Below are 144,179 nucleotides of genomic sequence, written 5' to 3'. Positions count from 1 at the left end.
AACAGTTTTTACTAAAAAAAAAATAAAAAATCTTTGATCACATCAGATAACAATCCACGTCATCAAGTTCACACTTTTGAGTGATCCAATGCCAATCGACCCTAAGCAGGAGAGGCCCGCCGTCTGTGTCACCGGAGCAAACGGTTTCATCGGCTCATGGCTCGTCAAAACCCTTCTCCAACACGGCTACTCCCAAATCCACGCCACCACATTTCCCGGCTCCGATGCGTCCCACCTCTTCTCTCTCCCCGGCGCCGCCGCAGACAGCCTCAGAATCTTCCCAGTTGATCTTCTAGATTCCGATGCCATCTCCGCAGCCGTGCGCGGCTGCTCAGGCGTATTCCACGTGGCATCCCCTTGTACCCTCGAAGACCCACGTGACCCTGATGCTGATCTCCTCAAACCCGCTGTACAGGGCACAATCAATGTCCTGCGAGCGGCGTTGGACGCCAATGTGAAGCGCGTGGTTATCACGTCTTCAATATCAGCCATGGTTCCTAATCCATCTTGGCCTTCTGAGAAGCCCTTTGACGAGTCTTCCTGGACCGATCTCGACTACTGCAAGTCGCGTCAGGTGTTTGGTTTCTTCAATTTTAGCTTCTTTCTTTTAATGATTTATTCAGTTATTCACTATTTTCTTCTTCGACTCAATTGTTAAGTCTTCGACAAAATCAATGTCTTTCTTTTTTCTTCTTCTTAAAGGGTGGCTCTTATTAAGGTCTGATATCGTTTTTGTGTAGAGTTTTCAGAAACATTATTTTATATTAACCTACATTGTTGATGGGTTGAGCCCTTTCTTCTTATCTTTTTCAGAAATGGTATCCGGTATCGAAGACGCTGGCAGAGAAAGCAGCGTGGAAATTCTCGCAGGAGCACGGTATGGACGTGGTGGCGATCCACCCGGCCACGTGCCTAGGCCCATTGCTGCAGCCGAATCTGAACGCAAGCTGTGCAGTGTTGGTTCAGTTGCTGCAGGGCTCAAAAGACACTCAAGAGTATCACTGGCTTGGAGCTGTTCATGTTCGAGATGTGGCTAAGGCACAAGTTCTGCTCTTCGAGACGCCTGAGGCTTCTGGTAGATACCTATGCACCAATGGTATCTTTCAATTCCGTGATTTCGCCCAGAGTGTCTCCAAACTCTTCCCTCAGTTTCCTGTTCACAGGTTAGTTTCTTCTGCTGCCCAAATTTTGTGTGGAAGTTTTAGTATGTGCTGCTGTGCTCTGTTAATGAATGATATACCAACTAGCTGGTACTGTAGTGTATTTCATGCTAGTCCACGTGCGTTTCTATCATGAAGTTGCTGAAACTTGAATCTATTTTGTCACCATTGGCTGTTGATGAGCCTTAAAAAGATGTAATAATGATGGGGGTGGTGGGGGTGTTTAAGGGAAAGTTATGATATCATTTTGGTACTTCAATTTCCAAAATCTTAAGTTAATTATGTAGATGAGAGGAATGACAATCCTGCCTTGTAGTCTAAGAATGAATTGATGATTCTTATACACTCTTCGCTACAGTAGGAAGTAAAAAAGAAAAAAAAATGTGGATGCGTGGAAATTGGACTCCAACTCTGCCATATATTCCACTTGCCTAAGCACTTACAACATGGATAAACTGACCTCCCAAACTTTGAGACTTGGGTTCCAACTAAATTAGTAAATAAACTTGTAGTCTAGTCTTCTTGAAAAAGCAAGTTGGAGATTTATTGTGGCACATAAATAGTTTGAGGTCCACTCTCCATTCTGAGGTATGATTATACCAGGTGACTGTGATGATCGCACTTCATGTGGTGCACCGGTGGGTTTTAAAGTTCCATTATGTCTTCACAATGAATGAAAATCTTTATGATCTTTATTCATATATAAATGATGCCGCCCAATCCCACCATCATTGTTTAGTTTTTGTTAACTCAATGATGGTGGCTTCACTTATTACATTTTTGGTCCTTATTATGATTGCATTTCCTTCGAAGGATTTGAATTGAGTAGATTAATTTTGCTGACTTACAAATATTTTGAATATTATTGGTCAAAACAATTACACCAAACATAGCATTTGAGACACACAAGTATAATATAAACACAAAAAATTACTCACACATGAATAATGAGGTATGAATACACACAAGTTTTTTTTTTTCTTTCTTTCGATAAAATCACACCAAACATTCAGAATTTTCTAAAAAATTATGAAAAATCAGTAACTTAATTAAATTATAAACCGTCATGTGAACAAAAATTAGAATTATTATTTAGCCATAGGAAAATATAAAAAATATCTATAGATAGTAATTAAAAATATGACACAAATTTTTTAGTGCACATAGAACTGGAGTTACAAAATTCAACTAGTTGGCATCCTGTGGTTGATTTGACCATCGATAAGGTAAAATATTTACACATCATAGTTACCTGAATCAGAGAACTACATGTAGATCTTGAAATGACTCATTCAACTAGTTTAAAGATCCCATGAGTTTTTGCCTCCTAGATTGCAGACTCTCTACACTAATTGTCCATCTACTTAATTTTGATGGGCCCTTTTGAAGGTCCCAACATAACAATCATAATATGGATATAAATAATTTATATAATATGTATATATCATGACATTGTTTTTCCATAATGATTTTCAATAATCACAAGAGTACTTCTTTAACTTTCTAGTGATGCCCTATTGATTTCAAGGGAAAAAAAAAAACAATGCTTCCAATCCTCAATATATCGTAGATTTTACTAGCAAAAGTTTTAGATTTTAAAAATCTTCTAGGCAAATTAGAGAAAACTTAGCTGGCAAGGCATGTAACAAGGGAACAGGACAAGCTGGAGGTCTAAATTTGAAGGTACCAAAGACATACAGTACTATACATTAAAAACAAAGTAGAAGTTATCATTGGTATTATCAGTTTTGGAACTTCTGTCAGTACAGTTATTTGGACCGTATACAATATTATATACATGCATAATTTATTGTATTCAGTTTTTGTCTAACTCTCTGCATAATACAACTTCATCATATGGATCCAAAAATACATTTTTAAAACAGCAGGGTTTTTCTTGAATTATTTGGGTTTAAAAACAGTTATTATGTCTTTACTTGCATCCACTTGCAGGTTTACTGATGAAACCCAACCAGGCTTAAAGGATTGCAAAGATGCAGCAAAGAGGCTAATAGATTTGGGTCTAGTATTTACCCCTGTAGAAGATGCTGTAAGGGACACAGTGGTGAGCCTACAAACTAAGGGCTTATTATGTACAGTAAACACCACAATCTCTTAGTTGGGTTTTGCTGTGCCTTTCCCTCTTATGCTTTCTTTAGACTTATTAGTTGGCAGTAATAATGAGTGTTAATAAAGTTATGGCTATAATTATTGAATTTTCACCCTTTATATTTCTTTCTTTGTTCTTAAAGTTACTTTATACTTTTGATTCCTTTTTATTATTTTTCTTTAAATGGTAGCATTTAGCATCCTAAATACTACACACACTACATGTCATTCATTATCTAGTATTACAAGGTCATGTATTGATGGATAATTTATGTTGGCCATTTCCATGCATTAATGTAAACCACGTGTTCGTATGAAACCAAACGATTATGTTACTTTTCACCTGTGCACACATTACCACTAACATGATTTTCTTGTATTGTATCATTATCAGTTTGTTGATCAAATTTCTTTACTATCTATAACTACTACACATGTATATTCGTTAAGCATGTGAACTTTACACAGAAAGGCTCCAAAATTAATGAGTACTAAACAAATAGGCTAATTTGGTTTGTGTATTAAAAATACGAAATTGATGCCTAAAGACAAATAGAAATGGTGAATAAGTATTCCGAACTGCCTTTACAGAATTAGGTCCACCGCCCTTTAAAAGCAATGAAATTTAGACACACTTGGCCATCTTGGGGTGTTTTCTAGTGGCCAAGCCTAATGACTTCTTCTAAGCACGTGATTTGGGGTCCTTCTTGTGAGCTTGTTTGGGTAGACCTCTTTTGTCCACTCGAAAACAATGGCAGGATAAAAGAGATTTTTGACTCGTGTTAATATCATTAGTTACACAACATTATTATGATTGATCTAATTCATAGTATATTAATCATGCAGTCATAAACCAACAATAACGACAAGTTATTAGATCAGAATTTATATTCAGTAAAACAAAAAAAATCAAAAATCGATGTGAAGAATCTAAATTTAGTTCTATATATGTTTCTTTTTTTAATACCCTTTTAAAAAAATTACAATATTTTGGCACTTACGATCATTTGTTACCTAACATGTTACTCTTCGGTATTTTTCATCCATGAATGTAGAAATCATTAAGAAAAAAAAAGACATTCCAAAGTTACTTAAAGCTCTCTCTTGAACTTTTTCTTTTGGTTTGGCTTTTGTTTTTAGTCCTTATCTCATATCTCTCTCTCTCCCTCTTAAACTTTTATTTTTATTTTTTCTTTGTATTTCTGAAAATCTCCAAACACTCCATGTGCTCCACCTTCCATACCTCTTGTTCTTGTTGCCCTTTGGCTCCAAAAGAATCTATCTTTTCCTATGTGAGAGAGAGAGGAGAGAGACAGGCAGACGTGCAGTTCCAATCATGTAGGTTCTTCTGCCACTGCATGTGCATCAATGGCTTCGGCCCACTTCATATTATTCTACACTTCTTCCTCAGCTACTCTTTGAACTAGTCTCTTTTAACATTTTTATATATCATATATTATATATATTGTCCTGTATATATGTGTGTACGCAAAACAAATACACAAATATAATACACTCTTTATCCCAATCCCGATCATCACCTGTATCTAAAAAGTACGGACATCCGAAACTAAGAACACTGTTACCAGATGCCACAAAAGATGAGCAGTAGTACCGTAACACCTTGCAGCCGATCATGGTGAGTAGAGTAGTAATTAAATAATGAAACTCTGTCTATACAGTCGTATGCATATCTTTGTGAATTGGGTTCTGATTATAATTTTTGTTTTTATGGTTTGGGAAAAAGGTCCATAAGTGAGGACTCGTTGAAAAGATACGTTCACTTTGCGAGTGAGAGCTGCATACAAGAGTTGCTTTCTGCTTCCGACTCGAACAGAGTTGTCGGGATCAATGGCGCCACTGGCAGCGATGGATGGAAGGTTCTTACGGTCGAGAATGGAGTTGAGATATCTAAGCGCCGGTCTGGATCTCTTCATGCCTTTCGCAGCCGTTGGCTGCTTAAATCTCTTTCACCTCAGCAGTTCATCACTGTTGCAAACGCCATTGATGCTGCAAAGGTGAGATTTTTTGTTCTATGATTATTGGTCATATCAACTATATATGCATGCATGAGAGCATATTAATTTTGATCTAAAAGTTCTTTCATTTCTGTTGATCCCCTGGCAAGTTGGAACAACAAGACTTTCCAACTGAAACAACTAGTTTACTTATGCTAGCTAGCTACTTTGGAAAACATCACAAAATAAGAAAGTTGTCTACTAGTTGTTATTTAGTCTTTGATTATTCTTAAGGCTGTCTTGCTTGAAAAAGACAATTTATTTTTAACTTTTGTGGTTTCGTGGAAGGAAGCCGGCAAGTTTGTGGTTCTGGGTAGTAGTACTTCCATTATTATTATTTATTTATTTTTATTTCTTTTTTGATGTTTTCTCTATTGAAACCTGCAGCAATGGGACTCTGACTTGGTAGAAGCCAAGTACATTAAGGACCTGGAAGAAAACTTAAGCATAATTCGTCTCAGGTTTGGTGATAGTGCTAAGCCACTGTTTAGAAACAGAGAATTCATTGTGTACGAACGACGTGAAACCATGGAAGATGGCACCGTGGTAACTAATTAACTTATTTTTGTTCACATTAATCTCTAATTAAAATTTACTTTAACTAAACACTCAACACTCGTTTCTTCAAAGTCATCTTAATACATAATCTTGTGTCATCCTTGTACAAAATAATAATATAATAAAAATAACATATTTGGTTTTGGATTAGAAAAGTTATTACATCCATCGTTTGAAATTACGATAGCTACATAATAATATATTTATATTTTTAGATGTGTGTATGTATGTTTGTATAGGTGGTGGCAGTTGCGTCGCTGCCGAAGGAGATAGCGGCAGGGTTGCAACCAAAGCAAAACAATGCAATCAGGGGACTGTTGCTGCAGTCAGGGTGGGTTGTGGAGCAGCTTGAAGGTGATGACTCTTGCATGGTCACCTATGTTGTACAGGTAAAACAACTAGCTACTTGTTATAATACTTGTCATTCATTATTCATTTAATATGATCCAATTTATAGCATCATCCAGTTTTGTTCAATTTCTATTATTTTGTGCTGACTGAAAAATTTCATTATGCTATACCTAGAAAGTATTTCATTATTATTATTATTATTATTATTATTATTATAGAAATGGAAGGGAACCTTAAAGGTCCAAGCAAAACAAGAGAGTAATTAATATTAAATCTCATTTATTTTAATTTAATGAATAATATTAAAAATTGCTAACTAGTTATAAATGATCATATAAGTGTAGCTATTAAGGAGTGTTGGACAGTTAAATGTCAAATAGCAATGTCTAATTATTAGTATAGTTGAGATAGATTGGGAATGGCCGAACTCATTATTAGAGTGGTTTGACTCAGCTCAGCTCATGACTGAGGTTGAATACTACTTTCATGGGATAAGCATTTAGTATTGAAAAGTAGTATTTTTTTTTTCTTTTATTTTTATTATTATTAAAAAAAATGTAGGAGAATGATTTCAAGTATTATTTTTTAACTTTTAGTTACGGTTACTCAGTTTTTTATATGGATTCTTTAGTTCCAATTTAGATTCCGTTAATTGCTATAGGAATTTTTATGACATAAAAATAAAAAAAATAATAATTTAAAATTGTAAAAATAAAAAATCCCAAAAACCTAATATTTTTTTTCTTTTTATTGTTATTATTTTTTTTCTGTTAAATGATATTAAATATATTTCTTTGGCTGAAAAATTACCAAACAAAATTTAAAACAGACTACAGTTGACACAAACAAATTTGAACAAGTCTTTGTCAAAATAAATAAATAAATAAAAAAATTGAACGAGTCAAAGCTAATATCTTTTGCTTGTGTTTATTGAACAGCTAGATCCAGCAGGATGGCTTCCCAAGTGCTTTGTCAATCGGTTAAACAACAAACTGGTTATGATAATTGAGAATCTTAGGAAATTGGCACAAGCTACTCTGCCCAATTAAATATCAATTAAGCTCTTATGTTATAAATTCCTGATGCTACAAAAAAAAATATATGAAGTGGTTAATATATTCTTAAAGTGAGTATACCAATTATAAGTTTTTTTTTTTTTTTTTTTTTTTTCAGTAGAGTTAGAAAATGTCATAAGGTTTTGGTTTTTAACCAAATTAATGATATGGTTTGATAAATGACACACATATCTATATATGATGTGGAAACTGTCTCTCCTCTGAGGGCCAAGTGATACCAACTGTAAATTACACGAAATCTTTGTTATTTTTCAATGTCGAAACTAGCTCCTTTTTTTTCTTCAAGTAAATTGACATAGTATTTGATGAGGTAAGTTGAAAAATACTACTTGTATTAATTAATTAATTAAATTTACCTCTAGTTTTATATTTAATTGAAACATACCTCTTTTTATATGTATTGTACCCAAAATATCCTTGACATAAGAGACTCACATGGAAAGTATCTTGAAGTGATAAGGGCAAAATTGGTACAATGTTAAAAAAAAGAGGTAAAAATGATATACTTTAAAAAAGAAAGTATAAATAAAAGAAGACAATATAAAAAGGGTATAGAATGTAATTTTCTCGTATTTGATTTTCTTTTTAACACTTGAATTTTCGAAACTTGGAAACATCACAAAAAGCTTATACACAACAAGTGTCACTGTCCAAATTCTCAATTTCTTCACTGATGGATGCTTTAGAGGCTTTTTCTTAAAGGGAGTTAGGATTGAACAAAACAAGCAATACACTAGATACTGGAGTTAGAGTTGGTTTTAAAACGAAGCTAATAGTGTCTTTTGGTTACAGATTTACACTATGATTTGGGCAATACAGTTACAATGATTTCAAATGAATTACAGCAATTTTTTTTTAATAACAAAATTGTTTGTTGTTGACCAATTTTTTGGCAACTAGTTAATTATATGGGCAATAGAGGAAAATGGCCCCAAAATAATTTAGCAATTAAATAAATGTTCATATTTTGAAAATATTAAGTAAATAGCCAAATATCACATCCTTAGCCATTAAAATTACATATGTGTCCTTACTTTTACTTACTTTTATGTGCTATTATTCTTTTCATCTCTCATGATTCTTTATTAATTCTTTTCCAGTTTTATTTTTCAACAACTCTATCTTTTTTTTCTAATTGAGTAAAATATATTTTATTTTTCTTTCTACTTGAATTATATCCAACATTAATATACACCATATTATAAAAAAATAAATATACACTAATGTTAAATTTATATAGCATCTTTTAGTTTAAGCAATAAGCTCTAGCTAAATAGGTATACAACAGCTATAAAGTTATATTATATAATTATTTTTTTATGGTGATTAATTTATTCTTTTTATTGAAAATATACAGCTTTGTATAGATAAAATTAGAGACAAAATATGATTATGGGTAAATAAAAAAAATTTATAAAATGATGTATCTACTTTTTACACTATGGTATATTATTTGACTACACAGTTTATACATGGCCAGTTAGGCGTTGAAATGGGTTATAGGCAAAAAAAAAAAATTAGGCCCTTAGGCCAACTCCAATGGGCCTGCAAAAACTCATTAATAATGTGATTTTCCACAAAAATCACTCCAACCGCACGACTAAAGTAACATCAATTTTGGGTTTGTCTACAGTGTCCCACCATATTTAGGTGGGCACTGTAGACAACACTATTTTTTTTTTACTTTTTAATAATTATATAATACTTAAAAAAATAATTATAAATAAATATTAATCAAAACTTTTATAAATGTATTTGTTTGTATTTTTATATTCTTAAGTGTGCTAAAAAAATATTAGAAGTGTTCGCGGTGCGGGTAGTGCGGTTTTTGATCATTTTTTAAACCAACCCACACATGCAGTTTTTCCAATTTCTCAAATCGCACCAGCACCGCGAAACTAAAACGAAAATCGCACCGCAAAAAATGGTGCGATGCAGTGCAATTTTCGCAATTTGGACTATCACTAATAATTTATTGGATTTAACAAATATTTAGTATTAAAATATTCTTATTATAATAATAAAATAATATAATGATGAAGAATATAATATTTGGTGTAATTTTTAGTGTTGTGGTTAGAATTGAAAAAAAAAAATTGGTGTTGAAATAGTAGTTTTTTGGTGTTGATTTAACACTAAATTTAGGTTTCTCCATTGGAGATGCCCTTACTATAAAGATAAATAGTATTTTTAAAAAGTAATAAAAAAATATGTATATTTTTTAAAAGGCAATTTTTTTTTATTTGGGCCCCTAAAATGAGTGGGCCCTAGGCGCAGGCCTAACCCGGCCCTAAGTATATAATGTTAACAAAAATGCTACATCTACTTTTTATACAATGATATATTAGAGTTAATTATTGTATATTAGTTTGTCTTTGGTATATTCATTTTTAAGTAGAATATATCAGTTTTGTGTATATCAATATACTATTTGGAAGAAAGAAAAAAAAACTTGGATTATGTATATTAATTTTGTTGTATGATATTAGTTTAATATTGTAGTATATTAGTTCTATTTACTAAAGTATATCATCAATTGGATGGTATATTAATTTAAGTCTATGGTATATTAATTTTTTTACTAGAAAATATATATTTTGTTTACCTTGATATACCATTCTATATATATATAAAAAAAAACTTAGATTGTAATTTAATTTTTGTTTATGGTATATTAATTTAAGATTATGATATATTAATTATATGTACCAAAATATATTATGAACGAAATAAATAGAAAAAATGGCATATCAAATGTAATGATATATCCTATTTGGTGAAATGTGAAATATCACTATATGACATAATAATATTAAAAACAACACAAATAATTATCATATACTAGAGTTTAAATAATATATATATATGTTGCAGTTAGATTTATATACCATATATATAGTAGTAGGAAATAAAAATAGAACAATAGTAAAAAAAATTATCAATTAAAATACAAATCATTTAGAAAATAGTTTTATCAAATAAAATGATATGCTACTACAAATAAATTTGAAAAAGTGTAAGAGAGTAGAATAAAGCTTTCATATTCTTTGGAGCAAATGTGTTTTTTCTTTTTGAAGGAACCAACTATGTTGCTTTTGTTTGGTTCGAATCAATTTTGTTTGGAAGAAATAGTTGCCTTAGTTTGGAAGAAATTAAGAGGAAATGGTTGAAGGAATTCGGTAAATTAATTAAAAAAAAATTAATGAGAGTAGAAGCTTTAATGATTTTCTGGGAGGAATCACAGTAATTTGGAGGAAAATTAAAAAAATATATATATATGTTAATTTTATTTTTGGCATATTTAATTGACAAAAATATTTTATTATTTATTATTAATTTCGGCTGGAGTATTTAAAATGGTGTCCATATTTTGTGTATCTAAACTTGGAAGGAAAGTTGTCTAGCTTTCCTATTTATAGAAATTGAGGTAAAAATTGTAAGTTTGATTACACAATTAATTCTTATCTAACCAGTTGGTATATTCTGATCTTGTGTGAGTTTCCCATTTTCTTAGATCAGATTTCTTAAAGAGAAAACTGGAGCTAAACTTTCCTTTTCTATAAAAGGAAAGTTGTACTTACTGCCCACGATTCTGTAGGTACAGAAATGAAAATTCCTGGGCTGATTGAAGATTTATTTTAGGAAAGTTTCTAGTGGGCTGGGATCTTGTTCAGACCATGTGTAAGCTGTCAATAAGGTGTATATTGATTATAAATACACCTTATGGCAGCTAGGTTTAGTATCTCTTTCATACACTTAGAATTGTATTCATATCTTAAGGAAAGAGTGCCTTTGTTTTGTAGAGAAGAGCTTGTTCGACTCTTACTCTGTTTATATGTATTTTGTATTGTCTTGTGTCTGTATTCAAGTCGACAAAGAAGAAGAACATCAGTGCTACCTTCGAGAGAAGGTTTTACAAAGATTTTAGGAGATTACTTTTCAAGTCTTACATCGGGAGGAAGCAAGCACTCTTCAAGGTGATCGAAGGGATTTCGAGCTCTTGGAGTTTTATCAAGATTCGGTTAGAAGGTGGAATACATTAAGCTTGCAGCATATAATAAGAGGGAGTCTATTTATGCATAAGTCAATTACTTTGTATTTTTGAGACCTATCTAATGAATCTTATCTCTGGGCGTGGCCCCGTGGACTAGTAACAATCTGAAAGGATTGTTGAAACCACGTACAAAAACCTTGTGTGTTTTTACTTTTCTGCACTGTTTGTTTTTCTGGTTTTTTCTGAAGTTACACAGCTGTTCTCTGTAGCTACGGAAAAACTGTTTTTAATACCAGTTTCATTATTCCACATTTAATTAAACACTTAATTAAATAATAAAACTGGGAATATTAAAATACGAAATTTCAAAATAGAAATCCTTCATTCCTCGTTTAGTGTGAAGGCTTTGGTTTGGTTTGTGATAATTGAGTTTTTGAGTATAAATATCATGTAAAAGTAATAATACATTCATTGTAATCAAGAATATTTTAGACACTAAAATTTAAAAAGGCTATTTACCTTAAAAATTTTAAAAAATGGACATTGACTTTTGTTAGTATTAAATTTAGGGCCATCTATTATAATTTCCCTAAATATATTGATTATAGAGATTGAAGAAAAAAGTTAAGTGTAGAAAAGAGACTTTTACGTGGTTAGAATATTATAGTTGTATAGACTTTAAGGATTTGTTTGGTACGCTAGTATTATATCGTATTGTATTGTATAGTATTATATTTAATTGTATTTCATACAATATTTTTATGTAAAATTATATGTGGTATTGAATCAGGGTCGGCCCTGAGTTGAAATGAGTTATAGGCAAAAATATTTTTTAGGCCCTTAATATAAAGATAAATAGTATTTTTAAAAATTACTACAAAACTATGTATATTTTTTAAAAGGTAATTTTTTTTATTTGGGCTCCTAAAATGAGTGGGCCCTAGGTGCGGGCATAACCCGTCTATGCCTAGGGCCAACTCTGTATTGAATTTTGTGAAAATTACATGAAATATGAAATTTTGTAAAAAAGTTACAAAAATATGGCATTTATAGGTTTGCCACTCTTCTATGGCATTTTTTCACATTTAAGACTTTTTATGGTATTTGATATGCCATATTTTTGTAAACCTATTATCCAAACTCATATTTCATGTTTTTGTTTCTAATTTAATTAGTTTTATTTTTTTTTTTTAGTTTATTTTATATTTACATTTTAGGGTTTCTTTCTATTTGAAAAATTTACACCAAATACTAGCTTTTCTTTTTAAACATTATATTTATAATTTGACAAAGAAATTTTTACATTTATACTTTTCTTAATTTTTTTTTTCTTTTTTACTGTTTTTTACTTATTAAAGTTTTAAAAAGTTTTTTTTTTTGTCTTTTTTATATATTTTTTAGTCAATTTTGGCTCTCTTTTTTCTTTTCATTTTCTAAGTCAGTTGTTAATTTTTTTTTTCTTTCTTTCTCTTCTCTCTCTCTCTAATTTTCTTTTTTATTTTTTTTTCTAGTTTCTCTTTGTCTCTTTCACTGTTTTTTTTTTAATTTTTTTTTTCTCTTTGTATATATATAAATGTATAGAATTAGTGTAGATTTTTGTATCTCATTTTTTTACGGAAATTAAACTTATTTTTTTTTTTATTTAAACTACTATTTGTTTTTTTTTTGTTAAAAACTAATTATTTTATTAAAAACAGCAGGAAAAAAAACCAGTTTCATCAACATCATCATGAAAAAAAAATATATATAAAAAATCATAATCTAAAAAGAATACAAACTTTAAAAACTAGTTTCATCAACATTGAAAGAAACTTAGAATTTCATTAAAAGAATAAAAAAAAATTGTTTCATCAACAAGATAATGAAAAAAATTACAATCTAAAAACGATACTAACTTTAAAAACCAGTTTCATCAATATTAAAAAAAACTAATTATTTCATTAAAAGAGGCAAAAAAAAAAATAGTTTCATCAATAACATAATGAAAAAATACACAATGCCTAATAACTAAACTTTTACAAACGATACTAAATTTAAAAACATGTTTTGAACATATAAATTTTATATCAATACCTAATAACCAAACTTCTAACTTCATTATTTATTTTGGCATTTAATTTTTATTGCTTGCTCAAAAAATAGAATTGATTTAAACATACATTATGTAGCAAATATAACAAAGAGAAACAGAAATTAAAATCAAAGAGAAAAAAGGAAACAAAGAAAATTAAAGAGACAAAAATGCAATAAAAACCATAAAAGAATAAATAAATAAATAAAAAACCAGTTAGTAAAACAACCAAAATAAAAACAAACAAATAAAAACCAGTTTCTTGAAATTATCAAATAAAAAATTGAAATTTAAAACTCAATTATGAACAACAATAAAAAAATCAGTTATGAAAACTAGTTACTTAAAAAAAAAACCAGTTATGAAAATAATAAAATAATACGTGTGTCAGAAACTGATTGTTTAAAATAAAATAAAAATTATTGTTCAAATATCATACAATAATAAAACTGGTTTTATACAAACTAAAAGAAATACAATAATATCATAAAAATGGAGCAACCCCATTACAGAACAATTAAAACCTGTGAAACCAGTTTCGACACTATAAAAAATCATAACAAAATATAAATGTTAATTATAAAGTTAACTGAAACCAGTTTTATCAGACAATCAAATAAAAAAAAATACACACACACAAAAATACAAAAAAAAAAAATACTAATCACAAATATAATTAAAACAACACACCATGCATACCAATGTTAAAAATAAAATATAAGTGTAAGTTTCGAACCTAGAAACAAAATAATAATAAATAACTTAAAATAAAAAAATTTGTAATAACATTATGAAACTATTAATTTTTTATTCTTTTAATGAAATTATTAGTTTCTTTCAATGTTGATGAAACTGATTTTTAAAGTTTGTATTATTTTTAGATTATATTTTTTTATATTATTTTTTTTAGGATGATGTTGATGAAACTGATTTTTTTTTCTACTGCTTTTGATTAAATAATTAGTTTTCGACAAAAAAAAAAATCAAAGAAAAAAACAAACAATTGTTTGAATAAAAAAAAAACAAGTTTAATTTCTGTAAAAAAAAAATATCTACAGTTGAAATCATTTTTTATTTATTTTAGTGTTTTATTTTTTTTTAAAAAAGAAAAAAAATAAAAAGAAACACAAATTTAAAGTTTTTTATGGCATTCCTCATGACTTTTTCCCATATTTGTAAGTTTTTTTTTTTAAAAAAAATGCCATATTTAGGGTAATTATGTTTTTATGCCGTATATATTAAAACATATCTTCATTTTCCCATATTTTTGTAAATATGGGCTCCTAACTACATAATATTTAGGGAAAGTTTTATAAATATGAGAATTGAGGGTATAGTTTACTTTTTTATGGCATAAATAAATAACACTATAGGTTTAAGGGTTTTTTTTTTTTTTTTTTTTTTTTTTAACATTTATATGGGTTTTTAATGCAATATTTTTGTAAAAAAAAAGTGAAAATCTAATATTTGTAAAACAACAATAAGTTTTGCCGGAAAAATTACCGACATCAGAAAAGTCGCCGAAAAGTCACAGAAAAAGTTAGTGTTACCGGAATGTCGTCGTCAGAAAAGTTATCGGAAAAGTCATCGAAAAAGTCAACAGAAAAGTCACCGTCACCGAAAAAGTCACTGGAAAAGTTACCAAAAGTAAATGTCTCAGATATAACTAAAAATATAACCGGTTCTTTGAATAAAAACTAATAACTCAAGCTGGTTATGATTGAAATATGACCGGCTCTGTAACATAATAAATAAAAATAAATAACATAAAATAATTCAAACCAGTTATAATTAAAATAGAACTGATTCTATAACAGTGTTATAATGAATACAAACTAATAATACGAAATAACTCAAAATCGGTTATAACTAAAATAGAACCGGTTATATAACATAATGAATACAAACAAGTAACACACAATAGTTCAAACCGATTACAATTAAAAAATAAAGGGAAATCAGCTCCTAAAACACTGAAACATCAATTAAAAACAAAACTTGTTCTACAATAAAAAAACCTCATAACACATAATACCTCATAAAACCGATTATAATTTTTTTTTTAAAAAAAACTAGAGATCCATTTCAAAAAATATTGATGCAGAAATATGAAAAAAACCAATTCCATAACAAAATAAATAAACACGAATAATAACACACAATAACTCAAATATAATATAAAAAAATCGGTTATATTTATCAACTAGTTACAAATTTAAAACAAAAAATTAGCGTTGGGTTTTATGTCCTAAATAAAACTCATTTCAATATAATCAGATTTACTTATTAATATAGATCAGAAATAACATTTAATGTTGCATGGTTCACATGACTTATTTCATGATTATATGTACATAATGTATAAATTCATCTGAAACCCTTTTTTACATACTTGATCATGTTTATTGTGCTGTCAACACATTGGAAAGTAAACATGACTATGTGAATAAAGTTTCCTAGATTTATCAGACATAGGGTTTTACTGATATGATAATCTACAACAGAGTTTACTTGCATTTGGAGAAATGCTATGTTCTTTCCAGAGCATTGGTTAAAGTAAAGCTCAGGTTGGATGCATGGAGTATGCATCGGAAGGGACCGATATTGAACTTTGACTTAGATTTATTAAACTTACCGTAATATCTATTCAAGTCAATATCGCCTAGTTGATCCTAGATCAAATGATCTTAATCCTGTTATGATTAGGTTCAATCTCAAGAGGTTATTCGTGTTCTTTGATTTGTTAGTTAAGCCTACTTTTGGGTCAGGGTGATACGTACATTTTGGGAACACGGTAGTGCAATTGAGTGGGAGCGCTAACATAAACATGGAATCTATAGCTTCTATCTGGCGAATAGTAAGTAAAGGATGATCTCCTTTGAGCTTGACCAAACGGAAATAAATGGTGGAGATCTCATTTCACATAAGCTGAAATATCATTTATACGGGGTTAAGTGTTTTAAGGATTAAATACATTGTAGGGTGTAACGGTAATCTAATCCCTTTACAATGTAGATCATTCATATGGAGGATCATTGATCAAATTAGGATTATAACAATGGATAACTAATGATGTGTCTATATGGTGGAACATATAGAGAATTCTATATACTGAGAGTGCAATTCTAAGTTCTATGCGTGGATTCAACGAAGAATTAATAAGTCAGTGAATTTAGGTAATAAATTCTTGATCAGCTTATTGGAAGCTCGGTTATATAGACCCATGCTCCCTGCACTAGTTGAGATAATATTGCTTGTAAGACTCATATAATTGGTTTTGATTAATCAATTATAATTCTCAAATTAGACTATGTATATTTGTGAATTTTTCACTAAGTAAGGGCGAAATCGTAAAGAAAGAGTTTTAGGGGCATATTTGTTAATTATGATACTTTGTATGGTTCAATTAATAAATATGATAAATGACAATATTATTTAATAATTATTTATAGTTATTAAATAGTTAGAATTTGCATTTAAATGGTTGAATTAGAAAATTGGCGTTTTTGAGAAAATCAGATGCAGAAAAGATAAAACTGCAAAATTGCAAAAAGTGAGGCCCAAATCCATACTGTATAGGACCGGCCACTTTTGTAGGGTTTTACGTCTGATATTTTCATTATTTTAATGCCAAATAATTCAAACCTAACCCTAGTGGAATGCTATAAATAGATAGTGAAGGCTTCAGGAATAATTACACCCATACCATATCTACCTCAAAAATACTCATTCATTATGTTATGTAACTGGTTCTATTTTAGTTATAACTGGAAAAATCATCGTCACCGGAAAAGTCACCGTTGCCGAAAAAATCACTGGAAAAGTTACCAGAAGTAAATGTCTCAGATATAACTAAAAATATAACCGGTTCTATGAATAAAAAGTAATAACTCAAACCGGTTATAATTAAAATATAACCGGTTCTGCAACATAATAAATAAAAATAAATAACATAAAATAACTCAAACTAGTTATAATTAAAATAGAAATCGGTTCTATAATAGTGTTATAATGAATAAAAACCAATAACACGAAATAACTCAAAACCAGTTATAACTAAAATAGAACCGGTTATATAACATAACGAATACAAACAAGTAACACACAACAATTCAAACTGCTTACAATTAAAAAATAAAAAGGAAATCAGTTTCTAAAACAATGAAAGATAAATTAAAAACAAAACTAGTTCTACAATAAAAAAACCTTGTAACACATAATACCTTATAAAACCTATTGTAATTTTTTTTTAAAAAAAATGAAGATCAATTTCAAAAAATATTGTGGCATAAATATAAAAAAGAACCAGTTTCATAACAAAATAAATAAACACAAATAATAACACACAATAACTCAAATATAATATAAAGAAACCAGTTATATTTATCAACTAGTTAAAAATTTAAGACAAAAAAATTAGTTTCGTAAATCAACTAAGATAAAAACTCACACACAAAAACCAGTAAAATAAAATAGCTCAAACAAAAATATCCATTCAACATGCTCTAACCCACCAAATAATTGCACCCATACCGTATCTACCTCAAAAATACTCATTCATTATGTTATATAACCAGTTTTATTTTAGTTATAACTGGTTTGAGTTATTTCTTGTTATTTGTTTTTATTCATTATAACATTGTTATAGAACCGATTCTAATTTAATTATAATTAGTTTAAGTTATTTTATTTTATTTATTTTTATTCATTATATTAAAGAACCGGTTATATTTCAATTATAACTGGTTTGAGTTATTTTGTGTTATTTATTTTCATTTATTATTGTTAACATAGATTTTTGTTAAATCCAATTAATAAGCCTTTTTCGTGATAAATTGGACACAGAAACAATAACAAATTTGGGAAGAATAATAATGGCAATAATGACACGAGGTTTTTACATGGTTTTGCAGTTAACTCTGCATAGTCCACGAGTCTATCTTATTATGATATTTCTGGATACAGAATTCAGGTTTTACAATCATTAAACTCTCTTCTCTCAAATATTTTTTGTCTTTTTTTCTGTATAATCTGCCCCTATTTATAGAAATATAGGTTGACAGTTATTTACATTTGAATTTGAAATATATAACTATTTTCTCGAAATGTGGGCTTTGACCATGTTTTATTTTAACACGTGTATAGCTACAAAATCGCATACCTGTTTGTTACTCTTATCTTTGATGTAATGGATACGGATGCGGGATTGAAGTATCTCGCTAGAAGTGTCTCGCTAAAGGCATGTCACTTTGTTCATAGATGAATGACTTGGTATATACATATTCCAGCGATGGCATGAGCACCAGTGTACTGAGCAAACTTAAGAACTGCTCATTGGCCATAAGGCTTTGCAGACTGGACAATCATGTCCTTCAAGTTATTACACTTAGTTATTATAACGTGCGTTATACGCTAAGTGTTTCACCAGTCAATTCGCCTCGTCGATACTTTCTTATATGTAGCGAGATGGATGTCTCGCAACGCATTGTCCGTAATTCCCTCGGGATTATGCCTTCCGAGGCAAGATGGTTTCTCGCCAATACATGAATTAATAGTTTGGACATCCTTATCTCGCTTAAGACTATATAGCCAGCGAGTTACGAACATACTCTATTTATTCTATGAGTTATTCCATTTTGCATTTAATGACATAATTCTCATTATATTTATTGGTTCATATTCTACGAGATTGACATGTGTCAATTTTTGAAGTACAGCCGAATTTCGGGTATAACAATTGCCCCTTAAAAAGTCATTTTCAATGAAAAGTATTTTTAAATGATTACTGAGGGTATATTCGTCATAATCTATTTTGAAAAAATGCATGCTTTTGAATTTGGCTGTTTATGTTTTCGAAGCACATCATTAACATAATGAGCCATCTTTTCCACCTCTCCCTCGATTTCTACCAGTTGGATCTTTTGTCTTTTAATCTAACGGAGATCAAACTCAAGGTATAAAACTGAAAAAAGGAATCACCTTTCCTCCATGTTTGCCATTTCAAAAATTCTTGAGCTTTTTCTGCGAAAAAGTCCATTCTGATTTTTTGTAGCTTTGCATGCCCTCATTGTCATTGACATATTTCTTGCGCGTACACTCAGATATACTGTTCGACCTCAGGAGTTCAAAAAGATTATCACGACATTCATTCCATCTTCGGTTGTAGAGCTTTTTATCGTACAAAAACTCGACTTCAAACGGTAAGTGACCCATCTCCATTCTTCTGTTCTTTTTTATTTTTCTGGGTTATGATCCCCATGCTATTAGTTACATCTTTGTCTCTCCATTTGGTTTTAGCGATTTTAATTTAATTTTTTTGGATAATTTTTAGAGTTTAGGTAGAGTAAAAATTTAGGTTTATCACATTCGTAGGTCTCTAGTTTAATAAATTTCATCTAGGAATTGGGATTGTTCTTTTTTGTAGAAATGTCCCAATCTGGTTTAGAAGTTTATTCTCCAGAATCCTTAGACACAGAATATCCTAGTGAACTTGCCCTCCCATTCAAACCCAGAATTTTCAAACCTTAGTCTAAATTGGAGATAAACGATGCAAAAATTAGAGACCATTTAATAAAAACTACCCATGAAGAAGTTGCTAGTCACTATAGGCGTTTCATACAAGAAATAACCGAGAGTAAACGTCATTTCTTGCGAGATGCTGCCTGTATATTTATCGTATATTCCTTTGGCTAAGCCCTTATTTTACCCAGAGTCACAATTGCTTCTTTACCAGGTGACCTGGGCTGAAATAATATCTTCCAAGCCTCCTAAGTCAAAGACTCCCCAAGATCCCAACATCACCTTCGAGGCTGAATTCATTGAGTCGAGAATAAGGACCATATGGGACTATGTGTTGGAAATTATTTTACAAGGATCTTAGATCTACTTACAAGTATGTTGATAAACACCCTAAATATGAACTTCTCAAACGATTATAAATTAAACACATATAAAGTATGAGAAACCTTACATTGGGTGCAGCAGAATAATATGTCTCCTTCCGTTCAGATCTCTAACCCTTGTATCCTTTCTGTCGCAGAGTATTATCAAGATCTGAACCTGGATCTCTTTCTCTCCTTTCTTTAGTGTTGAATCTCCTTCTTGTTGAATGTCTTTCTTCACGATCTTCCTCACTATGATTGAGGTATCACTTGCTGTGTGTGGGCACTACTCTATCACTAAGAGGTTCGAAATTATTCAAGGTAGAAGAAGAGAGTGAAGGTGGCGGCTAGGTTTAGAGAGAGAAGGCTCAGGTTTTTCTCTGAAGGAAACAAGATGTGAAAGTGTATATTTCCTAAAGCCTTCACTATCTATTTATAGCATACCACATAGGGTTAGGCTTGAATTATTTGGCATTAAAATAATAAAAATATCAGATGATAAACCCTATAAAAGTGGCCGGCCATGGCATTATGGATTTGGGCTCACTTTTTGCAATTTTGCTGTTTTATCATTTCTGCATCTCATTTTCTCATAAATGCCAATTTTCAAATTCAACCATTTAAATGCCAATTCTAACTATTTAATAACTATAAATAATTATTAAATAATATTGTCATTTATCATATTTATTAATTGAACCATACAAAGTATCTTAATTAACAAATATGCCCTAAAAACTCTTTCTTTACAATTTCGCCCTTACTTAGTGAAAAATTCACAAATAGACATAGTCTAATTTGAGAATTATAATTGATTAATCAAAACTAATTAAATGAGTCTTACAAGTAATATTGTCTCAACTAGTGGGGGGACCATGGGTCTATATAACCGAGCTTCCAATAAGCAGATCAAGAATTTATAACCTAAATTCACTGACTTATTAATTTTTCGTTGAATCCACGCATAGAACTTAGAATTGCACTCTCAGTATATAGAACGCTCTATATGTTCCACCATATAGACACGTCATTAGTTATCCATTGTTATAATCCTAATTTGATCAATGATCCTCTATATGAATGATCTACACTGTAAAGGGATTAGATTACCGTAACACCCTACAATGTATTTTATCCTTAAAATACTTAACCCCGTATAAATGATATTTCAGCTATGTGAAATGAGTACTCCACCATTTATTTTTGTTTGGTCAAGCTCGAAGGAAATCATCCTTTACTTTCTATTCGCCAGATAGAAGCTATAGATTCCATATTTATGTTAGCGCGCCCACTCAATTGCACTACCGTGTTCCCAAAATGTACGTATCACCCTGACCCAAAAGTAGGCTTAACTAACAAATCAAAGAACACGAATAGCACTCTTGAGATTGAACCTAATCATATCAGGATTAAGATCATTTGATCTAGGATCAACTAGGCGATATTGACTTGAATAGATATTACGGTAAGTTTAATAAATCTATGTCAAAGTTCAATATCAGTCCCTTCCGATGCATACTCTATGCACCCAACCTGAGCTTTACTTTAACCAATGCTCTGGAAAGAACATAGCATTTCTCCAAATGCAAGTAAACTCTGTTGTAGATTATCATATCAGTAAAACCCCGTGTTCTGATAAATCTGGGATTCTTTATTCACATAGTCATGTTTACTTTCCAATGTGTTGACAACACAATAAACAGGATCAAGTATGTGAAAAGGGTTTCAGATGAATTTATAAATCAAATAGACAAGCAATTGATAAGATGAACCAAAACATACACAAATGAATGAAAAATACTTTGGTTTCTTTATTGATGTTGAATAAAATGGATTACATTGAAAAAGAGTTTTATTTAGGGCATAAAACCCAACAGTTTATTCTCCATAATCCTTAGACACAGAATATCCTAGTGAACTTGCCCTCCCATTCAGACCCAGAATTTTCAAACCTCGGTCCAAATTGGAGATAAACGATGCAAAAATTAGAGACCATTTAATAAAAACTACCCGGGAAGAAGTTGCAAGTCACTATAGGCGTTTCATACAAGAAATAACCGAGAGTAAACGTCATTTCTTGCGAGATGCTGCCTGGCATGAACCCCTATATTTATCATATATTCTTTGGCTAAGCCCTTGTTTTTACCCAGAGTCGCAATTGCTTCTTTACCAGGTGACCTAGGCTGAAATAATATCTTCCAAGCCTCCTAAGTCAAAGACTCCCCAAGATCCCAACATCACCTTCGAGGCTAAACTCATTGAGTCGAGAATAAGGACCATATGGGACTATGTTGGTGGTGTTTTAAGGACTTGTGGTATTGATCAGAAACGAAAGTGTCGTGTTAGATCCGTCGCTCCTAGTGAATTTAGTTGTTATCCACCAGAACGACTTACTCGTGAGGCACACGAGGGGGGCCAGTGGTGAAACCAGTGGCGAAGTAAGTACCAGTAGCTCGGCTGGGATAGGCGCTTGGAGCCTCGAGCATATCAGGGCTAGAGAAATTCTCCCCCTGCGAGATTACTTTAAAGAGTTCATCAACCACCTTGGAATAGCTCCATTCCAATTGGTTCCAATTTCCTACAAAATCCTTGCAAGTCTAATGGTTTTGTATAAAATTCTAGGATGGGAGTGTCCCACTCCCCTGGAAATTATCTACCTCTATTCAGTTAAGGCAATCCCTGCGAGAAAACATTGTGCAAGAGGCTTTTACTACCTTGGGACTCATACAAACGATCGTAGGATCATTGTTGGGTTACCAAACAAGACCACTTTCAAGGGAGACTTCTTCTGGACAAGTGGTCTCTCCCCAATCAACACAACTACCTTTCACATAATACGTAAGTAACTGTTTGTTCCATACTTGGTTTTAAATTACTTCATGTTTTTAATTTTGGCCTCGTTGACCTATCTTATTTTTTTCTCTTTTAATAGCGGTCTCGAAAAGACCAACCCCCACTCTTGAGATGGCCGAACAACGCAGGCTTTTGCTGGGTCTTCCTTTTGGTCTTCGATCAGTTGAGTTTCTTTTGAGCGAAGCCAATCTGAAGTCTGTTGGCCTCCTAGCTGGAAACGAGTATAGTTGTGATTATAAGTTTCCTAAGTATACGTCGTGGCAGCATGTTCTAGTCCGAGCTGACGAGGAAACCCAAGATTACGCGGCTCGGGTACATTATCTCCAGAATGCAGTCCCTCGGAAAGCTGAAGAAGATGCATCCCAAGGTAATAAATGTGGATGGTCTCCCACTGTTCTTAGGGTGAGTCGAACTTCGTTAGTAACCTTCAACAATAATCAATATAATTCTTACATTTGGGCCCCTTCCTCGTAGATTACATCACCCATAGATTTGGTAGTTAGTACCTACCTTTCACGTTCAACTTAGTTGCACTAGTTCTTATTATGGGATTGCTGAGCAATATGGGACTATGCTGGATAGAGCGAGCCATCCAGATTAGAATTTAGATCCATTAAACCCCTACGACATATTCATGATCACAGGATCTAGGGAGTTTTGTGAATATTATAGTCCTCCTTCTTCGTTATCTTATGATTATGGTAACTCCCTTTAAGTGGGGATTCATTCCCATTTTCCTCCATTTCTGTTTATTTAATAAGTGTTAAATGCATCTCTTTATCTTGCAGATATGGATTAAGAGGATCTTCTCCACACTTCAAGCAAGAAGGGGAAAGAGATGATAGCTGCCTCAAAAACTTCTTCTGACGTCAACGTGGAGCCTCTCAAAAGGCCCAGTAAGACAACTACAAATAAGAAGTGTGCCTCGCAGACAAAAGATCTCGAGGTTTCTGAGAATCGGGTCTAGACTCATCCTCCTGCCCTTACACACATCGAGGAGTCAGTTCCAAAAACTCATCAGGCCACCGCTTCTTCAAGTTAGGCACCTGAAGCTTTGCCCATTGAGGCTGGGCTGGTTTAGGGTATTGTGCACAGTATGCTGCATCCTACTGGAGCCATTTCTGATCCTTTCAACCCAACGACTGAGATTTTGTCAATAGTGGCACCCCAGCCGAGATGCTCGAGAGAAGTCTTGCCTTCAGTCTCTTGGTTAGTTTCCTTCTCCTTCCCTTCATTTTTTCTTTAAATTCAAGAACCCTCAAGAATTCATATGCATTTTTATTTTTTATAGCCTACCTTCCTTTTCCTCGTCCCCCCAAAGTCGATGTCTCAACAGGGTGAAGCAATTAGAGTGCGAGCTTCAGAAAACCATTGGGCAATGCGAGGCCGTTTCCAAAGAGTGGAATGAGGCTCAATCGGAGATCACCCGTCTAAACAAAAAGGTCGAGGAGGTGAAGAGGGCTCACAAGACTGAACTTGAGGTAGCCCAGAAGGAGGTTAAGGACAAGTCCAAGATGTGCCTAAAACTCTAAGAAGAACTTAACGCAGCCACCATGAAGCTCGAGGGTGCTGAGACCAATGCCAAGGAGCGATGCAACGCTATTGCCAAGCGTTCCATTTACTGAGCTTGGATGGAAAATCCATAAATGAATTTAAGTTTTTTGGGGGAGGGTATGGATGAAGCCCTAGCCTAATGCGAGCAGGCCAAGAAAGTAGAAGAAGAAGCCGAGGCAGAGGAAGAAGAAGAAGATCCGTCCAAGTCTCCTTCAATGTAGGCTTGGTTTTTAACTATTTTTTTTATTTAGGAAAACAGCCCTATGACCGAGACAATGGTTTGCCCCTTGTGGCACTTTTTGTGTAAAGACAAATTTGTATTGTTGGATGACCAACTTTGCTTTTATTTTATCTTTTTATTTATTACCTCGTATCTTTACATTTAAACTTAATATATTTGCTTATTTTTGTTTTTATTCACAACTTGAACAATTATATTTTGATCAAACTTGAAATACTTTAAGTAAGAATTTCCACTGATCTTGTTTTTCCTTTGCTTAAGTAGTTATTAATCTACTATGCTTTTTATTCGTGAGAAGTTCTAATCTGCCATTTATGACTTAGTAAGCAAACTTAAACATACTTTGGATATTTCATTCTACGAATTACTTTGTACATTTTTTGATTGCCTATATGAATAGTTAGGCCTTCTATTCATATTTTAGGTTAAGTATTATTTTTTAAGGCATCTTGGTGCCTCGTTTATAATACATGCCTACACAATGAAAGCCGTTAGGTATTCAATCTCGCATGTAACTTAATGTTATTTTTATGAGTTAACTCTCATTTACAACCGCTACTTTGATTCTCCTTTCTAACGAGAAAGGTTCAATTTTTGACTTTACATTGTCCATTGACAACTTAATCAATTATTTAGAAAAAAATTTAAAATTTTAAAGTGGAGTGGGTTTGCAATATATCATGTATTTCTAAATAAATTCCAGTTAATCATACACATATATATGCCCCCTCAAGTAATTTTAAGGAAAAAACTTTGTAATTACTTGAATAATACTTCAACTTTATTGATAATAATAATTTCACATTACAAAGAAGAAATACAACACTAAGTTTACTGGTAATAACACGCAAATGTTCAACATTCCAATGGTTCTCTATTAGTGAGTCGTTAAGTCGAGCCAATTTATAAACTCCGGTTTCAACTATTGCCTCGATAACATAAGGACCTTCCCAGTTTGGGTTAAACACTCTTGTAGATGCATCTCTCGTGTTTTCAAACACTCATCTTAGCACCAAATCTCCAACATTAAAGAGTCTTTTCTTCACTCTCTTATTAAAATATCTCGTAATTCGATGTTGGTATGCTGTATTAGTAATTTGCGACTCAGTATGTTTTTCTCCAAGTAGATCCAAGGAAAACTTAAGGAGTTCTTGGTTTTCTTCTTGATTATAGAAATCTCGTCTGTGGGTCGCAGTATTGACTTCTACTGGCAGCATTGCCTCCGAGTCAAATGCCAACGAGAATGGAGTATGCCCCGTTGCTGTTTTCTCAGTCGTTCTGTGAGCCCAAAGTACTTGTGGTAGTTCATCTACCCATCTACCTTTTGCAGTGTCCAACTTCTTTTTAATAGTATCCTTCAAGGTTTTATTAACAACTTCTACTTGTCCATTTTCTTGAGACCTTGAGACTGACGAGAAGCTCTTAATAATTTTGTTCCTTTCGCAGAACTCAGTGAATAACTCTCCATCAAACTGAGTTTTGTTATCAAATACTATTTTAATGGGTATTCCAAATCTGCGGATTATGTTCTTGACGATAAAATCAAAAACTTTCTTACAAGTTATGGAAACTGGAGGTTCGTCACTAAAATTATGAATTGTAAAAATAAACTTTTAGCAATATCAGATCTAGTTTGTAACATTTGTAACTCCTTATCAAAATTCCCTAAAGTTTCTATTAGTTTTGTCCGTAGGAATGATAATGTCGATGCTCACCGAGTTGCGAAAAAAGCTTTAGGGCTTGATGATCATAGTCTGTTTAATGAAAGTTACAGGTTCTTCAAAAAAAAAAAAAAAGAAAGAAAAATTACTAAACATCTTCTAAGTGTACATTAAGTCCATCCATTCTTTTCACTTTTTCACATCTTATATATGGATTGAAATCCTCTGTCCCAATTGAATGTCCCATTGCCTATCCCAATAATCAAAATTTGGCACATGTCTTCCTAATTAATTCTCTATTAAGATTTGTTTGGAAAGAAAAAACCTTCATTTTTTTTTTCGAAAAAAATATTCATCTTTTTGTTTGAGAACTTCATGCGTGCCTTTTATTTTTCTGGGGAAGTTGGAAGGCATAACTTAATACCAATAAATAAATTAAATAATAAAATCTCAATGCAATATATATATATATATACTTAGTATTATTTCTACATCTCATATATACATATATATATAAAATACATATAATTCTATAAATTTTCATATCTAGGTTTGGATTCTGCAATGTTGTGAATGATGTTCAATTAAAATTACCTAAAACAACATGTTTTAATGTATACGCCTAAGGAATTTGATGCACTTGTAAAAAAAATTAGTTGATGCATATTTTTTTAGACATAATATATATATGAAAAATAGGTATGATTCGAAAGAATGAATTCAATATATATTAATTTAATTTATGGCTGATTAAAAAAGAATATGGGCAAGTAGGATTAGGTCCATAGATTATCATCAGATTTATTTCATCCATCTCCAAAAAGAGAAAAAACACTTGTCTTCATTTTTCTATTATCTCTATATATATGTATAAATATTTTAAACAGAGTAATAAATGATTTAATATGTTTTACTCTTTGATTATACCAAATAAGTCTTAGTTGAAAATTAACTAAGAAGACAAGTATCAATTCTTTCTCAATAGTCAACACATTCAATTAGAAAGCTATAATTATAGAATGTAGCAGAGATTGCAGCTTACATTGAGTGTTGAAGTCTTGTCTCATGACATGTGTATGATGTTCTTATGTTTTAATTGGTTTGTATTGTTTATTTGAGGTTGGTGATTCTGTCTCTTGCTGATTGTGTCTGAAAACGCTGTTCCATTCGATGATGGATGAACAATATGCTGCAATGAATCTAGGGGAGGATGATGATGGTTACTTGATGTATGACAATGATACAGGGGAGAATGTTGATTTGGATGATCGTTGGTGTCTAGTAGGACGCTTCTTAACGGAAAGGACTATTGACTTTGATGCTATGCAGCACAAAATGGCATCTTTGTGGCGTCCCGTTCGTGGTTTATTTGCCAAAGAATTAGAGCCGAATCTGTTTTTATTCCAGTTCTATCACGACATGGACATTGATCGAGTCATGGAAGGAAGTCCTTGGACTTTTGATAGGATTCCTTTAATCTTTGATAGGCTTAAACCAGGGGAGAATCCAAGATGTGTCACTCCGATTACTTTGGAGTTTTGGGTGCAAGTCCATGGTTTGATATCAGGCTTTCGATCAGAGAGAGTGTTGAAGGACTTGGGAAATTATATTGGTTCTTATGTCAAGATGGATCCGAACAACTTCTTAGGTGGCTGGAGGGAGTTTTTAAGGGTGAGGGTGCGTATTCGTGTTGACAAACCGCTGAAGAAAGGCCGGAAGCTGCAACTGAAGAATGGACCCGAATGTAATGCGATTTTTCGCTATGAAGATTTGACCACTTTCTGTTTTGTCTGTGGTTTGCTTGGCCATTCAGAGAGATTCTGTGAGGAAGCCTTTGATACACCTCCTCATCTGTTAACTAAGAGATACAACCTGGATATGAAAGCAGCTCCAAGAAGACGATCACACTCCATTGGTTCAAGGTGGTTGAGGTCAAAAATGGGGGTGAAAATGTCTGGGGAATCATCTACCACGCTGGTGAACATTACTCCGGTGGTGATCAGTAATTCTGTGATGACAGGGGCGAAAATTAGGGGAGGAAATCATGCTGGAATTGATGGGGGGGACAAGAATATGGGATCTCAAGGAGCAATTGATGGAGAAGGATTTGAGGGAGATAAAAATGAAAAGTCAACAATGATAAATATAGAAGATAATGAGGAGGATAGCCAGCTTGTTTTTGATCAGAAAAGAAGGAGAGTGACAATGGGTAATAATGAAGTGATATTACAAGGTGATATGGTTATGGAAGATACTTCTGACTTGGATACACACGTGGTGGATAGTAACAATACATCACTGCTACAAAAAAACTCAATTGGGGCGGGTTCTGGATCACAGGCCCGCCAAGGATTATGAATCTCTTTAATTGGAATTGCCGTGGGCTTGGGAACCCGTGGACAGTTCAATTCCTAAAAGAGATTGTTTCTCAAAAGAGGCCCGACTTTATTTTTCTGTGTGAGACTAAGTGTGCCAATAGTAGGGTGGATTGGGTTGGTCGTTATTTGGGCTTTGATGGGGCTTTTGGTGTGGAGGCCCAAGGAAGGGGTGGTGGCTTAGCCTTTTTTTGGAAAAATCAAGCTGATGGTTACATATATGGTTTTTCTCAAAATCATATTGATTTTATTGTTACAAATGGAAACCAAGATAGTTGGAGAATCACTGGCATGTATGGAGAACCTCGTAGGCACCTTCGATGGCAAACCTGGAACTTGATCCGTGAGCTCAAAACACGGATAGATTATCCTTGGTGTATCATTGGCGATTTGAACAACATAGTGAGTCAAGAGGATAAACATGGTGGAAATAGGTATCCAAGGAATCTTATTGAAGGTTTTTTACAAGTTTTGAGTGATTGTGATTTAATTGATATGGAAATTGTTGGCCATCCTTATACCTGGGAAAAGAATAGGGGAGGTAGTAACTGGATTGAGGTGCGGCTTGATAGGGTCTTGATCAGTTCTAGCTGGTTTCAAAAATTTTCGAATGCCAAATTGTACAACCTGCATCACTCTACTTCAGATCACAGTCCCATCTTTTTGGAACCTGAAGCTCCGGTTCAAAGGGGAGGCATCCGTAGTTTCAAATTCGAGAATGCTTGGCTCAAAGAACCATTGTGTTATGAAATCATTCAAGGTTGTTGGGAGGAGAACAATGACAAAGATATCTGGTTTAAGCAGAAACTTTGTACCGAAAAGCTTGAGGAATGGGGAAAAACTATTACAGGTAACTTTAAAACAAGAATTAATGCGTGCAAGAGAGACCTTGATTTGTTGAAGAATAAGAGGGACAATGCTTCGGTTCAGAGATACAGAGAAGTGAAGAAACAGTTGCTGAATGTTATTGATCAAAAAGAGACCTTTTGGAAACAAAGGGCGAAGCAATTTTGGCTCAAGGAAGGAGACCAAAACACTAAGTTTTTTCATGCGGCTGCCAGTACGAGACGAAGGACCAACACCATACACCACTTGAAGAATGAATACGGTGTAGATGTCACTTGGAATTCGGGATTGGAAGGTGTTGTAACTGACTATTTCACCAATTTATTCAGCTCTTCCTCAACATCCCCCCAGGCCGTGATTGATTGTGTGGAAAAAATGGTTACTCTTGTGATGAATGGCTCGTTTCTTCTTGCTGTTTCTGAAGAGGAGGTGCGAAGTGCTGTATTTGGAATGCATCCTGACAAAAGCCCCTGTCCCGATGGTTTGACACCAGCGTTTTATCAGAAGAATTGGGTTGTTCTTGGATCGGATGTTGTAAGGTTAGTTCAGCGTTTTTTCACAAGTGGTTAATTTGAAAATGATGTCAATAAGGCTAATGTGGTGCTTATACCGAAGACAAGAAATCCTGAACGCATGACGGACTTACGTCCTATTGCTTTGTGTAATGTTTAATACAAAACAATTACAAAAGTAATGGCTAACCGGTTGAAACCGATCATGGATAGAATTGTCTCACACTATCAAAGTGCCTTCATACCTGGGAGGCTCATAACGGATAACATCATGGTGTCATTTGAAGTTCTCCACTACTTGAAACGAAAGAGGAAAGGAAAAGAAGGTTGCATGGCCCTAAAACTAGATATGAGCAAAGCTTACGATAGAATCGAATGGAGCTATTTAGAAGCAATTCTTGTGAAATTGGGATTTGATAATGGTTGGATCGCTTTGTTAATGGAATGTGTTCGGTCAGCCTCTTACTCTATTGTACATGGGGGAAAGATGATGGGTCCTATATCTCCTTAACGAGGGATAAGACAAGGCGACCCGTTATCACCTTACATTTTCATTCTTTGTGCGGAAGGCTTCTCGGCTTTGATAAGGAAATATGAATTGCGAGGGTGGCTTCATGGTTGCAAAGTGGCAAATGGTGCTCCTCGTGTGTCACACATATTGTTTGCAGACGACAGTTATCTCTATTGCAAAGCTACCATGGAAGAAGCCACTAAAGTAAGGGAACTTCTCACTCTGTTTGAACAAGCTTCGGGCCAACAAGTTAATTTTGGTAAATCTTCTATCTTTTACAGCACCAACACAATAATGGCAATTCGTAATAGTATTTGCACCTTCCTCCAAATGGTGATGGCAGATGAGAATAGCATGTATCTGGGATTGCCTAGCACTATGGGGAGGAACAAGAACGCAGTTTTAGGTTACTTGAAGGAGCGGGTTAGGAAAAGAGTTCAAAACTGGGATTCTAAATTTCTTTCTAAAGCAGGGAAAGAAGTCCTAATCAAAACGGTGGCTCAAGCCTTACCCAGTTATGCTATGAGCGTGTTCCTACTACCTTTGGATATTAGCCATGGTATGGAGCAACATATGGCAAAGTTGTGGTGGAAAACGTCAAACACGAAGGAAAAAGGGATTCATTGGATGTCTTGGGATAAGCTTTGTCAACATAAAAGTATGGGAGGTTTAAGCTTTCGAAATTTGAGAGATCATAACCTTGCGCTCTTGGGAAAACAAGGGTGGAGGTTACTCACAAACAATGACTCTCTTGTTGCTAGAATTTACAAAGCTCGCTACTATCCGAATGGAACTTATCTCACAGCATCTCTTGGCAACAATCCAAGCTTCATTTGGCGTAGTATTTTCGAAGCTCAAAGAGTGGTTCAAATGGGAGCAAGATGGAAGGTTGGTTCGGACAGTAAAGTGGCTGTCACTGGTGAACCGTGGCTGTTGTTTGAAGATAATCCCTGCATAACTTCCATGCACCCTGCACTATCCACGGCTGTTGTGGGTAATCTGATGGAGATTGGTGGTGAAAGGTGGGATTTGGAGCTGCTCCAGGACCTGTTCAATAGCAGAGATGTTGCTGCTATCTCATCAGTTCCTATTCTGCAACATCCAGCAGCAGACGAACTGGTTTGGCATCATGAACTCAGCGGCAATTACTCTGTTAAAAGTGCTTTCAACCTCATTCAGAAAGGAAAAGGTGCCTGGAATAGTGTTGAAGCATCTGAGTTTTGGAGCGAGCTGTGGCGATTAAAAATACCTCCTAAGATTAAGAATTTGATATGGAGAGGGGGAACTAATTGTCTCTCTACAAAGGTCCAATTGATTACAAAAAGGGTGGATGTTGATAGTTTATGCCCGGTTTGTGGTTTGCACAATGAAACAATAATGCATGCACTAGTTTATTGTTCTACAGCGTCTCAGTGTTGGGAGAAAGCTGCAATACAGCTTCCATTGCAGCAGGGAACCAGTTTCGTCGACTGGTGTGTAACTGTCTTCAACACAGCCACTGTAGAGACACGACAGTTGTTTTGTACTTTGTGTTGGGCTTTATGGAGTGCAAGGAATGATAAGGTATGGAAGAACAAAGACACAAATGCCTCCTTTATTTTTGCATTTGCCACATGCTATCTTGATCAATGGAAGTCGGCTCAAACTCCTTATTTGGAGACATCACAGACAGGTTTGCTGGCTGGGGATGGTTTAGACCGATGGTGTGCACCTAATGTCAATGAAATCAAGGTTAATGTGGATGCATCAATTTTTGGAAGCAGTCAAGATTATGGTTATGGGATCGTGGCAAGGGATGAACATGGCTATATGCTAGAAGGAGTGTCTCGGCTGTGCCATGGCAACATTCGACCGGAGTTAGCTGAAGCAATTGGAGTTCGAGAGGCTCTTAGCTGGATTAAAGATAAGCAATGGCTGAATGTGATTTTAGAAACTAATTGTTTGGTGGTGGTACAAGCAATACGTAGTCCAATTCATATGATCTCTTTCTTTGGTGATGTAATTAAAGAGTGTCAAAACTTGCTTATGAGATTAAGAGGTGTTACTATTTCTTTTGTAAAACGGTCAGCAAATTTAGTAGCTCATACAATTGCTAAAGCTGCTATTTCTTACCCTGATCGTATTTTCAGTATGGGGGATGTCCCAACTAATATGCTTCCTTTGTTGGTTGCAGAATTTGAAGTTTAATAAAGTTCGATTACTTTCTTCAAAAAAGAAGACAAGTATCAGTTTTTGATTATTGGGACAGGCAATACGACATGCAATTGGGACAGGCAATGTACAAGATTAATTATGAGCGTAGTTAATATTTTCACTACTGCAGTTTGTGTGCTATTACTTAAGATTAAATTTTGAGTTGTGACATATCCGTACAAGATGGTTTTGAGCAAATTTATTGTATTGACTCTCACTCACATTATATGCTTTGCTTTGATTTTTTTCGAGAAAATGAATAATAAGTGATGAGCACATGTTGTGATCTGTTTTGATGGTGCTACACCACATGGCACAAAGTACGTATGAGATAGTTCCACAAGCAGAATTAAGAATTGTGATTATATCAGTATATCTTCAGAATCATTAATTAATCTCACACTGTACTTCTTCAACGCCCACTCCGCCGAGTAACACTGAACGAGGAAACTTTTATTAGGAATACAGTCAAAAGTACTATATTTAACTTTATATAAAAGCTGTTTAGCGATTAAGTCATTGAGTTTCTATTAAAGCTGTTAGGTTGCTTCGCAATGGTTCTTGGTGTGGAGTAAATTTATAAGATATTTTGATGACTTCTAATAGTTTTGCTGAGATATAATTTAATTATAGTTTTAGAAAGATAGCTCATGCTCTTGCTAAAATGACACTCTCTATGAACAATAACAATATATATACATATTTGGTGGACTGTATATCACGGTTCTTTCTACACATGTTTATGGCTGATTTATAGCCTGAAGATCTATTTTTTTAATTTTTTTTTCAAGAAAAGAAAAACTATTCATGCTAAATTGTTTTAGCCTTTGTTTTTTTTTTCTTTTTGGATAATTTTAGTATTTTTCTATATATTATGAACCTCTATTATTATAATTATTATAATTTTTTTTGGGCAGATATCATAAGATTTGGCAAACGTTTAATTTATATATGACTTCTCCATTGCATTGAGGAGTTAATATATAATAACACAACTTACAATTGCCTTTACATGTCGATTCTATGCTGTTTAGTAGTGTTGGCTTCTGCAATCTTTCTTTGTTCACTCACTCTTTCATTCTACTCAGAGGAAAAACCCAAAGCCTAGTGATTATAGTAACATTAAGGAAGAGTAAAAAAGATGGGAGCTGCACCTGTTGAGGAAGATTTCTACCCAAGAAAGCATTTAAACCAAACTCATATCAGCAGCAGAAAGCACAACCTTCAGATGCTTATTGTTGTCGTTTTCACTAACCTTCTCACCCTTTACATCGTCGCAGGGCCTTCTATCCATGTCAAGAACTCCATTTCTGGTTACACCAACAAACTCTTCCATGACCATGTTTCAACAATAGAACAACTCGATAGGACCAGTCAGTCCTTGGTTGTTGAGCTCAACGAGAAACTTAACTCCACTAACTTACTTGTTCAGGCACTGCTTGTTGAGTTGGCTAGAAAAAATGAGGCTTCAAGTAGTGATGAAATATGGGAGTTCATGAATCAGAATGGTAATAATGAGCTTAAGCTAGCTATTGGGCCACACAAGCTCCCACTTGGGAAATCCTCTTCTACTACCGGATTGGATGAAATTTACTCTGCAGTTGGAGCAGGCTGCCTGAGCCTACAAGAGGATCTGGCTCGGTACTTAACATATGAAATTGGAGGGGAGTGTCCTGTGGATGATGTTTTTGCTCAAACACTCATGCTTAAGGGCTGCGAGCCGCTTCCTCGACGAAGATGCCATCCCAAGTCCCCTGCTGGTTACAAGGAGCCAACCCCATTTCCAGACAGCCTCTGGTCAATCCCGCCGGACAGCAGCATCATTTGGGATCCTTATACTTGCAAGAGTTATGGGTGCCTCATTCAGCGGAAGAACATGTCCGGGTTTTATGGCAGCCAAGACTCTTTTGATTTGCAGGGTAGGGAGAAGAGCCGCTGGCTCCATGACAATGGAGGACTGAGTTATGGGATTGATCAAGTTCTGAGAATAAAACCGAAAGGGACAATCCGGATAGGACTTGACATTGGAGGTGGAAGTGGTACATTTGCAGCTAGAATGAGAGAAAGAGATGTGACTGTCATCACAAGCTCAATGAACTTTGATGGCCCTTTCAACAACTTCATTGCTTCAAGAGGCCTGATTCCGATCCATGTCAGTGTCTCTCATCGGTTTCCTTTCTTTGAAAACACACTGGATATTGTTCATTCCATGCATGTTCTGAGTAATTGGATTCCAGACACCCATCTAGAGTTCATATTCTATGACATCTATAGGGTACTAAGGCCAGGGGGACTTCTCTGGCTTGATCATTTCATCTGCACCAGGCCCCAGCTGAACCAAACTTACATCCCTCTAATTGAACGTGTTGGGTTTAATAAGTTGAGATGGAATGTTGGCAGGAATGTAGACCGCAGAATGGATAAGAATGACTGGTACTTCTCAGCCCTGTTGGAGAAACCAATGAGCTAAGTTTAGTAGCTTTCTATACACAGCAATATGCTCTATAGAGGCATCAAAAGTATGACTATTCTGTCTTGAAGTTCTAAGATTTGATTGGTTATGGTTTTTTTAGCTTTCAATGACAGATCTAGAATATTAGACACCAAGAAGCAATATGGAATTTCAAGAGAAAAAAAAAAGGGAAGAATATTTAAAACAGAAACACCATGGAACATGGCCATAAATTTGAATGTAATGACTGTTATGGCCTATCTGCTTTTCTCTGTAATTATACACAGTGTTTCTCTACAAATTTTCTTTCTAATAACACCAAAAGTTTAAAACTTTTGTTAAATATTCCATTACATATTTTGGTTCCATAATACAATACAGGTCCTGATAAGTACAAGAAAAAAAAGTTTCTAATGAAAGTAGCTGCCACCCTCAACCAGTCAATTGATACCAGTTTAAACATTCATTGACTGCAGCTATACTGGCGGAGGCTACTACCTTGGATGTGGAAAGTCACCACTATATGGAAAGAACTCGGGGTTGTAAATATGATACCGCATACTAGCATCTTCATAAGTTTCTGATGTTGCTATTGATTCAGCTCTGGGGTTCACACCAGCTAGCTGCATGATGTTCTCTATCTCTTTCACTACCTCTCCCATTGTAGGCCTTTCAGCTCCTGAATCTTCAACACACCTCAACGCCAAGTCGACAAACTTTTCCAAACCTTTAAGTGCTATGCCAAAGTCAACAATAGTTTTGTCTAGAATTTCATGAAGGTTGTATAAATCTTTTGTCTTATCCATAGGCATTCGAACCTCTTTGACGATGTATTTCCCTTGCTCTATTGGTCTTCGTCCTGTTACTATTTCTAACATGACTACTCCAAAGCTATAAACATCACTCTTCTCAGTTAACTGGTTGGTCATGTAATAGTCAGGATCCAAATATCCCTACACCAATTCCAAACAATATATGTAAAGATCAATTCTCAATGTCGAATGTGAATTCATGCTGACATAGTACATAAATACGCCCCCATGTAGAAAAAAGAAACCATTAATTACTGAAATTTCTTTGCGAATTCTTCCAAGGCAGTTGCAAATTTTTCTGTTGAAATCCTATAGTTAAAAAATTCTAACATCCATAAAACCAAGTCAAGTACTCATAGTGAATCACATTTCAAATCTATACACCGGTCAACAGAATAGAAGAAAATACATATAACCAAACTGAATTTAGATTATTACTGTTATATTGACCACATTTTGTTGTTTAATTAAAATTTTTGGAATGAGAGAGAATCATACTAACCACAGTTCCTTTAACTTGAGTACTGACATGACTCTTTTCGCAGTCACCCATAATTTTGGAGAGACCAAAATCAGCAACTTTGGCTTTTAAGTGCTTATCTAGTAAAATATTGGTTGATTTAATGTCCCTATGTATTATGGGAGGACTTGCATACTCATGAAGATAGGCAATGCCTCTGGCTGCACCCAGGGATATTTCAAGTCTCTTTATCCAGTCTAACCTGACTCCAGACTTTCCTGCACAACTTTATAAATGTTAGGAGAGAGAGTGAGAGAGAACTTTTACATTCATGGGAAATAAAGGAAAATTATATGGTATTCAAGGATAAATGCAGTAGGTTTACCCACACTCTACAAAGATACAAGAAGGAAAGATACTCAAAATACTTTTGACTTAAAAATCCATGAGGCTATAGAGAACATAATATTCAAAATAAAGAAATATTATGTTGGAAAAAATTGTGAAAATCAAGTAAAAAACTCATTTGCATGCTCATAGGATATAAATAGCAAATTCCTACAATGTCTCAGATGTTACAGCTATTTCAGCTTGATCGATTCTTATTACTTTCATGTTGCTATGACTTTGTTCACTCATTTAGCAGGCACGGAAGGTATGGTAGATTAACAAATTACTTGACAAATTAAAAGCTGAGAATCTTAGAAAAATGAACAACTCCACATCAAAGTTTGTGTTTGTACCTGATAGAGTATCCCTCAAAGTACCATTTGGAACAAACTCATAGACCAGCAGTTGTTCACCTTGATCAAAACAGAAACCCACTAGGCTGACAAGGTTCTTGTGATGTACCCTTGATAAAAGTTCAATCTCAGTTCTAAATTCTGGCACACCCTGCATAGATTCTCTATGAGCTCTTTTAATTGCCATCAATTTACCCGTTGGAAGAATTCCCCTATATACCTGTGATGATAGGAACAACAAATAAATTAGTTTGTTTATGAGAAAGAGGGAGAAAACAGGCCAACATGTAAAGTGATTTTACTTTGTTTGCATAGCAGAGATGTAAAGTTGAGGACAAATGGCTGCTTTAAAAAAGCTTGTAGCTTGGCTAGCATAAATTAAATCAAAGTTAATATATAACTAATAGAAATTAAGAGACAGTAAATTAACCTTGCCGTAGCCGCCAGATCCAATCTCATTCAATTTTGAGAAGTTGTTGGTAAATTTCTTAAGCTCTTCGAGCGAGAACCATTGTGCCCCTTTCAGCTGGGGAACATCACCCCGGGTTTTGTTTGTGTCCCATTGTGCTGCATTTTTGTAACAATATAGTTAACTTATGATGCTCCGTCTCTTTAACTATAAGCTGCCGAAATCTAAATATATGTTGATCTCACCAAATGGATTGTTTCCAATTGCTCTATTTGCTCTTTTCTTTTGATGGAATGCATAAAATCCAGCAAGGACCAAGCATAGCAAAAGGATAGAACCGCCAACCGCTGCCCCAATAATAATGCCTCTGCTTGATGACTTGCTTTTTTCAAGAGATACTTCATGGTAAAGCACAGAGAGAATGAGAGTCAAAGTGCAAGCATTGAATTTAATAATTATATCATTGTTTAGTTCAATTGGAAACTTGTATCTTTCAGTAGTACCTGCATAGTTGACATAGTCATCACCAATAAAAGCATAAGGTCCATACATCTGTGGAGCTTTAAAAATCTGGTTGCTAAGCAAAAATGCTATACCAGTAATTCCGGTTCGATCAAAGCGATCTTCGCCTGAAGGGAAGATTTCTATGGTCACATTAAGATATGCCAATGAGTCCATTGTGGGATCATTTACAGATACTGTATCCACTGGCAATTTATTGGACTCAAAAGTACTTATGAGTCCCTCCTGAAGATCCATTAAATAGTTCGAGTTTCTCAAATCTGAGAAGGAAATACTTCTAAACATAAATGTTCCCTTGTACGGATAAGCGCAACTGCAGTGAGGGCTTAAAACTTGGCCTGAACTGCAGATAATTGGTTTACATATTACAGGTGGCACTGAATAAGAGGTATCAGGAACATGGGCCAGGCAGTAACTTTTTGCCTCTCCCGTTTCTGGGCAAACTGGGTTATTTGTGAGTCTGTAGAAAAAAAATATTCAAAATCAAATGAGTTAAAAACTACAGCATTACCACAAGCCATAATTTCCTAGAAGTGGCCACAATATTTGAGGAATGTGGCCTACATCAAAGTAATGTTTCCTTCTATGACTCTTGGAGCCTCACTAATTTGATTATTCTGCATATCTACTAGCGTAAGTCGGCTACTATAGCTGGCTCCCAGATTCAATGCTCCTGTAAGCTGGTTTTCTCGTAGTACCCTGTCACCACCATAAATTAGATAAATTATCTTATACTCTATATAATAATATACACTATGGTCCTTGCACTGGCCACAGAAATAAGAAAACAAGAGATTGTTTCATTCAAAATTCACTACTTTCTTTCATGATATTAGAAAGCTTAAGATTAATGGGAGAACTCACACAGTTTCTAAATTGGGGAGGCTGAAAAGAGAAACAGGAACTGGCCCTTGAAGTTGTGTGCCTTCCATTGATCTGTCAAGCATATCATGAAATACATTGTCTATCAATGCTGTAACTTGTTTATGAATCTTAGAAAATAATTCCAGGTTTTGCATTGTCGTCAAAGAAAGCTTACATTGTTGTCAAAGAGAGTAATGATGAAATCCATGCAGGGAAAGCTGATGAATCAAAACTATTGTTGCTCATATCCCTGATATTATTTTAGCAATAATGAAAAAAGTGTAATATTAAGATTGGCTATGAAAGATTGCATTTTTTGGAGATATTACTTTTAAATTGTCTACTTGGCCTGGCTCTACATGGGAGTAATCAAATCAATGAATCACTTACACATAAGTAAGGAACTTCATGCTGCTGAGGTTGGGAATAGGACCAGACAGCTTATTGTTGGACAACAGCCTGAAGAAGCCAACAACTGAAAACTTTAGAGTGACATTCTCATGTAAAACAATATTACTCCTAAACAAGCTAAAGCTGAGTTGGATTATTTGTTTTGTTCTCCTTACAGGTCAGTGACATTTACAAGATTGGTAATGTTGACAGGCACTGCTCCTGTCAATATGTTTCTATCCAGGCGCCTGTTGGCAAAGTATGGCATAAGTTACTTGAAATCATGTCCAAAGAAACTTGAAATCAGGTAATATCTATTATGAAATTACTAAGTCTTGCGAATGCAAGTAGATACTCACAACACCTCCAAAGTTTGGACAAGTCCAATAGTCTCAGGAATTTCACCAGTAAGCTTGTTGCTGTCCAAAAGCCTGGCAAGTGGCAAAAAAAATGTCAGAATGTTTATACTGGCAATGATCACTCAATACTATATTCACTCGGTAGTTTTATTTACTACACATATGGGTAGGAAAACCATCTGCACAACTTTCATCAAGAGAAATAAGGATGTTAAAGAAATAGAGAGAAAGAATATAGGGACTTACACATGTTGCAAAGTCATATTTGAGTTGAACAGCTGACTGGGAATACGACCCTGGAGTTTATTGTTCCCAAGATGACTGTAGATGGTCAATGATTTTGAAACAGCACAAATTCATGTAAGCAAGAAGTTGTAAAGATCTACATCACAAAAAAAAAAAAAGAAGTTATAAAGCTCAAAAATAAATAAAATGTAAAAACAGCTGACATACAAATGCTTTGCGCCAAAAAGCATATCAAGACCAGGTGTAGTGGTTCCATTAGAGACTGGGATGGATCCTTCGAGCTGGTTCTCCGATAGATCTAACCAACGAAGGTTAGAAAGGTAACCAATTGAACTTGGAATTGATCCACTGAACTTATTAGAATTCAAAGCTCTACAACAAAAAGCAACAACAATTTTTTCAGGTGCTGAAACTTCAAAATTCCATAGAACAAACATCACAAAATCAGGAAATGAAATATAGCCATTGTAAAGGAATTGGATGCAATTGCCAAAGCAATAGCACATTATAAAAATTCCAATTTGATAACCCTTACAGAAAATTTAGCTGCCGTAGATTTCCTATTGAGTCTGGAATAGGACCATAAAAGTTGCAATCGATAAGAGCTCTGCCATAAAAGTGAAAAAACAAGGAATTAGATAAGACTTTTATTTATTTATTTTAGACAGACAATGTTGAGTGCCGAGTCTAGAATTCAATTTCTTACAAGTTTTCTAATTTTTTTAAATTCCCTATTGATGGCGGTAGCAATCCTCCCAGGTTCTTGTTATAAGAAAGAACCCTATGGAAAGAAACACTTAATCAGGAAATGTACACAAGAAGAACAATCAAATACCACAAGGGAAAAACTCAGAAACATGAAAGTAAAAAGAAAGGAAAAAAGAAACACATTAGTATGATGCAAGAGTGTTTCATTACCAATGATAAAACATTTATTTTATATTCAGGAAAAAAGAAGTTAGCAAATGATTTGAGAGCTCTAAAAGTAGAAAAGACTGAAAATAGAACACTTACAGTGACTGAAGCTCAGATAGTTGCTGTATATTGTCAGGTAGAGTACCCACCAGGTTCATACTTGGTAATATTCTAAAATCAAAAGAAAATCCTGTTAATGTCCAAATGATTTAGTGAAGGCATCTTATCAGTCGAATACCAAAACTTACATCTTTGTCACACGTGAATCAGAACACCAAACTCCTTGCCAATTTTCTCCACAAGGATCTTGCCCCTCCCAATTCATTGATAAATTCTCCCAACTACTCATGAGTGACAGCAATGCATTGTCTGTACAGAGATAATGATTATGAAATAGATATATGATTCACCACGTAAACAACTATTTCCTTCCATAATAACACAGAGAAGATGTTCAAGATATTGAAAAGGCTGATTCAATTGTCTTTTAATTCAATAAGATTTTGAGAAATAATATTTTGCACTACTGCATCTGCATGGAGCGCAATATTTAAGTTAAACTATTCATTAGGTATTAAACATACAGATATTAGAGAATAATATTTTAAATTGAACACGACTGAAACTAGTTTACGTTGGCTTTTGTGCAAGTACCGAAAAGCTTGAGGTGCAAAGAAAGCTGAATATTAGACTCATAGGTCTGTAATACATATAAACAAAACTAAATAGCACATTTTTTAAATGAAAAAGAAAAGTGTATTTCATATGCAAAATTGAGTTTGAATAGAACTTACAGTCTTGGGGCTCTGTCTCTCCTGCTACATGTAACAATTGGTTCAAAGCAAGCAGCACAAGCACCAGAGATCTATGAATCATTGTTCGAAATAGACGAGGCTTCAAAAACTAGTCCTCACAATTTCGCCAACAGACTAACATCACATAAAGATATCCTCAGCTGGAATTTTTATCAATAGAGCAAGTACAATGAAAAATGAAAGGAAACTAAGACTCAAACCTTTGTATGAATGTTTGAAACAAACCTACTTAAGCAAACCACCATGTAATATCAACAGATCAAACTATGAGAAAATAGCTTGAAAAATGAAAGAGTTACTATCTTGTTTTTCTTCTTTTATTGTTGTTGATCAAGGTAAGGCCTGAGCTGGTAGAAACCTTCCAAAAGAAAAAGATAGACGGCAGAAACAACTTATAAGTTGGCTTAGAAGGTGTTTTTTATTCATAAAATATTTTGTACCCAACATGTCATTTTTGTTTCTTCTAACTAGGATTTTGCTCCACCATTATTTATAATAATGATGTATGTGCACACAAAATATACACCAAAACATTACACTCATTAAGAGGACTTACAACTCACATCAAACATGCACTGCTTAGAAAGGAATTTTGAAGGTTTCCCAACAGACAAACACAAAAGGGTCTAATGCCATTTCATGTAATACTCAGAAGGCCACCAATGCAAAACAAGGTAAGATACAGCTCTTTATCCATCCACAGGGAGAGATAGGAAAAGAACATTATATTATTCTTTTTCTTTGTTTACGTATAAAATAGGATAATAATATTATTCAATGCTAGTAAAAAATTACATATATATAAACACAAAAAGGGACAAACTAGAAAGAGGCTTTTTTATTCGGAGACAAATGAACATCATTGGATTATGTCGCACATAGAAATTTACAAAATGACAGAGGAGAAGAAGCATAGAAGAGGCAGAGTTGAAAGTGACAGACAAGAGTGGGTATCGTTAATGTTACCACTGGGTGAAGCAGCGGAGCGTTTTGAGCTGGCGAGTGTCGTTTGCAGCCATGGCCTGTTCATGATGGCCCCCAACCGATGGGACCCAATTTCCAAGACCCTCCTCCGCCCTCTGCGGCTGAACCCCAACTCCCTCCACCGCCATGAATGCGAATGGGACCCATCTGAGGAGGCGGATTGTTCGGCCTCCGATTCAGTCATGGTCCACGTCTCCCAACCCCAAGATTGTCCGCAGTGTCTCCACGTTCGTGTCTACGCTGGGACTCGCTCTCTGACTCCTGAGAACGAAGAAGCTATACTCGTATGAAGCTTTTTCTCGTTTGGGTTGTTATCGGGTTGGGTCGTTTCTTATGTTTTTTTAGTGTTGTTTCACAGACGCAAGTGTCGAGAATGCTGCGGCTGTCGGAAAACGACGAGAGAATCTCCAGAGGGTTCCACGAGTTATACTTCTCCAGCGACGAAGAAGAAGGCTCGGTCATTGGAAGAGTTTTTAGGTCACCTACTTTGTTTGAGGATATGGTGAAGTGTATTCTTCTGTGTAATTGCCAGTATGGTTTTTTTCAGCTTCACATGACCACTATTTTTTTTTTCTGGTGCATTCTGTTCATTTAGTGACATTCTTTGACAATGGATAGGTGGCCGAGGACTCTGTCAATGGCTGAGGCGCTTTGTGATCTTCAGCTAGAACTCCAGCTAAAGTCTCTAGTACCCGATAAGACTGAGCATTTCATCCCTGAAACACCTGCATTGAAAGAAGTAGAACCCAAGAAGAAGCTTCAAAACTCCAAAGCTTCTAAATGCTTGGCTTCCCAGTTTTCTGGAGAGATCAAACAAGGGTTTGAAAATCTTTCCAATGACATTGTTCTGGACAAAGTCCAACCCACATCTCGAAATTTGAGGGTAGAACATTGTATTGCTGATTCTGGTTTGCTCTGTGATCCTCACTTAGTCACGGACACTGGTTTTGATAAGGTTGGGAATTTCCCTACTCCAACAGAACTTGCAAAACTTGACAAGAATTTCCTGGCAAAGCGCTGCAAGCTCGGGTACAGAGCAGGCCGGATAGTGAACTTGGCTCAGAGTATTGTTGAGGGTAGGATTCAACTAAGACAATTGGAAGAAAATTGCATGGAAAGGAGCTTGAACAGCTACGATAAGTTGGCTGAGCAGCTGAGACAAATTGATGGGTTTGGTCCTTTTACATGTGCCAATGTGCTTATGTGTATGGGGTTTTATCATGTCATTCCAACTGACTCTGAAACTATCAGACATTTAGCACAGGTTTGCTCTCTTGCTCTTTTCATAATCTTCATCACCCTTACAATATTCATGGTTATCTGAACAAGAAGCCAATCAAAGTACTGCAGGTTCATGCCATACAATCTAGCATTAGGACAATGGTGACAGATGTTGAAAGAATTTATGCTAAGTATGCTCCATTTCAGTTCTTGGCGTATTGGTACGCAATAGATTCTCCATGTTGAATGTCTTTTAACAAAGTGTCAATTTGTTATTCAATTTCTTTTCATGCTCTATCTTTAAATGTTTGATCCTTTAGGTCAGAACTGTGGAACTTCTACGAGAAAAGGTTTGGCAAGCTTAGTGAAATGCCTTGTTCTGATTATAAACTTATAACTGCTTCTAAAATGAGGACTAAACCAAGGCAGCAGAACAAAAGGAAGAAGACAGCCTGACCGTTAAGGTGCCTTGAACCTGTAAGTTGTAGGGTCTGTTTATATAATTTTAGAACTTGGTTTAGTTTACTCTTTTGAGAAGAAGTAAGATCAATGTCTTACTAACTGTGTAACTTAACATGTTAAAATATACCACACATTTTGTTGGCCTATGATTATAGCCATTCAGTTGGAGTGAAATTGGTTGGGAGTTTCAGAATGGTTTAGCATGAGAGAGTGAGCCAACTTGTATAAAGTTGAACAATGTTTAGTTCTTGTAAAGTTGTAAGCTATTTTAATTATGCTCTGAACTTTATTTAATACGCATACTATCTCTGAAGCAGGCACAATTTGACACTTATATCGAAGTGTGATGGCATAAATCACAAATTGCAAAGGCTTTTTTTTTTCGTTTTGAAATAAGTATTTTTTTTAATAAAAGAGAAAACTAGACCTCAAGATCATTGCAAATAATATTTTACAAACTTTGAGAGTAAAAGAAAAATTACAACCCACAAATAAATTACAGTCTATTACATTGATGTATGTAGTTACTAATATCCCAATTAGAATAAGTTCCTTTTAGCTCTTTGATAATTATTTCAGAGTCGCTCTCAACCAACACAAAAAGATGCTTCATAGAAATCATCGTTTCCAAGGCTAACAAGGAAGTCGTTGCTTCGCCAATAAGAGGATCAAAGAAGCTATTCTAGCGATCTATAACTAACGCCACCACAGACATTGCCTCACTCCCTACCTTAGCGTCACAATTAATTCTGATCCAATCTTTCAAGGGGTGGGGCCAAACACTACAACATTTATCATCAATAGGGATGGAGGGGTCCGCCGCTAATGACTCCAAAATATGTTGCTACTGGCTATTAGCGATGGGAATCCACAACTAATAGCTTGCCGCTAATACTTGGCCGCTATTAATAGTTATTAGCGGCAGAATTCAATAACTATTAATAGTGGCAAACATTAGTGACGGGCACCACCGCTAATGCTTTGTGTTAGTTTCGATTAACAAAATCAACACACAGCATTAGCAGTAGGTGCCCGTGCTAATGTACGTTGATGTTATATTTAAAAAATAAAATTAAATTAATTAATTAATAAATTATATAAATATATAAATAACAATTTAAAAAAAATTAAATATAATTTAACCAATTCTAAATATTATAATTTAACACTAACAATATTCATTAATACTATTAAAATGTCTCAAATTACACTAAATAAATAAAAATTACAAACTAAATAACAATGTTCAGCTTATTAATACTATTAAAATGTCTTAAATTAAATTAAATTATTAAAAAAAATATAAATCAATTATTCCATAATATTCTCATTAAGATCTCAAGTTACAAAGGCTTGATACACATTATTATCATTGGGAGGTCCCGACGGCTGTAGCGAAAAAAGAACATATGGTTGATCTGATGATAAACCAAGTGTTAGGTTCCCTAACTGAGCTTGGTTGAGTATAGGGGTTCAAAAAGAAATTAGTGCTCTTGTGATGAACTTCCAAATATCCCAAAATTAGCAAAATTTGAGCCGAGCAGAGGAGACTTTGATGGGATTCTATATAAGAACTGATTATCATGTTGCGGACCAAACTGGTGTTGCTGTTGCAGAGAAGGTTGGTGTTGCTGCTGCGAAGAAGGCTGGAATTGTTGCTACGGAGAAGGCTAGAATTGTTGCTGCGAAGAAGGTTGGTGTTGATGTTGTGGAGGAGTGGCATAACTCTGAGAAGACGAATCACTAGGAGATTGTGATTGACCGTACATTTGAATAAAGTTTTCAAACCGTGGGTTATATAAATTGACACGTTGATGAGGGATCAGACTACTCCCTAATATGTCACGTATAGTTGTAATACATCTGCCACAGTGTTAAACATTTCATCAGGGGGTGGAGGAGGCACAGTTGACTGAGTTTGACTGTATGTTATTTTTTCTTTGTCTTTGACCCTCTAACCCACGCCTCTTTGATAGTCAGATCTTTCGCCAATAACTTTTTTTAAGTACGTTGAATTGATAACTAGTATCAGATTCAGTACCAGATGTATAGCTCTATGATTGTCTTTCGAGTCGTTTCCTATCAAGCTCCTTACGCAATTCATCTTATTTAAATAAATATTATTAGAACATATAATTAATATAATATCTAAATTTTAATAATACAATATTTTTTTTACTTACAAAATTTTTTGCAGTGACTTCATTGACAAAGCCACCAAACGCTTGTTTCGTATGAGCCACCCTCCATGCATCGACCACATGCTCTTTGGGTGGACCACCCAATACAAATATAAACGTATAAAATAGTTTATAATGTATTTTAAGATAAATTATATTTTAAAAATAAAGAATAAATATTATTGCTTACAAAGTTGTGACGTGTAGAAAGCTAATGATCTCGTGCCTTGCGTCGTTGGATATTTCATTAGCTACCTATTTGCTTTGTTTTTTTTTTTTTTTTTTTTGAGCGGTTCAAAAAAATTTGGCTAATGAATGGTTTGCAAATAAGCTTCCAACTCTCCTTATTCAAGTGGTCAGGGAGTAATTCAAGAACTTTCTCTTAATCTTCCGATTTAGTGTAATGTTGCTTAAACCACTTATGTTTGATGGTCTTTCGCTCACTATACCTCTCTACCATCTCCGTATATAGAGTCCATATTAGTAGGTCTCGATAGGAATTCCCATCAATATTAAAATAAAACAGTATGATAAAGCAAATAAGAATTCATATTAATTCTTAAACGACCTTATAAAATAATTAGAACCATAAATTATTAAAATTACTCACCGCTATTCGATTAAGCACTTGATCTTCATATTGTTGGGGTGTATCAAAAAAATTGTAATGATGACCTAGACACAAAATGGTTACTTGTTGACCCATAAATCGACTATAAGCGTTGGCTTCAGTCCTAACTACTTTGCCCATACTGAGGTCCACCTCGACCTTTAATGGTTTACCAGCTTGCCTCCTTCGTTGTTCAAGTTTACTGTTTGAAGCAAGGCCACGACCCTTTCTAACCGTTGGTTCGACTTTAATTGTTCGAGAAAAAAGTTATTCTTTAAGACATTAGAAAGTAATCATGTATTTATAGTAAAAATAATGTTAGAGATAATGGGGGCCGATTTTCCTTCACTTGAATTGGATTCTTCACAGTCTTACACACTATGATTGAGTACCAACTTGTTATGTGTGGGCATGTACTCTATCACTATAGGGTTCGAAAATAGAAGAGAGAAAGAGAGAGGAAGGATTTAAAATAGAGAGAGAAGAGAAGGCTCAAAGTTTGACTGAAGGCAAGTGAAATATTAAACTTCCAATTTTGAGTCCATCACTATCTATTTATAGGAAACCTTCTAGGTTTAGGTTTGAATTAATTTGGCATTAAAAATTGATAAAATAAATAGTAAAATACACCTCAAGTGGCCGGCCATAGGATGTGGGCCCACCACTTGTAATTTTACCATTTTTCAACTATTTATCTTATTTTTCTCAAAAAATGCCATATTTTTAAATTCAACCACTTAAATGCCAAAACTATTTATTTAATAATTAAAATTAATTATCACATAAAATTGCCATTTAATATATTTATTAATTAGACTTAATAAAGTCTCTTAATTAACAAATAAACTCTAGAATCTCTTTTCTTCACAATTAAGCCCTAGCTTAGTGAAATTTCATAAATTAGACATAGTCTAATTTTAGAATTATAATTGATTAATTAAAATCAATTCTTATAAGCAGTATTGTCTCAACTAGTATGGGAACCATGGGCCTATATAACCGAGCTTCCAATAAGCAGATCTAGAATTTACCAAGTAAATTTCCTAACTTATTAATTCCTCATTCAACCACTATAGAACTTGGAATTGCACTCTCAGTTATATAGAACGCTCTATATGTTCCACGATACAGATACACTATAAATATTTAACCATCGTTCTAATCCCAATAATCAAAGATCCTTTATAGATGATTTACACCGACTAGGGACAAATTTACTGTTTCACCCCTCAATGTATTTTATCCTTAAAACACTTAGGAGGCGTTTGGTTGGGAGGAATGAAAATATAAGAATAGGAATGGGAATGGGAATAGGAATAGGAATGGAATGGAATAAAATTTAAAATGCATAAAAAAATTGATAAAAAAATCATTAAATTTTTTTTCTTGTTACATTAGAATGGTCATTCCTTTCTTTTTAAAATGGAATAGCCATTCCACTAAAATAGTGGAAAGAACATTCCATTAGAATGTCATTCCAATACTTTAAAATGCAACCAAACAAAGGAATGGAATGAAAATTATTTCCTTTCCATTCCATTCCATTTCATTACCTCCAACCAAACGCCACCTTAGCTTCCTATAAATGATATTTAGTAAACTAATATAATCACTCAAACAAGAGCTCTTCCATTTATCTTTATTAAGTCAAGCTCGAAGGAAATCATCGTTTTACTTCTATGTCTAGATAAAAGCTATAGATTCCATATCTATATTTAGTGCTCCCACTCAATTGTACTATCATGTTCCCAAAATGTACGTATTACCCGGACCAAAAGGTAGGCTTAACTAAAACACTTAGCTTTCTATAAATGATATTTAGTAAACTAATATAATCACTCAAACAAGAGCTCTTCCATTTATTTCTATTAAGACAAGCTCGAAGGAAATCATCGTTTCACTTCTATGTCCAGATAGAAGCTATTGATTCCATATCTATATTTAGTGCTCCCACTCAATTGTACTATCATGTTCCCAAAATGTACATATTACTTGGACCAAAATGTAGGCTTAACTAACAAATCAAAGAACACAAATAACACTCTTGAGATCGAACCTAACCATGTCAGGATTGAGATCTTTTGATCTAAGATCAACCGGTGATATTGACTTAGAAAGATACAACGATAAGATTATAATATCTTTACCAAGATCAATATCGGTCCCAGTCCAATTTATATTTTTTTGCTGACTATCACATCAGTGTAAATCCAGTGCATTGATGAATTAAGGGACATTATGTTTTGAAGCATATAATCACAATTACCTTCCACTGTGTTGACATCACTATAATTGTGAATAACTATATGTTTTGGACTTAACAGATTTTGTACACATTAAACCATAAACATGAAAACTACATGTAAACATAAATGATTTCTAATCTTCTATTGATAACAAATCAAATTGTATTTGAAATGGGTTTTATTTAGGGCATAAAATCCCAACAAATCTTACTTAGCAGTTCTACATTAAAGATTCTCATTACTTTAATACACTAACAATTTGTTTTATTCATATCGTATAATCTTAATTCTCTTGTACATCCTTACAAGATTATACCTTCTCCATATGAATAAGAAATTGTTATTGTTGCCCCTGATTTTGCCCAATATACGTGGACCAACCGGACAGGGACACGTGGATCAAAACGTCTTAATGCTTGAATTATTTGCTAAGTCTTTGTGATATAAGGCATCATCCGGGACATGCCTCCCGGAGAAGGCATGCTGAGCCCCATATGCTCCCGGATGCCCAAGTAATACTAAAGCATCCCCGCGAGGTGTCAGGCTTCCCCTGAGCAGTCAATTCACATTTAATGCCGCATGGGAGGAAACGTGTTGGGACTGATACACGCAATAAAGTCTGACGGCACAACCCCCAATCTGCAGCTGCGAAGTAATGATCATTTAAGTCTATTGAATGCTACACTGTGAAGGGTCACATCAATCAAAAGAAAATAAGGACATTCCACATAAAAGCCCTACTGCACCTAGAGACTTGACCATGCATTACTCATGGTATATTCATTGGGAATACCCATCTTTATGGATTTTACAGATACACATGTACAATAATCCTGGGGATTACCCCACCAAAAACACTATAAATACCCCCTCAAAGCTCATTAAATGGGGTCGAAAAAACTTGGGTTGCATAAGTGCAAGAAGAGTAAATACTCACCAAGAACATTCTCTGTATTTAATACATTCATAAATACATAGACTCGTGGACTAAGGCTCATTAACGCCCCAACCACGTAAAAACCCTTCTCTAATTTTCTTACAGTTCTCTAATCTTATAATATTTTATTGGTTGCCGAAAACCTCGGTCAACAGTTATATATTTAATAATTAAACTATTATAATTAATGTATCATTTATATTATAATTGCATTTCATATATTCTCTAATATATATCCATTAATTATTTACTTTTAGGGCATAAATCCCAACAAAAATGAGGCGACCACTGGAGCAGAAAGGAACAAACATGAGCCATAATCTGCATAACAATGAGTAATAGAGTCAATATAATGTTTAATGTTATTCATATTGTTATTGTGTACTTTATCATTATGGGCTTGCCATATCATATCACCACAATTGAAGCATAAAGGGAAAGATCATCAACATTGACCCCTTTGACTTCAAGCCCCATAGAAATTTATCTAATTCTAGACACTAGCACATGAATTAAGAATTGGTATGACCCCCAATAGGGAAGATCTCCATAAATGGAAAGCTAAGTTGCAATTAAGGAAAAGATGTTCCATAGTCTCATCGCAAAGAGCGCAAGATGTGTCTTCGATCTGCATTCTCTTAGCTTGGAGAGCTCAAATTGGAAAGCCATTAGAGAGAATGCACCACCGACGAACTTTATGTTGCTCCAAAATTTTACTATTCCATAAATTGTTCCAAAGGGATGGAGCCATAACACAGAGAGGAGCATGATCAAAAGCTTGTACCAAGTAAGAAGATTTACTAGAGAAAACTACTAGGCTTACCCCCTTTTAGAATATTGCAAACTTTTTGAGTAAAAAAAGGAATAGAGCTTGACGAGATCCCATTCTCCGTTGTCTAACATCAATCAGCGGGTCAAAATATTGCGTACTCTTTGCCATGGATTTTCCGCGAGTCTTTTCATATATATTTGTGTCTTTTCCATCATAAACCATTAGAAACCCCTTTCTTCAGAACCTCTTTGGCTTTTACAACATTCTTCCTAAACAAAGAGTAAAAACTTTTATATGAGCACTTCATAAATTGCCTTTGAGATACTTAGCGCTTAAGACCCTGCAGTAGAGGAATTGGTGGTCATTTAGCATATGCCAACCCAATTTAGCTAAAAAAAACTTGGTTCATCTCTACTGTTTTCGGAAGCCTAAGCCCCCACAAGATTTTGGAAGGCATAGATTATCCCATGCTTTTAAAAAGAGGCAAAGATTTTCTTTCTCACAACTCCACAAAAAATTTCTTACCATACCATCAATTTTAGAACCAAGTCTCTTATGTTTCGTCGTTAGCATAGTGTAAATTGGAAGGGCAATCCCAACCAATTTGATTATGGTTGCCCGACTTGTTTTAGAAAGAATTTTCACTTTTCACTCTTGGAGTTTGGACACAAGGCTGTCTTTTAATTCAATAAGATTTTGAGTATTAATATTTTTTATCACCACTATTCATCAAGTTAAACATGCACAAATATTAGAGAATGATATTTTAAGTTGAGCGTGACTGAAACTAATTTATGTTGGCTTCTGTGCAAGTACCTAAAAGCTTGAGGTGCAAAGAAATGTGAGTATGAAACTCACAGGTCTGTAATACATATAAACAAAACTAAATAGCACATTTTGTAAATGAAAAGGAAAAAGAAATATATTTCACATGCATATTTGAGTTTGAATAGACTTTACAGTCTCGAGGGATCTCCCTGTTGTGTATGTAATAATTAGTTGAACGCAAGTAGCACAAGCAAGCACCATAGCTCTACGTACACCATTGTCCAAATCAGACGAGGCTTTGAAAACTCCTCACAATAATGGGAACAGACTAACATCACAAAAAGATATCTTCAACTGAAATATTTATCAATAGAGCAAGTAAAAATGAAAAAGTGATGGAAACAAGACTCAAACCTGTGTATGAATGTTTGAACAAAGCTACTTAGAATAAAAGATTTAAGTGAAACTTGTTATTGTTAATTCATCTAAACAGCCACAATGTATCAAATTATCGAACTTTGATAATATTATTAATTTTTTTTTTTTGAAACAAATAACTTGAAAAATAGAAGAGTTACTTTTCTAATCTTCTTATTGTTATTGTTGTTGGTCATTGGTCACGATAAGGGTTGCGGTGGTAGAAACCTGGCAAAAGAAGCAGAGAGGGCAGCTTATTCGCAAACCTTTTTTGTTCCCAAGATGCCATTTTTGTCATTTTTGGACATATTTTTGGTTTTGAGTGGGAGAGAAAAACCAAGCGCATTCATTACTCAATATTGTCGTTTTCGATAAGGTTAAAGCTCCTTTAACCACTCCACCCACAAAGGGCCGTAACCCCTTTCCTCCACCGCTTTCTCTTGTCCCACTTCTTCATTTCTTGTTTGTTTGTATTACACGTGTATAAATACTGTTGATTACGATCCCAAATTCTCATCCATTTGTTTTGTATTCCAACAATTTTTCAAAGACCATTTCTAAATTAGAAGCTAGTGATGAAGCGTGCTAATATTGGGGACGATCTTCCGTCGACTGTGGAAGATCGGAAGATGAAAAAGATTAAAATCGACGAAGAAGGAGGAGTGGGTAATGGTGAAGGGAGTGGATTCATGAATCTGGACAACAATTTGTTGTTTGAGGTGTTTAAGCACGTTGATGCGAAGACTCTGGCTATGGCTGGTTGTGTGAGCAAGCAGTGGCACGACACGGCCCAGGATGAACGCCTCTGGGAGCTGATCTGCACCAGGCAGTGGGCCAACACCGGCTGCGGTAATCAACAGCTGAGATCCGTGGTTCTCGCCCTTGGGGGATTTCGTCGCCTTCACTCGCTTTACATCTGGCCTCTCTCTAAACCCCAATCATCCTCGTCTTCGTCTTCTTCGGCAATCGCATCGCCATCGTCGGCAGCACCGCGGGCGTCGTCTTGGGGTCCGTTTCCGCCGATGATAAACTCCAAACCTCCAACGCGTTGGGGAAAAGATGAGGTCAATCTCTCTCTTTCACTTCTCTCAATTCGTTTCTATGAGAAGATGAATTATTCTAACAGAGGCAGATGAGACTTTTAATTTTGTTATAATATTTCTAATCTCTACTATTACCCTAATCTCATGTTTCGGACCTTGAGTTTTTAATTTAATGTCCTTTGATTTTGTATAATTTGTTGTGGGATTTATCAAATAGATCTGTAATTTTTCTTTTTATGCTGCTTGTGTGTATAAATCGAATCAAGACTATAACTTTTCGTTTCCAAATTTTATGGTTCTCCCAATATAATACTTTTGCAGGGAATTCACGTAATTTCTTATCTGTATTTGAAATGAAAAAAGAACAAAAAAATAGACTCGGGAAATTTCATACCATTTTAGAACTTTGTTTAGCTAACTCTATGAGAAGAAGATCAGAAGTGAGTCGACATGATATGTTAGTGTAAGCTAACATGTTAGAATATATACCACACTTTTTGTTGGCCTCAACTATTGTTTCTTTGTGATGGAGTTTTTTAGTAGTTCTAAGATAACTATTCAGTTTCAGTCAAATTGCTTGGGATTTCACAATGTTTTAGCATAATGAGTGAGACAACTTGTATGTATAGTTTTACAAAAATTCAGTCCTTAGAAGCTATTTTAGTTATACTCTTTACTTTATTTAATATTACACATACTATCCGTGAAGCAGGCATAATTTGACACATTATATCGAAGTATTTTGTTAGTCGTGATATCATAAATCATATTCCAATATTCTATTTTCTATAAATTTGTTATTTGATTTCTGTGTACCAGTCAAAATTAAAATATCTTCTTTTTCGTCTCATTAACCTTATGAAGGTGATGATTCCTTTTCATATGATACAAGCATCATTACATTAAACACAAGTGACTAGTTGTACTAATAACTACAAACATAGAGCATGCCAAGTCTGCTACAAATTTATGAGATAAACTCAGTTTTTAGCAAGATTCGATCTTTGGTTCTGCAGAACCTCCACTTATAGCAAATGACTCTTCACTGTAAAGGTTGGAGGAGGTTACTTTACTTGATTCCCAATTGATTGATGAAGTTGATACTGAATCATCAGTAGGGTTCAGACCTGCCAGCTTCGAAATTCTCTCGATCTCCTTCACCACCTGGCCCATTGTAGGCCTCTCTGCCCTTTCATTCTCAACACATGTCATTGCCAGGTCCACAAACCTTTCAAAACCATTCATCCTTGTTCCCACACCCATAGCTGGGTCAAGAAGTGCATGGAGGTTGTATAACTCTTTATTCTCATCGATAGTGTCTCGTATTACTCTTACGATGTACACTCCTCGCTCGATAGGTTTCCTTGCAGTAATCAGCTCTAACATTAACACTCCAAAGCTATACACATCACTCTTCTCAGTCAGTTGTTGCGTCATGTAATATTCAGGATCTAAGTAGCCCTGTGCCAATAAAGATGAACATGATCTATGGTAAGGAAAAAAGAAATTGTGTAGTTGTAGATATCTATGACACTCTCAACATGATAAACGTATGTGTTCATCTATCTTCCTAATTAGACCATAACAAAAGTTATATGTTTTGTTTGCTAATTGCCTCTGCTTGCATACCATTAATTGCAACTACCTTTTCTTAGACAAAGATACTAGACTCGTAGGCTGCACCTCATACATGAGAAAAGGCCGTTTGATGGTTGATATGACAGTCTTGAAAGTTCTTTCTAAATATATTCTCACAATGATAAAAGTGAAATATAAATATATCTGGCTTTAAGCATTCATGTGTGCATCTAAACAATTTTGTTTAGTTTAGAAGGCCTAGCTGCAAACTGATTCAATTCAACTGTAAGTGTAACACAAACATTATGCACGTACGCACACATTCTATTTTGATTTGTCGAGGGATTCGAAGGTTAAACCTACCATTGTGCCTTTAACTTGCGTGCTGACATGATCCTGCTCATCATCACCCATGAGCTTCGAGAGGCCAAAATCAGCCACTTTTGCGTTCAATCGATTATCCAAGAGGACATTGGTTGACTTAATATCCCTGTGTATTATTGGAGGGTTGACAAGTTCATGAAGATAAGCCAAGCCTCTTGCAGTATCAAGAGCTACCTTTAGCCTTTGAATCCAATTCAATCTAATTCTTGACTTTCCTGTACACAAAATCCATCCATGTATTACTGAGTATGACACAAAATGAGGAAAGTTTTCTTTTCATAAGCTTTCCCTGTTATGAAGTGTATAAAATGTTTTCTAACTTTTTGGGAATGTGTATTGACAAAAGCAGTTAAACATGGCAATGCACTGCCTCTACAACATTAGAGAGTGAAGACTGAAAAACAAGGGAGATATACCTGATAGGGTATCCTTCAAATTTCCGTTTGGTACATACTCATAGACCAACATGTGTTCATCTTTAGCTAAACAAAATCCCAGGAGTCGTACAAGATTTTTGTGATGAACCGTCGAAAGAAGTTCTATCTCAGTTTTAAACTCGATTCCACCCTGCAGGGACCCTTTCTTAGCTCTTTTGATAGCTATCAGTTCTCCGGTTGGAAGAGTTCCACGATAAACCTGCAAAAAGATTCAAACATTTTGTTGCTGTGCCAAATTATTTTGTACCATAACAATATGAGTAAAGCTAACCTTTCCATAACCCCCAGATCCAATTTCATTTTCTGCTGAGAATTTGTTGGTGCATTTCTTAAGCTCGTTAAAATTAAACCACCTCGCCCCTTTCAACTGAGGAATACTTCCACTGCTAGATGCTGCTTCCCAAAACCCTGCATTCAGATCACATAATGTGTTCAACATTTCATATAATACAAATACATATTTGAAAAAGATCTAAAATTCTTTCCATATGTTTTACTTGTGGCATTCTTAGTAAGAGTGCCTGTTCCTGTTCCTGCTCTCCTCTTACGGAAGAAACGGTACGCTCCCAGAAATAGTAATAGCACAAGGACAGAAACACCAGCTGCTACTCCAATGTCAATAGCAATCCTCGACCATTTTGATTCTTTAATCACTTCTGTACCAAAGTCCACATTAGAGTAAGATGATGAAAGTTGTAAACAGAGTTAAGAAAATATGTGAAGCTGCAGTTTTGAGTTGGCCTTTCTGTTAAAAGATCACCTGCACTGCTTCCATATCTTTCACTAATAAAATAGAATGGTCTGTAAGGTCCAGGGAGCATGTAATTGATAGCATCGCTGATACTGAAAATGTCGATTTGACTGAAATGATCCTGGCTTTTTGGGAAGAAAGATAGGTTTACTTGAAAGTAACCACAATTGTTGATAGTGGGGTTACTTAGAGAAACACTATCTACAGGAGGTGGTTTGGACATAAAATATTTCATCAAAGATTTCTCAATGTCCATATAGCGTGATGTGTTTCCCAAGTCTAAGAAGGTAATAGCTGTGAAAATGAGAGTTCCTTTGAATGGAATAGCACATCGACAATTGGGGCTGGAAATCTGATTAGAATCACAAGGACTGGGGGAACAATTGTTAATCTCTGTGACATATGAGCTATCAGGTTCAGAAGCTGAGCTGGTGCTGCAGTAACTTGCAGTTGTACCGGTGTCCCGACAAATTGGATTGTCCTTAAGTCTGCGGGGGGAAGTTAAATATTAAAAGCTAAAAAACATTAGTAGACTTCATGAAGCAGCGAAAGAAGAACGGAGAAGTGCAGTAGTTTACAAGATCTGAACATCATGTTCTTCATCACCCTCATTATCATTAATGTCAGTGATGTTATTCCAACGTAGATCGATGAGCTTAAGGTCCCTGTTGTAGGAGCTGCTAATATCTAATGTTCCACCGAGCTTGTTGTTCTTTAGTTTCCTGTTATTTATGGACAAACATAGGCCTAATGATCATCTGTACTATTTGGAAGAAGAATATATGTATACATGTACAGATGAGCTCATCATGATAAGTTGTATTATAGATTTATCACTAGATGTTCTTATAATGATACTCACACTGTCACTAACTTGCGAAGGCTGAATAGCTCTGGCGGAATTACTCCTGTAAGTTGTGTGTTGTCCATTGATCTGCCACAAAAGATTACAAGTTGGGAAAGTATTAAGGTCAAAATTATTTAGTTGATAAAATATGAAAGTATGATGAGAAGATGAGAGGGAATAATGTTATTGAATTGTGACTCACAAGATAGTTAAATTAGTAACATTTGCTAGTGTGGAAGGAATAGTGCCACCAAGTTTGTTACCGTCCAAAAGCCTGGAAAATGATATGAATTAGTACATTTACGAAAAAACTACTCACTGTAGCTTTTTTGTTAATGAAATGACAACATTATAGATTTATAAAAGAACAAATTCGAACACAATGTTTGTTAATCTTACAAGTGTTGCAAACTCATATTTGAGCTGAAAAGTTCCTCAGGAATTGGGCCTGTGAGATTATTCTCTCCAAGATGGCTGATGAGGAGGATAGCATACATTACAGGTATAATTTCAAATATTCAATCATACTATATAGTTAGAAAATGAAATGGAAAAATGTTATCCAGAAATGCATTTTGGGTATATATTAAGAAGAGCATACAAGTGCTGACAAAGGTAGAGCATGTCAAGACCAAGACCATCTTGAGTAGAGACTGGGATAGGTCCCTCAATGTTATTGGCTGTGATATCTAGCCACGTCAGTTTGGAAAGATTACCAATGGAAGCCGGAATTGAACCCTTGAAGTAATTAGAGTTTAGAGATCTGCATTTCCCAAAAAAATTGTAAGGAAATTGAATATTACAAATACTATAAAGGACAAAACAAACAGTTCATTACATTTGACAGTTAAATTTAATGGAAAATTCTGATAGTAGGTTGTAGTACCACTTTTGTCTTTATTGGTAGGAGTATGTTTATTTTTGGTATTTTTTTTATGGATATTATTTTTTTTGAAAAATTTACATTTGGTATTTTAAATTGCATCTAATTTATAATTTTAACGTTAATCTTTTTACTACCGTGTATTTTAACGAGGAAATTACGTAAAATATGGATTTTTTTTTTTAAGTTTGATAAATACAGAGAAATTATAATTTTATTTAATCTATAATTTTTTTTTTTCTAATTTAAGTTAGTTATGTGGAATTATATTTCTATATTTTAAAGTTTCTATGAAATAAAGCCATATTTTATTTGTTAACTTTTTTTTTTGAAAATGAAAGTTATCATTTTATTAAACGAATATCTCCGTTACCAAATTAGGTAACAACTCAACTGGAACAGTATCCAAGTTGAACAAGCGATCAGGATGGAATATAGAGGTCCTCGCAAAGGAATGAGCCGCTACATTTGCTGATCGTTTTACAAAATGAAAAGAAACATTTGTTAACTTATTTTGTGGAGATTTGTATTATTTTTTAAGAAAAATTATTATTTAATCTTAATGTTAATGTTAAACTTGTAATTTAATATATATATTTGTGTTTCACAATATTTTCATGTTAGTTTTGTTTTTAGATTTGGAAAAATAAATATTTGACTTATTATTTGAATTGTTTTATTCTATATTAACTTTTTGATACCGACCTTACAAAAAAAAAAAATTACTGAAAGATTATTGTATTGTAAACGAAGGTTATTCGTATGAATTAATTATTACCACACTAAAACTAAAAATAAAAGTACTAGGTTACTCTATAAACTAAAAATGATGTCTAAAATTCAACAACCATGTTACTTTTTCAAATAAACACATTACTTTGTGCAACCATAGCACAACACACTACATGTACTAGGTTACTTTTAGAAGAAGAATTGAAGCTAAAAATTTAACTACGAGATTATTTTTTTTTTTTAAAATAACAAAGTTATTTGTTAAAATATACAATTAAAACTAAACACATTCAACCATATTTAAAGATAGAGGTATCAAGTTACTTACAAAATATATAACATGTTACTATATGCGAAAATAGAATCAAAATTAACAAACTATACAAAATTCTTAGGTAAAAGTACCAGGTTACAATTTGAAACAAAAACAGTGTCTAAAATTCAACAACTATGTTATTTTTTTTTCTTTCAAAGTAACACGTTATTTTTGTGCAAAAATGTTACTTTGCAATTTGAACAGGTTACTTTTGTATTAAAACCAAAAAAAATAATAAAATAACGCACATCAATTAAATTTAATATTCTAGTTACCAAAAATAGAAAACAAGCTACTTTTGCATTAAAATCAGTCAAAATGTTGCACACTCTACTAAATTCATAATTCCAATTACTAGGTTACTATAGAAAATAGGATAAAATGCAAAACAAAAATAATAGGCTACTTTTTCAATTTGAACATGTTACATTATACATTAAAACTAATCATAATGTAGCACACTCAACCATAATTCAATATTTCATGTACCATGTTACTTTAGAAAGCAAGATAGCTTTAAATATAGATAAAAATTTAGTTTTCAATTTAAACAAATTATTTTCTATATTAAAACCAGTAAACATAGCATACTCAACCAAATTCAATATTTCATATTCTAGGTTACTTTAGAAAGCACTGAGTTGTTTTTTGATGCTGCCAATAGTTTATATGTGTAATGGTTGTGATTTTTAAAAAGTATCAGGTTACGAATTTTCGATGACTCTGCTACATGTGACATTTTATGACGTTCAAAAGTACCAGGTTACTATTTGTTTTTTTTTGCTATGCATGTAATTGTTTTATGTTACTTTAATAATGTTAAAATAAGTACTAGATTACTTTTTATTATTATGTTTGTTATATTTGTAATTGTTCTAGGTTACTTTTATGATATTTAAAAAGTATTAGGGTACTTTTTGTTACATTTTTTTTTGTTGTTTTTAATTTTGTTAATGTTCCAAGTTACTTTTATGGTGTTAAAAAGTATTAGTTTCTTTCTTCTTCTTTTTCTTTTTCACAAGAAAAAAAATACTAAGTTACTTTCTGTTACTGATTTTATTTAAACTGGTAATTTGTAATATATATAGATAATTTTGTTAAATAAAATATAAAAAACTAAGATTAGTGAAAAAACATCATAGACGTCGGTGTAGTATTTTAAAAGCTAATAATGATCAAATAAATAGAAACTTTAAAAATTTATTATTGGGTGTGAGAATTAGGCAATTATCTATATTTTCTTTTTAATAAAAAAGGATAAAAAGAGTTTGATTGTTGGAGGAAGAAAAAAATCAATCTAGCAGAATTTTGACGTAAGCAAAGAAGAGAAAATTGCATTCTATACCCACTTTACTTTATTTGTTTTAATTTTTACCTTCATTTCCATATTCTTTGAGATATACCCACTTTTATAGATGATGTTCCTATTATACCCCTTGCATAAATGTAAATTATGTGCTACACCTAAGTGGAGTTTAAAGATATATTAGACAACTCACTCATAAAAGTGGGTAGATTTTAATAAAATAAAATATAAAAGTATTTTTAGTTAATGGATAAAAAAAGAGGTATTCCTTAACTTATCCCAGAAAAGAACACACCTGAAAAGTGGAGGTTATTTACTTCTTCAAAATCATTAGATCCGAGAGAGAAATAATAAGCAAAGATTCTATATATACCAATTTAATTATGGGAAAAAAACAAAAAAATACAAAAAAGGAAAAAAAATTACAAAAATACTTTGGGCCGGCCCATTAAACATTTATACAGTCCACATACAAATATTTACAAAAATACCACATGCACTAAGCCTTCAGCTGTACAGAGCGAACCATGAAGATGAAAATACGCGCTCGTTTCAAAACCGCAAAACAACCAAAATGAAACCAAAACGAGAAAAATACAACTATTAATTCTGGCAAAATCAACTGGAAAAAAATACCTGCAATGATCTAAACTGAAAATGACGAAAAAAAAATCAGAAAAACTGTGAAGAAACTGAAATTACACATTTGTTTTCTGTTTTATTCGATCAAAACAACTCCCCCTAATATCGAAATCCAGATTCATGAAATGTAGATCTGTAACAAACAGATCTGGACCTCCCACCAAATTCAAAACAATGTATGATGTGAAAATTTTAAAAAAAACCTCATGAATAATACATCTACGTTATATACAGTTACATTTTGATTTATTTTTTGTTTTGGTTGCCTTATAGTTGCATTATCGTTTTATGATAGTTTATATATTATGCAAGAATTTAATTTGATGGGGACTAAGAAATAGTAGTTATACATAGTAAGTTTTGTGCAAATAGTTGCATATTAATTTTATAGTGAAATAACATATGCCAGTAGCAAAACTATAATAAAACTACAAAACAACTGTATGCAAGTGCAAATAGTTGCCTTATAGTTGCATTATCGTTTTATGATAGTTTATATATTATGCAAGAATTTAATTTGATGGGGACTAAAAAATAGTAGTTATACATAGTAAGTTTTGTGCAAATAGTTGCATATTAATTTTATAGTGAAATAACATATGCAAGTAGCAAAACTATAATAAAACTACAAAACAACTGTATACAAACTAAAATACAGGAAAAACTCTTTGAACATCAACATCCATGATAAATCTCATTGTTACCCATTGATGATATAAAAATGGACAGGAAACAACTAGATAAAAAACATATTAAAAAAATACATACAGAAGGTGTAAAATTTCAAATATGGGAGAAAACCAAAAAGAAACCGAAAACAAACCTCGGTTCGAACATCAGCACCAACATTAGCTTTTTTCCCAGAAACGTTGACAATGAAATCTCTGCATTATTTGTTGAGCAAACATACATAAGAAGCACAATGATTTCTATACTCTTTCTGGCTTTATTCTCTACACAGTCGCTCCATATGTTATCAAGGTCCGTTTCTTCGTAAGAATATATAAGAAACTAGCTTTACAATTAAAAATTAAAAATAAAAAAAAAAAGAAGAATTGTTATGTAAAAAAATTTAAAATTAAAAACTGAAATAAAATTAAAAAATTAAAAATTAAAAACTGAAATAAATTAAAAATAAAAAGAAAAGAAGAAAAAAAGAGAGTGAAATGATGGATTGATTGATAGAAGTCAATCCTAGACCTAAGCAACAATATATAAGAAACTAGCTTTACAATTAAAAATTAAAAATAAAAAGAAAAGAAGAATTGTTATGGAAAAAAATTAAAAATTAAAAACTGAAAATAAAATTAAAAATTAAAAATTAAAAACTTAAATAAAATTAAAAATTAAAAATTAAAAACTGAAATAAAATTAAAAATAAAAAGAAAAGAAGAAAAAAAGAGAGTGAAATGATGGATTGATTGATAGAAAATGAAAAAAGAGAGGGAAGAGAGTAGGATTTGATTGATGATGGATGAAATGATGACTAAGTGGTATTTGTGTAATAAAACCAACTTTGTAAGTAACAATGTAGACATAGGCGTGTAGAGGTATTTAGGTAATAAATTGTGCAAAATGGATTTTTCATGTAAAAATTTCTTTAATTATTTTCATATTATTAACTTTTTATTCATTTTTCCAATTTTTATAAAACTTTTTTATTTATCCAAATTTTTCTAAACAACTCATAAAAAATTCATATTTATAAAAAATACCCTATTTTAATTGCATCTAACGTTTCTCCTCTGCACATTCAGCACTATCCTTCCCTTCCCATTTATCTTTTTCTCTTTCTTCTTTCTCTTTTTCACTTAGAAATTATTTCTGATCACATCATTATTCGGTTGAACTTAAAAATATACTGGTAATGTATAAAAGAAATGCAGGCAAATGTGCAATTGAATGTTTAAATTCTATTTTTAGTATCATTAATTATTTGAAATTTTTTAAAAAACTAGTGAAATATCTAATATATCTACCATGTATATTGTTATATGTATGAAAAAAAACAAGTTTATAATTTCTCTAAATGCAAAAAATAATTAGGCATTAGGTAAAAATAACACAACTATTATAATTTTTATATTTTATATAGAGAAAATTATCCTTAATATGTGATTTTAAAAGCTTTTTACTTGACAGATTTAACTTTGTCTGGTATTTAATTTTTTTTTAGCTTTTTTATGGGCTAGATTTATCATATTATTGTAAATGCCTTCCTAAATATCATGTTTAATATTTTAAAGATTCTTTCTCGATAATGAAGATTGTAATAACATCATTACTACTCAATGGAATATGACTTGACCATGTGTGAATTTTCATTGTATCAAAGAGAAAATTAGCAATGTTGGCTCTGGTCTTCCCCATTGGAATACGAAAAAGAAGAATTGAAATTGATGCTAAGTCTAGAAACAAAATTGAAGACCTCTCAAATTCTAATGATCCTAGCCTTTGGTCCAAGATCAAGGAGGAGGGGAAAATATTAAATTGTCTCATTGAAAAATAAGAGATCCTTTGGAGACAACAAAGTAGAGCCCTTTGGCTCAAAGGCGAGGATAAAAATACTAAATTTTTTCATCACAAAGCATCTGTTAGAAAAAAGCATCTGTTAAAAAAAATAGAAATGATCAAAGAATTGCTTGATGACCATGGGGTGTGGCATGATAACAGTACAAAGGTGGTTGATCTTATACATAGTTACTTTTATAACTTGTTCCAATCTTCCATTCCAACTATATTGGCCGTAAAATTTCTAGCCATACAAATGACCTTCTTGGCTCTAATTTTACTGGGAAAGACATTGATTTGGTAGTTAAGAACTTGAACCTTTTCAAAGCCCAAGGAAATGATGGATTACCAAGCCTTTTCTACCAAAAGTATTGGTGTACGGTCAAGAATGATGTTACTTCCATATGCCTGAAAGTTCTTATTGAAAAATTTCCAATCATTTACCTCAACAACATCTTAGTTGCTCTCATTCTGAAACTGGACAAGCTGAATAGAATTGATCCATTCAGACCAAGTAGCCTTTGCAACGTTATTTACAAAATCATCTTAAAGTGCCTTCCCAACAAATTGAGAAACTCCCTTGAAAAAGTTATTTTTGAAAATTAAAGTGCCTTTGTTGGGGGTAAAATCATTCATGACAATGCTATCATCAGTTTTGAAGGCCTTCACTGTATGAAGAGGAATTATTTTAAGAATGGTTCTAAGATGGCTTTCAAGCTTGACATGGCCAAGGCTCATGACCAGGTTGAGTGGTCTTTTCTAGAGCAGGTTATGTTGAAGCTTTGATACATGAGAGATTGGGTCTTCAAAATCATGCAGTGTGTCCTCGTTGGAGTAATACTTCTTAATTAACGGCAAGGTTGAGGGTTGTGTTGTTCCTCAACGAGGACTTAGACAAGGGGACCCCCTTTCATCTCTCCTCTCTCTCTCTTTTTTTTTTTTTCTTTGTTTGTGCTGAAGCTTTCTCAAGCCTTATAAAGAATGGAGAATGTCATGGGAGGCTCAACGGTCTGAAATTTGGGCAAAGCCGTGTGTTAGTCTCTTATCTCTTCTTCACAGTTGATTGTCATATTTTCTGTGAGGCTTCTAAAAAAGAGTGTAAAGAAGTGAATATTATCCTTGAGCTTTACTCCAAAGCCTTGGGGGAACTTATAAATTTTACTAAATTTGAGCTTTGCTTTGGAAAGCATGTCAGCTGGTGTAAAAAGAAGGCCTTGGGTGGTATGATTAATGTCAAGATGGTGGATAACTTTAGCAAGTATCTAGGGCTGCCCCCCAATATTGGGAAAAGGAAGAAGGGTGTGTTCCAAAATATCAAAGATAGGGTATAGGGCGAACTCAATGGGTGGAAAGCAAATTTGTTCTAGGTTGCGGGTCGGGAAACTCTTATCAAAGCGGTGGTACTTGCCATCCCAACTTATACTATGAGTTGCTTTAGACTTCCTAAAAACATCATAAACAAAATCCATAGCCTCACTGCTAGATTCTGGTGGGGGTCCTCAGACAAAAAGCAAAAAAATTCATTAGTGCAAGTGACAAACATTGTGTATCCCAAAGGAAAGAGGGGGTCTTGGCTTTCGTAACATGGAGGCCTTCAATCAGGTACTCCTGACTAAATAGGTCTTGCGTCTTTTGAGAAAGCCAAATTCCCTTTGTGGCAAAGTTTTGAAAGAGTGTTACATTCCTAATCAAACCATTCTAAAGGCTGAACTTGGGTTAAGAGCTTCATCTATTTGGTAGAGCCTTATCTGGGGTAAGGAGATTATTGTTCAAGGTCATCGGTGGAGAATCGGTGACGGTAATTAGGTCAGAGTTCTTAAGGACCCTTGGTACCACGCCCTTAAGTTTCAAAATTTATGACAAACTGCACCTTCCTTCAAATATGTTTGTTATTAATGTTATGCTTCTGAATGGCTTATGGGACGAGGACTTAATTAGACAAAATTTTAACAAAGAGGATGCCAATCTCATCCTCGAAATCCCTTGCGGTGACTCCCATATTGAGGATAAAATCCTTTGGCACTATTCAAGAAATGGTGAATAGAATATTAAGAGTGGGTATCGAGTTGCCATTTCTGAAAAGAAAGTTATTGAAGCCTAGACTATGGAAAAAATAGAAGCTTGGTGGAATAGTATGTGGAAGATGAAACTACCTCTCTAGTTGAAAATATTTATCTAGAAGCTTTGCCATCATTGGCTCCCCACCAAATCTTGCTCTTTCCTACAAGGGTATTAAACTTGAGAAAGATTGCTCCAGATGTAACCCATGGACTAAGGAGAATAAAAATCAAACCTTGTGGCATTGCCCAACAATTTGTCAAGTTCTAGAAATTGGCGGGTCTTTGGAAGATGATCAAAACTTGTTGGCCCAAGGATCCCATTAATTTCCCAATGAGAGTGCAACAAGAGTTTAAAGACAATTTTGAATTCTTCATAGTGACCACCTAACAGCTTTGGTATGTCAGGAATTCGGTTACCCATGGTGAATCTTCTCCCAATCCAGCCTTTTTGATCAATTGGTGCCACAACTTCCTTCACGAGTACCAAGAAAATTAAAGAAAGAAAGATCATCACAAAGATAGACACAATAAGCATACTAAGTGGAACCCCTCCTCTATTCACATGGTAAACATAAATGTTGACACTAGCATTCAGAAACATGCTACTAGTGTAGAGTTGTTGGGTTTTATGCCCTAAATAAAACTCATTTCAATATAATCAGATTTACTTATTAATATAGATCAGAAATAACATTTAATGTTGCTTGGTTCCCATGATTTATTTCATGATTATATGTACATAATGTATAAATTCATCTGAAACCCTTTTCACATACTTGATCCTGTTTATTGTGTCGTCAACACATTGGAAAGTAAACATGACTATGTGAATAAAGTTTCCTAGATTTATCAGACATAGGGTTTTACTGATATGATAATCTACAACAGAGTTTACTTGCATTTGTAGAAATGCTATGTTCTTTCCTGAGCATTGGTTAAAGTAAAGCTCAGGTTTGATGCATGGAGTATGCATCGGAAGGGACCGATATTGAACTTTGACTTAGATTTATTAAACTTACCGTAATATCTATTCAAGTCAATATCGTCTAGTTGATCCTAGATCAAATGATCTTAATCCTGATATGATTAGGCTCAATCTTGAAAGGCTATTCGTGTTCTTTGATTTGTTAGTTAAGCCTACTTTTAGGTCAGGGTGATACGTACATTTTGGGAACACGGTAGTGCAATTGAGTGGGAGCGCTATCGTAAACATGGAATCTATAGCTTCTATCTGGCGAATAGTAAGCAAAGGATGATCTCCTTCGAGCTTGACCAAACGAACATAAATGGTGGAGTACTCATTTCACATAAGCTGAAATATCATTTATACGGGGTCAAGTGTTTTAAGGAATAAACACATTGTAGGGTGTAACGGTAATTTAATCCCTTTACAGTGTAGATCATTCATATAGAGGATCATTGATCAAATTAGGATTATAACAATGGATAACTAATGATGTGTCTATATGGTGGAACATATAGAGCATTCTATATACTGAGAGTGCAATTCTAAGTTCTATGCGTGGATTCAACGAAGAATTAATAAGTTAGTGAATTTTAGTGCTAAATTCTTGATCTACTTATTGGAAGCTCGGTTGTATAGACCCATGGTCCCCGCACTAGTTGAGATAATATTGCTTGTAAGACTCATATAATTGGTTTTGATTAAGCAATTATAATTCTCAAATTAGACTATGTCTATTTGTGAATTTTTCACTAAGTAAGGGCGAAATTGTAAAGAAAGAGTTTATAGGGGCATATTTGTTAATTATGATACTTTGTATGGTTCAATTAATAAATATGATAAACGAAAATATTATTTAATAATTATTTATAGTTATTAAATAGTTAGAATTGGCATTTAAATGGTTGAATTAGAAAATTGGCGTTTTTGAGAAAATCAGATGCAGAAAAGGTAAAACTACAAAATTGCAAAAAGTGAGGCCCAAATCCACTAGTATAGGGCCAGCCACTTTTGTAGGAAATTTAAACTGATATTTTCATTATTTTAATGCCAAATAATTCAAACCTAACCCTAGTGGAATGCTATAAATAGATAGTGCAGGCTTCAGGAAAATTACACTAAATTTTCCACACTTCTAATTCACTAAATTTCATTATTTGGACTTTAAAACGATTGTTTGTTTGTTTTTGGATGGTATCATGTTGTATTGAGTGTTATTTGATGATTGATTGATGTTTGTGAATTTTCGTTAAAAATAATTGCGATTCTGTTTCTGGAATTATTTTTATTGGATAGTATGGAAAAAATTAAGCAAGTTACTTTTTTACAGAACTCAATTTCGATTTAATTTGAATTAGTTATGATTTTTTGAAGATTCGAAAAAATCGAAGTTGTGCTGAAATTTTCCTGCGATCGCGAAAACTGTCCGTACAGCTCACAATTTTTTCGTTTTTCTTCGATTTTTCATGCTTTTTCATGGAATTAACTTCCGTTTTTTTTTGTGTAGTTCTATATTTATACTATTACTATTCCTAATTCAATTCTAATTATCATTATGAATTAATTTAATATTTTTTAAATTTAATTCAAGATATTAGTGTAATTTGAATTTAAAATAGTTAGTATCTATCTTATTTGCTTAATAATCTATCTTATTTTTAAATTTGATTATATCTTATCTTATTTTTAAATTTAAGGTCAGATTTTATATATTTTAAATTTAAATTTTTAAATAATTTGACCTTATTTAAATTTAAAATAAGATAACTATAATCATGTAATTTTAAATAGATGTAAGATATTTTGCTAACTTTTAAATTTTATTATTTTATTTATTTAAATTACATTTAAAATCTGAAAAAGATATTCATTTATCTTTTCTAATTTTTTATTTAATTTTTATTTATAAAATAACATTTAAATTTTTAAAAGTAGTTAGCAAATTTTGAAATGATATTTAGGTTGGTTGAAACCTAATTTTTCAAAACTGTAGGTTTAATTTTAAATTTAAATTTTAATTTAATTTCGATCTTTTTTTATTTCAATTTTTTTTTAAATTAATTATTTAATTTCGAAATTAATTATTTAATTTAAAATTAAATAAATCCTACATCCAACTATCCAGCTAACCTTGTTGCAGGAGTATGTGTTTTAGCTTGTTTGTAAGTTTTCAAAACCTATTATTACTTGATTGCAAATAGCCATGGTTACTTTTTGCCAGATCTAATGATCTGATGGCTCCCTTGGTCAAGTTAATAATTTGTAACATGTATATTTACAATCTTCTTTCATCTGTGTATGACCTAGCAACATGATAGGACCCATCCAAAGTGTGCTTGTGTGAGCCTATGTGTTTAATTTCATTATAGATGCATATAGGTTAATGTTGCTAAATAAAATGTCATAGTTATTGATAGATTTTATTTAGGCCCATTTAGTTTTGGGCTTATTCAATTAATAACAGTTGTTCATTTTAAGGTTAAATTCCTCTCTTTTGGGCCTTGTGTGAGAGTTGGGAGCCATAGTAGTGGGTACGACATACTGAACCCAACACCCCCTCACATGAACTACCCCAATTGTGAAGGCCCATTTGCCTGATTTGAATAACTGTACTAGGTTAATTAAACTAGTTTAACCTAATAAAATTGATTAGCAACATAATTAATTTCATTTATTTTGAAATTAATTTAAGAAAATTATAGTTTAAAGAATTTTTTATTCTAAGCTAAACTATATGTATTTTCTTGTGTTTAATTAAATATAGAATTATAACCATCTAGATTCTTTCTGAAGCTTAATTTAAATTTTTCATTAAATATTCCTATTTAAGTTGATATTTAGTTATCTACAACTAATCAACTTAAATCTGAATATCTTTTGAATTTCAAATTTCAAAATTAAGTTGAGGAATTTTAGGCATTGGTTATTAAGATTCTTTAGATATTTTTTAAGTCAATATCTTTTCGAATATTAACTTAAAATGGAATATTTTAGATATTTTTTAAGTTAATATCTTTTCGAATATTAACTTAAAATGGAATATTTTCAAATTAAGTGGTTATAACTTAATTTTTCATATTTAATTAAATTTAAATTTGAAAAATATTTAAGTTCTAGATTTTTTCCAATACAACTTAAATTAGATATTATTTTTTCAAATTTTGTGGAAAAGATACTTAGTTAAATAAGATATTTTCTAGATAGTTATTTCTAGACTACTTATTATTTCTAATATTAAATAGGAAAATATTATACATTGTGAAATTAATTATTTTAAATAATTAATTTTGGTACAATTTATTTTTTCTTAGTATTAAACTAGAGATTAATAATTAAGCCTTCTGTACACTTAATTATTTATTTCTTGAATTTAATACATTTAATTAATTTGAAAATTAAATATCTAAGTTGATTTTCATCATGATACTTAAATATTTCTTTTTCATGACACTTAATTAAATAGAAAAATTATTTTTAGTTGAAATTTATTTTTTCAACTAAATTTAAATAATTTTCAAAACATATTTTTTTCTTTATTTTATTAATCAAATTTCGAAATTGCATTTCTTAAATGCTGGAATTTCGAATTTTATTTGAAAAATAGATTAAAGTTGTAAATTATTTATTTTAATTTTGGACCAACTTAAATCAATGATTTTTTCATTTCTTGATTAATTTAAAATAAATTGAATTAAAGTATATTATTAGAAATTGAATTAATTAGTCAAAGGAAAATCTAGATAGATGATATTTTTGCTTCAAGTATTTTTCTAGTGTATTTAATTAAATAGAAAATTAATATTTAAGTTGATTTTCATCATCATACTTAAATATTTGAAATTTTTCTTATATATTTAAATAAATAGGAAAATTATATTTTTTTGTTTTAAATTAATTTTATTAATTAATTTTGGGCCAACATTAAATTAGAATAATTTTTTCAGGATTTATTTTTTTTATTTTAACATACATTTTTCAAAAATTGTATTCTTAAATACTTTAATTTTTCGAAATGCAATATATATTTATAGAAAATTAAATTTGAGTTGTAAATTAATTTAAATTAATTTTGTAACAACTTAAATTGAATATTTTTGTAAATATTTATTGGAAATTATTACTAAGATGGAAATAATTCATGTTATTTTCTTATCCATCTAAGTAAAATTTATAAATATTAAATTAAAATTTATATTTAGAATTTTTCATTCTAAATTGGAAATTTTAATTAAATAAATATATATTTAAAATAAATAGAATAAATAAAGAGAATCAAAGAAAATAGAACTCTCTTTAAATAATGAGCTTTATTATTAAGATATTCGATCTCCATTGTGGGTTTTACACCGCGTTTGTTTTAGTGAGTAATCCTCGCTAATGGAGGAACGTTCATTAGCAATTTCGTACCGTTTAACCTCGCATGATAAGTAGTTTGTAAGTGTTTTGTATGGTATGGATCACCCTAATGGTGGCGACCATACTTGACTTGCAAATTATGAAACAATGGTGGAAGCTCATAAGATAGAATTGCCTTGATTCTCGCCTAAACGGGACAACGCTGAATTCCAATCTTGATCGAATAAAAGGTTGCTAGAATGTTTAACATTTTAGACGAGCTGACAACTCTATTCAATGGATGGTAGCTTTGACTCTCGCCTAAACGGGACACTGATATCAGATTGTTGAAAACCTTGGAAATTATTTAGGATTGTATGTTTTAGTATTTTTACTTGTCATTCCTACTTGCTATATGCTTATAATTTCTGAATTGTGTATGAATTTATATTGAACCATATTATTTTCTGTTATTAAGTTGTAGTTTAATTTCGAATCTTCATTGTTGGTCTAACTTGGCTTGTTTATCTAATGAGATAAATCCCTAGTGGATTTTCACCATTAGACATACATAATAGTGTTGGATCTCGAAAGATAAATATTGTATATGCGACATCTAGCTGTTCATCAATTGATGACACCTTAGACTAGTATTTTTACGATATGAAACAAGAAGATTGTATAAATATGATTACTTTGACTTTCGCTAATCGAAGCATCGTTGGATTCTTATTTATAAACGAAATTATCCTAATTCCTCTTAGCTTATTCATTTTGAATTAGCTTCAAAACATATCATTGGATGAATGGTCTATAAATCATTTCATGTCATTCTATATTTTCTCTTAAGAAATTAAATGACGCTTATGATTATAATCTCGAAATTCTATTCCCAATTGATATAAATCCTCAATCTTAGAAATCTCCTACTTGTATGGGCAAGTCAGACTTAGAATTAAATAGTAGTGGTGGTCCAAGATAGAATTACTCATTATATTTGGTATAAATTTTAAGTCTTTGACTTTAATTTTAGATTCCAAATAGAAATTTTCTTATATTTCTAATTCCAGATACAATACAGTTACACTTTCTCAAGTGTTTAATATCCATCTTTTATTAATGGATTCAAACTGTATGGAATATGAGTTAGGTATTCTGTGACCAGGATCCACTTGCACTATTCTAAGAATTCTTTGATGTAACTAAACCTAAGTCATCAAAAGACACTACCACATTTTTTTTAATCTATGGCATTTTTATCTTGTTCATAGTGGATTTGATAAGATCGATCTCTGCAAAGAGTTAATATGCCTATATCCACTGAAAGTAGTTCATCTCATTCGTAGATGGATGTACATTCAGGGGTGGATATGAGTTTTTCGTTGTATTCTTAAAACGATAACTCTAGATTATACCTTTTAGCAAGAAATTTGAAATGTTTAAATATTTCATTAATTTCTAGCAATGGTTAAAACCATTAAGGTAAGTGATTAAAGATCTTGCGAACTGATAGGGGTGGAGAAATAGTTAGTAGATATACAGTTCAAAGATCATAAAATTGATTTTTGAATTATATCCAAACTTACCTCCCCAGAAATTTCGAGTTGCATGTTGATGATTAGTTACTAGTCGTTGCCTAATTCCTTCTATGGTAATACAATTTCAGAATGATGTAATGGTTGTATACTTAATGTAAATCATTACTAGATTCATGGATGACCTAATCAAAATCTTAAGAAAAGCTAGAACTGTTAACCATGGTTTCTTAGCTATTCTAAGTGATTAGGGGTGGACTATTCCATTGTCAATAGATAAGAAAGTGTTTGTTCAAACAAATACTACTTTTCTAAGATAATGACTAAGTCTGAAAACAAGTAGCAAATAAAGGAGATATTTTTCTTGATTCCAAAAGTGTTCTATCATCTTATATAACATATGATGATCACACTGCCTCTGTTGTCTTGTCACAACCGAAGAGATCAATACCATTTAGTTTTCTTCGACATAATTCACGGTACCTTGTCGTAGTGGGAGAGTTTCTAGGAACTCACCTTCTTATGACTTGGGAGACACTAATGATTAAAATCCATTGTGAGTTTAAACAAGTAATGGATTGTCAAGATAAGAAACTAAGAAGAAAGCCAATAGAACTATGGTTTAATCCATTCACATGGAATAACCTAAAGTTTTCTACTACAAGGACATAAAAGGAAATTTTCGTTTATAAGTCTATTCAATAGACTTAACAAAACTTCCTGTTCCTAGTATTATAGGTTTGAGTTTATCTAAACCTATGGCTTGTGGTATACCTGGTAATTACTTACTCTAATGCAAGCAACTTACTTTAGTAAGATACTGAAGCATTTTCTTTCTAATGGCAATCTATAGAAGCTTCACAACTTCTTAGACATAGATTTTATTTATCTAAGGAAAAGTCTCAACTATTCCAGAAAAGATAAAGCCATGAAAGAATTTCTTATATCAACAGTGAGAGGTCTTAGATATGCTTTTGCATGCCTTAGACCAGACACCTGCTGTTGGGTGGGAGTAATGAGTAGGTATCAGATTAATCCAGGAGAAGAACATTGGAAGACAATCAAGTAAATCTTAAGATTAAGAAGATGAACTATATGTTAGTCTATAAGGGTGTGTTTAAAACTCTTAGACTACACCATATCAGATTTCGAAATTTGCCTTTGTGCTAGTAAATCTTTCTGATAAGATGGTGGTTACTCTGGGGGTGGAATAGTGATTTTGGAGAAGTGTAAAAACCTATCTGAAGTCTCTAGGTCTACCAGAGAGGGACTGGATGTTAAAGTTGCAGGAAAGGTACTTATTCAGTCTAAGGAAAGTTCTATACATCTTTGGCACCATTCCAAATTGCCTTAAACTACTAGTGTTAATTTCCTGATTAACCAAAAGTAGTTGCCAAAAGTATAGAATCCAGTATCGCAAGAGAGTAAGACATATAGAGAGGAATTTCACATTATCAATGATTTTGTGATTAAAGGAAGAGTAATGGTGGAGAAAAGGTTGTGTTTAATTCAACCTTTCAGATCCTATTACGAGGAGTTTACTACTACTACACTTGAGTTGTATATCAAGGTGTTGAGATTATTTGAAACGCACTTTTGGTTTTATATTAGTGCAAGTGGGAGTTTGTTGGGTTTTATGCCCTAAATAAAATTCATTTCAATATAATCAGATTTACTTATTAATATAGATTAGAAATAATATTTAATGTTGCATGGTTCCCATGATTTATTTCATGATTATATGTACATAATGTATAAATTCATCTGAAACCCTTTTCACATACTTGATCCTGTTTATTGTGCCGTCAAGACATTGGAAAGTAAACATGACTATGTGAATAAAGTTTCCTAGATTTATCAGACATAGGGTTTTACTGATATGATAATCTACAACAGAGTTTACTTGGATTTGGAGAAATGCTATGTTCTTTCCAGAGCATTGGTTAAAGTAAAGCTCAGGTGTGATGCATGGAGTATGCATCGGAAGGGACCGATATTGAACTTTGACTTAGATTTATTAAACTTAGCGTAATATCTATTCAAGTCAATATCGCCTAGTTGATCCTAGATCAAATGATCTTAATCCTGATATGATTAGGCTCAATCTTGAAAGGCTATTCGTGTTCTTTGATTTGTTAGTTAAGCCTACTTTTAGGTCAGGGTGATACGTACATTTTGGGAACACGGTAGTGCAATTGAGTGGGAGCGCTATCGTAAACATGGAATCTATAGCTTCTATCTGGCGAATAGTAAGCAAAGGATGATCTCCTTCGAGCTTGACCAAACAAACATAAATGGTGGAGTACTCATTTCACATAAGCTGAAATATCATTTATACGGGGTCAAGTGTTTTAAGGAATAAATACATTGTAGGGTGTAACGGTAATTTAATCCCTTTACAGTGTAGATCATTCATATAGAGGATCATTGATCAAATTAGGATTATAACAATGGATAACTAATGATGTGTCTATATGGTGGAACATATAGAGCATTCTATATACTGAGAGTGCAATTCTAAGTTCTATGCGTGGATTCAACGAAGAATTAATAAGTTAGTGAATTTTAGTGCTAAATTCTTGATCTACTTATTGGAACTCGGTTGTATAGACCCATGGTCCCCGCACTAGTTGAGATAATATTGCTTGTAAGACTCATATAATTGGTTTTGATTAAGCAATTATAATTCTCAAATTAGACTATGTCTATTTGTGAATTTTTCACTAAGTAAGGGCGAAATTGTAAAGAAAGAGTTTATAGGGGCATATTTGTTAATTATGATACTTTGTATGGTTCAATTAATAAATATGATAAATGACAATATTATTTAATAATTATTTATAGTTATTAAATAGTTAGAATTGGCATTTAAATGGTTGAATTAGAAAATTGGCGTTTTTGAGAAAATCAGATGCAGAAAAGGTAAAACTGCAAAATTGGAAAAAGTGAGGCCCAAATCCACTAGTATAGGGCCAGCCACTTTTGTAGGAAATTTAAACTGATATTTTCATTATTTTAATGCCAAATAATTCAAACCTAACCCTAGTGGAATGCTATAAATAGATAGTGAAGGCTTCAGGAAAATTACACTAAATTTTCCACACTTCTGATTCAAAAAAAACTGAGCCTTGTCTCTCCCTATCTTTGGCCAACCCTTCTCTTTCTCCTTCCCTCTTCAATTTCGAAAATCTTAGTGTGAGAATAGTGCCCACACACAGCAAGTGATACCTCAATCATAGTGAGGAAGATCGTGAAGAAAGACTTTCAGCAAGAAGGAGTTTCAGCATCAAAGAATCAGAGAAAGAGATCCAGGTTCAGATATTGATAATGCTCAGCTACAGAAAGGAATCAAGGGCTAGATATCTGAACGGAATGAGTCATTATATTCCGCTGCAACCAATGTAAGGTTTCCTAAACTTTATATGTGTTTATTTCATCGTTTTAGAAAGTTCATATTTAGGGTGTTAATAAACATACTTGTGAGTAGATCTAAGATCCTGGTAAAATAATTTCCAACAAGAGTTGTGTGCTATTGCCTGAGATCACAATGATTACCAATTGGCTTCCCTTTAGAGGTTCGTCCCTCTTGTCTCAAACCCCTTGACAACAAAGCTTGTCAAGATCAAGATCGGCCTTAATCTCGAACATGAGATGGGGTTCAAAAACTTCACTATCGTATCAACTTGCAAACAAGCAGTGGGCATTATTAATAGTCTTGGTGTTGGTTGCTCTTACCTTGATCCCATTATCACAGATATTAAGCTCTTGTTGTCTTTCTCTAGATGTAATTTGATTAATTTTGCTGGTAGGGAATCACACAATGTGGCTCATTTACTTCCTAGATCAACTTTAGAGTTTAAAGCTTTAGCTATTTGGAAGAGAGAATCCCCTGTGTGGCAACTCAGGAATCTTGGCTGACGTGCCCTCTCCTTTTTAACCTTTGCTTCCAGTTAATAAAGTTTATTTCAAAATAAAAAGCTTATTTCTTTTTGTTTGAAGCATAAACCAGAGAAGCCAAAGATATCGTATTCCAAAAATTAACATTTTTCATTAAGAAACTAGTTTTGATTATATAGAAGTAAATTTATATACAAGTTTTTAAGTTTTTTTTATGGTATTTCTTCTTATCTACGATGATTTATCCCATATTTTGAATTTTTTTTTTAATGTTATATTTGGTGCAACTAAGTTTGAATGCCATATATATCAAAACTTTTTTGTTTCCTAAATAGTCCTTTTATGTATATATATTAAAAGCATACAAAATTATATACTATATTTATGAAAATGTTTATTTGCAGCTAAATTCCTTTATGTTTTTATTTTTTACAGTTAACTCCATTATCTTTTTTTTTTGTGGCAAAATTTCTTTATGTTTACTTTTCTTTACAAATTTGAAGTGTCAGCCGAATACCATTGTTAAATATAAATTGGATTATTATTCTATTTTCCTTGAAGTTTTACTTTTACATATACATAAGTGTACACAGTGGTCATTCATTTGGTATTTAACAGTGATATTTAACTAAAGCTTTAAATTTTCAAAAAAAAAAGTAAACTTAAGGGAATTTTACCACAAAAAATATAAGAGGATTAAGTGTATATAAATTAAAACATAACAACAGTTTACCGCTAATTACTCTAAAGAAAATTGCTTACAAAATTTCCAACTCCTGTAGAGAACCTATGCTGTAAGGAATTTGTCCAGTGAAACTACATCCCACCAAGATTCTTGTAGAAATGAAACAAAAGTGAGAGACTTATTAGTTGCTAGCACTTATATTTTGTTAAGAGTTATTTTAAAATACATAATCAAATGTAGTCATTACAATTTTTTAAGTTTCTTCAAATTCCTAATTGATTCTGGGAGTGGTCCAGTCAATTCCTTATTTGAAGACAAATCCCTAAAATATGAAAGTAACCAACCACTAAATCATGATATTAAAATAATTTAATTTATAATAAACTGCAACATTTAAAATTAATATTACATTATTCTATCTAATTCATATTGTTTATTTGTATCCCGAGTCTCCTAAAAATTTGACAATAGTATCATTCACCATTCTAGTGGCAATTTTTCTTTGCTGCTGAAAAAAAGGATCACGTGGTGTTGTGCCAATCCCTTTTCTACTCCTTCATTGGCTTAAACAATCTTAGGGATCACGTGCCACTCTAGTGATAATTAAGAATTGGTTTTGGTTAATCACATGTCATTTTATTAATACTAGGCTCGAACATCGATCGGGCTGGCCATGTTTTAAATTCACGGGTTTAGTACCAAAAAAATAGCACCCGTAGATTGGCCGGATCGACGAGTTGGCGGATGAGAGGGTGGTCAGATCCATGAGTTAGTAGTTTAATTGTAATTATTATTATCTTTTATTTTTTTTAAAAATAGCTTATTACTTTTTCTTTTTTAAAAAAGAATATATATTTCACAACTACCAACTATACCCAAAACATGTAGCAAGTTTCATCAAGTAATAACAATAAAAAAACTACCAAAAATCATTTACTTTCTTTAAAAAAATTTATATATATATATAAATAAACTTATAATATTTATATTACAAAGAGAAGGTGAGAGTCCAGGATTGGGAAGTAGATAGATCTAGGAGAGGGCAAATCAATGGATGATTGGATCTAGACCAAAGCATCGTCCATCGACAAAGAGAAAGAGAAACGATAGGGAGTGATTTGACTAGATATAGGTCTCTTTGGTTTTCAATTCGTGGTTCTCTCTTTGGTTGTCGAAATAGATGATTGTGAGGGAGAAGGAATTAGTTGACAATGGACGGCGAGGTTGCGAGCGATTGTGCGAGGCAGCGAGCACGAGACCAAACTTTAAAGAGAGAGAAGAACAAAATGAAGGGTGGGGAGTGCTGAGTTGCCTGATTGGAGTATAGACGAAGTTGAAAACGAAAGGGGCTTGTCAGGCTGAGTTTTTTTTGTGTCTGATAGAGAGAGGAAAAGCGAGCGATATATTAGATCTGATCTGACAAGAGTGAGATCGATTAGGTTTTTTTTTTAATTTTTTTTTTATCTATGTTTATTATATTATTATTAATGATATATATACATAATATATAAAGGAAGAATGAGTAATTTTGGGTCCAACCCGACACGTGAGTGTTTAAAAATACTAACATGTACCCCCTCATTCATTAGTAACGGGTTCAACCCGACCCGCCCGTTCTATATAGGTTTTTTTTTCAATAATTGGGTTTCACAGTTCAGGTCTGGGCCAAACTCGACTCAAATGTTTAGCCCTAATTTATACCTATAGATTAGTTGGTGTGGAAATATGGAATTGTGGTTATGCGATTATTACCTCTTGGTTGTCTTGTTGGGTCTTGGTTAGACATCATCTTCTAACGATAAGTTGGCTCCTTATGTTGGTTTTTTCAAGTGTTATTGAACACAAAAACTTTATAAAATTGTTAGATAATGTATGATATAAGAGTCTTTTAATACTAAGGAAAATGAAAAGTTGATTACTATGGATATAATTTTTATCGATAGGGAATTACTGACACTAGAATTTTAAAGGTTATTTTCAAAGTCATCCAATGCAAAGTGTGCCTCTATCTTGAGCGTGGGGCCTCCATGGACCTTGAGGGGGGATCCTCCTTGAAGGGGGGCTCCACCTCACAATCATACCGTAAGCGAGAGGAGCCTACATCGCGTCCAAGATCACTTGTGGGGGAGGGGGTTTCACCTCGTATCCAATTCCCAAGCTAAGGGGCTTCCTCCTCTCTCCAAGAGATTGTGCGAGGCCATGCGAGGTCACCACCTTGCTCCAAAAAGTCGTGTGAGGCCCTTCTCACCTCACACCTCTTGGCCATGTGAGGTGGTATTGCCTCTTGCACACCATGGCCATGCGAGGTGGCCCTCACCTTGCACCACATGACTTCACTATGGGAAAAATAGTAAAAGAGACCCGAGCCTTATCTCATCACCCCTTATAAAGAGGGATACAAGTCACATACACTCATAGATAAATCTAAGAGATCTCACTTCTACTTGACCAAGACCACCAAGTGATGCAATAAAATAGCGTTGCTTGGTAAAAACTACTTATACAAAAATCCTAATAACTAAGAAATATTTTTTAAGTGTTCATTCCATATACCCAAGGCCGAAACCATCCAATTGGCTTCATACACACTCACATGGTACAATGTATAAGGCACAATAGTGTATGAATAAGGGCAAGTTGGAGGAGCCACCACAGATCTGCCAAGTCTAGGTACAAGTAGTGGATCTATAAGTAGTATTGAGAACAAAATTTGTAGGTGTTAGTATAGCTTGACATCCGACCACCACTACCTCCAATACCCACCTACATTCTTACCAAAGATGTAGAATTAGAGTAATATTTTATTCCCTTTTAGACCACGTGTAAATCAAGGCCAATAGCCCCTTCTTCCATTGGAAAGTCAGTGAAAAAAATGATGTTTTTGTGAGGAATTTACAAGGCAATGCAATAGTAGCTTTTCTCCATTGTTAATTGAGTTTTCTTAATGTTTTTTGATAGTTCTTAATTTCAAACTATTCAATATGATTTTCTAACTCTAATTTTGTTGGTGAGTTCTTATTATCAACAGTTTGGCACCAACTATGGGAAAAGTAAGGTTCAAAATATGTTTTTCCTATAAAATCATCACCATTTATACATGTCACGATGTTTGAGGTGTCTTAGTGAAGTATAGGTATAATTGTATGGAGTTGAGCCAGTTGATTCAAGGAAAGATCCACCACCACTAAAAACCCGTGGTCTTCAAGATAAATACGCCCAATGAGGAGAGGAGGAAGCCTTTTCCCTTATGACACCACCACTGAAGGCGTCCAATGAGATCACCCCCTGCGATAGGGCTTTTGCAAGTGTGTACCACTCATCCGCGAAGTTCCACCAACTAGACCACTTCCCTCCATTAGGATTATACCACTACCTATTAAACCATTAACAAATAAGGTACCATCGCCATGACCACCGTCACTCTTATAGTATCTCATTCCACCTCACCGTGAGCAAGATCCAAACATGTCAGTGTGTAGATTTAGAAAGGATGCACGGATGTATTTAGAAAGTCAAAGCTCCTGAACTCGTTGCTATAAAAAAGGAGATAAACATTCTCCATTGGAAGAACCAAAGGGTAAAGACAACAGCGGTGTGTATGCAAAAGGTGTTGAATGGTATGCTTGAAGGAGAAATCTATTCCTCACTCTTCAAGTGCAAAGGAAAATGACAAGAGAAGGGAGAATCAACTATACATTTTCACGAGGGAATTCATGACATTTACTAATGATACTCCTTAATTAAGATCATCTTAGGAAATCCATATCACTAGATGGGTGCCTTACATGTCAACTGGGATAGCCCAAGCTATCTCTCTTATAAGATCACACTCAGGGGAAACACCCCATAATCTAAAGGGAAAAATTCACCTGAGATCGATGGCTTCATTACAAGAGAGAGACAAACATAATGCCCCATCCTTCAACTTTGGTTGGAAGGCACACATAGAGGGGGCAAGAGAAGTACCTCACACAACCCCATATGAACCACAAAGAGGACCACGGTTCCACTCACTAACCTCCGAGAGAGGTGAGGAAAATGATGAAGGATCTAGAAGTGGAGATGCAAGACCTATGCCACAAGATGGATACTACCTCAGTGGGAAGCCTAGATGATGATGAATTCGATGAAGAATCCCTTTTCTCAAGGGAGATTCAAGTAGAACCACTTCCACCCATCTTCAAGGAGGCATAATAATACCCTATGATAGCACAGTCGATCCAAAGTATCATCTTAGTTCTTTTATTGAGTTGATGAAGATGAAAAGGTGTTGAGCAAGGCTACATACCAATGCTTCACGATGGCATTGAAAGGAGCTGCAAATGAGTGGTTCAAGAGGTATGGAAAATTACATATTGAAAGGAAATTTGAAAAAAGTTCCTTCGACAACATCAGGCCGCGTGTAATTACATTATGCCTGTCAAAAGTATTACCAATGTGAAATAAAGAAAACAAGAAAGTTACAAAACTACCTTCACCACTTTAATGCCAAAGTTACTGAAGTAGGAAAAGTGTCCAAAGATGAACTCAAGATCACCGTAGCTACAGGAGTATGCCCTAGAAGCAGACTATGGGGAAACATGCCAAAGAGAGAGATGAATTGTAATATTCCAAAAAATATAAATTATATTTTATTGGACATATTTTATTAAATATATAATTATATGAATATTATGGTAAGATTATAATCTTACATAAGCTAATTATGAGTTAATTAGTGATTTTTGAGTAAATGAATAATTGAGTGTAATTTATTAATTATAGAGATTTTATTAGAACATGTGGGTATTATATATACTATTTTTGAAATAAAATATTTTTGGATTCAGCGACCGTGGAAACTAGATTGGCCAAAGGTGTCACGACGACAATAGATTGAGTTTTATTGGTATTGTACCGGACTGGTTTAGTATGTTGAGTTGTCAATTTAGTTGGGGTATCTAGTATTGACCAAAATACCCCTAGGTTATAAATTAGCTTAAGTATTTAATGGAGGGTAAAATAATCTTTTTGCTAAGGTTTTAATTTTTGTCTTGATGTTCTAGTAACTTTAGGCTAATTAATTTTTTTAATTATTAAGTTTAGGTTTATTAGATTAAATAATTAAGAATATTCAACAAAGATCAAACTAAGAAAAAATCACATAACTCTTTCTTTCTCCCTCTTCCTTCGAAGCCCTAGGAACCCAGCTAAAAATAAGAGAATATTCATCTCTTATTTAATCATTCTCTAGATGAAGTCACCAATTCTAATAGTTGTTCATACTTTGAGGTAAGCTCTTCTTATTCTTGTTGATTTTTAGGGTTTAGGTTGAGTTTTGTTGAAGTTTTTACTTAATTTTGGGTTTGTAGGCTTGATTGAGTTTAGAGCATGTTCTTCGATTTAATTTAAGTTTATTTAAGTGTGAATTTGATGTTTCTTAGGCTGTTAGGTTTTGATTAGAGTGAGTTGAGTTCAAGAACTCAAAAACTCACTCAACTATGGTGAATTTGCAATTTTGATGTATTTCTGAGTTTTAAATGTTGAGATATGTTGTATTTGTGGTATTAAACTGTTTTGGAAAGTTTCAATAGGTTTGGAGGAACTTTGGGTTGGTTTTGATGCAAAAACCAGGGGTTACCTATTTCTGCAGTAGAAATTGATTAACCGGTTCTATAGGGCACTATGGAACCGGTCAACCAATTGACCTAGTGGGGAACCCCATTTTTTTTTGAAACCGGCTATCCATTTAAGGTGTTTTTCTAGAGCTTAGTTTTAAGTAATTTATTGATGTTTAGGCTATTTCTAAGCTAGTATTGATTTGGGTTTGTTTGGTTTTAAGTTTATGGCCTATTTTGGGTTTGATTAAGATATTTATCAAGTGTCGTTGTCGTGACACAGGGCTTGAGATCGTCGAGCACCATTCCACTCAGGTTGGCCTGCACACTTGATTTTAGATTTGTAAGAAAGTCAATTGCACTGCTTAGCATGTCAAAATAAGGTACGATAATTACTGTTGTTAAGAATGAGTTATTACTCTCTTTTGAAACTGCTAATAGGTTTCTTACTTATCGGTTGCTTAATTAAGCAACGATAGTGACATAAGAAACTCATTGGTAACGAAGGGTTAAGATACTTTATAAAGCATCGAGGTCGCTTAGTCTTATAAGGTAAATAATTGATCATTATTATTTGATTACTCTTTCAATAATTGATTATTCTATATGTGTCCTTGTATGTTATGTATTGTTAAATTATTATACTTTATGTGATGTTTGTGTTTTACTTGCTTTTCTTGCTGAGTCTTTGTGACTCACAGGTGCTCTATGGTGCAGGTAAGGGGAAGGGGAAACTGGACCAGCCATGAGTTAGAGGTCTCCCGACAATGTAATAAGCTGTTTTGTAGTATTTTGTAAAAGTTTATAATTAAGGGGATCCCTGAAACTAGTGGTATTTTGTAACAAAGTTTAAGTTATGAATTAAATAATTTTATTAAAAGTTTTTATTAAACTACACTTTTCTTAAACCGTTAGTTTATTATTATAACTAATTAATTAAAACACACACACACACGTGGCGCCCTTACGGTTCAGGGCGTTACAACATGGTATTGGAGCGACCAAGGTTTAAAGATCTTGAAGATTAGTTGGATATGTACATTGGCTGTGAAGACTCATGGTATAGTAAGTGTTAATTGTTAATTGATTATTAGATTATGTGTTAATTACTTGAAATATTTGCATACTTGAAATGTAGGAGTTATTAAAAGAGCATGGTAGGTTTCAAAAATAATGACGGTATGTATATACAAGTACAAAAATACTTATTAACATTTGTTTCGGTTTGGAAGATTGTAAATGTTGGAAAGTTATGGTTGCAATTGTATTAGATTATGCACCCGAGGCAATCTGGTAGGGTTAACCGTGAGCTTTTTGGGCTCGGGACTGGCGGTGAGGGTGTGAATCCTCCACTACCACAAAACTAAGAATAAATGTAAGCTACGATTTAAGAGATCGTCCAACAGCAAGATGATCAGATTAGAGAGTTAAGAGAGCAGCAAGCTCGACGTGCTTCTTATCCTAATCCTAATCCTCTGGCACCTTTGGTAGTGCCACAGGACGTGGGAAATCATCTGGAGCCATTGTATGAGCAGTTTAGGAAGCAAAATCTGCCAATGTTTGAAGGTGGTGCTAATCCACTTAAGGCAGAGCAATGGATGAGCATGATAACATCCATTTTTGACTTTATGCAAGTTGAAGGTAATGATCAGGTGGAATGTGCTATCTTCATACTTTGGGAAGATGCCTGCATTTGGTGAGAAATTGTGTCTTAGGGTCATGATCTGAATAATATGACCTGGGATGCCTTTCGAACCTTCTCCTAGGAAAAGATTTACAATGAATCTATTCGTACTGCTAAGGCAGAAGAATTGATATGGCTAACTCAAGGCAGTATGACGGTGACAGAGTATGCCACCAAATTTGATACCAGCTGGCAAAGTTTGCCTCTAATGAAGTAGGTACTGAGGCTGTTAGAAAAGCCAAGTTTATTTGGGGCTTATTCGAGCTTGCTTTAACGGAGATATAACTGATGCTATTCTCAAGATAAAACCTTTGGTAGATGGAAGAGATATCCTTTTTTGGAAAGCTTCAAAGTTGGGAGTTTTTCTTTGAATAGCGCTTACTGAGTGAGCCAAGCAAGAAGATTTCATACCCCTAACTTGGTCTTGAAGAAGCTCTAGAAGCATCAAATTCATATTAGACAGTTGTTCCATATTTTGAAATTCCTTGCGGATTTCCTTCCTCCTCGTAACAGAGTGGGTTTTCTTCCTTCGAATGAGAGTTATTGTGTGTTCTGTAAGACCGAAGTAGAGACTATTTTACATTTGTTTGGTAATGTAATCTCATCCGTGGTATTTGATATAAAAATAAACGGGGGTTGAGAATTGATGAGCTTGGTTGGAATGGTCTTTTGGATTTTGGAAGGTGGTGGATCGATATCAAAGATTCGAATCTTAAGTTGTTTGGGGCTTATGTTTATGAGATTGCTTGGAAGTGGAGAAATGATATTATTCACTCCCGAAAGTCATGGGATCTTATAACTATTTTTTTGGACTACTTTAAGAAATTGAATGAATTTGTTGGCACTTTTGGAGGTGTGACAAATGTTGTTAATCTAAATGTTTGTCCTATTGGTAGCTACCTGGACTCTACTACTGAAGCATTCTGGTTTGGATGATGGAGAGGATTGTTGGTGTCTCCAACTAGAGGCCTCAGTTGACAAGTTAGAAGCTGGTATAGCCGTGGTTATTAAGAGATGTGTGGATTTGATGGAATATACGGTGGCAGTGGATTTTATGATTGTTGGAAATGTGTTGGAAGGTGAGTTGAATGCAATTGAGATTGCTCTAGAAGTTTCTAACTCCAAAAGTTTCAAGAAAATTGTGATTGAATCTGATTCGATTATATTGTGGTTGTTAAAGGGTTCAAAGTTGGGTCTTTGCCTCTTGAGTGGGGCACTTTTCTTTTATTTATAGATTGTATGAATTGTTTTAAAAACTTTGAGTATGTTGAGGTTGTGTTTATTTTTCGGTGCTTGAATTTTATGGCTGATCTTCTTGGTCGTTGGGCTAGAGTGAAGAAGATGGTTGCTCTTGGCTGTTTAAGGGAAGTGACCCCCTTTGTGGCTACTATTTGAATTTAATTTGTTTTGTTTTGAATAAAGCTAGTTACTTATCAAATAATTAATAATAATAATAAAAAAATAATAACTATGAAACTTCTTTTATATTACAACATTGTAAAGGTTAGAAAAATGAATAGTTAACATTATGCTCAATGGATTTCAATTCATACTCCGAATTCGATTTATAATGATAACACAATCTTTCAAGTATTTCTTTAATTATTAGTGTACGTTAATCTTTAAAGGTTTTTTATTTTATTACTATTTTATTTTTTTAATTTTTTTGTTAAAAATGATTGACCAATTATATTCTAGCTAACTTCTCATCGTATGTTTTTATTGTCAAATATTAATGTGGTGTGGTTGCTATTAATTGTACAACTGCTAGCTTGTTTTGTTAGTTTGTTAGTTGAGTATGGTCATTAATATATATATCTCTGTCTTGACTTTTCTAAGCTCATGACAGTCAAAGCATTTACCAATATCAGACTAGAGTTTTGTGGTCTATTGTATTGGTTGATTCTCTTTGATTATTGATATTTCTGAAATTAATTTAATTACTTCCCCAGGGTAAAAAATACCAAATAAATTGGCATCATATATATATATATATGTGGCTTTTAAAAGTGAGAAAAGAAAACCTACAGAATTTCTAATTCGGATAGTTGCGCAATATCTTGGGACAGCTCACCTGCCAACCCCATGCTTTGTATTCTTCTGAAAAATCGGAGAATTTCATCAAATCATAAAGAAAAGTAGAGAAAATTAAAGTGAAAGAGATTTAACAATTCATGTAATTAATTAATAAGTTAAATCCATATTCAGTAAGATGTTTATATATAATATATACATGGTAGTCACACGTGATTTGTTGCAGATAATGCCGTCCCAATTGCCACAAGGATCTGAGCCTTCCCAATTATGAGGTTTGCTGCTTCTTATCCATTCAAAAGACTGTAAACTAGTTACTGCATCATACATATATAAATTATATTTATACATATGTATGTACTAGTAAAAAGTTACGTGCGAGGCACGTATACTAAATTTTATGCTAGGTATTTTTTATTATATTAAAAGGTAATACACTTAAAAATATTTATCTCATCTTGGTTCAACCCAATTTTATGTTGTTCCCATAGGATTGTGTGTTAGATATGAGCTTAGAAGAATAGTATTCGTTAGAATGGGTGCCAGCAATGGCGGTGCTGATGTGAGTTTTATCTTCTGGGAAAAATCTAGCTACTCCGACATTACAATTACACCTAACCTTTCAAAATGAGCATCATAAAAAATTCAAGGATTATAAATTGAAAAGGATATCTTGTTACTTTTGGTGTGCCCAACAAACTCTCTAACGGATGACATTATATTTCGCATATCCCAAAGCTGTTTAAAAGTAAAGCAATATAGCAAGGGAATAGAAGACTTACTCAAATAAATAATTACTTGAGCAACAAAAGATAACTCGCTAATAGAACACTGAATATTACACCCAAATAAACAAAAAGTGAGGAATCGCAGCAGAGAGGCCATGAATCACGACATAGAAGATGAGGCAATAATTCAATAGCAATATAGGGTTTGAGAGCTTGAGATTTAGAAAAAGAAATTATAAATGATTATCCTAAATAATCACGATTGGTTGCTCATCCTTTTGGGGCTAGTTATTTTATTGAGAATTTTCAGAGATTGTGTTTCCGGTTAGGTTTATACTATTAAAATTTAAAAGCAATATTAATGTATTTAAAAATTAATATTAAAATACATCTTCATAAAAAAAATTATTATTTTTGAATAGAAAATTATTTAAAAAAAAAAGTTACGCATAAATTTCTCATAAATCCAATTAAAATTTAAAAGTAATATTAATTTATTTAAAAATTAATATTAAAATATATCTTAATAAAAAAATATATTATTTTTGAATAGAAAATTATTTTAAAAAAAAATTATCCATGAATTTCTCATAAACGCAAGAATTCAGTTATATAGGCACACTTTATATAGAATAGATGTATGTATAAATTGAATTTAAAGGCTAAAACAGGAACATATATATATATACTGAGAGACAAATTAATAATTAGCCATATAACAAATATATATTCTAAAATAAAACTGGGAAATATATACCAAAAGAATTATAATAATATCATTCAAATTATGTACGGAGACCAATTAAAAAGTATAATTTTCTAAAAAAAAAAAGTATATGTATATATATATAGGGCAAGACTATGGTAGGACTGAGCATAAACTCCCTACCGGTAGGGAAGCTTTTTTGATCATTGATTTTAAATCATGTGGTTATTAAGATATAAGGTGTATACTCTTACGATAAGACTGCTTATATACAATTAAAACTTTATTCATATTATAATAATATTTAAGAATATATTTATTTTAAAAAATAAATAATATTAATAAATTATAATTTTCATTTATTTTTAATTTAAATTATCATTATTTTTTAAAAGTTAATTTGATCGTGTTCAATCTCTCCCAGAAATAAAAGATCAATCTCTGCCAGAAATAAATTTTCTTTTCATATTTTCTAAGTCTCAATTCCTTTGATCCCCATAAATTTCCATTGATGCTCTGTTTCTGTACTCATAAAATATTTTTGCTTCACAGTATAGGACTTTTGCTACATGATGAAATCTATTTATTTATTTTTATTTTTATATAGCATAAAGTTGATAGAATAAATGAATTTATTTCATCAAATACCTGTGAGTGTTTGTCCAAAACGATTTTTAATTATTACAGTGATGGTGATGAAGATAGAAAATAAAGATCTTAATTTTGATAAATATGTCTCATAAATTAATCTATGATATCGCTCTTATGTCTTGAGTAAGTGAGGCAAAGTGGCAAACAAAGAGCTAGCAAAAACCAGTTTAACTAGTTAAATTCATTTATTTATTCCAATCAAAGCATTCACTGTACAGTGGAATTAAACATTAATTAAATAAAATAAATAAAGTAAAATATCAATTAATGAAAAAATCTCCTACATTTGTTTCACAAAAAATTCTGTATACTCTATTTTCTATAATGTTTGATTAGTTCAATTTGCTTCCCTATAGCATAAGGTAAAAAAAAGCATCCCTACCTTATAATTTCCCTATATATATTGTATATATACTTACTGTCTGGATGGTTGTTTGAGTCTGAAATGACCAAAGTTGAGAAGAGCAGAAATGCAAACACCTCAACTGCTAATTTATCCATTAGCTTTGTCAAAAAAATTCTTCTTCTTTAGAGCAGCATTATGTGTAGTGATTAATATTCCTTATTCTGTTTATGATAATAATCTAATTGAATTATGTATATACTATGTCGAAGAAAAGTCTTTCTAATTAGTTAAGTGCTAAATTATTTCCACAAACGATCCAATCAAGACCTTGGGTCATATTCAATGTGTAAAAACGTTGCTATCGCTATTAATAACACAGAATTTGCAAGTGGTGTTACTGTTAATATAATATAGATGATTTTTATTTATTTTTTATTTTCTTAACAAATAATGAAAATAATGTGTTTGTTATAAATATTAATAATTATGTGGATGTCCAAATCTTTTATTTATTACCATGAATTATAATCAACATTCCTCTTTTCCTTAGTTTCCCTTTTTCTTAATTTCTTAATATCTCACTCTTGTATTTGTATAAATAGGGGTTCACCCCATTGGAATAAACAACTCAGAAATTCTCATTCACTTTCTCTTTCTCTCTTCATCTTCTTCTTCTTTCTTCTCATCTACTTTATATTATTTTATATTATTTTATAACACGTTATCAGCACGAGTCTCTGCCCAAGCTTCAAGCATGAGTCTCTGCCTAAGACCCAATGTAAGTATTTTGTTAAAATTCTTGAATTGTTTCAAAGTCACGATACACTAAATATATATTTATATATATACTTATCTGACTGAAACAATTTCAAGAATCCTTTGGTTTTCTTTTTTCTTTTTATCTATATATATATCTATATATTATATATGTATATGTTTTTATATATTTATTATTGATTCATATATATATATATATTACATATTATGTTCTTATCATTCATAATATTTACAATATATGTTTGCCTATGATATGATAAAGAAAATCTATATATATTATACATATATCCTGAAGATTATGTATCCTCGATAAAATATTGCATATATCTTAAAGATTATGCATCATCGATAAAATATTGCATATATCCTGAAGATTATGCATCCTCGATAAAATATTGCATATATCCTGATGATTATGCGTCCTCAATAAAATCTTGCATATATCCTGAAGATTATGCAAACGTAATATCCATTATATAGTTGATGGATATATAATGAAAGAGATGAATACATATTTATATATATGTTCTTGTATTCTTTGAGGACAATGAAAAGTAATTTAATATCGATATAGATTTTGACAAACATTTCCAGAAGTAAATGTTTTATATTTGTCAAAAAAAAAATGATTGTATTTATGTGAATACAACTAAAGAATCATTAAAAATGATTATTATTGATGTAATTTTATAGTGGGTTTTGAATACCTAAAAAGAATATTAAGAAAATTGCATTGAAACATCAAAGTATAAGAATAACAGTGAGCATGACTAATGTTATTTAAATACATGAGACATGTATTTATTGTTCATCATTCCCTGCAGAGAATGATACGAATTGAAGTCAACTACTTTTAAAGATTGTTTGTATTAGTCATGTTATTATACACTGTTATTGCTTGCAATGTTGAAAATTATTGCATGTGACATATATTAAAGATCAAATTTTGCATACATCTTGGAGATTATGCAAAAATTGTATTCATATATTCTTTGAAATATTGTTAAAGAAATTGCTGAGTAATTTCTTTTTATATATGAACAAGTAATAAATTTTTAAGAAATTTATAATATTGTTCTAATTGTTCAACGTCATTCCCCGAAGTGAATGTAATGATTTTAAATAATCAATGGCATTGTTTGCTACTCAAATATTTCTAGAAATTGGAAATAACCAAAAGATGAGATACCACACACAATCAAAGTGCATGAAATCTATATATCATGTGTGGAATTGAATAATAGTGGTCGCGTACCTGTAGTACGGACACACTTATAGTCAAGATAAAAGTATACTTGATTATTTAATAGAATGTGAATTGTACAAACTTATTGTACATTTAGAATATTTAAATATCATTACCTAAAGAGAATGAATAGACATGAAATTCTATTTCAAAGAATATAGATTTCACATATATTAGTAATGCCAGAAGCAAATTAATATATACATATTTTATTATTTCTTGAAATCAATAGTTTCAAACTATTGTTGGTACATGATATGTAAATATATAGTTACCATATAATTCAGTTTGCATATTCCCAAAAGTGGATATATAATTTACTAATATTTGTTAGTGATCCAATATAATCAAAGTGATAAAGAATCACAAAATGATTAGTTGAAAAGCTTCCTGAAGAAGTCTTACATACAATTGCTACTTTGAGCAGTAAAATGTCTTTGTATGTACCTAGATGTGTAACTTTTATCTAGTTATGAAAGTGATAATAAATAACTTATTATATGTACTTGTTGTACATTTAAATATATAATATATCAAGTCATGATAATTAGACTGATGAATAGTCTATTAATAAATTAGACGACTTGTTAAACAGATATCAGGAAAAATGAATGATATGTTATGGTTATATCTATTTGACCATTACAATAACATGATGAAGTTGTCATGTATCTTTTAAATTATACACATCATTGAATTGATGATAGTGATTCCTGAAGAGTGTATATGTTTTGGAGAATAATATAATTATATTATTCGTGTATATAAAAATGAAACTTATAATGATTATGTTGTAATGAATTTACATTACATTTTGAAAGTTTCATTGAAATACAAATTATAGTGAACCTGAAGTTTATGAATTAAATTATTTTGACATGATCAATCATATGCAATAAATTGTCAAAGAATTTGACTAAATTTTGTTGAAGAACCAGAAGATTCTTCTCATTGTTATTTATAAGGCTCAAAAGAAGAATGTGCATATATTTGCACATAGAAAATATTTAAATTATATTTTCTTAACAATCTTGAGCCATTGTTAGATTTTTATTGCATAGTTTCTTATCGATGTGATAAGATTATATAATCATGCATTTACAAAATGTGTAAATTTATGTATTTCTAATTATACACGTATGACTCATTCTTAGAAATGAATTAAGTTCATAAGGATTGAACTTGAAACTGAAGTTTATTGAACCTAAAGTTCAATGTCATATAGTATATATGAGTTTAAACAAATATTGATTCATTGTGATATACTGAAATCCCTACAGGTATATTAATATTATTAGATATCACAATTTTTAAAAAATTCTCTCGATCAGGGGGAGAGAAGCAGTTGGGATGATGATAATTTTTGAAAAATGATCCTTGCACAAAGTATATAAGAACAATATAGTTCAAAATGATATATACCAACTGCAAATCAATATTATTCAAAGTTGAGATAGAATGAGTTGAAAACGCCTGAAGCGTAAATGAACAATGTAGAAATTATTAATAAATGTTCATTTGATTTGCCCTGAAGTTGTTAAATCTAGAGGTACTCATGGAGATACCTTAATGTTATAAAGTATTAAAATGATAACCGTGATGAAAACGGTACTCGAAAAGACTCCCAAGAAAAGTTAGACATAACACATTTGATCATAATTGAATCCCTGAAGTGATTCTATATAGGTACCTATAAATGATAAACATATTTGAAAATATGTAATTTAAAGAGATCTCTATAAGTTATGTCAATATGGGAGGAAATTATCATATAATGAAATTTTTGTCGACAATAGATGTTGAATGTTTGCATATGCAATAAACTAACATGAGATAGCAAGGATCATGGTATTAGATTTGTCGAGAATTATCGACATACATTTTGATTTTTGGCCAAAATATTATGACGCAGTCCAGACAAGTTTACTCGCATAAAGTGAAGTAAGACCTGTAGGGTGTGCAAATAAATATTTCTAATGAGAAATTTGCATATATATATTTGTACATAATGAATTGCTGTACAAAGTTTGCATAGACATGAGATTGATTGAAGTAAGGCTTAAATATTGAGAAAATATAATCATGATTTGATTATAGCCTGGAATATATTTTATGAGGATTTATAAGCGTCACATAAATGTTGCAACAAAAGGTTATTTATTTGGAGCTCCTAATATAGTGAGAATTTGAAATAAGCCTTATTTAAAAATTCTAGAAGAATTTAATACATGTCTTAAGTGATATAAATTCAAAGTCGCGCGCACTATATGACAAAGATCTTTGTATGAAATAAAGACATGTAAGTAAATTATTATTTGAAAAATACCTATGGTTGTCTATGCATTATAAATACGTAAATTATACGTTGTGATAGACTCTTGAAGAGTTTTTGATTAATTGAAGAACAAACTTTTATTTCTTTTGTATTTCGAGAAATATTAATGTATAAAGTTTGTTCATTAGTATTGAAGTCCTGAAGTACTTCATATGTATCAAGAATTATAGATATATGATCATTTGATATGGAAATTAAGATCATAAAACAAGATGGAATAAATATATGGTCTTGGAGTACCATCATTGTCACAAATGAAAATTTGTAGTACCATTAATGTGTTATGTTCATATCTACTTGAAATTTTAAATTTTCGTATGAACAAAGTTGTGTACACACATGAATGATACAATTAGTTGGATAAAGACTAATGTTCCACGAACCACTCATCTATAATTTAGAAGTCCATACATACTCTGAAAGAGTTATAGAAAATATATGATCAAAGATTATATATGGTGATATTTTAAAAGTGATAACAATAATCTTATGAGATTTATTATCACCAAAAGAATTATGGATCATATGTGCATGAGTGGGAGACATATTCATGTTGCACTCTTTTTCCCTTAGCTCAGGTTTTGTCCCACTGGGTTTTCCTGGCAAGGTTTTTAACGAGGCAACTTGCAAATAGTTATGAATATGAAATATATATTGTACTCTTTTTCCCTTAGCTCAGATTTTGTCCCACTGGATTTTTCTAGCAAGGTTTTTAACGAGGCAACTATAAATCATGTTAACATACTTGCATTTTATGAAGCAAGTAGAGAATGTGTGTGAGTGAGATCATTGGCATAGCATATTCGGGAAACATATGGATTGCACTCAATAAAGAAGTATCAACCCAAGCAATTCTCTATGGATAATACTGCTTGCATCGTTCAACTAAAAGGAGGTACATTGAAGGAGATAGAGTTAGAACACATTTCACGAAATTCTTCTTTATACGCTTCAAGAAAATGCATATTGGTGTTCAACATATTCAATCAAGTGTCAATCTTACAAACTTATTCACAAAGTTATTACCAACATCAACATTTGAGAAGATGGCAGACAAGATCGAAATTCGTCGATTAGAAGATCTCCACAAATGCCTAAATGAGGAGGAGGGAGTTAGTTTACACTATACTCTTTTTCCTTTGACCAAGTTTTCAGCAAGATTTTTAATAGGGCAGCTATTATGGACATCCAAGGGGGAGTGTTATAAATATTAATAATTATGTGGATGTCCAAATCTTTTATTTATTACCATGAATTATAATCAACATTCCTCTTTTCCTTAGTTTCCCTTTTTCTTAATTTCTTAATATCTCACTCTTGTATTTGTATAAATAGGGGTTCACCCCATCGGAATAAACAACTCAGAAATTCCCATTCACTTTCTCTTTCTCTCTTCATCTTCTTCTTCTTTCTTCTCATCTACTTTATATTATTTTATATTATTTTATAACAGTGTTTTATATATACACTCTATTTACAAGTGATATTACTGTTAATATATAGATGATAATAATAAATCTTTATTTTTTTATTAAACAAATGATAATAATGGGTTTTATAAAGAGTAATTTTTATTTATATATAAGTAAATGTGTAATATCTATTCTATATAAAGTGTGCCTATATAATAGAATTTTTGGTTTTTGAGAAATTCATGGGTGACTTTTTATTTAGAATAATTATCTTTTTTACCCCTGTACTTATGACACTATACTATTATGCCCCTTAATCTATTCAGCTTGTTACAAATAGTCCTTGTATAATTTTATATGCATACATTTAGTCCTTCTGTTTATTTTGTTTAAAAATACCGTTTGTATTGATGATGTGGTATTATAACAAAGGATAGACTAGTAATTTCATCTCTTTTTAGAGGGAAAATTGACTATGAGGTGGCATAATAACTGACAATGAAAGATGATTAAAAAATGATTTCATAACCTTTTAAAAAAATTTAATAAAAATAATTTTATTAAAATAATTCCAATCGTTTTTTAGCAGTTCAAATTAGAAAAAGGTGTAAAATTAGGATTCTACAGTATTTGAAGAGATGGATATCACTAGAAAGAACATGGGATTTTTGGAAAATTAAGGTAATGATATTCTATTTTTTGGGATGTTATTTTTCATTTTTTTTTTTCCTGTGATGGTAATTTTTATGACTTGTAATTTATTTTCCTAATGGTATATAATTTTTCAACTACTATCTATGTATAATGCCACATTATTAATTTAACAGTCAACTTTAGTCAATTTTAACAGAATTAGATAGAAGGATTATACTATTCCAACTGATATATTTTAGGGGTATTTTTAACTACACTTATAAATTAAGGGGCATCATAGTATAGTGTCATAAGTACAAGGACTAAAAAAGCTAATTATTCTTTTATTTATATTAAAAATAAAATTGTTTATTATTAAAAATAAAATGGTTTATGAGAAATTCATGGGTCACTTTTTATTTATATATAATAAAATAAAAATTAAATAAATCCCATTAAATCAAAAAGAAAAAAAAAGTTCTAGATTTTCTTAAATTACCGTATTTCTAACCCTATTTGATTATTTATGCCTCTTTTATAAACCCTATTTGATTAAAGTTAAGATTATAAGATTAATTCAAATTATTATAATCTTAATATATGAACAATAATTTCAATTAATATTATAATATTAACTTTTTTAATTTAATTAATAATTATTTGTCACGTAATTATTAAGTCTTTTTCCTCTAATTTTCCTTTTGTTGATGATGCTAATTTATTCATATTTTGATTTGTACAATTTTTGTGTTCAGACCATTAAGGTAGTGTTCTACTAGGGGATCTAACGAGTTTCGCCCCTTCGCTAATAGCCTCTAAGAGTTCAAATTCCAGTATTATATAAAACTTCAATTTGTTCTATTTCTTATATTAACTGAAATTTTGCTACTTTTTTTTTTTTAATTTACAACTTTATTGTTTATATCTTATTAGGGACATTCATAGAAATTTGGGTTTCTTTGAAATATACAATTAATGAGCATTATCACTACAAGAAAACTCGCTTTTGTCGGCGCAACAATAGCTGCGCCGGCAAAGCTTATCTGGGAAAGCTTGGTCGGTAAAGGACTTTTTACCGGCGCGTAGAGTAACTGCACCGGTAAAACTTCCTTTTATCGGCGAGAAATCACGCCGGTGAAAAGTAAGCGCCGGTGTTAAAAAATGCCCTTATCCGCTTTGGACCTGCTTTGATAAGCTTTTGCCGGCGCAATAGTGCACCGGCAAAACTATTGGCGCCAATCTGACGGTTGGCGCCAATAGTTTTTGCCACTTTTTACCGGCGCAGTAATGCGCTGGCAAAAGTATTAATTTTTATTTTTAAAAAAATTTAATTAATTATAATATTAATTAATTAAATATAATTAATTAAATATTTAAATAATTATAATATTATATTAACAAAAAAAACCAACATAATTTACATTAAAAGATAAACCAACATTAATTATATTATGTTCTACTAAAATCAGTATATAACAAAATGTTAAATGTTCGAACCGGATAATAAAAAAAGTGCAGTTCTATAGGCGGGTAATGTCGTCATCGTTGTTTCTCTGAGTCTCAGGAGGCTGCGATGACGATCCAGCTGTTGGGTTTTATGCCCTAAATAAAACTCATTTCATATAATCAGATTTACTTATTAATAAAGATCAGAAATAACATTTTATGTTGCATGGTTCACATGATTTATTTCATGATTATATGTATATAATGTATGAATTCTTTTTAAGTCCAGAACATATGAGTTGGTTAAAGATTATAGTGTTGTCAGCACAGTGGAATATAATCTTTATTATATGTTCAAAAGTAGATTCCCTGATTTGTCAGAACACTGGATTTAGACTGACATGGTATAATCAGCGATAGGTATTCTTACACCTTGGAAAAGTGTTATGTCCTTTCCAGGACATTGGCAAAGTTTACCAGTATCGGATGCATGGAGTATGCATTGGAATGGACCGATATTGAACTTTGAATTAGATTTTGAAACTTACCGTAAACATCTATTCAATTCAATATCATAAGTTGATCCTAGATCACATGATCGAAATCCTGATATGGTTAGCCTCAATTTCAAGAGTATTATTCCTGTTCTTTGATTTGTTAGTTAAGCCTAGTTTTGTATCAGGGTGATACGTACGTTTTGGGAACACGACAATGCAATTGAGTGGGAGCGCTAACATAAATATGGAATCTATAGCTTCTATTTGGCAAATAGAAGTAAAGGATGATTTCCTTCAAGCTTAACCAAACGAAGATAAATGGTGGAGATCTCATTTCACTTAGGTGAAATATCATTTATACAGGGTTAAGTATTTTAAGGATAAAATACATTGTAGGGTGTTACGGTAATTTAATCCCTGTACAGTGTAAATCATCTATATAGAGGATCATTGATCACATTAGGGTTATAACAATGGATAACTGATGACGTGTCTATATCGTGGAACATATAGAGCGTTTCTATATGACTGAGAGTGCAATTCCAAGTTCTAAGTGTGGATTCAATGAGGAATTAATAAGTTAGGGAATTTACTTGGTAAATTCGGTTCGACTTATTGGAAGCTCGGTTATATAGACCCATGGTCCCCATACTAGTTGAGGCCATACTGCTTGTAAGACTCAGTTAATTGATTTTAATTAATCAATTATAATTCTAAAAGTTAGACTGTGTCTACTTTATGAATTCTCACAGTTTAAGGATGAAATCGTAAAGAAAAGGGTTTCTAGGTTTAATTATTAATTAAGAGACTTTGTATGTCTAATTAATAATTATTTTAAATGACAATATTATTTAATAATCTATTTTAGTTATTAAATAATTAGTTTTGGCATTTAAATGATTAGAATTGGAAAAATGACATTTTTGGAGAAATTGAAATAAAATTGAGGAAACTGCAAAATCCAAGTGAGGCCCATATTCCCTCTATGGCCGAAGCACTCCCTTTGTGTTTCCCAATTATTATTTTATTTTTTAATTGTCATGTAATTGCTAATCAAAGCCTAGCTATAATAGGAAAGTGGTGGATCACACTAAATAAGGCAGTTAATTGATTACACAGTAATTAAGGAAACTGTTTATTTGGAAAGTTGTGCTCTCCCTTTTCCCTATATAAAGCAACCTTGCTCTCTTCTCTTGTATGGATGCTATCAGCCACGAAATTAAGAGAGAAAATAGAGAGAAATTTCGAAATCCTTGTGAGATGAGTAGTGCCCACACACATCAAGTGGTATCTCAATCATAGTATGGAAGACTATGGAATTTCTACATCATAGAAGGAGAAAAGAAGATCCAGGTTCAGATCTTTGTGATGCTCTGCTACAGAAAGGAATCAAGGGCTAGAGATCTGAACGGAAGGAGTCATATTATTCCGCTGCACCCACTGTAAGGTTTTTTAACTTTATATGTGTTTATTTTCATTGTTTTAGAATTCATATTAGGTTGTTAATCTAACATACTCGTTAGTAAATCTAGATCCTGGTAAAATAATTTCCAACAACTGGCACCAGAGCCATGGTAATGATTTACTTTCATGTAATATGAATTAAAACGATGATTGCATGTTTCATTGTTGATTTGGATGGTTTCATGTTGGTTTATGTGTTAGTTGATGAATGTTTATGTTGTACAGTTTCTTTTTCCATAAAAAATATTTTTTTCAATTTTTGAAAATATTTTATTTGGATTCCTTGTGAAAAATTAAGCAATTTTGTTTTTTACGGAACTCGATTCCGATAAAAATTGAGAAAGATATGAATTTTGAAAAATCGGGATTCAAGGCTGTCAAGGGTGGTGCTCATGCGCACCAGACCCTCGGATCAGCCTCCCCATCCGCGCGCGTCCCTCGGTCCATCACCCTGCAGCTGACCGAGTTTTCTTGGTCAGGCACCCTGCAGGCGCCGAGCTTCCTCGGCGTGAGCACCCCATCCGCGCGCGTGAAAGGCTGCTAGCAGCCTCTCCTGGGCTGCAGATGCAGCCTACTGGGTTGCTTTCCCAAAAATTGCCCAAAAATCCATTTTTTTTCAAAGGATTGTTTCCCAAAATTCATTTTTCCAATTTTAAATATTTCTAAATTGAAATGTTTCCAATTTTAAATATTTTCAATTTGGAATTTTTCCAATTTTAAATATTTCTATTTTGGATTGTTTCCAATTTTAAATATTTCCTATTATGGTCAGATTTAAAAATTTGTTAACTTCTTTAATATTTATTTATTACTTAATTATAAGATTAGATATTTTGATATTTAAGATATTTTAAATTAAAAGATAACTTTGTCTTTTTATTTAAAATATTATATTAAAATTATCTTATATGGCAAATTAAATAATTAATAAATTTGAAATTAACATAGATATTTTTATAGATATACTTACCATAATGTTTTTCAAATTCAAAAATTTGTTATTTTGTTAAATATTTAATTATTTATAAATTATAAGTATAAAAATGATATTTTTTCTATATATATATATCATTTTTTCCTTATTAGAAATTTATAAATCATATCTTAAATATTTAAATAACATAGATATTTTTGTAGAGATTTGAATATTGCTTAATTTGAGATATTTTGACATATAATTATGGTAATTATTATTTAACCAAATCTATTTTAAAATTGGTTTATTTTATTAAATTATAAGATTTGAAAGTGATATTGGAGATTCTTTCCTTTTAAATCATTGATCTTATTAGATATTTAATTTAATTTGATTCAAATAAACCTAGATATTTTAAAATTAGTTTCCTTTATTTGGTTAGTTTAAGAATAATAATTTAATTATATTAATATCTTGATTCACATCTGTTACATGGACAATGTTTGTTAATTTATATTGTTTATTCAAAACATTTTAACAAACATATTATTTATCTGATCTAAATTGCTATGATTAACTTGTTGACAGATCATGATCCATTGATCTGATTTTAATCATAGTCCAATTGACGATAGATCTTATAAATAATTTGTAACAGGTAAGTTTTGTACTTCTTTCATCTGTGAAAACCTAGTAACATGATAGGGTCCATCCAAATCATTTGACCTGTGTGAGCCTATATGTTTGCTTTTGGGCTTTGATACATATAGGGAGCCCATTTAAGTTTTTACTAAGTAAATGGACTAGGTTGCTAAAATAAATTTTGACATAAGGAAATTTATTTAGGTCCAATTAGATTTGGGCTTATTAAATGAATAACAATTGTTTATTTTAAGGTTAAATTCCTCTCTTTTGGGCCTTGTGTGAGAGTTGGGGGCCATAGAAGTGGGTACGACATACTGAACCCAGCTCCCCCTCACATGAACTACCCCAATTGTGAAGGCCCATTTGCCTTATTTAAATAATTGTATTAGGTTAATTATATTAGTCTAACCTAATTAAAATTGAATTAGCAACATAATTAACTTTTAAAATATATGAAATTTATTTTTCATGTAATATTTTAAAGTTAATTTTAGAAAAACACTTAGTCAATGATATATTCTAGATAGTTATTTCTAGTACTAGTTATTATTTCTAATATTAAATAGGAAAATATCATTGATTGTGAAATTAATTGTCTCATAATTAATTTTGGTACAATCTAAGTTTAGAATATTTTCCTAGTATTAAACTGGAATTAATAATTAAGTTTCCTCTTTACTTAATTATTTATTTCTTGAATTTAATACATTTAATTAAATTGAAAATTTCAATATCTAAGTTGATTTTCATCATGATACTTTAATATTGTTATTTTCATGTTATTTAATTAAAGTTGAAAATTATTTTAAGTTTGGAATCTTTTTTTCAGAATAACTTAAGTTTGAATAATTTTCAGAATATATTTTATTTTATTTTATTAATCATTTCCCAAAATTTCGAAATTACATTTCTTTAATGTAGAAATTTCGAATTTTATTTGAAAAATAGATTAAAGTTGAAAATTATTTATTTAATTTTGGACCAACTTAAATCAGTGACTTTTCCATTTGATGGTTAATTAAAATAAATGAACTAAAATATATTATAATTAGAAATTAGATTAATTAGTCTATGAAAGTCTAGATAAATATTATCTGTTTTCCTTGAAGTATTTTTCTAGTGTATTTAATTAAATAGAAAATTAATATTTAAGTTGATTTTTTAATCATGATACTTAAATATTTGAAATTTTTCTTAGATATTTAATTAAATAGGAAAATTATATTTTTTGTTGAAAATTAATTTTTATTAATTAATTTTGGGCCAACATAAAATTAGATAATTTTCCAGGATTCATTTTATTTTATTTTAAAGCATTTTCGAAAATGCAATATATATTTATAGAAAATTAAATTTGAGTTGTAAATTAATTCAAATTAATTTTGAAACAACTTAAATTGAATAATTTTCTAAATATTTATGGAAATTATTACTAAGATGGAAATAATTCACGTTATTTATCTATCTAAGTATAATTTATAAATATTAAATTAAAATTTATATTTAGAATTTTTCATTCTAAATTGGAAATTTTAATTAAATAAATATATATTTAAAATAAATGGATTAAAATAAATATTAGAAGAAAATACAACCCTTCATTAAATAATGAGCTTTATTATAAGGATATTCGATCTCCATTGTTGGTTTTACATAGCTATTGTTTTAGTGAGTAATCCTCCCTAATGGAGGAACGTTCATTAGCAAGTTAGCACCGTTTAATCTCGAAAGATAAGTAATCTTGTAAGTTTTTTATATAGTTTATGACCACCCTAATGGTGGCGACTGTATAAGACTTGCAAGAATATGAAACAATGGTGGAAGCTCATAAGATAGAATAGCCTTGACTCTCGCCTAAACGGGACAACGCGGATTCACATCTTGATCGAATAAAAGGTTGCTAGAATGTTGATCATTTTAGATGAGCTGACAACTCTATTCAATGAATGGTAGCTTTGACTCTCGCCTAAACGGGACAGTGATATCAGTTTGTTGAAAACCTTGGAAATTATTTAGGATTGTATGTTTTAGTATTTTCACTTGTCATTCCTACTTACTATGTGCATCATAATTTCTGAATTGTGTATGAATTTGTATTGAACCATGTCATTTTCTGTTATTAAATTGTAGTTTAATTTCGAATCTTCATTGTTGGTCTAACTTGATTTGTTTTTCTAATGAGATAAATCCCTAATGGATTTTCACCATTAGACTAACATAATAGTGTTAGATCTCGAAAGATAAATATTTTATACGCAAGGTCTAGCTGTTCATCAATTGATTACACCTTAGACTAGTGTCTTACAATATGAAACAAGAAGATTGTATAAATAAGATTACTTTGACTCTCGCTAATCGGAGCATCGTTGGATTCTTATTTAAAACGAAATTATCATAATTCCTCTTAGCTTATTCATTTCGAATTAGCTTAATGACATATCATTGGATGAATGGTCTATAAATCATATAAAGTCTTATTTTCTCTTAAGAAATTAGATGACGCATATGATTATATTCCCGGAATTCTATCCCAAAATGATATAAATCCTCAATCTTAGATATCTCCTACTTGTATAGGCAAATCATAGAGTTAGATTAGTAGTGGTGGTCCAAGAAAGAATTACTAATTATACAGTTACACTTTCACAAGTGTTTCATGACCATTTTCTTTCAATGGATTCAAACTGTATGAGTTTAGTATTCTGTGACCAGAATCCACTTGCACTATTCTAAGAACTCTTTGATGTAACTAAAGTAAGTCATCAAAAGATACAACCACATATTTTATAAATCTAAGGCATTTGTATCTTGTTCATAGTGGTTTTGACAAGATCATTCTCTGCGAAGAGTTAATATGCCTATATCCACTGAAAGTATAATTATCTCATTCGTAGATGGGTATACATTCAAGGGTGGATATGAGTTTTTGTTGTATTCTTAAAACGATCACTCTAGATTTTACCTTATGCAAAGGAAATTTGAAATAATTGAAAAATTTCATGAATTTCTAGCAATGGTGAAGGTAAGTGGTTAAAGATCTTGCGAACTGATAGGGGTGGAGAAAAAGTTAGTAGATATGCAGTTCAAAGATCATTAATTTGATTTGGAATTATATCCAAACTTACCTCCCCAGAAATTCGAGTTGCATATTGATGATTAGTTACTAGTCGTTGCCTAAATCCTTCTATGGAAATTTCAGAATGATGTAATGGTTGTAAATCATTACTAGATTCATGGATGACCTAATCGAAATCTTAAGAAAAGCTAGAACTGCTAACCCTAGTTTGCATGTTTGTTAGCTATTCTAAGTGATTAGGGGTGGAGCATCCCATAGTCATTAGACAAGAAAGTGTTTGTTTAAACAAATACTACTTTCTAAGAAAATGACTAAGTCTGGAAGTAAAGTAGCAAATAAAGGAGATATTTTTTCTTGATTCCAAAAGTGTTCTATCATCTTATTCGTTACAAGATGATCCCACTGCCTTTGTTGTCTTAACACAACCGAAGAGGTCAATACCATTTAGTTTTCTTTGACATAGTTCACGGTACCTTGTTGTAGTGGGAGAGTTTCTAGGAACTCACCTTGTTATAACTTGGAAGACACTAGTGATTAAAATCCATTGTGAGTTTAAACAAGTAATGGATTGTCAAGATAAGAAACTAAGAAGAAAGCCAATAGAACTATAGTTTGATCCATTCACATGGAGTAACCTAAAGTTTTCTATTACAAGGACATGATAGGAAATTTTCGTTCATAAGTCTATTCAATGGACTTAACAAAACTTCCTGTTCCTAGTATTATAGGTTTGAGTTTATCTAAACCTATGGCTTGTGGTATACCTGGTAATTACTTACTCTAATGCAAGCATGAGATACCGAAGCATTTTCTTTCCAATGGAAATCTATAGAAGCTTCACAACTTCTTAGACATAGATTTTATTTATCTAAGGAAAAGTCTCAACTATTCCAGAGAAGATAAAGCCATGAAAGAATTTCTTAAATCAACAGTGAGAGGTCTCAGATATGCTTTTGTATGCCTTAGACCAGACACCTGCTGTTGAGTGGGAGTAATGAGTAGATATCAGATTAATCCAAGAGAGGAACATTGGAAGACAATCAAGTAAATCTTAAGATTAAGAAGAGGAACTATATGTTAGTCAATAAGGGTGTTTGTTTAAAACTCTTAGACTACACCACATCAGATTTCGAGACTTGCCTATGTGCTAGAAAGTCAGCTGATGAGATGGTGATTACTTTGGGAGTGGAGTAGTGATTTTGGAGAAGTGTAAAAACCTATCTGAAATCTCTTGGTCTACCAGAAAGAGACTGAATGTTAAAAGTTGCAGGAAAGATACTTTTTCAGTCTAAGGAAAGTTCTATACATTTGTGGCAGTGTTCCAACTTGCCTTAACTACTAGGGTTACTTCCTGAATAACGAAAGAGTAGTTGCCCAAAAGTATAGAATCCAGTATCCCAAAAGAGTAGACATATAGAGAGGAATTTCACTTTATCAAGGATTTTGTGATTAAGGAAGAGTAATGGTGGAGAAAAGGTTGTGTTTAATTCAACCTGTCAGATCCCATTACGAGGAGTTTACTACTATGACACTTGATTGGTATATCAAGGTGTTAATGATTATTTGAAATGCACTTTTTGTTTTATATTAGTGCAAGTGGGAGTTTGTTGGGTTTTATGCCCTAAATAAAACTCATTTCATATAATCAGATTTACTTATTAATAAAGATCAGAAATAACATTTTATGTTGCATGGTTCACATGATTTATTTCATGATTATATGTATATAATGTATGAATTCTTTTTAAGTCCAGAACATATGAGTTGGTTAAAGATTATAGTGTTGTCAGCACAGTGGAATATAATCTTTATTATATGTTCAAAAGTAGATTCCCTGATTTGTCAGAACATTGGATTTAGACTGACATGGTATAATCAGCGATAGGTATTCTTACACCTTGGAAAAGTGTTATGTCCTTTCCAGGACATTGGCAAAGTTTACCAGTATCGGAGGCATGGAGTATGCATTGGAATGGACCGATATTGAACTTTGAATTAGATTTTGAAACTTACCGTAAACATCTATTCAATTCAATATCATAAGTTGATCCTAGATCACATGATCGAAATCCTGATATGGTTAGCCTCAATTTCAAGAGTATTATTGGTGTTCTTTGATTTGTTAGTTAAGCCTAGTTTTGTATCAGGGTGATACGTACGTTTTGGGAACACGGTAATGCAATTGAGTGGGAGTGCTAACATAAATATGGAATCTATAGCTTCTATTTGGCAAATAGAAGTAAAGGATGATTTCCTTCGAGCTTAACCAAACGAAGATAAATGGTGGAGATCTCATTTCACTTAGGTGAAATATCATTTATACAGGGTTAAGTGTTTTAAGGATAAAATACATTGTAGGGTGTTACGGTAATTTAATCCTGTACAGTGTAAATCATCTATATAGAGGATCATTGATCACATTAGGGTTATAACAATGGATAACTGATGACGTGTCTATATCGTGGAACATATAGAGCGTTTCTATATGACTGAGAGTGCAATTCCAAGTTCTAAGTGTGGATTCAATGAGGAATTAATAAGTTAGGGAATTTACTTGGTAAATTCGGTTCGACTTATTGGAAGCTCGGTTATATAGACCCATGGTCCCCATACTAGTTGAGGCCATACTGCTTGTAAGACTCGCTAATTGATTTTAATTAATCAATTATAATTCTAAAAGTTAGACCGTGTCTACTTTATGAATTCTCACGCTTAAGGATGAAATCGTAAAGAAAAGGGTTTCTAGGTTTAATTATTAATTAAGAGACTTTGTATGTCTAATTAATAATTATTTTAAATGACAATATTATTTAATAATCTATTTTAGTTATTAAATAATTAGTTTTGGCATTTAAATGATTAGAATTGGAAAAATGACATTTTTGGAGAAATTGAAATAAAATTGAGGAAACTGCAAAATCCAAGTGAGGCCCATATTCCCTCTATGGCCGAAGCACTCCCTTTGTGTTTCCCAATTATTATTTTATTTTTTAATTGTCATGTAATTGCTAATCAAAGCCTAGCTATAATAGGAAAGTGGTGGATCACACTAAATAAGGCAGTTAATTGATTACACAGTAATTAAGGAAACTGTTTATTTGGAAAGTTGTGCTCTCCCTTTTCCCTATATAAAGCAACCTTGCTCTCTTCTCTTGTATGGATGCTATCAGCCACGAAATTAAGAGAGAAAATAGAGAGAAATTTCGAAATCCTTGTGAGATGAGTAGTGCCCACACACATCAAGTGGTATCTCAATCATAGTATGGAAGACTATGGAATTTCTACATCATAGAAGGAGAAAAGAAGATCCAGGTTCAGATCTTTGTGATGCTCTGCTACAGAAAGGAATCAAGGGCTAGAGATCTGAACGGAAGGAGTCATATTATTCCGCTGCACCCACTGTAAGGTTTTTTAACTTTATATGTGTTTATTTTCATTGTTTTAGAATTCATATTAGGTTGTTAATCTAACATACTCGTTAGTAAATCTAGATCCTGGTAAAATAATTTCCAACAACTGGCACCAGAGCCATGGTAATGATTTACTTTCATGTAATATGAATTAAAACGATGATTGCATGTTTCATTGTTGATTTGGATGGTTTCATGTTGGTTTATGTGTTAGTTGATGAATGTTTATGTTGTACAGTTTCTTTTTCCATAAAAAATATTTTTTTTCAATTTTTGAAAATATTTTATTTGGATTCCTTGTGAAAAATTAAGCAATTTTGTTTTTTACGGAACTCGATTCTGATAAAAATTGAGAAAGATATGAATTTTGAAAAATCGGGATTCAAGGCTGTCAAGGGTGGTGCTCATGCGCACCAGACCCTCGGATCAGCCTCCCCATCCGCGCGCGTCCCTCGGTCCATCACCCTGCAGCTGACCGAGTTTTCTCGGTCAGGCACCCTGCAGGCGCCGAGCTTCCTCGGCGTGAGCACCCCATCCGCGCGCGTGAAAGGCTGCTAGCAGCCTCTCCTGGGCTGCAGATGCAGCCTACTGGGCTGCTTTCCCAAAAATTGCCCAAAAATCCATTTTTTTTTTCATAGGATTGTTTCCCAAAATTCATTTTTCCAATTTTAAATATTTCTAAATTGAAATGTTTCCAATTTTAAATATTTTCAATTTGGAATTTTTCCAATTTTAAATATTTCTATTTTGGATTGTTTCCAATTTTAAATATTTCCTATTATGGTCAGATTTAAAAATTTGTTAACTTCTTTAATATTTATTTATTATTTAATTATAAGATTAGATATTTTGATATTTAAGATATTTTAAATTAAAAGATAACTTTGTCTTTTTATTTAAAATATTATATTAAAATTATCTTATATGGCAAATTAAATAATTAATAAATTTGAAATTAACATAGATATTTCTATAGATATACTTACCATAATGTTTTTCAAATTCAAAAATTTGTTATTTTGTTAAATATTTAATTATTTATAAATTATAAGTATAAAAATGATATTTTTTCTATATATATATATCATTTTTTCCTTATTAGAAATTTATAAATCATATCTTAAATATTTAAATAACATAGATATTTTTGTAGAGATTTGAATATTGCTTAATTTGAGATATTTTGACATATAATTATGGTAATTATTATTTAACCAAATCTATTTTAAAATTGGTTTATTTTATTAAATTATAAGATCTGAAAGTGATATTGGAGATTCTTTCCTTTTAAATCATTGATCTTATTAGATATTTAATTTAATTTGATTCAAATAAACCTAGATATTTTAAAATTAGTTTCCTTTATTTGGTTAGTTTAAGAGTAATAATTTAATTATATTAATATCTTGATTCACATCTGTTACATGGACAATGTTTGTTAATTTATATTGTTTATTCAAAACTTTTTAACAAACCTATTATTTATCTGATCTAAATTGCTATGATTAACTTGTTGACAGATCATGATCCATTGATCTGATTTTAATCATAGTCCAATTGACGATAGATCTTATAAATAATTTGTAACAGGTAAATTTTGTACTTCTTTCATCTGTGTAAACCTAGTAACATGATAGGGTCCATCCAAATCATTTGACCTGTGTGAGCTTATATGTTTGCTTTTGGGCTTTGATACATATAGGGAGCCCATTTAAGTTTTTACTAAGTAAATGGACTAGGTTGCTAAAATAAATTTTGACATAAGGAAATTTATTTAGGCCCAATTAGATTTGGGCTTATTCAATGAATAACAATTGTTTATTTTAAGGTTAAATTCCTCTCTTTTGGGCCTTGTGTGAGAGTTGGGGGCCATAGAAGTGGGTACGACATACTGAACCCAGCTCCCCCTCACATGAACTACTCCAATTGTGAAGGCCCATTTGCCTTATTTAAATAATTGTATTAGGTTAATTATATTAGTCTAACCTAATTAAAATTGAATTAGCAACATAATTAACTTTTAAAATATATGAAATTTATTTTTCATGTAATATTTTAAAGTTAATTTTAGAAAAACACTTAGTCAATGATATATTCTAGATAGTTATTTCTAGTACTAGTTATTATTTCTAATATTAAATAGGAAAATATCATTGATTGTGAAATTAATTTTCTCATAATTAATTTTGGTACAATCTAAGTTTAGAATATTTTCCTAGTATTAAACTGGAATTAATAATTAAGTTTCCTCTTTACTTAATTATTTATTTCTTGAATTTAATACATTTAATTAAATTGAAAATTTCAATATCTAAGTTGATTTTCATCATGATACTTTAATATTGTTATTTTCATGTTATTTAATTAAAGTTGAAAATTATTTTAAGTTTGGAATCTTTTTTTCAGAATAACTTAAGTTTGAATAATTTTCAGAATATATTTTATTTTATTTTATTAATCATTTCCCAAAATTTCGAAATTACATTTCTTTAATGTAGAAATTTCGAATTTTATTTGAAAAATAGATTAAAGTTGAAAATTATTTATTTAATTTTGGACCAACTTAAATCAGTGACTTTTCCATTTGATGGTTAATTAAAATAAATGAACTAAAATATATTATAATTAGAAATTAGATTAATTAGTCTATGAAAGTCTAGATAAATATTATCTGTTTTCCTTGAAGTATTTTTCTAGTGTATTTAATTAAATAGAAAATTAATATTTAAGTTGATTTTTTAATCATGATACTTAAATATTTGAAATTTTTCTTAGATATTTAATTAAATAGGAAAATTATATTTTTTGTTGAAAATTAATTTTTATTAATTAATTTTGGGCCAACATAAAATTAGATAATTTTCCAGGATTCATTTTATTTTATTTTAAAGCATTTTCGAAAATGCAATATATATTTATAGAAAATTAAATTTGAGTTGTAAATTAATTCAAATTAATTTTGAAACAACTTAAATTGAATAATTTTCTAAATATTTATGGAAATTATTACTAAGATGGAAATAATTCACGTTATTTATCTATCTAAGTATAATTTATAAATATTAAATTAAAATTTATATTTAGAATTTTTCATTCTAAATTGGAAATTTTAATTAAATAAATATATATTTAAAATAAATGGATTAAAATAAATATTAGAAGAAAATACAACCCTTCATTAAATAATGAGCTTTATTATAAGGATATTCGATCTCCATTGTTGGTTTTACATAGCTATTGTTTTAGTGAGTAATCCTCCCTAATGGAGGAACGTTCATTAGCAAGTTAGCACCGTTTAATCTCGAAAGATAAGTAATCTTGTAAGTTTTCTATATAGTTTATGACCACCCTAATGGTGGCGACTGTATAAGACTTGCAAGAATATGAAACAATGGTGGAAGCTCATAAGATAGAATAGCCTTGACTCTCGCCTAAACGGGACAACGCGGATTCACATCTTGATCGAATAAAAGGTTGCTAGAATGTTGATCATTTTAGATGAGCTGACAACTCTATTCAATGAATGGTAGCTTTGACTCTCGCCTAAACGGGACACTGATATCAGTTTGTTGAAAACCTTGGAAATTATTTAGGATTGTATGTTTTAGTATTTTCACTTGTCATTCCTACTTGCTATGTGCATCATAATTTCTGAATTGTGTATGAATTTGTATTGAACCATGTCATTTTCTGTTATTAAATTGTAGTTTAATTTCGAATCTTCATTGTTGGTCTAACTTGATTTGTTTTTCTAATGAGATAAATCCCTAATGGATTTTCACCATTAGACTAACATAATAGTGTTAGATCTCGAAAGATAAATATTTTATACGCAAGGTCTAGCTGTTCATCAATTGATGACACCTTAGACTAGTGTCTTACAATATGAAACAAGAAGATTGTATAAATAAGATTACTTTGACTCTCGCTAATCGGAGCATCGTTGGATTCTTATTTAAAACGAAATTATCCTAATTCCTCTTAGCTTATTCATTTCGAATTAGCTTAATGACATATCATTGGATGAATGGTCTATAAATCATATAAAGTCTTATTTTCTCTTAAGAAATTAGATGACGCATATGATTATATTCCCGGAATTCTATCCCAAAATGATATAAATCCTCAATCTTAGATATCTCCTACTTGTATAGGCAAATCATAGAGTTAGATTAGTAGTGGTGGTCCAAGAAAGAATTACTAATTATACAGTTACACTTTCACAAGTGTTTCATGACCATTTTCTTTCAATGGATTCAAACTGTATGAGTTTAGTATTCTGTGACCAGAATCCACTTGCACTATTCTAAGAACTCTTTGATGTAACTAAAGTAAGTCATCAAAAGATACAACCACATATTTTATAAATCTAAGGCATTTGTATCTTGTTCATAGTGGTTTTGACAAGATCATTCTCTGCGAAGAGTTAATATGCCTATATCCACTGAAAGTATAATTATCTCATTCGTAGATGGGTATACATTCAAGGGTGGATATGAGTTTTTGTTGTATTCTTAAAACGATCACTCTAGATTTTACCTTATGCAAAGGAAATTTGAAATAATTGAAAAATTTCATGAATTTCTAGCAATGGTGAAGGTAAGTGGTTAAAGATCTTGCGAACTGATAGGGGTGGAGAAAAAGTTAGTAGATATGCAGTTCAAAGATCATTAATTTGATTTTGAATTATATCCAAACTTACCTCCCCAGAAATTCGAGTTGCATATTGATGATTAGTTACTAGTCGTTGCCTAAATCCTTCTATGGAAATTTCAGAATGATGTAATGGTTGTAAATCATTACTAGATTCATGGATGACCTAATCGAAATCTTAAGAAAAGCTAGAACTGCTAACCCTAGTTTGCATGTTTGTTAGCTATTCTAAGTGATTAGGGGTGGAGCATCCCATAGTCATTAGACAAGAAAGTGTTTGTTTAAACAAATACTACTTTCTAAGAAAATGACTAAGTCTGAAAGTAAAGTAGCAAATAAAGGAGATATTTTTTCTTGATTCCAAAAGTGTTCTATCATCTTATTCGTTATAAGATGATCCCACTGCCTCTGTTGTCTTAACACAACCGAAGAGGTCAATACCATTTAGTTTTCTTTGACATAGTTCACGGTACCTTGATGTAGTGGGAGAGTTTCTAGGAACTCACCTTGTTATAACTTGGAAGACACTAGTGATTAAAATCCATTGTGAGTTTAAACAAGTAATGGATTGTCAAGATAAGAAACTAAGAAGAAAGCCAATAGAACTATAGTTTGATCCATTCACATGGAGTAACCTAAAGTTTTCTATTACAAGGACATGATAGGAAATTTTCGTTCATAAGTCTATTCAATGAACTTAACAAAACTTCCTGTTCCTAGTATTATAGGTTTGAGTTTATCTAAACCTATGGCTTGTGGTATACCTGGTAATTACTTACTCTAATGCAAGCATGAGATACTGAAGCATTTTCTTTCCAATGGAAATCTATAGAAGCTTCACAACTTCTTAGACATAGATTTTATTTATCTAAGGAAAAGTCTCAACTATTCCAGAGAAGATAAAGCCATGAAAGAATTTCTTAAATCAACAGTGAGAGGTCTCAGATATGCTTTTGTATGCCTTAGACCAGACACCTGCTGTTGAGTGGGAGTAATGAGTAGATATCAGATTAATCCAAGAGAGGAACATTGGAAGACAATCATGTAAATCTTAAGATTAAGAAGAGGAACTATATGTTAGTCAATAAGGGTGTTTGTTTAAAACTCTTAGACTACACCACATCAGATTTCGAGACTTGCCTATGTGCTAGAAAGTCAGCTGATGAGATGGTGATTACTTTGGGAGTGGAGTAGTGATTTTGGAGAAGTGTAAAAACCTATCTGAAATCTCTTGGTCTACCAGAAAGAGACTGAATGTTAAAAGTTGCAGGAAAGATACTTTTTCAGTCTAAGGAAAGTTCTATACATTTGTGGCAGTGTTCCAACTTGCCTTAACTACTAGGGTTACTTCCTGAATAACGAAAGAGTAGTTGCCCAAAAGTATCGAATCCAGTATCCCAAAAGAGTAGACATATAGAGAGGAATTTCACTTTATCAAGGATTTTGTGATTAAGGAAGAGTAATGGTGGAGAAAAGGTTGTGTTTAATTCAACCTGTCAGATCCCATTACGAGGAGTTTACTACTATGACACTTGATTGGTATATCAAGGTGTTAATGATTATTTGAAATGCACTTTTTGTTTTATATTAGTGCAAGTGGGAGTTTGTTGGGTTTTATGCCCTAAATAAAACTCATTTCAAATAATCAGATTTACTTATTAATAAAGATCAGAAATAACATTTTATGTTGCATGGTTCACATGATTTATTTCATGATTATATGTATATAATGTATGAATTCTTTTTAAGTCCAGAACATATGAGTTGGTTAAAGATTATAGTGTTGTCAGCACAGTGGAATATAATCTTTATTATATGTTCAAAAGTAGATTCCCTGATTTGTCAGAACACTGGATTTAGACTGACATGGTATAATCAGCGATAGGTATTCTTACACCTTGGAAAAGTGTTATGTCCTTTCCAGGATATTGGCAAAGTTTACCAGTATCGGAGGCATGGAGTATGCATTGGAATGGACCGATATTGAACTTTGAATTAGATTTTGAAACTTACCGTAAACATCTATTCAATTCAATATCATAAGTTGATCCTAGATCACATGATCGAAATCCTGATATGGTTAGCCTCAATTTCAAGAGTATTATTGGTGTTCTTTGATTTGTTAGTTAAGCCTAGTTTTGTATCAGGGTGATACGTACGTTTTGGGAACACGGTAATGCAATTGAGTGGGAGTGCTAACATAAATATGGAATCTATAGCTTCTATTTGGCAAATAGAAGTAAATGATGATTTCCTTTGAGCTTAACCAAACGAAGATAAATGGTGGAGATCTCATTTCACTTAGGTGAAATATCATTTATACAGGGTTAAGTGTTTTAAGGATAAAATACATTGTAGGGTGTTACGGTAATTTAATCCCTGTACAGTGTAAATCATCTATATAGAGGATCATTGATCACATTAGGGTTATAACAATGGATAACTGATGACGTGTCTATATCGTGGAACATATAGAGCGTTTCTATATGACTGAGAGTGCAATTCCAAGTTCTAAGTGTGGATTCAATGAGGAATTAATAAGTTAGGGAATTTACTTGGTAAATTCGGTTCGACTTATTGGAAGCTCGGTTATATAGACCCATGATCCCCATACTAGTTGAGGCCATACTGCTTGTAAGACTCAGTTAATTGATTTTAATTAATCAATTATAATTCTAAAAGTTAGACTGTGTCTACTTTATGAATTCTCACAGTTTAAGGATGAAATCGTAAAGAAAAGGGTTTCTAGGTTTAATTATTAATTAAGAGACTTTGTATGTCTAATTAATAATTATTTTAAATGACAATATTATTTAATAATCTATTTTAGTTATTAAATAATTAGTTTTGGCATTTAAATGAATAGAATTGGAAAAATGACATTTTTGGAGAAATTGAAATAAAATTGAGGAAACTGCAAAATCCAAGTGAGGCCCATATTCCCTCTATGGCCGAAGCACTCCCTTTGTGTTTCCCAATTATTATTTTATTTTTTAATTGTCATGTAATTGCTAATCAAAGCCTAGCTATAATAGGAAAGTGGTGGATCACACTAAATAAGGCAGTTAATTGATTACACAAAAGAATTAAGGAAACTGTTTATTTGGAAAGTTGTGCTCTCCCTTTTCCCTATATAAAGCAACCTTGCTCTCTTCTCTTGTATGGATGCTATCAGCCACGAAATTAAGAGAGAAAATAGAGAGAAATTTCGAAATCCTTGTGAGATGAGTAGTGCCCACACACATCAAGTGGTATCTCAATCATAGTATGGAAGACTATGGAATTTCTGCATCAAAGAAGGAGAAAAGAAGATCCAGGTTCAGATCTTGGTGATGCTCTGCTACAGAAAGGAATCAAGGGCTAGAGATCTGAACGGAAGGAGTCATATTATTCCGCTGCACCCACTGTAAGGTTTTCTAACTTTATATGTGTTTATTTTCATTGTTTTAGAATTCATATTAGGTTGTTAATCCAACATACTTGTTAGTAAATCTAGATCCTGGTAAAATAATTTCCAACACCAGCACCAGGAGCAGCCGACGATCCAGCACCAGGAGTGGGCAATGGTGGAAGATCCATGGGAGGCAAGTTGAAACCCGGCACAGCTCGAGAAAGATAATCAAACTGATCTTGGAATCGTCTGAGGTAGAGTTGTTGTGTCTCATACTGCTGCCTCGTATGTTGAGTTGTCTGCTCCGCTTCCTCCACTTTTTTCCGTAAAGCCTCGTACTGTTCCATTGTAACAGTCGGTTGGGCTGAAGGATGCGTGGCAGGTGCTCTTTTGGCCCCAACTCCCTTCAGTCTGGGGAGATGGCCAAAGCCTCTAAGATGCCGAGATTGTTCCTCGAGTACTTGCGTCATAACAGGTAAGTCTCGGGGGTACTGTGTAGGATCGACAGTAGGCTCTTCAGGCTCATCTTCAGTGGGCGCTGGTTGAGTTGCCGCTATTTCAACCATTTGCTCCTAAAACAAACAAATAAGTTAAATGGTTAATTTTAATACAAAATAAATTGAAAGAAATAAATAAAAATTGAATTAAAACGTAAACTTACGTAAGCTTGTTGCGCGAACTCGTTGCACTAATCGTTGCCTTTATGCTGAAACTTTTGAAAAGTTTCCACCGCAGTTGGCTCTTCAGGCTCATATTAGTATTGTTATTTTACTAGAAAAATTTAAATGAATGATAGTTAAATATAAACTTACCCCCTCAACAACATGTGAAACAATAGGCTTGGAGCCCCAGCCTCCTAGAAATTTCATCTTACCCCGACTTTCTTTATTTTTCACTGCTGTCGCCTGAAATTAATAATTTTTCTAACAATTAATTATTTATTATTGACTATATAAATTAAAAATTACCAAAATTTGAAATTTTAAAAAATGTACCTTTTGTTTGTCTGTGCTCCAATAAGCGATACAGTCACTCCACACCTCTTGAGTTACTCCCTCAGGAGGTGACATGTCGACCCTCTCCTGTCCAAGCTCCTCAATGTTTTGTATCCACTTTTTCTTGCAGTCTGCCCTCCAGTCACGTAAACCCTTTGACATCTCGTACTCACCGTAGTCTACGAATATAGGGTTATCTCGTGGGAGGACAAACTTTGTCTGCAAAAAGTTACACATTAATACATTAATTACAATTTAATAAGAGTATAGTAATTTATAAATTAAAAAAATTATTAAGACATACCTCAAGTCGATCCCAGAGTGCATTGATGTCAGCTCTAGTGACATCATCCCATTTGAATTTATTAATGGGGATAGACATCCGAGTCATCCATTTCGCCATATTGTTGATTTTTTTCCGTTTTTGCCTACGGGGGTGCCAGTCTCTGCGTGCACCTCAATCTGTAACTTGGTAAATTGTGTTTTGGAGAACTCCTCCTCAACATTCTTGCCCTTGTATTTACCTCTGACCCCTTTCTTATTCGAACTGCTGCCACCTGGTGTAGACATACTACATATACAACACATATTGTTTATTTAAATTAAACTAACATATTGCAAACATATTAAAGAAGAAGGCTTGTAATTTTTATTTTATTTAAAACACTATTTCAATTACAATTCATCATCCTCATCATCAGTTACATATACAACATTATCATCACTGTCACTCTCTAATTCTAAAGAGTTGTCTTCTTTGGTATTTAGACCCTCGTTGTCATCATCGACAATGAAATCATCTAATTTTTGAGGCTGTGAATTCACACGATGGATGCTTGCAACTTCAGTTGGGTCGACATCATGGCGAACATAGTCAACATCATCCAACTGTGGAAGTTGAACAACGAACTCGGTTTCAGCTGAATTGTTTTCCTGTACAAAGGGTGTCGCCCCATCCGTGTCCGGGAAGTCCCAAACATTGCGCGGTATGTACTCATTTACAATCAGTCAGTCTTTACCGTTCTTTAAATCAGGAATGTAGTAGATCAATTTTGCTTGAGATGCAAGTATGAACGGTTCATTTTGGTACCACTGTCGGTTGACGCAGATGCTAGTAATAACACCGTCACTATCCATTCTACTCCCGTTAGTGTCAAACCACTTACAAAAAAATAAGAGAACACTGGAGTCTTTTAAATAAGTGAACTCCATAATTTTTTCAAGTGTGCCGTAAAAATTTTGTCCATCTTCACCGGGGACCATAACACCGCTATTTTGTGTTTTGCAGTTATCATCCCTTTCCTTGACCAAAAATTTAATACTGTTCACTATGCACCCTGGATAAAAATAAATTGCTGCATTCGCTGGGTTATCGATAGCATACAACTCATCTAACACTGCACCGTGGTTGCTCAACCGTAGTTCATTAATCTACATATCAGGAAAAATATTAAATTAAGAAAAGTTGAACAGTTATTGAGAACAAGATTAAGAGTATTGAGATGCAACAAGGCTTACTCGAGTTTTGAACCATTCAGGGAACTCAGTCTCTTACACTTTTTCAATATTGCCTACACCCCTTGCTTGAAGCAACTCCTTATGCTCACTATATAATATAATGCACTTAGTAAGTTAAGAATTTTTTAGATGAAGTCGACTATTGTGTGTTTGTGTTTGTGGAATTTATACTTACTTGATATACGGCTCAACCTCTGTGCAATTGTTCAAAATGTACCACTTCGCCTTACGCTTGCTTTGCATGGGTAAGGTGTTGACTGTCCTCATACTGAGGGGTCGGCCAATATGCTTGAATACAGAAAATTGTCGAGTTGGCATGTTTTGGACAATGTCATTGTTCCGGTCAGGACAGTTGAATCGAGTTTCCACTTCTCGAAAGTACATTGAGCAAAAGGTTAATGCCTCATTAACCACAAAAGATTCAGCAATAGAGCCTTCCGGATGGGCACGATTCCTGACATATTGCTTGTACACGGACATTGACCGCTCAATGGGATACATCCACCTGTACTGCACTGGTCCATTCGAAGAAAGCCGGTGGAAAAATTGTTTCTAACTTGCACAAAATAGTTAGAATATTTGTTTGCATTTTTTCTAAATCCGAAACATGAAGTGTTCTTGAGCATAATTGTTTGAAATACACACACAGCTCAATGATTGTGTCCCGGATTTCTTTTTTCAAGAACTTACGGATACCTGCCGGTAGTAAACGTTGTAACAACACATGACAATCATGTGATTTGAGCCCAGAAATCTTGCCGGTATCCAAATTTACATTTTTGTCTAAGTTTGCTGCAAAACCGTCTGGAAATCGTACAGACTTTATGAAGTCTGCAAATTCAATCCGTTCTTGAACACTAAGTGTGTAACTAGCTGGAGGCTTCTTCCACTTCCCATTCCGGTCTTCATACAACCACAACTCTCGTCGTATTTGCAAGTCTTGCAAATCCATTCTCGCCTTGTCGGTATCCTTTGACTTCCCGTCGATACTTAGAAGAGTACCTACTAAGCTGTCACACACATTTTTCTCAATGTGCATTACATCAAGATTATGTCGTAAGGACTTTGACTTCCAGTACTCAAGCTAAAAAAAATACTTTTTTTTAGACCAATTGAGCTCTTCACTAGAACGCTTCCGTTTCACACCCCCGAACTGTTTTTGTTTTCTAGGCAAAGTCAATGGAATTCGGTCTAATTGAGATAAAATATCATCCCCCGTCAATACAGGAGGTGGTGCTCTCTTCTCAGGCTTATCATTGTACTTTTTGCTTCTCCTTCTCGGATCACTCATTTCGAGAAAGCGTCTGTGGCCAACATATCCAATCTTACTATTTAGGCCAATGGAAGGAGTATGTTCATTGCAAGTGGGACACGCCATATACCTTTTTGTGCTCCAACCAGACATTAGAGCATAAACAGGAAAATCATTTATTGTCCACAACACTGCCGCACGCATTGAAAACACAGTTCCGTTGTAGGCATCTCGGGTTTCAACACCCGTCTCCCACAACTGTTTCAGTTCATCAATTAACCGTCTCATGAATACATCTATGTCTTTCCCAGGAGATGATGGACCTGGAATTAATAAGGTCAACAACAACGATTCAGAACTCATACACTTCCACGGTGGCAAATTATATGGGACACAAATAACTTGCCACAGGATGTAAGAGTTGCTCATGTTGCCAAATGGATTAAAACCGTTAGTCGCCAATCCCAGTCTGACATTTCTAGGTTCAACAGCAAAAGACGGATGAAGGCGGTCAAACTGCTTCCATTCTTCAGCATCCGCAGGATGCCTAAGCACACCGTCTTCTTTTGGTCTCTGCGAGTAATGCCACCGCATGTCCTCCGCAGTGTGTCTTGAGCAATATAATCGTTTTAATCTAGGTGTGAGTTGGAAGTAACACATAACTTTGTGAGGAACTTTTTTCCCCTTACCCTTTCTTTTCACCCATCGTGATTCGCCACATACAGGGCAAAACTCCTTCTTCTCATTCTCCTTCCAGAAAATAGCACAATTATCCTTGCACACATCTGTTGAGTCGTAACCCAAACCTAGATTGGGCAATCGCATCTTCGACTCATAATGTGACTTCGGTAATTTTGTCCCCTCTGGAAATAGATCAATCAAGATGGACAGCAACATATCGAAAGAGTGGTTACTCCACCTATTCAAAACCTTGCAGTGCATAAGCTTTACCAGTGCATTGAGGGCTGATTTTTTGCAACCTGGATATAACTCAGCCTCCATCTCCTTAAACAAGTCATCAAACTTGTTGTTGTCGTTGATAGGGGGTTCATTGAAAGAATTGGTAGTGTTAGCAGATTCGTCAAACCCAGGGTCGCCTTTTAACATGTTCGCCAACACATCTGCCATTTCCTCTTCGTCATTTTCAAGAAGTTCAACTGTGGGCTAAGAGAAAGTCTCTCCCTGGAAATACCAGGGGTTGTACGAAGGTTGGATCCCGCTGAGAAATAAATGAACCCTTATAGTTGCAGGTGTGTGGAAATTCACATTCAAACACCGCATGCATGGGCATCGAGCTAATCCGTCAGAATTCACACGGTTCGTTGCTACCGCAACGAACTCCTCAACGCCACTTCGAAACTCTGCAGAGCGCCGGTGCGCCTTCATCCAACTTCGGTTGGTAGGCATCTTCCACTATGAAGTAATTAACAAAAAAAATTTAAAAACAAACAACAAAATGTGCAAGTGTCCTAATCCACATTTTCACTCCATTACTAAAAGGGTAAAGAACCTATCCCATTCAGGTTTGTAATATACATATAGTACAATCTACGCTCTTAAGATTATTTCATTTTTGTAAAAATTTCGGCAGCACCTCCCTACAGTTCTTATAAGTTAGCAAACTTGTAGTAATTAAGTTTGCCGACTTACAAGAACGTGTAAGAAGACATTGTACCAAAATATCTACTAATGAAATAATCAAATAAGCAATAGATCGTACTATAAGTATAAAACAAGCCCAAACTATCCATGCGGACAAACAGTCTTGGATAATTTAGAGAAGCGTATTTAAGAGTCCTTACTAATTCAGCCTCTCCAAACGGGTCTAAGGTATTTCGTGCATGTGTAAAATTAAAAAAAAAAAAAAATCACTATGTGATAATACAAATACAATTGTTAAATCCTATCTTTGGTGTATAACCAAAGAGATCAAGGAAAGATAATACAAATTTAATTTTATGCTAATTTACAATATCTTATCATATACTTTATAATATCTTATGCTCATTTATACTTATTATAATATCACTTTATTACATTTTCACTTTTATTATTTAAATTGAAATTACAAATTTTTTAAATTTATAATATCACTTTATTATATTTTAAATTATATATTACATTTTTCACTTTTATTATTTTTTTAATAATTTATTATTTAAATTAAAATTACTAACTTTCTCAAATTTATAATATCACTTTATTATATTTTAAATTATATATTACATTTTTTCATTTATATTATTTTTTAATCATTTATTATTTAAATTAAAATTACTAACTTTTTCAAATTTATAATATCACTTTATTATATTTTAAATTATACATTACATTTTTTTTATTTTTATTATTTTTTAATCATTTATTATTTAAATTAAAAGTACTAACTTAATAAAACTAATAATATCATTTTATTATGTTTAAAATTATATATTACATTTCATAATTAAATATTTTCCTAATTATTTATTATTTAAATTAAAAATGTTTTATTTTTTTTTTTAAAAAAAAGAGTATTATTTTACTAACTTTTTAATTACATGTTTTAAATTTCAATTTCAATTTTATTTCATTTAAACATTCAATTAATTTTACATTTTCTCTACTAAAATTTCGGCAGCATAACGGCTTAAAAAGTGTAAACCCAAAATTTTTAATACCTAAAAATATATTAAAAATAACACAAACAAATATTTCCAGACAATATATAAACAAAAAAAGAATTCACCCATCCAACAACAGTCAATTTTATTACAGAACCTACTTCTCTAACATGCATAGACATATTAACTAATAACAAACCCTACTATGTACTAAGCGAAAGTAAAAAAAAATATACCTAAATCGAGTGCAAAAATGACAACTGCAGGCAGCTAGCGGTAATCCGGAGCGGTCGAACACGAACCTAATTCCATAAAAAAGTAAAACCAAACATTCAATTAATACCTATAAAAATTTCAAAATTTTATCACTTATCCATTACCCTACACTAACTTACACATATACACACACATACACATACACTCACACACACTCACATACACTTATACACACACATACACACACATACACACATATATAAATATATATTTACATACATACATTTATACATACATACACACATATATGCATACATATTTACATACATACATATATATATACATACACCAATATACACATACAAATACATGCATACATATATATACACACCCACACCCACATACACATACACATAAATACATACACACACACATACATACCTATACACACATATATATACACATCCACATACACATACATATACATACACATATATATATACATAATCCACCATATATACACATACATATACATACATATACATTTATACACACATTAAAAAAAATTAAAATTAAAAAAATTAAAAATACCTTAAATAAATTGGAGGAGGTGGGGCTTGGTGGTCTGCGGTGGTGGCTGTTGTCGCTCGGCTGTCGTTGATGGGAACGGTGACCGCCGGTGGTGGTGGCGGTGGTGGCCGACGAAGTGGTGGTGGTGGTTTTTTTGAAGAAAAAAAGAGGGTGATTGAGAGGATTGAGAGGGATTGAGTTAGAGATTGAGAGAGATTGATAGAGGGTTTGAGAGAATCGGAGAGGGTGAGAGAATGGGCTGAGAGGTTTTTTTTTTTCAGAGAATGCAAAAATAAAAATGGGGAAGAAGGGGGGGCTTCGTGCAGCTCTGGTTCATATATACACTTTTACCGGCGCAATTGGATGCGCCGGTAAAAGTTCTTTTAAAAATTTGACCTAAGTCAAAACGTGCGTTTCATTTACAACTTTTACCGGCGCACAATTGCACGGGTAAAAGTATTCCCACTTGCCACGTCAAAATCCACGCGTTTTATTTAATACTTTTGCCGGCGTAATTGTGCGCCGGTAAAAGTATCCCCACCTACCAAGGAAATCCACGCGGGAAGTTTCCCTCTCTTTTTTTGGGGACTTTTACTATAAGCGCCAAAATAAATGAAATGAAAGGCGGCAAACTTTTCGCGCCTGTTGGTGCTTCATTTCATCACTTTTACCGGCGCATATTCATTATTGCGCCGGAAAAACATAGTAATACCGGCGCATTATTGCGCCGGCAAAAATAAAGCATAAATGCAAATGGGATTTCAGTTTTTGCTCTACGTCGACAACTTTTACCGGCACATTTGACGAACTGCGCCGGTAAAAAGGCCTTTTCTTGTAGTGTATTTTTTGATCATAGTGTGTTTTCTATGACTGAAAACCTCAATAATCTCTATCATTTGATATCAAATAAAATAAAATTATCATGATGTATACATTATGGTTATTTAATGAGTAATTAGTGTGTTGAAATTGTCAAACTGATATTTAGAATTGTTTATAATTGAATTGTTTCTTTGTCAAAATTAATATTAAGTATATTTATATGTTTATAGGTTTATCTATTTTCACTTAGATCAATCATGCTCATATAGCAAAAAAATCATACTCATATAGACCTGTTATTTTAATTTCGTAATTTAGATCTTCTTAGTCATTATTTAGTTAACTTAAACATTTTTCGATTAGGGTAACTGAAGTTTTGTGTCTTTTAGGTACTCTATTACAAAGATCTGTATTACATGTATTATTTATTTTTGACTATGAGGAGGTGGATTTCTTTATTGGGAAACATATAGCGTGACAAATTATTGTTCATATATTGAATAATTATTTTTGATTAATGTGATTCATATATATAACTGTGTATATTGAATTCTTTATTCAAATAATTATTTTTTATTTTTACGTGATTATTTATTGTTCATATATCTAGAACCCTATTTGATTAAAGTTAAGATTATAAGATTAATTAATTTGTGATTTCTTCCTATACACATAATAATAATCTCACCTAATAACTAATAATATTTTTTCTTTAATTTTTAATTGTATCACTTTCAAATAACATAGAAAAAAAAACTAGCATAAAATTTAGTATACGTGACTCCCACGTATCCTCTTACTAGTTATAAAAAATTTACAAATTTTTTTTTTATACAATTTTACGAATATTTACAAATAAATATATATGTTTACTGTTAAATTTTAAGTTGTTGATAATTTTCAATTGATTTTTTTTTTTAAAAAAAAAAATGCATAAAGTTAAATTTATAAATATAAAAGTTAACATTTATATTTTGATATATTAATAAAATAATATATTTACTAAAATTTAATACAAAATTAAAAAAATTAATATACAAATACATTTACAAATTATGTTTATATTTTATAAACAATGTATATATGTTTATTAAATATTTGATTAGTATGATTAATGTTTATAATGCTATTATTAATTTAGTATGTTTATTATAAAAATAAATATAATTTGTTTATTAAGAAGTTATAACAATTTTAAAAATGAAACACTTAAATTTATTTATTTATGTAAATAAACACTTTTTTTTTTTTTTATTAAAAGGTCATAGATACTTTAAAATGTAACATTTTTATTAATTATTGAATAATGTGTTTAAAAAAATAAACAAAATTGTAATTAAATGTGACCTTATGTATAAACACTTTGTTTATATTATTATTAATAATGTGTATTAATTATTACTCTAATATATTTATTATGATAATGTTTGTGATGATATATTTTTTTTGACCAAGTTTGTGATGATATGTTGATAAAATATATTTATTAAAATTTAAATATAAATTTATTAATAAGACGTGTATGTTTATTATTTATTTATTTTATATGTATTTATATGTGTATTATTTATTTTTACCATATATTATTTGTATATAAAATTAAGATTATGTTTCTCATAGTTAATAAAATGTATGATAAATTGTAAATAAATTTTTATTCACATATAATGTAATTAAGTACTATAATGTACATAAAGTTATAAATTTCTCTCTATATATGCTGGTTTATGCAAAATTTATTATCATGCATTAGTATGTGTATACATGATTGTTAGGTTAACTACTCTTTTAACCCTGAATCAATAAATGCACATTTTATTGATATTAGGTTGATTTAATTCATAAAAGTTGGTATTATTGTAAAATTAAAACTCATGTGTCCATGAGTCCAATTTAACAAAAAACTAATCCAACATATATAGCCCAATAACCCTCGATTCAAAACCAAACCCTTCGAGATAGCTCTTCTTCGGTTCCTAGGGTTTGAACCACTTCGAGAAACCCTTTGGAAGAACACTTCTGCTAGGGTTAGAGATTCACACACAAATCACAAGAAAAAAAAAATGAAATCAAAATCATATTAGAGTTTGAGAAATTCAAACGAATATGAAAAACACCATAATTTTCTCAAGGTTCATCCCTAAAAATATGGGCTACATCCTTATCGAGCTTGCCACTGAGAAAGTCAATTTTCCACTATCAAATCAAGTATGGTTACATATATCTTCCTTTGATTTCGAGTCACATTTGCTTTAGTGATAATCAATGGTACGAAATTTGAATCTTTTTCTTTTTTTCCTTTTACAATGAATTCAGTCAAACTTTCTTTTATTTTTCTTTCAAAACAAACATGAATGGAGCTTAACTCTTGCACTCGTCTCTTTCTCTTTCTCTATCTCTCTCACTCACTATGCATCTTCTCTCTTTAGCTTTGGTATAAAATTCTAGCTTTGATCTAGTTTAAATAGGTATTTTAGGGTCGGTTGGAGAAGTCTTTGAATATTCGGTGAGCTGGAAATTAGTTGTAAATGATTCTGTTTGAAAAATTAAGGTCTTTATTTTTTTTCTCATGTAGTCTTGAGCCCAGGTGTAATCCCTTGTAATTGATTTGAATGTAATGCTTGAGCTCAATAAGAAAATTTATTCTTACAAATTCTACCTAAATTATCTTATTGAGCGATGATAACAAATGTAATATCGGTGGGTCTTAGCTCATTGACCATTTAAGGTCATCCACCATTTCCAATCACTAGCAGGTTCAAGCAATTTTCGAACTTTTCTATGGGTACCACTTTGTTCCCATGTCTGGAGGGTTGTCCTTTGTGGGAACCATTTCCATAGACACTTCTCCTTGTGTCACTTTTTCTCAGATGAAGTGGTACTTAATCTCCAGATGTTTTGTCCTGTCATGGAAGACTTGAATTCTGTATAGGTGGATACAACTATGATTATCAGAGTATATTATAGGATTTTCCTTTATGATATTTAGTTCTTTTAGGACTCCTTTAATCCATAGTACTTCTTTGATAACTTCTATAGCTCAAATATATTCAGCTTTTGTAGTAGATAGTGCAACTGGACCTTCTAGCTTACATAATTTCCACATATTCAAAAGAAATAGGAAGATGTAGATCTTTTGGTGTCCCTATTTCCAACATAATTAAAATTCATAGTATCCTTCTATCTTAGTTGGTTCTTGTGCCTTCTTATAGTTTAGTCCTATTTTTGTAGTTCCAAGCAGGTACTTGAATATCAAATTAATTGCTAACTAGTGAAGCTTTCCTGGATTAGCCATGTACTTACTTAAGACACTCATAGCATAGGCTAAGTCAGGCCTAGTATTCACCATTAGGTACATTATAGATCCAACAACATTTGAATTATATTCTTGCTTATACTCCATTTCTTTAGCAGTAGCAGGACAAACCTTCTTAGAAATTTGACAATGACTTATTATAAGCTTACTAATCTTCTTAGCATCCTTCATTAAAAAATTCTCAATAAATTTTACCACATAGTCCTCTTGACATAATCTTAGTGTTCCTTTGTTCCAATTTTATTTATAAAAATTCGTAGGATCTTAGTTGCAATACTGAGGTCTTTCATTTCATATTTGGAACATTTTATTTCTGAGCAGAAGAGCAGTTTTTATTTTCAAGTAGTGTTTGATCGATTACGTATTAATCAATATTCAGTTGATTGGTCTGAAGTTATTGACAAAAAAGGTTTGTCTAAGCCACTTCCTTTCTTTTTGTCCAAGTTACTTCTTTTTTTTTTTGTCCAAGTTTCTTCTCTTTTTTATCTAACTCACTTTCTTTTTTCTTTGTGAGCTTCAGGAATATTATCCCCATTCATAGGTCATTTTGTGCTGAGTAGTCCTTTAACCAGGTTTACCTTAGCTCTTTCCTTTCTGATTATCAACATGTCATCTACATAGAGTAGCAAGTAAAATGACATCACTGATGTTGTTTCTTTGAAAATACAGGCATGTGTCAAAGTAACTTCTTTTAAACTCCTTTTTAGTCATAAATCCATCAAACCTCTTATTCCACTGCTTAGGAGTCTGCTTTAGTCCATACAGTGACTTAACTAGCTTGTACACTAGATCTTCTTTTCCTTTAACCTCAAAATCTTTAGGCCATGTGGATGTCTTCTTCAAGTTCACCATGTAGAAAAGTTGTAGTTACTTCCATTTGGTCTATTTCCATGTAATGTTGAGTTGCAAGAGATAATATTAGTCTTATTGTCTTATACTTGACTACTGGGGAAACTATTTCTATGTAGTCATTTCCTTCCTTCTGAGTAAACCCTTTGGCCAGTAACCTTGCCTTAAATCTTACTGGTTCTCCTTTAGTTCTACCTTTTTTATGTCTAAATAGCCACTTGCAAGATACTGTGCTCTTTCCTTTAGACCTTTTCACTAGTATCCAGGTCTTGTTCTTACTAGAGACCCTATTTCATTATCCATGGAATTTACCCATTTCTTTGAATCTTTATTATTTATGGCTTCCTCATAGGTCTCATGTTCCAGCTTAGCTATTTCTATAGCACGTAGCAAAGTATAGGCAGTATTGTCATCCCAAATGTTTAGCTATACTTCAAGTTTGGTCAAGGGACCCTACTTTCCCTATCTCTTGCTAAATTGTACTTGGTCTCTTGAGTTTCCAGTTGAACTGTGTCTATCTCATCTCTTATTTGTTCTACCTGAACAATATACTAGTTATTTCTAGCATCATCATTATGTTATGTTTGTTGAGTAGTTTTTGGTTCTCCAAAACCTGGGTCAAAGCTAACTGTGCTACCTGCATTGTTAGTTTTGTCTACATTTTTTTGAAATAGTTGGGTTGTTAGTAATACAAGAAAAAATATTTTCATTAAAAATAACATCCCTATTGTTTATAGTTTTTAAACCATGTTTTTCTTTTGGCCATAGTTTATATCCTTTGGTACCTTCTGGTATCCAAGGAATACACATTTTAGAGCTCTTGGCTCTAATTTCCCAACACTCTAATGTGCATATGCAGCACATCCCAAATCCTTTAGGTGAGATAAATGAGGTGGTTTACCAGTCCACCTTTTGTTTAGAGTCTTAAACTCCACCGCACTTGATGGACATATATTGATTAAGTAAACAACAGTTAGAATTGTCTCACCCCAAAAACCTGTAGCAAGTCCATCTTTGAAGCATCATGCATCTAGTCTTATTTAGGATGGCTCTATTCATTCTTTTAGATACACTATTTCACTAAGGTGTTAGTCTTACTGTTCTGTGTTTTTGGATACCTGTCTTTCTACAATATGTGTTAAACATATCATTGCCAAAATCTAGGCCATTGTCAGTCTTTAAGATTTTGACTGTTTTGTTAGTCAGATTTTCAATCAAAATTTTACAATCCTAGAAATTATGAAATGCATCATTTCTGTGTCTTAATAGAAAAATCTAGACCTTCCTAGAATAATCATCAATAATAGACATAAAGTATCTACATCCCCATGAGTAGCTATCTTTTTTGGTCCCTATAAATCTGAATGGATGTATTCAAGTATGTCTTTGGATTTATGGGTTCCAACCTTAAATTTTAATATGTAATGCTTACCAAGTATGTTGTGCTCACAAAAATTTTTAATCATTGCATATTAGTTTCTAATCACTCATAATTTTCAAACCTCTTTCACTTATGTACCCTAAGTTTTCGTGCCATACTATAACTTTAGTGTCCTCTGGTGTAGTAGAGATTGAGTTGTTACAGCTGGTAAGTGCTTCTCCTTTGAGGTAGTACGATCCACCTTCCTTGTGTCCCTTCATTATTGTCATATCTCCCATACTAAGCTTCATAGTACTTGCCTCAATCTTACTCACAACACCAATGTCATATAGAACACTAATAAAAATTAAATTTCTTGCTAAGTTACGCACAAATATTACCCCATCGAGATTTCTTACCACACCATCAAACATGTTAAAGTTTACTATTCTAGAGCCTTCAATGTGACATGTTTGATTATTTCCAAGTATCACATTTCCTCTACTAAATTCCTTGTAATCAATAAGAAGAGATTTGTTATTAGTCATATTGAAAGTACATCCAAAATCTAATATCCATTCATTATTGAATTTTGAAGCAACATCGTAGACTTCTCCACTGTCATAGCCATCATTCAGGTTGGATTCTTGGTTGTTATGCTTAGGTTTTGATAAGTGACTTTCTCCCTAATTAGATTATGAGTCCTATTTATCATGCTTGTTTTTGTTCCCCTTTCATTAATAACAATCCCTTCTGAAGTGGCCATACGTGCCATAATGATAACAACCATTAGGATCTTTAGGACCTCTTGATTGGGATCTGCATCTTTCATTCCCATGTCTTCTATTTGGACCTTTGCTATGGCTTTTCCTCTATTATTCCAAAGTTTCTTGTGATGTGACCTTCCATGGCTCAAATTTAATTCACCATTTGAGTTTTCTCCTTTCTCATTTTATCTCAAGGTCTAACGATTTTAAGGATGGTATGACTTCTTCCAAAGTAATATAAGTTCTTACATATTTTATAGCAGTCTCCACTTCTCTGAAAGATTCTGACAAAGAATTTAAGATAATTATAGCCTGGTTTTCATCACTTAGTGCCTCATTCTCTCAATAATTAGCTAGCTCAATGTGCATTGTTAGAAATTCACCAAGATTTTAATCTAGTCTTTGAGTGACTCATCTTGTAGCCAAAGATTCTTCCCTTTAGAAATATTTTGCTTGTAAGAGACTTCTATTGGAATTTCTCTTCCAATTTCTTCTAAATCATTGCTAGAGTCTCTTCCTTGTCTAACAATTTGATTATTGCATCAAGTAGGTTAAAGGTTAAGATCCCTATTGTAGTTTCAAGGTACTCTTCTTTCTGTATCTTAGAAGTACCCTCTGGCAATTCAATTAGTTCTTCAAGAACCCTCAAAAGCTTTTATTGTCACAACAATGATCATATCTTCCTTCTCCAAATCCTGTAATTACTTGAACCATTAAATTAATCTATATCAATATTGATGATACTCAATTTATTGTAACCAGTACATAAATCTAAAATAGAAATGCTGGAGCTAGGGTTAGGAGTTTTAAGTGGATTTTTAGGTGGATCTTCATAGGAGCATCCACAAGTCCTTCAGTGCTAAGGACTTGTTCTTGAAGATCTTGCTCCCTCTGTTCTTTGGGACCTCCTGTTGGGTTTTGTGTCCTAAATAAAACCCATTGCAATCTGATTAGTTATCAATTTAAGAGATTTGAAGTGATTTATGTTAACATGTATTTTTCATGCTTATGGTTTAATATATATATTTAATATATGCACAAAATCAGTTAAGTCCAGAACATATATATTTAATCACAATTACAGTATTGTCAACACAGTGGAATGTGATTGTGATTATATGATTCAAAAGACTAAGTCCCTATTTCATCAGTGTTTTGGATTTACACTGATGTGATAATCAGCGATGAAGTATACTTACACTTGGAGTAAGTGTTATGTTCTTTCCAGGACATTGGTAAAGTATACTGGTTTCGAATGTATGGAGTATACATTGGACTGGACCGATATTGAACTTAGTCAAGATATTATAAACTTACAGTTGTATCTTTCCAAGTCAATATCACTAGTTGATCTTAGATCAAAAGAATCTAAATCCTAATATGCTTAGGCTCAATCTGAGGAGTGCTATTCATGTTCTTTGATTTATTAGTTAAGCCTACTTTTAGGTCAGGGTGATACGTATATTTTGGGAACATGATAGTATGACTGAGTGGGAGCGCTGAACATAAATATGGAATCTATTGCTTCTACTGGTGTATAGAAGTCAAGTGATGATTCCCTTCGAGCTTAGCTAAATAGAAGTAAATGGATGAGCTCTTGTTTCAATGACTATATCTTAGTTCACTAAAACATCATTTACAGGTAGGTAAGTGTTTTAAGGGGCCAAATACATTGAGGGGTGAAACGGTAAATTTATCCCTTCTTGGTGTAAATCATCTATATAGAGGATCTTTGATCAAATTAAGATTATAATGATGGTTAAATGAGATAGCGTATCTATATCGTGGAACATATAGAGCGCTTTATATAAGTCTGAGAGTGCAATTCCAAGTTCTAAGAGTGGATTCAACAAGGAATTAATAATATAGGTCCATGGTCCCCATTCTAGTTGAGATCATACTGCTTGTAAGACTCAATAATTGATTTACGTTTAATCAATTATAATTCTAAAGTTAGACTATATCTAGTTTGTGAATTTTCACTAAGCAGGGGCGAAATTGTAAAGAAAAGAGATTCTAGGTTTATTTATTAATTAAGAGACTCTATATGTCTATTAATAATTATGATAAATGACAATATTATTTAATAATCTATTTTAGTTATTAAATAATTAGTTTTGGCATTTAAATGGTTAGAATTGGAAAATTGGCGTTTTTTAGAAAATAGAAATGAGAATTGTGAAAACTGCAAAATTCCGAGTGAGGCCCATTAACACCATGGCCTGCCACTTGTACAAGCTTTTTCGAATTATTATTTTTATTATTTTAATGCCAAATAATTGAGCCTCTCACTTTCTCTCTATAGCCGACCCTTCTCTCTCTGTTTTCCTCTTCACAATTTCGAAATACCCTAGTGATAGAGTAGTGCTCACACACAACAAGTGGTACCTCAATCATAGTCTGGAAGATCGTGAAGAATCGAACTAAAGAGAAGGAAATTCAGACTCAGATCTTGATAATACTCTGGGACAGAAAGGATACAAGGGTTAGAGATCTGAGTGGAAGGAGACATATTATTCCGCTGCAACCAATGTAAGGTTTCCTTAACTTTATATGTGTTTATTATCGTTTTAGAAAGTTCATATTTAGGATGTTAAACAACATACTTGTGAGTAGATCTAAGATCCTAGTACAATAAATTCCAACAAAAAGCCTCAGATCCATGGTAATTGATTTGCTTGCAAGAAATTTGGACTTAAAACGATTTGTATGTGATTTGGATGGTTTCATGTTGATCTATGTGTTATATGATGACTGATTGATGTTTGTAAATTTTTGTGAAAAATAATTGAATTTTTGTTTCTGGAATTATTTTTATTGGATAGTTTGGAAAAAATTAAGCAATTTACTTTTTTACAGAACTCAATTTCGATTTTATTTGAATTAGTTATTAATTTTTGAAAATTGAAAAATATGAGGATGGTGTCACCCACCCTACGCGCGCGAATGAGGATGCTTCCCTCGGATGCACGCGCTCAGACAGCCTGCTGTCCGAGATTTCTCGGTCAGGACACGGGCGCCTGTTTGAAACCGTCCCTGGGCGCGCGCGGAGAGGCTACTAGCAGCCTCTTGCACCGTGTCCACTCGGTCATGCAGCCCTGTACGTGCGTGTGGACAGTATGCATTTGTGGACAGTATGCAACGCATACATTGCATACTGTCCGTACCACTTACAATTTTTTTCGTTTTCTTCGATTTTTCATGCTATTTCATGGAATTAACTTTCGATTTTTTATGTAGTTTTGTATTTTGATTTTTACTTTTCATATTTCAAATCTAATTATCAGAAATAAATTAATTTGTATTTTTTAAAATTAATTTTTAGATATTAGTGTAATTTGAATTTGAAAATAGGTAAAAATCTATCTTTTTGCTTAATTTTTTATCTTCTTTTTAAATTTGATTATTTAATCTTATTTTTTAAATTTAAGGTCAGATATTAAATTTTTTTAAATTATTCTATTTTTTAAATAATTTGGCCTTATTTAAATTTAAAATAAGATTACTATAATCATGATATTTTGAATAGAAATAAGATATTTTGCTAACTTTTAAATTTGTTATTTTTTTATTTAAATTAAATTATAAAATCAGAGGAAAAAAAAATATATTTATATATCAATTTTTATTTTATTGAATATTTAATTTATAAAATAACATGAAATTTAAAAGGTCGTTAGCAAATTTTTTTTGAAATGATATTTAGGTTAGGTGAAACCTAATTTTTTAAAATTGTAGGTTTAATTTTAAATATTATTTTATTTCATTTAAAAATCCAAAAATATTTTTTTTATTTAATTATTTTCAAAATTAAATTAATTAATTTAAAATTAAATAAAACCTACTTCCAACTATCCAATTCAACCTGTTGCAGGAGTTTGTGTTTTAGCTTATATGTAAGTTTTATAAAACCTATTATTGCTTGATCTAAATTGCCATGGTTAACTTGTTGACAGATCCAATGATCTGATTTTAACCCATGGTTCAATTGTCAATAGGTCAAGTAAATAATTTGTAACAGGTAAATTTTATATTCGTCTTTTATCTGTATATGACCTAGTAACATGATAGTGCCCATCCAAATCTGTGTGCCTGTGTGAGCCTATATCTTTATTTTATTATAGATGCATATAGGTTGGTTCTAAATAAAATGTCACACCCTGATAGATTTTATTTAGGTCCATTTAGTTTTTGGATCTATTCAATTAATAACAGTTGTTCATTTTAAGGTTAAATTCCTCTCTTTTGGGCCCTGTGTGAGAGATGGGGGCTAATAGAATTGGGTACGACATACTGAACCCAGCTCCCCCTCACATAAACTACCCCAATTGAGAAGGCCCATTTGCCTGATTTGAATAACTGTACTAGGTTAATTATATTAGTTTAACCTAATAAAATTGATTAGCAACATAATTAACTTTTAAAATATATGAAATTTATTTTCATTTTAATATTTTAAAGTTAATTTTAAGAAAAACACTCTTAGTTTAATGATATTATTTCTAGATAAACTATTTGTATTTTTCTTGTATTTAATTAAATAAAGAATTTTAACTAACTAGATTCTTTCTGAAGCTTATTTTAATTATTTCATTAAATATTCCTATTTAAGTTATAAATTAGTTATTTCTAACTAATTTTTCTTATCAACTTAAATTTGAAAATCTTTTGAATTTAAAATTAAGTTGAAGAATTCTAGAAGTTGGTTATTGAAGATTCTAGAGATATTTTTTTAAGTTGTTAAACTTAAAATGGAATATTCTTTAATTAGGTGGTTACAACTTAATTTTGATATTTAATTAAATTTTATTTGAAAATATTTAAGTTGGTTATTTTAGATTCTTTCTATAACAACTTAAATTAGATATTTTTCAATTTTTTTTTTTTTTGAAAAGATACTTAGTTAAATTGAGATATTTTATAGATAGTTATTTCTATACTAGTTATTATTTCTAATATTTAAATAGGAAAATATCATAGATTGGGAAATTAATTGTTTTATAATTAATTTTGGTACAATTCAAGTTAAGAATACTTTTCCCAGTATTAAACTAGAATTAATAATTAAGCCTTCTCTATACTTAATTATTTATTTCTTGAATTTAATACATTTAATTAAATTGAAAATTAAATATCTAAGTTGATTTTCATCATGATACTTAAATATTGTTATTTTCATGATATTTAATTAAATAGAAAATTATTTTAAGTTGGAAAATTTTTATAACAATTTAAATTTGAATAATTTTCAAAATATATTTTATTTATTTTATTAATCAATTTTCGAAATTGCATTTGACTATGCAAGATGATTTTGAATTTATCTTGAAAAATAGATTAAAGTTGTAAATTAATTATTTATTTTTATTAATTTTTGAATCAACTTAAATCAATTATTTTTTTCATTTAATGATTAATTTAAAATAAATGAACTAAAATATATTATTATTAGAAATTGAATTAATTAGTGAAAGAAAAATCTAGATAGATAATATTTTTGCTTGAAGTATTTTTTTTAGTAAAGATTAATTTATTTTTAAAGTATTTCAAAAATTGTATAATTTTATACTTTAATTTTTCGAAATACAATATATATTCTTATAGAAAATTTAAATTTGAGTTGCAAATTAATTTAAATTAATACAACTTAAATTAAATAATTTTCTTAATATTTATTGGAAAATTAATACTAAGATGGAAATAATTCTTTTTATTTTCATAACCATCTAAGTATAATTTTATAAATATTAAATTAAATTCCATTTAGAATTTTATTCTAAATTTGAAATTTAATTAAATAATTATATATTTAAAATAAATAAATAATAGAAGAAAATACATTTTAAATAATGAGCTTTATTATTATTAAGATATTCGATCTCCATTGTTGGTTTTACATAGCTATTGTTTTAGTGAGTAATCCTCCCTAATGGAGGAACGTTCATTAGCAACTTAGTGTTGGAAATTATTTTACCAGGATCTTAGATCTACTCACAAGTATGTTGATTAACACCCTAAATATGAACTTTCTAAACGATGAAATAAACACATATAAAGTTTAGGAAACCTTACATTGGGTGCAGCGGAACATAATGACTCCTTCCGTTCAGATATCTAGCCCTTGATTCCTTTCTGTAGCAGAGCATTATCAATATCTTTGATGCTGAAACTCCTTTTGCTGAATGTCTTTCTTCACGATCTTCCTCACTATGATTGAGGTATCACTTGCTGTGTGTGGGCACTACTCATACACTAAGAATTTCGAAATTTAAGAGGGAAGAAAGAGAGAGGGAGTGGTCGGCCAGATAGGGAGAGAGAAGGCTCAGGTTTTTTCTGAATGAAACGTGTAATTTTCCTGAAGCCTTCACTATCTATTTATAGCATTCCACTAGGGTTAGATTTGAATTATTTGGCATTAAAATAATAAAAATATCAGTTTAAATTGCGTACAAAAGTGGTCGGCCATGCTTAGTGGATTTGGGCCTCACTTTTTGCAATTTTACAGTTTTATCTTTTCTGCATCTGATTTTCTCAAAAATGCCAATTTTCAAATTCAACCATTTAAATGCCAATTCTAACTATTTAATAACTATAAATAATTATTAAATAATATTGTCATTTATCATATTTATTAATTGAACCATACAAAGTATCATAATTAACAAATATGCCCCTAAAACTCTTTCTTTACAATTTCGCCCTTACTTAGTGAAAAAATTCACAAATAGACATAGTCTAATTTGAGAATTATAATTTATTAATCAAAACTAATTATATGAGTCTTACAAGCAATATTATCTCAACTAGTACGGGGACCATGGGTCTATATAACCGAGCTTCCAATAAGTAGATCAAGAATTTATTACTAAAATTCACTAACTTATTAATTCTTCATTGAATCCACGCATAGAACTTAGAATTGCACTCTCAGTTATATAGAATGCTCTATATGTTCCACCATATAGACACATCATTAGTTATCTATTGTTACAATCCTAATTTTGATTAATGATCCTCTATATGAATGATCTACACTGTAAAGGGATTAGATTACCGTTACACCCTACAATGTATTTTATCCTTAAAACACTTGACCCCGTATAAATGATATTTCAGCTTATGTGAAATGAGTACTACACCATTTATGTTCGTTTGGTCAAGCTCAAAGGAGATCATCCTTTGCTTACTATTCGCCAGATAGAAGCTATAGATTCCATGTTTATGCTAGCGCTCCCACTCAATTGCACTACCGTGTTCCCAAAATGTACGTATCACCCTGACCTAAAAGTAGGCTTAACAAACAAATCAAAGAACACGAATAGCCTTTCAAGATTGAGCCTAATCATAACAGGATTAAGAACATTTGATCTAGGATCAACTAGGCGATATTGACTTGAATAGATATTTCGGTAAGTTTAATAAATCTAAGTCAAAGTTCAATATCGGTCCCTTCCGATGCATACTCCATGCATCCAACCTGAGCTTTACTTTAACCAATGCTCTGGAGAGAACATAGCATTTCTCTTAATGCAAGTAAACTCTGTTGTAGATTATCATATCAGTAAAACCCTATGTCTGATAAATCTAGGAAACTTTATTCACATAGTCATGTTTACTTTCCAATGTGTTGACAGCACAATAAACAGGATCAAGTATGTGAAAAGGGTTTCAGATGAATTCATACATTAAGTACATATAATCATGAAATAAATCATGTGAACCATGCAACATTAAATGTTATTTCTAATCTATATTAATAAGTAAATCTGATTATATTGAAATGAGTTTTATTTAGGGCATAAAACCCAACAGTTAGCGTCGTAGAATCTCGAAAGATAAGTATATTTGCAAGTTTTTTATATTAGTATTGATCACCCTAATGGTGGCGACTATATAAGACTTACAAACGTATGAAACAATGGTGGAAGCTCATGAAATAGGAATGACCTTGACCCTCACCTAAACAGGACAACGCCGGATTCTCATTTCAATCGAATAAAGGGTTGCTAGAATGTTTATTATTTTAGATGAGCTGAAAACTCTATTCAATGGATGGTAGCTTTGACTCTCGCCTAAACGGGACACTGATATCAGTTTGTTGAAAACCTTGAAAATTATTTAGGATCGTATGTTTTAGTATTTTCTCTTGTCATTCCTACTTGCTATGTGCTAATAATTTCTGAATTAGATTTTGTGTTAAACCATAATTGATTTCTATTTATTATTTTGTAGTATCTTGTATAGCCATGTCAAATCCCATGTTATCACTGTTGACTGAAAATAAGCTAAATGGATCTAACTTCCTAAATGGAAAGAGAACATTAATATTGCTCTCATAGGTGAAAGTGCCCTGTTTGTGTTAACTAAGCCGTCTTCTGAACAGCCGAGTGACAATGCAACTAAAGCTGTTAAAGAGAAGTTCGAGCGTTGGCAGAATGCTAACAACAAAGCTCGATACTTCATGCTTTCCAGCATGGTTGACACCTTGAAAACAAGGTTTGCAAACACTGTCACGACTGCAGAAATAATGGAGAAGTTAACTGAGCTATTCGGAATGGCATCTATCCAGTCTCGCTTTGACGCGACTAAGAAATTCATCAATGCACGGATGGAACCTCATCAGAATGTGCGTGATCACCTTCTCCAAATAGCAAGTTATTTCCAGGAAGCCCAAAATCATGGTGCTGAAATGGATCAGACAACTCAAGTGAGTCTTATCTTGAATAGTCTGACTCCAGCTTTACTGCCCTATACATCAAATTATGTCATGAATAAGAAGGAGCAAGACTTTCACACGTTAGTCAATGACCTTCAGACATATGAAAATTTGATTGGAGGACCCAAGAAGAAAGGGAGTAAACCTCAGAATTCTGGAAATGGTAATGGCACAATTAAACCTGAGGCACACGTTGCCTCCACTTCCAAACCCAAGACAAAGAAGAAGTAGAAAAATACCAAGAAGCGAGCTCAAGCTGTGAAAATAGTTAAGAACAAAAAGGCTTCTGCTCCTGGTGATACACTAAAAGGAAAGTGTTTCTACTGCAATGAGAAAGGCCATTGGAAACCCCAATGTCCTAAACTTCTTGCAAAGAAACAAGGTATTTCTTTCTATAAATTGATGAGTTTTAGTGAATTATTATCCAATTGGATTATTAATTCTGGACTACTAACATTGTTTATTTGTTTTTCTTCTTATTATAGCCCAAGCTGCTTGAACTCAGGTGTTATCTTAGCGAGTTAAATCAGAAAGCTGGACCAAGGGGTGGAGTTCGTCCAAGATAAAGATGAAGCTCGTTTATTTATTTTTGAATTAATTGTTTCAGTTTTAGAACAATTTGGATTTCAATTATTAGTTTGGGATTTTATTCCCTATTCTTTTCTCATTATGTTGCAAACATTTTTTTTCAATAAAGTTTTCTATTAAATTGCAATCTATGAGTTGAGCTTCATTACTTTATCTTATATAACGATTACCAAGTATTATATTTATATGTTTGTATGTGTATGTGTTTTTATTATTGATACAAATTATATAGTTCCTTAAACTCTTTATAGAGTTATTACTACATAAACACTAGAAATTATTTTCTATGTTTATGAATAATTGTTAATTCTAAAAACAATTATTAAGAATTTGTTTAATAAAAAGATCTTTTGATTTGATAGGGGTGGAGAAAAAGTTAAGAATAATATGCAGTTCAACGATCTTTTATATCTAATGAACTCTGGATTATATTCGAAACTCCACATAATCTCTATAACACTTAGAGAATCATAATCTTTATAACCTTTAGGGGTGGATCATAATCTCTATATACTTAGGGGTGGACTATATTCCATAGTACTCTTTGTGACACATTTTTTTAAAAACATGGAAGTAATATAATGAATTAGCTATTATCAGAATAATCCTCGATCTTGATTATATGTTCCAGTTTAGATTTACTGTTGTAATAGATAATGATACCAATAAAGTTCTTTGATAATGTATCACACTACCTTAATTGAGTGGGAGAATTTTAAAATTCTTTACCCATCTTCATTTGGTTGACACTTGTGATAGGAACTTAAGAACACTACTGAGAAAGCAAATCTAACCATTCATGTGGATAGAAATAACTTATCAGAATTATGAGAATAAGATAGAAGAATTCTTGCATAGTCTATTCGAATGACTTGAGTCAAGATTTCTAATCCTCATAACATTTTATGGTATCTTAATTTGATTGCTTAATCTCTAGCAAGTATTTTACACTTCAAATACTAGACTGCTATGTTGATGACTTAGTCTTAAAGAAACTTACAGTTTCAGACTAAGACAATAAGTCACAATGAGATATCCCTCAAAACAATAGTAAGAGGTTATAAGTATTATTTAACCAGACACCTACTATTGAGTGGGAGCCATCTGAGATGTAATCAAATAAGGAACATTAGGAGATACTCAAGAAAGATTTATGAAAGTGACCTGTATGTTAGATATTAAGGAACTGTATATTAGTTATCCTTATATCTACACCAACTCATTAAGAATTTGAGATGGTGGTTACTCTGGGGTGGAGGAGTTATTCTAGAAGAGTGTAAAAACCCATCTATAATAATTCAAGCTCCATCAGAGAAGATATATATAACTTTGTAAATTCGAAATTACCAGAAAGTTATTCTACTGAAAAAAATTCTACACTGTATTATCTCAGTTCCAAATTTTAAAGTATGAGAGATATGTCTTCTGTTTGTTCAGATGTACTTAATAAGCAATAAGGATTTCAGTATTCCTTGATGAGTAAAGCATATAGTTAAGGATGTTTCATAATGTTTTATGAACTTGGTTGCAGAAATTTGGGTGGAGTCAAATATACTACACTTGATCTGAAGATCAAGAAAACAGATTGATTGGAGTGCACAACTTGTTTTATGTTAGTGCAAGTGGGAGTTTGTTGGGTTTTGTGCCCTAAAATAAAACCCATTGCAATCTGATTAGTTATCAATTTAAGAGATTTGAAATGATTTATGTTAACATGTATTTTTCATGCTTATGGTTTAATATATATATTTAATATATGCACAAAATCAGTTAAGTCTAGAACATATATTTATTCACAATTACAGCATTGTCAACATAGTGGAATGTGATTGTGATTACACGATTCAAAAGACTAAGTCCCTATTTCATCAGTATTTTGGATTTACACTGATGTGATAATCAGTGATGAAGTATACTTACACTTGGAGTAAGTGTTATGTCCTTTCGAGGACATTGGTAAAGTATACTGGTTTCGAATGTATGGAGTATACATTGGACTGGACCGATATTGAACTTAGTCAAGATATTATAAACTTACCGTTGTATCTTTCCAAGTCAATATCACTAGTTGATCTTAGATCAAAAGAATCTTAATCCTAATATGCTTAGGCTCAATCTAAGGAGTGTTATTCATGTTCTTTGATTTATTAGTTAAGCTTACTTTTGGGTCAGGGTGATACGTATATTTTGGGAACATGATAGTATGACTAAGTGGGAGCGCTGAACATAAATATGGAATCTATAGCTTCTACTGGTGTATAGAAGTCAAGTGATGATTCCCTTCGAGCTTAGCTAAATAGAAGTAAATGGATGAGCTCTTGTTTCAGTGACTATATCTTAGTTCACTAAAACATCATTTACAGGTAGGTAAGTGTTTTAAGCGGCCAAATACATTGAGGGATGAAACGGTAAATTTATCCCTTCTCGATGTAAATCATCTATATAGAGGATCTTTGATCAAATTAAGATTATAACGATGGTTAAATGAGATAGCGTATCTATATCGTGGAACATATAGAGCGCTCTATATAAGTCTGAGAGTGCAATTCCAAGTTCTAAGAGTGGATTCAACAAGGAATTAATAAGTTAGGGAATTTACTCGGTAAATTCGGTTCGGCTTATTGGAAGCTCAGTAATATAGGTCCATTGTCCCCATTCTAGTTGAGACCATACTGCTTGTAAGACTCAATAATTTATTTACGTTTAATCAATTATAATTCTAAAGTTAGACTATGTCTAGTTTGTGAATTTTCACTAAGCAGGGGCGAAATTGTAAAGAAAAGAGATTCTAGGTTTATTTATTAATTAAGAGACTCTATATGTCTAATTAATAATTATGATAAATGACAATATTATTTAATAATCTATTTTAGTAATTAAATAATTAGTTTTGGCATTTAAATGGTTAGAATTGGAAAATTAGCGTTTTTGAGAAAATAAAAATGAAAATTGTGAAAACTGCAAAATTTCAAGTAAGGCCCATTAACACCATGGCTAGCCACTTGTACAAGCTTTTTTCAATTATTATTTTTTATTATTTTAATGCTAAATAATTAGTAACCTAAACCTAGTAGTTGCTTATAAATAGAAAGTGATGGCTCACACCAAAATAAGAGTTTTTCAGTAATTCAGGAAATTGTCTTTAAAAAAATTGAGCCTCTCACTTTCTCTCTATAGCCAACCCCTTTCTCTCTCTTTTCCTCTTCACAATTTCGAAATACCCTAGTGATAGAGTAGTGCCCACACACAGCAAGTGGTACCTCAATCATAGTCTGGAAGATCGTGAAGAATCCAACTAAAGAGAAGGACATTCAGACTCAGATCTTGATAATACTCTGCGACAAAAATGATACAAGGGTTAGAGATCTGAGCGGAAGGAGACATATTATTTCGCTGCAACCAATGTAAGGTTTCCTTAACTTTATATGTGTTTATTATCGTTTTAGAAAGTTCATATTTAGGATGTTAAACAACATACTTCTGAGTAGATCTAAGATCCTGGTAAAATAAATTCCAACACGTCCTTCCTCTAGAGTTGTTAATTTCTATTTCTTGATTGTGTTGAATCTGGTCTTGATGTGCTCTGATATCACTGTTAGAAGTTAGCAACTCTTTTAACCCTGAATCAAGAAATACACATTTTAGTGATTTTAGGCTAATATAATTTATAAAAGTTGGTATTATTGTAAAGTTAAAACTCATGCATCCATGAGTCCAATTTAACAAAAAACTGTCCTAACAAATATAGCTCAATAACCCTTGGTTCAAAACCAAACCCTTCAAGATAGTTCTTCTTCAGTTCCAAGGGTTTGAACCACTTCAAGAAACCCTTTAGAAGAACACTTCTTCTAGAGTTCGAGATTTGCGCACAAGTCACAAAGAGAAAATAGATGAAATCAAAATCACAAAGAGATTAGAGATAAAGAATACCACAATGTCAAGGTTCACCCTTATAAAGATGGGTTACGTGCTTATCGAGCTTGCCATTGAGAAACTTAATTTTCCACTATTAAATCAGGTATGGTTACATCTTTCTTTGATTTTGAGTCACATGTGCTCGGTTGATAATCAATGGTACAAACTTTGAATCTCTCTATTTTCCATTTACAATGAATTTGCCTTAACTTTCTTTTGCTTTACTTTCAAAACAAACACAAATGAAGCTCAACTCTTGCACTCGTCTCTCTCTCACTCTCTCTCTCTCTCTCTCTCTCTCTCTCTCTCTCTCTCTCTCTCTCTCTCTCTCTCTCTCTCTCTCTCTCTCTCTCTCTCTCTCTCTCTCTCTCTCTCTCTCTCTCTCTCTCTCTGATCTAGTTTAAATAGGTATTGCAATAGGTGTTGCAAAGTCTGTTGGAGAAAAAATTGAGATATACTTCAAGCTTCAAAGTCACTCATTTACAAGGATTGCAAATTTTCTCCCTGCTCTGGAATGTTCTAGGGTCTTTTCTGGTATTCTTCCAGTTTTTCTCCCAGTTCTCTTCTAGTTCACTTCTACATCCCAACCGTCGTTTTTCCTTTCTTCTCTTTCTCTAATTAATGCATCTTCATTATACCCTGCATATCATCATTGCTTATTCTTTAATGCAGCCCCCGTTTTCCCTCTACCGAGACTACCATTAATGCTTGCTCAGATAACCTTTGGCTCTCCTTCTTTTCCCTATCCTTTCATGCATTCAATATCTGTCTTGTTCTTCAGATGGAGGCGAATCATTGCCCTATGGCTGGGCAGACGAGGATCTAGACCTCCAGCAGCTCAATGGCGCACGTATCTCCTCATCTTCCAGGTTATACTTACCTCAGGTATATCTTTCTTTTAATTTTCTATTTAAAGCCCAGCATTTTGTTTTCTGATCATCCTTCACCTGTACTTTTTACCACTTATGCTCTCTTATCTTTCTCGCTCCTGTACTTACCCATGGCTAACTTACCTACTTCCCAGTCCACCCATTTAACCCCCGAAGAAGCCCTAGTCCACGATTTCGACCATGTTTCCCTTCACCCAGAACCTCAGACCCACTCCTTTTGCTTGGTTGTAAAAATCTTGTTTCCCAAAACTTTGAAAATCGATTGGATTCAGAAGGCTATGAATGAAGCCTGGGTTGCCCGATGCCCCTTCACGTTCTCTGAATACCATTCTCGCCTTTTCCTGGTCCAGTTTGGTTGTGAGGGTGATCGTCGAAGGGTCATGGAAGGCCAGGCATGGCACTTTGATCGATCCCTCATGATTTTCGCCATCCCTGATGGCTTTGACACCATCCTTCCCTCTCAGTTGAGATACATCCCTCTCTGGGTTCAGGTCCATTTTATCCCTTTTGGGTCCAGATCCTATGGTCTGGCTCAATTTGTTGCTGATGCTATTGGTGACCTCATTGAGGTCCATCTCATTTCGCTCTATGATTCTGTCACTCCCTTCATGCGAGTTCGTGTTCTTCTGGACACTACTAAGCCCCTCCACCGTGGAATGAACGTCCGTTTTAGGAAACTCTCCCTCACTAAGTGGCTCAAG

General features: G+C 32.2%; 8 protein-coding genes across 17 annotated transcripts in view; 6 read left to right on the top strand and 2 right to left on the bottom strand.

The window, feature by feature from the left end:
• The window catches only part of LOC115714641 (cinnamoyl-CoA reductase 1), a 3,780-nt gene extending 391 nt beyond the window's left edge, over nt 1–3,389 (top strand). The window contains exons 1-3 of the mRNA XM_030643389.2: nt 1–574; nt 814–1,163; nt 3,114–3,389. The exon at nt 1–574 is cut by the window's left edge and continues 391 nt beyond it. Coding sequence (XP_030499249.2) covers nt 89–574; nt 814–1,163; nt 3,114–3,279 — 1,002 coding nt within the window. The 5' untranslated portion in view covers nt 1–88 and the 3' untranslated portion in view covers nt 3,280–3,389. The remainder of the gene's footprint in view (nt 575–813; nt 1,164–3,113) is intronic.
• An 898-nt stretch (nt 3,390–4,287) lies between these two features.
• LOC115715261 (uncharacterized) lies at nt 4,288–7,562 on the top strand. The gene is made up of 5 exons (XM_030644105.2): nt 4,288–4,908; nt 5,017–5,287; nt 5,675–5,833; nt 6,085–6,234; nt 7,135–7,562. Exons 1-5 carry the CDS (start codon nt 4,859–4,861, stop codon nt 7,243–7,245), a joined length of 741 nt encoding a protein of 246 aa, XP_030499965.1. The 5' UTR covers nt 4,288–4,858; the 3' UTR covers nt 7,246–7,562.
• Nucleotides 7,563–28,881: 21,319 nt separating this feature from the next.
• LOC115713322 (uncharacterized) lies at nt 28,882–30,318 on the top strand. Its single transcript, XM_030641802.2, has one exon. It carries the CDS (start codon nt 28,882–28,884, stop codon nt 30,316–30,318), a length of 1,437 nt encoding a protein of 478 aa, XP_030497662.2.
• Nucleotides 30,319–33,277: 2,959 nt separating this feature from the next.
• Nucleotides 33,278–35,759, top strand: LOC115712207 (probable methyltransferase At1g29790). Its single transcript, XM_030640456.2, has one exon. The coding sequence runs from the start codon at nt 34,106–34,108 to the stop codon at nt 35,432–35,434; it is 1,329 nt and encodes a 442-aa protein (XP_030496316.2). The 5' UTR covers nt 33,278–34,105; the 3' UTR covers nt 35,435–35,759.
• LOC115712205 (leucine-rich repeat receptor protein kinase HPCA1) lies at nt 35,581–43,048 on the bottom strand. Its single transcript, XM_030640455.2, has 20 exons — nt 42,918–43,048; nt 41,931–42,065; nt 41,385–41,505; nt 41,236–41,307; nt 40,928–41,002; nt 40,757–40,828; nt 40,429–40,593; nt 40,222–40,296; nt 39,976–40,047; nt 39,793–39,864; nt 39,617–39,685; nt 39,402–39,476; nt 39,227–39,298; nt 38,927–39,061; nt 38,344–38,822; nt 38,086–38,238; nt 37,862–37,998; nt 37,432–37,651; nt 36,731–36,966; nt 35,581–36,369 (listed from the first exon to the last, which is right to left on the bottom strand). The coding sequence occupies exons 2-20, from the start codon at nt 42,010–42,012 to the stop codon at nt 35,911–35,913; spliced, it is 2,841 nt and encodes a 946-aa protein (XP_030496315.2). The 5' UTR covers nt 42,013–42,065; nt 42,918–43,048; the 3' UTR covers nt 35,581–35,910.
• On the top strand, nt 42,531–44,918 carry LOC115712073 (uncharacterized). 7 transcript variants are annotated; one of them, XM_030640296.2, is made up of 5 exons: nt 42,531–43,219; nt 43,294–43,466; nt 43,554–44,199; nt 44,286–44,377; nt 44,477–44,918. In XM_030640296.2, exons 1-5 carry the CDS (start codon nt 42,821–42,823, stop codon nt 44,610–44,612), a joined length of 1,446 nt encoding a protein of 481 aa, XP_030496156.2. In that variant the 5' UTR covers nt 42,531–42,820; the 3' UTR covers nt 44,613–44,918. The 7 variants fall into 7 exon arrangements, 6 of the variants coding, with proteins under 6 accessions (XP_030496156.2, XP_030496157.2, XP_030496159.2 ...); XM_030640297.2 differs by having other exon boundaries at nt 42,538–43,219; nt 44,268–44,347; XM_030640299.2 differs by having other exon boundaries at nt 42,540–43,219; nt 44,278–44,347; nt 44,477–44,614.
• A 7,837-nt stretch (nt 44,919–52,755) lies between these two features.
• On the top strand, nt 52,756–53,879 carry LOC115712738 (F-box protein GID2). The gene has a single exon (XM_030641088.2). The coding sequence runs from the start codon at nt 53,124–53,126 to the stop codon at nt 53,682–53,684; it is 561 nt and encodes a 186-aa protein (XP_030496948.1). The 5' UTR covers nt 52,756–53,123; the 3' UTR covers nt 53,685–53,879.
• Nucleotides 53,880–54,358: 479 nt separating this feature from the next.
• On the bottom strand, nt 54,359–89,470 carry LOC115712737 (leucine-rich repeat receptor protein kinase HPCA1). Of its 4 annotated transcripts, XM_030641084.2 has the most exons (16): nt 89,274–89,470; nt 86,969–87,086; nt 86,764–86,835; nt 77,702–77,776; nt 77,532–77,603; nt 58,190–58,351; nt 57,988–58,062; nt 57,791–57,862; nt 57,604–57,675; nt 57,320–57,463; nt 56,751–57,229; nt 56,488–56,646; nt 56,262–56,398; nt 55,970–56,189; nt 55,533–55,768; nt 54,359–55,052 (listed from the first exon to the last, which is right to left on the bottom strand). In XM_030641084.2, the coding sequence occupies exons 1-16, from the start codon at nt 89,353–89,355 to the stop codon at nt 54,579–54,581; spliced, it is 2,649 nt and encodes an 882-aa protein (XP_030496944.2). In that variant the 5' UTR covers nt 89,356–89,470; the 3' UTR covers nt 54,359–54,578. The 4 variants fall into 4 exon arrangements, with proteins under 4 accessions (XP_030496944.2, XP_060970156.1, XP_060970158.1 ...); XM_061114173.1 differs by lacking the exon at nt 77,702–77,776; XM_061114175.1 differs by lacking the exon at nt 89,274–89,470 and having other exon boundaries at nt 86,810–86,835; nt 86,969–86,987.
• Nucleotides 89,471–144,179: the final 54,709 nt, after the last annotated feature.

Source organism: Cannabis sativa, chromosome 4 (assembly GCF_029168945.1).
Source record: "Cannabis sativa cultivar Pink pepper isolate KNU-18-1 chromosome 4, ASM2916894v1, whole genome shotgun sequence".
NCBI classification, from domain to species: Eukaryota; Viridiplantae; Streptophyta; class Magnoliopsida; order Rosales; family Cannabaceae; genus Cannabis; species Cannabis sativa.
This window is presented reverse-complemented; position numbering and strand designations above follow the sequence as displayed.

Coding starts and splice junctions, on each gene's coding strand:
- LOC115712205 (XM_030640455.2), bottom strand. CDS start 42,012: ATGATTCATAGATCTCTGGTGCTTGTGCTGCTTGCTTTGAACCAATTG. Junction 39,299..39,401: donor TTACTCTCTTTGACAACAAT/GTAAGCTTTCTT, acceptor TATGCTTGACAG/ATCAATGGAAGGCACACAAC. Junction 36,967..37,431: donor TTTGAGGGATACTCTATCAG/GTACAAACACAA, acceptor AAAGTTGTGCAG/GAAAGTCTGGAGTCAGGTTA.
- LOC115712207 (XM_030640456.2), top strand. CDS start 34,106: ATGGGAGCTGCACCTGTTGAGGAAGATTTCTACCCAAGAAAGCATTTA.
- LOC115712073 (XM_030640295.2), top strand. CDS start 42,821: ATGTCGCACATAGAAATTTACAAAATGACAGAGGAGAAGAAGCATAGA. Junction 43,220..43,293: donor AGAACGAAGAAGCTATACTC/GTATGAAGCTTT, acceptor GTTGTTTCACAG/ACGCAAGTGTCGAGAATGCT. Junction 43,467..43,553: donor ATTCTTCTGTGTAATTGCCA/GTATGGTTTTTT, acceptor GACAATGGATAG/GTGGCCGAGGACTCTGTCAA.
- LOC115713322 (XM_030641802.2), top strand. CDS start 28,882: ATGAATCTCTTTAATTGGAATTGCCGTGGGCTTGGGAACCCGTGGACA.
- LOC115712738 (XM_030641088.2), top strand. CDS start 53,124: ATGAAGCGTGCTAATATTGGGGACGATCTTCCGTCGACTGTGGAAGAT.
- LOC115712737 (XM_030641084.2), bottom strand. CDS start 89,355: ATGGATAAATTAGCAGTTGAGGTGTTTGCATTTCTGCTCTTCTCAACT. Junction 87,087..89,273: donor CTCAAACAACCATCCAGACA/GTAAGTATATAT, acceptor TGTATGATGCAG/TAACTAGTTTACAGTCTTTT. Junction 57,863..57,987: donor AATATGAGTTTGCAACACTT/GTAAGATTAACA, acceptor ATCATTTTCCAG/GCTTTTGGACGGTAACAAAC.
- LOC115715261 (XM_030644105.2), top strand. CDS start 4,859: ATGCCACAAAAGATGAGCAGTAGTACCGTAACACCTTGCAGCCGATCA. Junction 4,909..5,016: donor ACACCTTGCAGCCGATCATG/GTGAGTAGAGTA, acceptor TTTGGGAAAAAG/GTCCATAAGTGAGGACTCGT. Junction 5,834..6,084: donor CCATGGAAGATGGCACCGTG/GTAACTAATTAA, acceptor ATGTTTGTATAG/GTGGTGGCAGTTGCGTCGCT.